The sequence below is a fragment of the Heteronotia binoei genome, chromosome 9 (assembly GCF_032191835.1).
Source record: "Heteronotia binoei isolate CCM8104 ecotype False Entrance Well chromosome 9, APGP_CSIRO_Hbin_v1, whole genome shotgun sequence".
Lineage (NCBI taxonomy): Eukaryota > Metazoa > Chordata > Lepidosauria > Squamata > Gekkonidae > Heteronotia > Heteronotia binoei.
The window spans coordinates 109,037,230-109,161,261 of record NC_083231.1 but is presented as its reverse complement, the minus strand read 5'-3'; the positions used below and the strand labels follow the sequence as shown (position 1 = coordinate 109,161,261).

The 124,032-nt window shown below is 47.3% G+C and overlaps 1 protein-coding gene across 1 annotated transcript; it reads right to left on the bottom strand.

Moving 5' to 3' along the window:
• Window positions 1-13,888: 13,888 nt before the first annotated feature.
• CCNI (cyclin I) lies at window positions 13,889-101,132 on the bottom strand. Its single transcript, XM_060247160.1, has 7 exons — window positions 100,664-101,132; window positions 60,510-60,666; window positions 38,025-38,159; window positions 24,767-24,841; window positions 21,876-22,016; window positions 17,008-17,238; window positions 13,889-15,816 (listed from the first exon to the last, which is right to left on the bottom strand). The coding sequence occupies exons 2-7, from the start codon at window positions 60,621-60,623 to the stop codon at window positions 15,358-15,360; spliced, it is 1,155 nt and encodes a 384-aa protein (XP_060103143.1). The 5' UTR covers window positions 60,624-60,666; window positions 100,664-101,132; the 3' UTR covers window positions 13,889-15,357.
• Window positions 101,133-124,032: the final 22,900 nt, after the last annotated feature.

Below are 124,032 nucleotides of genomic sequence, written 5' to 3'. Positions count from 1 at the left end.
GAGAGAAAGAGGTATGTATGCAAGAACCAGAGACTGATTGGTGCCGAGTGTTTACATCCCTATGTCGATTTAATCTAGCACTGAATCTAATTCTCTCCAAGAGAATCCTGTAACCTGGTTACCCTGAAAGCCATATACACTCGAAAGGATCCCCACCACCTGTGATAGTACTCGTTTAGTTGACGTTGGATCCTGACCTGGACAGCTGAGGCTAGCCCGATTTCATCAGATTTCAGAAGCTAAGGAGGGTCGGCCATGGCTAGTATGTGGATGGGAGACCACCAAGGAAGTCCAGGGTCACAACGCGGAGGCAGGCAATGGCAAGCCATCTCTGAGCCTCTCTTACCTTGGAAACCCCCAATCAACTGGGACTGGACGGGACTTTCCACCACCAGTTGAGATTGGTGGAAGGAGAGGAGAACATCCGTGAAGACATACCCAAACATAAATCCATCGTCTCAAACTGTATCTTCCTTTTAAGCTAGTTTCATTAGCTTCTAGGTCTCTGGAAGATTCGTACTTGGCCTCTCTGATAGATTTAGAGGACCTCATTCTGCAACAGGACCGTTCTTTAAGGAGGATTTTTAAAAATATATATATATTGTTTAACCACAGAAGCGGCAGAGACTGATACAAAATAAGATCAGTGACTCACCTGGAATCTAAAAGCTCTAAAAAAAGAGTAACCAGCAGCAACAGAATTTCGACTCCGCACTGCTGAATGTCCGCTGGAATAAAACAATCCTGGGAGAACCTCTAAAGTCAACGAGGGTGAGGGGTTTTTTTTGGAGGGTGGGCTTCCAAAGCTGTGGCCAAGAATCCTATCCCAGATGCCCAGTTGCTTCATGACATGCCCCAGCAGAACAGCTCTGATCACAGATATGTTCCTACAGGTGGAGACGAGCCAGAAAATTTGTCATGAAAATTTAGTGACGGAAAGTGGCTTTTTTGTAACAAGAACTCCTTTGCATATTAGACCATGCCCCCCTGATATAGCCAATCCTCCTGGAGCTTACAGCAGGCCCTGAACTTAGAACCCTGTAAGCTCTTGGAGGATTGGCTGCATCAGGGATGTGTGGCCTAATATGCAAATAAGTTCCTGCTACAAAAAAAGCCCTGGTTCTTATACTTTGAAGATGGTGTAGACGACACATGATGGAATTCACCTGGTTCTTAGGATGAGCGTTTTATTTAATTCACACATCACATTTTTTTAAAAAAATTGCCCACTTAATTACATTTCCTTCCAATATGTAGACTGGCTTAAGAGAAATCATTTCCAGAGTTTCTCCTGAAATAAGTTCAGCCAGACTATTTATTACATGTAAGACCTATGGAAAATAAATGAGAGGTGGGAAGGTTGTCTGGTGATTTTGCTTAGCCTAGTTCTAGGGAGTGGCGACTGTACCTTGTATGTATTTAGGGGTGCCAACTCTAGGTTGGGAAGCTCCTGGAGATTTGGGGGTGGAGCCTGGGGAGGATAGGGTTTGGGGATGTGGAGTATAACACCATAGACTCCACCCTCCAAAGCAGCCATTTTCTCCTGGGGAACTCATCTCTGACATCTGGAGATGAGTCATAATACCAGAGGGTCTCCAGGCACCACCTGGAGGTTGGCAACCTTGTGTAATAGTTCTCAACTACATGGGGATTTGGTTCGTGGAGCCTCAGCATGCTTTGGATTTTCCAGCCTGGCCTTTGAACTGCTGCTGAATCAGGACGTACCCATGGCCTACTAGCTTGAAGAGCTAGTCCATTTTTAAGGGGGGAGTGGGCAGGAACAGTAAAAATGAAGTTTCTAGCTCTTTTTGTTTCCAAGGAGAGTTTCGAAAAAGTATACGTGCAGTTTCTGACACAATCTCGGAAGAGAAAGAAACGAAGGTTTACTCAGCCTCACCTTCTCCTCTTCCCCATGACCAGGAGAGCTGACACAAATGAATTGTAATAAGTAACTGTGCTTTTGAGTGTATAATTTATACAGGTGGTGGATTCCCCCCCCCCTTTCATGGTGCAGAATCTGATCTACTGAAAAGTTCACCCAACCTTGCCTAAGGCCCATTGAATACTGGTCAATATGTTAGATTCCTTGATTCAGAAGATGTTTATGAATTAAAACGGTGTCCTTGCTTAATCAGGCAGCAGGCTGGCTTGCTTTTTTTCTCCCACACAGGAAAATGGGTTGTTCTTTCAGGAACTTACAAAAACAGGGAGGCAATCGCCATCCTAGCAGAGGCATTCTCTCTTCTAGGGCCGGTTCCAGGTTATGATGGTCCTTGACAGACAGTGTCAGGCCTTCCTTTCCGCTCCCACACCTGCATGCTTCCGACTTACCTGTGCGACGTACGAACACAAGAGAAGCCCTGTTGGATCAGGCCAGTGGCCCATCCAGTCCAACGCTCTGTGTCACACATTGGCCAAACACCAGGTGCCACCAGCAGGGCCAGAACTCCAGAAACCCTCCCACTGTTGCCCCCACAGACACCAAGAATGCAGAGCATCACTGCCCCAGAGAGAGTTCCATCTATATCTTCAGGCTAATAGCCACTCAGGAACTTCTGCTCTTAAGAACATAAAGAGAAGCCATGCTGGATCCAACCAATGGCCCATCCAGTTCAACACTCAGGTACCATCAGGAGGTCCACCAGCAGGGCAAGAACTCCAAAAGCGCTCCCACTATTGCTCCCAAGCACCAAGAATACAGAGCATCCACTGCCCCAGACAGAGTGTTCCATCTATATCTTCTGGCTAATGCTGATCCAGAAGCCATGTAGGATCTGGCCAAAGGCCCATCCAATCCAACACTCTGTGTCACACAGTGGCCAAAAGTCAGAGGCCATCAGGAGGTCCACCAGTGGAGCCAGAACTCCAGAAACACCCCCCCCCCACACATACACACACACTGTTGTCCCCAAACACCAAGAATACAGAGCATCACTTAGAATATAAGAGGCGCCATGTTGGATCAAGCCATCGATCCATCCGGTCCATCGCTGTGTCACACAGTGGCCAAAAACCAAATGCCATCATCAAGAGGTCCATTAGTGGGGCCAGAACTTTAGAAGCCCCTCCCATTGTTACCTCCAAACACCAAGAATACAGAGCGTCACTGCCCCAGACAGAGAGTTCCATCTGTACCATGTGGCAAACAGTCACTAATGGACCTCTCTGCTCCATCTGTTTATCCCCTTTGGAAGCTGTCTGTGCTTGTAAGAACTATTCTCCCACTTGCAAGCCTTCCCACCTCCTCTGCTCAGTTGCCTGCACACCCTTCCCCTGACACCACCTGGCCAGCGTATGCAGCTGGGAGTGTGACTGCCATTGCCACTGGAGGGCCACCCCTGGGCACCACTCACATGCCCTCCCTTAATGTCACTGGGCCGTTGGAAGTAGGGTACAGAGGGGGGTAGAGGTGGTGTGTGGGTGGAGGTCAGGGGCAATGGGAAAATAACCCAACCGTATAAAGCAGACAGATGGAAATCTTCCTCATGCCACTGTAGCCACACAGGAGAAAGTCATTGAAAACATAAGCTGGGAATAAGGTTTTCTTATGACAATTATAGTTCAAGAAGCATTTTATGATAATGCTGAGATGGTCGAATTTAGTCCACCTTCCGGTGATGTCAGGGGTGTGTGGAATATGCAAATGAGTTGTGTTAATGAGCTCCGGCATCTCATTTTCTACGAAACGACCCCTGCCAAGAGGGAGCGCCGAGATCACCTTTCCTTCACTGCGCTTATCACCCAATAAATAAAAGGCGTAAAAACAAAAAAAATTGTGACTGCTAGAGTTCTTTTTGGATTCCTGTCAGTGAGCATATATGTAACTAGGTCATATGAATATATATCACAGTGAACTGGCAAATACAGTGAAATGTAGTGTTTCCTGAGGTGAGCGTGCAAAAGACACTCTAGGACTATATGCGGCCGTGTTGCTCTTACCCAAGGGATGGGGCAGATTAGTTCTGAATAAGATAAAACTCATGAACCTCCCCCTCATAACTGCTGAGGTGTGGTTGTTTGATCTGGCCAGAATCAATGCTCCAAAAAGACTTTCGGAAATCAACAGATAAGTATAAGAGGAAAGAGATTTTGGAGGGGGGAAATACCCCAAAATTGGGATGAACGGGCATGGCTGGCTCTAAAAGCAGAGCTTCAGTGATGCGTTGATTTTACACAATTTCTCACCAAAGCCAACGCTGTGCGAAGGCCCAGGCCCCAGAGAGAATCCAGGTTAACACTGAAAGTCAGGTTTCTCAAAGAGGAATAATTGTTGTATACAATGGTTTCAATTATTCTTTTTCAAATTTGTTTTTGAAGCAACATCGTAACCCAATAAGCTTCCTTTTTAAAAAGGAGAACAGATTAAAAAAAATCCTTAAATAAAGACTGATAAAGGAAACCAATCAAATGGGATTTGTGTTGCAAGACTGGTTTGTTGTGTTTTATTTGCATGCTCTGCAGACAAAGCTTTCCTTGATCTGGAAGAACCCCTTGGCAAGGTGACTTGGCTACTGGAGAACCAGCCCCTTGAGAGGAGGAGCGCCAATAAATGAAACCACTTCCCCCCTCCCCTAGATAAGCCCGGAAAAAGCTGCTGATTGTCCCAAAAGGGAGGTGGGGTTGGAGAGAGGAATGCCAGGGCCATTTCACACATTACATCCAACCAGGGCTTGAATGCAGAAAAAGCCCAGAAGGGACTCATTTGCATATTCAGTCACACACCCCTGACATCACCATTGTTTCACACTGGGCTTTTTTGTTGGAAAAAGCCCAGCAGGAACTCATTTGTATATTTGGCCAAACCCTGACATCACATAAGAGAAGCCATGGTGGATCAGGCCAATGGCCCATCCAGTCCAACACTGTGTTACACAGTGGCCAATATATGTGTACACACACATACATACACACACACGCACACACACACACATATATATACACACACACACACACACACTGTGGTTAATAGCCACTGATGGACCTCTGCTCCATATTTTTATCCAATCCCCTCTTAAAACAATCACCATTGTTTCACACAGGGCGTTTTGTCAAAAAAGCCCAGCAGGAGCTCATTTGCATATTAGGCCACTCCCCCTGGCACCAAACCAAGCGGGACTGTGTTCCTGCTCAGAAAAGGCATTCTGACAAACCAGGACTGCCATCCCAAATACACCGAACAGGGAACTGAAACCAATATTTGCTCCATGATGAATGAATGAATGTACCTGTATGTTAAGGATGTTTGCCTGTGTACACCTAGACATATAATTAGTCATTAGGGACATGGCCAGGCCTCATTTTGGACAGGAGTTCACAGGAGCAGAGCTCCGGTACCTCTAAATTTTATTGTGCTCTTTCTTAACCCCCCCCCCCCAAAAAAAATACTTGCTTCTGAACTCCATTGTTCAAACTCCCTGTGAGAAGTTTGCTGAACTCTACGATTTGACAAACTTTCTCATATTTCCCTCCCACAAAAAATGGGGAAATGACCAAAACATACAAAGCAGAGAGATCATGCCACTGTGGCCCCTTAGGAGAAAGTACAGTAATTTAAAAAGTATGATAACCAGAAGGCTTTATGATGACAACTCTAATTCAAGAAGCATTTGAAGGGAGATGCTGAGCTGATCCAATTGAGTCCTTGTCGGGGAGGGGGGTGGTGTGGCAGATGCAAATGACATGTGCTAGTGAGCTCCGGCACCTCTTCTACGAAATTACCCCTGAACATGGCAGTGTGTTCTATATATTCTGCTAGGCAGAGGATTGGATCCAGTGGTGATTTTCCAGTGATGGAAGCAGTTTCTGTCGGTAGAACAGGCTGAGGTCCAAAAAGGTCTCCCAGAAATGTTGCTACCGGGGGGGGGGGGGACAGGCCTGGAGACCTCCCAGAACTACAGCTGATTGTCAGGTGATACAGATCAGTCCCTTGGAGAAAATGGCTGCTTTGGAGAGTGGCCTCTACGGCAGCATGCCTTCCTGAGATCTCTTCCCAAGCAGTACCCTCCCTAGGCTCCACCTGGAAATCTCCAGGAATTCGTTGGCAACCTTACCGCGCACCAAGATTGGTCCCATGCTCGTGAACACACCAGACCCCAGCACTGGCACAGTGATAAGATATCCTGTAATCAGGAGTCATTTTGTAGAAAAATAGGTGACGGAACTCATTAGCATAACTCATTAGCATATGCTGCCCCCTCCCCGGCCAAAAGCAACCCGATGCAAGAAAGGAGAGCCCTGAATGAACAAGGCCTGCTTGAGCTGGCTAGAGATTCAGCCAGCCCAAGCAGGCCTCGCTCACTTGGGGCTCTCCTTGGCCACCCCCCGCCCTCCCCCCCAGTCAAAAGGCCAGCAAGCCACCCACCTAAAATCACATAAGAAAGTGTGGAGTGGGCTTCTCCAGGGGTTAATGAAGGCTGCTGGGGGTGTGGCAAAGCCCCTGGTGGCTGGCTGGCTGCCCGCTCTCCTAATCCAGCTGCACCTACTATTCAATGGACAAAGTAGGTGGGGATAAGGTTGCCAATCCCCAGGTGGGGGCAGGGGATCCCCTGGTTTGGAGGCCCTCCGCCCGCTTCAGGGTCCTCAGAAAGCGGGGGGGAGGGGAGGGAAATGTCTGCTGGGAACTCTATTATTCCCTATGGAGATTTATTCCCATAGAAAATCATGGAGAATTGATCCATGGGTATCTGGGGCTCGGGGGGGGCTGTTTTTTGGGGTAGAGGCACCACATTTTCAGTATAGCATCTAGTGCCTCTCCCCAAAATACCCCCCAAGTCCAATTCTATGAGCCCCAAAAGAAGGTGCCCCTATCCTTCATTATTTCCTATGGAAGGAAGGAATTGAAAAGGTGTGCCGCCCCTTTAAATGTGATGGCCAGAACTCCCTTTGGAGTTCAATTATGCTTGTCACAGCCTTGATCTTGGCTCCACCCCTAATGTATCCTGGCTCCACCCCCAAAGTCCCCAGATATTTCTTGAGTTGGAGTTGGCAACCCTAGGTGGGGAGGAAGAGGGGGAACCCACAGAAAGGTTCAGGAGCTGTGCTCCTGTGAGCTCCTGCTGAATCTGAGGCCTGCCTGTAATGGAGATGAGAGTGAGAGTCCCAGGCCTAGAGTTCGGCTTATTTTGAAATTCCAACCCTCCCCTTTCACTACAGTACAGCCTGTGGCAGTTTTATAACGAATGGCCTTTTCAGAGAGGCAGAGCCGCCGCTCGATCATGTGTTACCCAGGGCAAAAACCACCAGAGCGTGTTCTAAATCCCCATTAAATCCCGGGGACTTACAGATTTAACGGAGACTTTGTGTCTCTTTGCTGCTAATTAGGGCAGCCACCTCATTAAAGAAGCCTTAGCCAATTACTGGTGCGTGTTTCGATCGCTTAATCAATTAAATGACTAGGCCTGTATACATTTGCATAGAGAGGAGCCATAATTCTGAAGGACAGAGGCAGGCGTGCTCTTGGGGGATGCAGCAAATTGCGCTGTGCATGTTGCAGCAGCACAGTTGCGGAAGAGGTGTTACTTCTGATGCGCGTAAGAGTTTTGAGATCCCCCAAACGTATCCGAACCTCCCCCCCTTGGCTCCCATGCCACACAAACGATGCTCAGTCAGCATTGCCCAAGCAACATGGACAACCTTGAGTGAGTGAATGCTGCACATGTAAAATCTCAGCGGGATGAAGCAGCAGCTGATGTGATACAGGCATAGCTCCTCCCATAACCCAGCCTCCCCTGGCTAAACATGACAAGCCCTAGTGAAGAAAAAAATAAATCGGGCTACTTGTGTGACAGACCAGATTAAGAATTTCAAGAAAAATTGAATGCATTTTTGGGATATATGGATCAGGCGTGGCCAAACTTGCTTAACGTAAGAGCCACGCCGAGTAAACATCAGATGTCTGAGAGCCACAAGACATGAACATTAGATGTTTGAGAGCTGCAAGACGGGAAGGAAGGAAGGTGGAAAGAAAGCAAATAAATGGGGAGGAGAGGTGGAAAGGAAACAACTCTAAATGCATTCTCCAAGCCACTAGCTGGTTCGGCTTAGAGAAGTGGTTTAAGGGCAGAAATGCCTTCTCCGAGCCCATCGACTAGGCCCTTGGAGACCCAGGTTCGAATCCCTACATTGCCGTAGCAGCTAGCTGGGGTGACGTTGGGCCAGTCCCACACCCTCAGCCTGACCCATCTCCAAGGGTACTTTTGAGGAGAAAGGTGTAAGTTGTTTTTGGGTCCCCACTGGCAAGAAAAGCAAAGATACAAATATCAATAGATCTGCTCGTTTTAAAAGTACCTCGTGGCATTTAACTGATAGGCCCATCTTCCGGGGACTTGGCTGGCTGAGGCACAAAGGTGCTGTTGCAAGGAGGATCCTGCATCTCAGGCTGGTGTTGTGATCGACTATAAAAGCGGCACCATCCACTTGTTTTTCGTCATGCCTTTCCTTCAAGGAACCCCTGGCTCCCCCTTCATTTTATTCTTCTGAACAACCTTATGAGGTAAGTTGGGCAGAGGTAGTAGGGCCTAAACACAGAGCTCCCCTGTGCCCATTTCTCTCTTGCCCTTCCTCCCAAGTCCAGGGCAGTGTCCAGTATTCCCTCTCCCACTTCCCCTGTTCGAGCCTCACTACAAGCCTGTGAGGTAAACGGGCCGAAAGTGACCCAAAAAAACAACTCACACCCGTCACTCACAGTCCATCTTGAGCTGTGGGGCTGAACGAGGATTTGAACCTGGGATTCCTCACCCCAGTCAAAGATTCTTAGCTGTCTCGCCACACCAGTTCCCACACACCTTTCTCTGAAGGGCTGCCCTTGCAGGGAAAGCTCTAGAAGCAGCTCCCCGGTTATGAGAGGAACGCAGCTGAGCTATTCAAAGCTTGGCTGGCTGTTCCGTCTCCCGTTTGCTCCTACAGTTTAATAGGGTTGCCAATCTCCAGGGGGGGTAGCGAAACTATAGAATCCTAGCGTACAGCTGTGTAAATAACCGTTAAGAGGCACCATAAATTTTAAACAGCAAGGCAGTATAACGTAGAGGTTAGTGGTGTTCTGACAAAGCTTGCACATAGAACTTCAAAGATACAAGAGGATGTAGCAAAAAGACATCCACAGAAGACAGTTCAAAAAGCAGTCTTTCCAATCACAAAGGGGTAACAATATTCTAGCACTTAGTTCAAAGAACTAAAGGAAGCCCTTCCAAAGACGTCTGTTCTAGATATCAAGACATTTCATCCGCCTTGCTTCAGTTTGGAGGCTTATTTATCACTGGAACTAGAAATATATGCATACGTGTCATATCAAATTGTTATACTATAGTCAAAAATAGTCAAGCCACTGTCAAAACATCATAAAGCAGAACACTCACCCCAATCGTTACAGTACATTCATCGAAGACCAACAAGGTTCAGAACATGTCTGTTAGATTTCCAGGTTCTTAAAACTCTAGAGCCAGGTTACAACAGTTAAAAGACCAACAGGTGAGCTTAGTTAAGCCAACAGAAGCCTAGTTAAGGGGCCCCTAACTATACATGTTCAAGCTAACTATACATACAAAAACCACCAAACAAGCCATTTATAAAAATACAGTATAGTCAATTGCCCTGTTCACTCCCATAGGTTCAAATGTTTTTGTGTGATTTTTGCGCAAAGAAATAAACCATTTCAGAGACTGGATATACAGAGATGTGTTTTACAGAATGAAGCAAGGTTCATCTATGATTTCAAAACATTTGAACCTATGGGATTGAACAAGGCAATTGATTACACTGTATTTTTATAAACGGCTTCTTTGGTGGTTTTTGTATGTATAGTTAGCTTGAACATGTATAGTTAGGGGCCCCTTAACTAGGCTTTTGTTGGCTTTGAATTAAATACTGGAATATTGTTGCTCCTTTGCGATTGGACTGACTCTTTTTGAACTGTCTTCTGTGAATGTCTTTTTGCTACATGCTCTTGTCTCTATGTGCAAGCTTTGTCAGAACACCATGACCTCTACATTACACTGTCACGTTTAAAATTTATGGTGTCTCTTAGCGGTTTTTTATTTACACAAATCCCCAGGTGGGGGCAGGGGATCCCCTGTTTTGGAGGCCCTCCCCCCGCGTAAGGGTCATCAGAAAGTGGGGGGAGGGAAATGTCTGCTGGGCACTCCATTATTCCCTATGGAGATCGATTCCCATAGGGTATAATGGAGAATTGAGCCGCAGGTATCCGGGGCTCTGCAGGGTCTGTTTTTTGAGGTAGAGGCACCATATTTGTATCATAGCGTCCAATGCCTCTCTTCAAAAGACCCTCCAAGTTTCAAAAGGATTGGACCAGGGGGTCAAATTCTATGAGTCCCCAAAGAAGGTATCCCTATCCATTATTTCCAGTGGATAGAAGGCATATAAAAGATGTGTGGCCCCTTTAAATGTGACAGCCAGAACTCCCTTTGGAGTTCAATTGTGCTTGTCGCAACCTTACTCCTGGCTCCACCCCCAATGTCTCCTGGCTCCATTCCCAAAGTTCCCAGATACTTCTTGAACTGGACCTTGCAACCCTACGCTTTTGTCTGATCAGAGGGCTTGCTGAATTCCCACCTCGGCCTCCCTCTCTCACGCTGAAGGCACAAGATCATCCCTGTGATACTCAGGCTGCCGGGCTCTGGCAAGCGGCCCAGCTTTTCCAGCTTCAGGCGGTAAGAACCGCCTTGCTGGATCAGACCAAAGTCCATCTGGATTCCAAAGCGGGGCCTTGAAACTGTCACCTGCTTCAGTCTCCAAGTACACAGTCTCTGCACACAGCAAGTAACCATTTTTCTCCTTGTGTGTACGACTCACGCCAGACCTGGATGGCCCAGGCGAGCCCGATCTCGTTGGATCTTGGAAGCTAAGCAGGGTCGGCTCTGGTTAGTACCGGGGTGAGGGGACCACCAAGGAAGCCCAGGGTTGCTGTGTAGAGGCAGGCAACAGCAAGCCACCTCTGAACGTCTCTTGCCTTGAAAACCTCATTATGGGTCACCATAATTTCGCTGCCACTTCACGGCGGCCCCGTGGCGCAGAGTGGTAAAGCAGCAGTACTGCAGTATTGTGGTCTGAACTCTCTGCTCACGACCTGAGTTTGATTCCGGCGGAAACTGGATTCAGGTAGCCGGCCCAAGGTTGACTCATCCTTCCATCCTTCCGAGGTCGGTAAAATGAGGACCCAGCTTGCTGGGGGGGAAGCGTAGATGACTGGGGAAGGCAATGGCAAACCACCCCGTAAAAAGTCTGCCGTGAAAACGTTGTGAGAGCAACGTCACCCCAGAGTCGGAAACGACTAGTGCTTGCACAGGGGACCTTTCCTTTTCCTGACAGCCAAACAACAACAAAAACCCTACTGCTCATAGATCCGTCATATTTTATAACAAGTGGTCAACAGCGTATGGCTGTTGGGTGGGGGGGAGTTAGAGGTCTGTAAAAGCGGTTGTGCTTCCAGAAACTCGTGCTTCAAAAATCTCCCTTCCTGCTGTATAAAAAAAAAAACCCGCATCCCCCCCCCTACTATCAGCACGCAACCTCTTCTGAAAAAAAAAATCTGGTTTAAATCCTCAGCCTGAAATAATGTATAGGTAGTAGACAGTCCAAGCTCTGCTCACAACCTGAGTTCAACCCCGGTGGAAGCTAGGTTCAGGTAGCCGGCTCAAGGTTGACTCAGCCTTCCATCCTTCAAGGTCGGTAAAAATTTGTAGCATAGGTACAAATGGGTAAAATGAATACCCAGCTTGCTGGGTGTAAAGTATAGATGTCTGGGGAAGGCAATGGCAAACCACCCCGTTAAAAGGCTGCCAAGAAAACATCACGATGTGACGTCACCCTCGAACAACTTGGTGCTTGCACAGGGGACTACCTTTACTTTAGTGACCAGATCCACTGGAGGGCACTAGAGGCTTTCATTAAAAGCCTCACATCGGCACACGTCCTTCTGGGCATTTCTGGGCTGTTCTTGCTACGTGTTTTCTTGCACATTCTCCAGGATCCAAGTGTGATGAAACAAATCCATGTCATTATCAAGGATTGGAGGAATTCTGAGTTCTGATTTGTAACACCTTTGAGCAACAGGAGATAAATGGGAGGCACCACCGAGGGACCAGAAAATACCACTGTAGGAAGGCAGCAAAGAATAAAGTTGACACATTGAAGAGAATATATCCAGAGATTTACACTGAAGAATCACCAGTTGCTTAGTCTTCCAGGATGTGCAGATAAGCAGGAAGGTGTTGAGTAAAATGGATTTCAGTGCTTCTGTTCCAAACCAGGGCAGGGGGTGAGACACAGAAATTGTGACAGTCTAGCCTGTGCCACCACCACTGGGTATCGATTTGCTACATTTGTGCCCCACCCATCCTCCAAAGACCTGTTAGCAACCAGGCCGTGAGTTGTATAATTATTTCATTTTATACAATGTAGTAGTAGTGATAATAATAATAATGACATTGGATTTCTGTCCTGCCCTCCACTCTGAATTTCAGAGTCTCAGAGCAGCTCACAATCTCCTTTCCCTTCCTCCCCCACAACAGACACCCTGTGAGGTGGGTGGGGCTGAGAGAGCTCTGACAGAAGCTGCCCTTTCAAGGACAACTCCTGAGAGAGCTATGGCAGACCAAAGGCCATTCCAGCAGCTGCAAGTGGAGGAGTGGGGAATTATTAGGAATCAAACCCAGTTGCCTCAGATAAGAGTCTGCACACTTAACCACCACACCAAACTAATAATGCACAATTGTATCATCCTGAAATCATATCTCCCCCCGTGGAAAAATGGCCTTCCACAAAACTGGTGCCAGGTGCCAAAAAGGTTGGGGACCGCTGCTCCCAAGGACACAGGGTAGTGCTCCATTTTGCGCTCGCAACAATCCCGTGAGATAGGAGCGGCTGAGAGAGAGCCCAACTGATCCAAGGTCACCAGCGAGCTGTCATTTCTTGTTCAAACAATTGTTGAGGCTGAGGCCTAGGGAAAAAACGGACTGCTCTTCCTCTGAAAACTTAGGTGAAGCTGGTTGTAAGTTCAAAGATTCAGATAAACCCAGGTGCCGGGCACACCATTAGACCTGCCAGTTTCATGGCCACAGGAATCCAGAAAGCCGTGCTCCATTTTCTTAGTGGCTGAGCTCCTGAGTGAGAGGTGTTTGTTCAATCAAACCCAATGCCGCTTTAGAAGAAGAGGAGATTGGAATTTTACCCTACCCTTCGTTACCCAAAGGAGTCTCAAAGTGGCTTACAATCTCCTTTCCCTTCCCCTCCCCACAACAGACACTCTGTGAGGTAGGTGCGGTTGAGAGAGCTCTGACAGAAACTGCTCTTGAGAGAATTATGACTGACCCAAGGTCACTCCAGCACCTGCAAGTGGAGGAGTGGGGAATCAACCCCCCCCCCAGTTCTCCCAGATAAGAGTCTGCGCACTTAACCTCTACACCACACTGGCTCCCTCTTTCATTGACAAACCCATCTGATTGGTCAGTAGAAAACAGCAAGAGTCCAATAGCGCTAAATGGCCATCTGACAGCAATGAAGATCCTGTGAATTTAGGGGGAGGTATTTGTGAGTTTCCTGCATTGTGCAGAGGGTTGGACTAGATGACCCTTCCAACTCTCTGATTCTACCTTACAAGATCGCAGCATGGGGAGGAAGCCCCACAGAAAAGATCTGACAGTTAAAGTTTCTGCGCTCAAATGGAGCAGCATTTTATAAACAAAAATAGAACTTGGGTGGAACTGCGGAAGCGCATTGTGGAACAGGAGGAGGTGGCTTAGTCTTGGCAGAAGACAAGAAAGAGCAGGCGCTGAACATGGAAGAGACAACGGCTGAAGGTTTGTGAATCCCTCCCTGCAATTCAGCCCCGCCCTGGTTTTGCCTGATCCTTAAAACAATACAAGAGACAACAGAGTCCAAGGACAACATTTGTTTTATTGCTACCAGAAGGCTTAACTGAGTCTGGCTGTTGAAAGCAAATACTTTTCCAAAGGGCTGTAGAGAGAGCTTGAGAACGGAGATTATTCCGAGAAGTAGAGAGGGGTGCCGAAGGACAAAACTCTTCAAAAACGTTGGTGGCTCACCCCACCCCTTCCCAGGCTTCTCGTTAAAAAATTACATGAATGTAAAAATCGAGTGGGGGGTGGGGGGAGAAGCAGAAGGGAATCTGTGCCTGATCCTTTGCACGCAACAAAAATGCCCCAATGCATACGCCAGCAAGGTCAACATTCGTCATTAATGCCGCTGTTTTTGCTGAACGAGATGGGGTGGGGGCGGGTCGCAGCTTTTGGGGCACTGTGATGCTACATTTTGACTTGGGCTGGAATTCTAGCAGGAGCTGCTTTGCATATTAGGCCACACCCACCTGATGTAGCCAATCCCCCAAGAGCTTCCAGTAGGCCCTGTACGAAGAGCCCTGTAAGCTCTTGGAGGATTGGCTACATCAGGTGGGTGTGGCCTAATATGCAAAGCAGCTCCTGCTAGAATTCCACCCCTGGGCTGTCACTCAGGAGTGCTGGCCCGCTCTGTGTACACACTTCAAAGCTGCCAACCCTTACCTGAAGATGATCTAAAACCAGAATCCAAGGAGAAATCCCCTGAGACTGGCGCATCTTCCATTTTCCATTGACAATGCTCTAGATTTGTTTGTTTTGGTGGGAGGCAGATTCCGAGCGGCTCCCCCACCGGCCCCCCCTTTAATTCCTTAAATTTTAAATGCAGATCTAGTTTTAAATAACACATTTTAAAACACCAAAGTGTTAAATGATAGAAAAGGAGGAGAGTTTTGCATTATTATTTTTTTTAAACGAAAGGTTATCTAAGTAAACAGTGCAGAAGTACAGAAATTCATGCACGAGACGATCAGATAGCTTTAAAAGAAAAAGAGAGGAAGGATTCGGGAAAGGAAATCCTCAACGTGACGCAAACCTCAGAATCTGGAGATGTGACATTCCTGGAAATTTGGAACAGAATCCTTTTTGGGGGGTTTTTGCACATTCAGTGTGAACTCTCCAACACGGCAGATGTGTGGGGGGGGGTGTACGATACACAACAACAGATTAAAAACAGTGGAACAGACGACACGAGAAAGAAATTTGTACTACTTTTTTTGTTTGGTTTTGCGTCTTTTTAAAAAGGATTTTTTTGATACTTTTTTTTGTTTTGTTTTTAAGTACTTAAATAAGGGGTGAACTATAATTAGCCGCACAAGGTAGGGGGGGTGCAGGAGGGGGAAGAGAGGGTCTTTTAAAAAGAAAAATCTAGCTCCCTTTTGCTTAGCCCCGTAAGGTACTGCCTTCGCTCGACTGGCCAGCTGTTGCCTGATGTTGCGTGCACACACACACGCGACATAGCAGCCTTCCTCCAAAGGAGCAGGGCGGGCGACTACATGACAGAAACGGGCTGCAGAGGTGGGCAAGGGGACACACTCCCGCCTTGCCGCGAGACGTCAGCACCGCAGGCCGAGGCAGCCTTCCCTTCCAAGGCTGCCCCTTCCGGGGCATTCTCCTCATTGTACAGCCGCTTGATCCCGTCGTAGAAGTCGTCCACCTCCATCTCTTCCACTTTGCGCTTGGCCGTCGCCTGCTTGCACCCGCTGGGAGCCGGCCGGCGCGGGCACGACGCAGCGGAGCCGCGGCTTGGCACTTCTGGTTGGCGGTTGTCCTTGGGTTCTGGGCCTGGGGCGGAGGAGGGCCGGAATTGGAGGGCTCCTGCGTGGCAGGTCACCAGGTTGTGCTTCAGGGGGCTGTAGACGTAGACGGAGTTGGGCGGCAGGGAAGGCTGCAGAGGGGAAAGGTGCTGTGCCACGAGCTCCCGGCAGTGGATCAGCTGCGAGCTGTCCATCTGGGGTGGAGGAAGGAAGAAGCACAACGGAGAGGTCAGGGAAGGAGGAAGAAGAACAGACTGGATTTATACCCTGCCCTTCACTACCCAAAGGGAGTCTCAGAGTGACTTACGATCTCCTTTCCTTTCCCTTCTCCTCCTCACACCCTGTGAGGTAGATGGGGCTGAGAGAGCTCTGATAGAAACTGCTCTTGAGCAGAACAGTTCTGAGAGAGTTAGGACCGACCCAAGGTCACTCCACTGGCTTTATGGTTCTCCCAGAGAAGACTCTGCACCAGTGTTCCCTCTGAGTCACCATGAGCTAGCTCACACATTTTTGTCTTAGCTCAGGAAGGATGACCCCAGAGCACACTAATTTATGCAGTAGCTCACAACCATAATGCCAGGAGCTTACAAAGAAGAATTTTTGCTCACAAGACTCCGCAGCTTAGAGGGAACATTGGTCTGCACACGTAACTATGCCAAACCGGAACTCCAGGGTCACTCTGTGGAGGGTGCTGATGGCAAACCACCTCTATTTTTCTCTTGCCTTGAAAACTTGAAGGGCGTCAATCGCAAGTCAGCTGTAACTTGATGGCGCTTTCCAACACTAAACTGGTTTTATGGGCCAAAGATCCTTCCTCCTGGATGGGAGCCAACAGGCCTACATCATGCTGTAACAGGAACGACCTAGAACCAGACAGAGTTCTGCCGTCTTGCTATGGGGCCATGAGATTAACTCCCCTCGGGGCTTTTTTTGTAGCAGGAACTCCCTTGCATATTAGGCCACACCTCTTTGATGTAACCAATCCTCCTGGAGCTGACAGTAGGCCCCGTTCTGAGAGCCCTGGAAACTCTTGGAGGATTGGCTACATCAGAGGGGTGTAGCCTAATATGCAAAGGATTCCCTGCTACAAAAAAAGCCCTGTCTCCCTTCCCTGGCAAAACAGCTTCACGCTCCTGCTGAGTGCAAGATGACCCCTTCCAATGGGAAAAGGCAGGGGTGGAATTCTAGCAGGAGCTCCTTTGCATATTAGGCTACACCCCCCTGATGTAGCCAGTCCTCCAAGAGCTTACAGCAGGCTCTGTGCTAAGAGCCCTGCAAACTCTTGGAGGATTGGCTACAATCAGGGTGTGTGGCCTAATATGCAAAAGGAGCTCCTGCTAGAATTCCACCCCTGGGGAAAGGGCGGGTTCCCGCTGCAGCCTCACCTGTGCCTTCTGGAGCAGTTCGATGATGAGGGCGAGCCAATCGGGGATCAGTTTCTCCACCTCCAGGCTGATGATGGCCAAGGCCAGCAAGGAGCCCTTGAATTGCAGGAGCTGGTAGCAGGCCAGGCAGTGGAGCAGCTGCTTGGTGAGCAGGGCCACGTGCTGGGAGGGGTTCCTCTTGGGCAAGGTGGTCAGCAGCTGAGGCCTGGTGGACAAGGCGACTGCATGGAACTGGGGGGGGGGGGAGAAGAGATGGGCAAGGTTAACACAAAATGGGAATTGGTCAGAAGAACATAAGAGAAGCCATGCTGGATCAGACCAATGGCCCATCCAGTCCAACACTCTGTGTCACAGAAGAACATAAGAGAAGCCATGTTGGATCAGGCCAGTGGCCCATCCAGTCCAACACTCTGTGTCACAGAAGAACATAAGAGAAGCCATGTTGGATCAGGCCAATGGCCCATCCAGTCCAACACTCTGTGTCACAGAAGAACATAAGAGAAGCCATGCTGGATCAGGCCAACGGCTCATCAAGTCCAACACTCTGTGTCACATAAGAACATAAGAGAAGCCATGCTGGATCAGGCCAACGGCCCATCAAGTCCAACACTCTGTGTCACATAAGAACATAAGAGAAGCCATGCTGGATCAGGCCAGTGGCCCATCCAGTCCAACACTCTGTGTCACAGAAGAACATAAGGGAAGCCATGCTGGATCAGGCCAATGGCCCATCCAGTCCAACACTCTGTGTCACAGAAGAACATAAGAGAAGCCATGTTGGATCAGGCCAATGGCCCATCCAGTCCAACACTCTGTGTCACAGAAGAACATAAGAGAAGCCATGCTGGATCAGACCAATGGCCCATCCAGTCCAACACTCTGTGTCACAGAAGAACATAAGAGAAGCCATGCTGGATCAGACTAATGGCCCATCCAGTCCAACACTCTGTGTCACAGAAGAACATAAGAGAAGCCCTGTTGGATCAGGCCAGTGGCCCATCCAGTCCAACACTCTGTGTCACAGAAGAACATAAGAGAAGCCATGCTGGATCAGGCCAATGGCCCATCCAGTCCAACACTCTGTGTCACAGAAGAACATAACAGAAGCCATGCTGGATCAGACCAATGGCCCATCCAGTCCAACACTCTGTGTCACAGAGTGGCCAAAGAAATCAGGGGCCATCAGGAGGTCCATCAGTGGGAACAGGACGCTAGAAGCCCTCCCTCTGTGCCCTCCTCAACACCAAGAATACAGAGCCTCACTGCCCCAGCCAGAGTCCCATCTATACCTTGTGGCTAATAGCCACTGATGGCCTTCTGCTCCATATGTTTATCTAATCCCCTCTTGAAGCTATCTATGCTTATAGCCGCTGCCACCTCCTGTGGCAGTGAATTCCATGTGTTAATTACCCTTTGGGTGAAGAAGTACTTCCCTTTATCCATTCTAACCTGACTGCTTAGCAATGTCATTGAGTGCCCCCAAGTTCTTGTATTGTGAGAAAGGGAGAAAAGGACTTCTTGCAAACTGGAAGCCCTTGGCTGACCTTCCTGCACGCAAATGAGAAAAGTGAATATCTGCGGATCTGAGGAGCGAAGAGGGTTTTAAATTTTAGGAAACTAGGATATTTGGCTACATCAAGGGTGTGTGGCCTAATATGCAAAGGAGTTCCTGCAACAACAAAAAAAGCCCTGGGTAGAAGCTTTTGAGAGTCAAAGCACCCTTCGCCCCATCTCCCCTTGGTATCTAAACCGTTGATCAGGGGCGGAATTCTAGCAGAAGTTCCTTTGCATATTAGGCCACACCCCCTGGATGTAGCCAATCCTCCAAGAGCTTAGAAGGCTCTTTTTTATAAGCTCTTGGAGGATTGGCTACATCCAGGGGTGTGTGGCCTAATATGCACAGGAGCTCCTGAGAGAATTCCATCCCTCGTGTTGACTCTCCAACAGCTCATACTCTGGAAATCTTTACGGTCTCTAAAGGGCTACTGGACTCAAATCTAGCTGTTCTACTGTAGAATGACACGGCTCCCCTCTGAACCAGTCTTTAAAGGGGCATTTCAAGCTTTGAAACATCACTTGGACTGGGAAACAAGCAATGGGGAAACAGACGACCAAAGAACGCATTTGCCCCTTGAGCAAGGAAAGCAGGGAGGAACGGTTCCATGCGGGTGACACAACAGAAACCAAACCATTAAAGGAGAAAAGCCTGCATCCCTGGCCCTCGCTGGCAAACGTGGTACTGAATGGCTCCATAAAGAACATGAACTTCCATGCCTAATGGGTGTGGGTGGGTGTGGTTGCGATCGCACATACGTGTGTCCCAGGGTTGCACAATCCATACGTGCCTGGAAGGAGCAGCTACACTCCTAAGCAGGGATGGTGCACTTTGTTTCAGGCCATTCTTGGATGTAGATTTCAGGGCAGACAGAAGGAAATGCTTCTTTATACACAGCGAGCGATTAAAATGTGGAATCTGCTGCCAGAGGAGGTAGTGATGGCGACGGGAATAAACCATTTTAAAAGAGATTAGATAGATTTCATGGAGGATGAGTCTACCAATGGCTCCATATTCAGAGGCACTAGCCCTCACAATCCCAGCACCAGGAGACAACACCAGGGGAAGGCCTCAGCCTCTATGCCCTGCTGTTGGCCACCCAAAGAAACTGGCTGGCCGCTGTGTGAGACAGGATGCTGGACTAGATGGACCCTCACTGGTCTCATCCAGCAGGGCTCTTCTGATGTTCTCATGTGGGGAGGGCCTCGGTCTCTATGACCTGTTGTTGGCCCTCCAGAGGAGCTGGCTGGCCACTGTGTGAAAGATGCTGACTAGATGGACCCCTGGTCTCATACAGCAGGGCTCTTCTGATGTTCTCATGAGGGGAAGGCCTCAGCCTCTATGCCCTGCTGTTGGCCATCCAAAGAAACTGGTTGGCCGCTGTGTGAGACAGGATGCTGGAGTAGATGGACCATTGGTCTGATCCAGCAGGGCTCTTCTTATGTTCTTATAGATAGATTCATGGAAGAAGTCTATCAGCGGCTACCAGCCATGGTGACTGAAGGGAACCTCCAAAATCAGGCTCACTAAACCTCTGAATCCCAGCACCAGGAGGCAGTATCAGGGGAAGGCCTCAGCCTCTATGCCTTGCTGTTGGCCGTCCAAAGAAACTGGCTGGCCGCTGTGTGAGACAGGATGCTGGACTAGATGGACCCTCACTTCGCTCCTCAGATCCTCAGATATTCACTTTTCTCATTTGCGTGCAGAAAGGTCAGCCAAGGGCTTCCAGTTTGCAAGGTTGAGAAAGAAGTCCTTTTCTCCCTTTCTCACAATACAGCAGGGCTCTTCTGATGTTCTGATGAGGGGACGGGCTCAGCCTCTATGCCCTGCTGTTGGCCGTCCAAAGAAACTGGTTGGCCGCTGTGTGAGACAGGATGCTGGGATTCAGGATGCTGGAGTAGATGGACCATTGGTCTTATAGATAGATTCTTATAGATAGATTCATGGAAGAAGTCTATCAGTAGCTACCAGCCATGGTGACTGAAGGGAACCTCCACAATCAGGCTCACTAAACCTCTGAATCCCAGCACCAGGGGGCAGTTATCAGGGGAAGGCCTTAGCCTCTATGCCCCACTGTTGGCCTTCCAGAGGAACTGGTTGGCCACTGTGTGAGACAGACAGACTAGACCAGAGGTGGCCAGACTGCAGCTTGGGCTCTTTCACACAAATTGTGTGGCTCTCAAAGTCCCCACTGCCCTGTCAGCCATCTTGGAGAAGACATTTCTCTCTTTAAATGACTTCTTGAAGCCAAGCCAGCCAGCAGCTTGGAGAATGCATTTAAAGTTAAAAGTTGTTTTCTTTCCACCTCTCCTCCTCCCTTCACCTTATCTATTTGCCTTCCTTCCTGTCTTGTGGCTCTTAAACATCTGACATTCGTGTCTTGTGACTCTCAAACATCTGACGTTTATTCTACGTGGCTCTTATGTTAAGCAAGTTTGGCCACCCCTGGACTAGGCAGACCACTGTTCTGACCCAGCAGGGCTCCTCTTATGTTCCTCCGTGCACACGGTCCTCCAAACCCCTTGGTAGAAAACCAAGGCGGGTCTGAAATCACTTTAAAAGCGATTGTGCAGGCATGTTCCTCAGCGCAGCAACTTTCGTGGCTTTGATTTTCTCCTGAAGAGGAAAGTGGGGAATGGGGAAACAGAGAGGTAGATCTGCTGAGTCCAGTAGCACTTTAGAAACCAACAAGATTTCCAGAGTATGGGCTGTTGGAGAGGGAGGGGGTGAAGCGGGGTTGGGGGGGGGGGGGACAAAAGATTCTGACCACAGTATGCAAATTAAGTCCTGGGAGGGGCGAAGAGCTGTAAGCAGGGCTTTTTCTGTAGCAGGAACCTGCATATTAGGCCACACACCCCTGATGTAGCTAACCCTCCAAGAGCTTAAAAGGCTCTTCTTACAGGGCCTACTGGAAGCTCCAGGAGGATTGGCTACGTCAAGGGTGTGTAGCCTAACATGCAAAGGAGTTCCTGCTCCAAAAAAACCAAACCCTTGCTGTAAGGGATTATAATTTCTACCCCTTGGTCTCATTTTCTGCACTGAGTAGGAACATGGCCACAAAAAACACACAGTACCAGCATCTGCAGACCATTTTTAGTTCACTTGACTCCAAAGTCCCTCGTTAGGTAATAAGACTTGGCAGCAGCCATAACCAACATTCCACTCTCTCCTCAGGCCTCCCGCATGTCCACCTTCGACAGAGCCCCCCTCCCCCCCCCCCTTCCTTGGGCATGTCCTGCTCTCTCTTTCTCGCCTCTTCTCCGCCCCTTTCAGCCACACCAGCCACCAGCAGCAGCCTAAAGAGCGTATTTACAATGTGGAGAAAATCCAGCGGGGTTGCTGTGTGAAGGTCCCAGTTCAGCTTATCCAGAATGATCTTCTCCATTCTGCGAATTTCCGCTGGAGAACAGCCACAGAAGCTGTCTCTGGCCAACACTTTCAGTACTGGAATCCTCTGCAAAAAAAAAGAGAGAGGAAGAGAGAGAGAGAGTAAAGTTGCCAAGTCCAATTCAAGAAATATCTGGGGACTTTGGGGAAGGAGCCAGGAGACTTTGGGGGTGGAGCCAGAAGCAAGGTTGTGACAAGCATCAATGAACTCCAAAGGGAGTTCTGGCTATCACACTGAAAGGGGCCGTACACCTTTTAAATGCCTTCCCTTCATTTGGAAATAATAAAGGATAGGGGCACCTTCTTTGGGGGCTCACAGAATTGGACCCTCTGCTCCAATTTTTTTGAAACGTGGAGGGCATTTTGAGGAGAGGCACTGGATGCTGTGCTAAAAATTTGGTGCCTCTACCTCAAAAGACAGGGGCCCCCCCACACCGAGCCCCAGATATCTGCAGATCAATTCTCCATTAAATCTTATGGGAAATGGTTTCCATAGGGAATAATGCAGTGTGCAGCAGGCATGTTCCTCTCCTCCCCCTGCTTTCTGATGACCCTGAAGTGCGGGAGGGCCTCCAAATCGGAGGATCCCCTGCCCCCACCTGGGGATTGGCAACCCTAAGAGAGAGAGAGAGGAAAGAAATTGAAACAGGAAAAGGCCAAGAAGGACACAAACAACAACAGGTAGGTCAACCAATGTCCCCAGGGGATAAGCCTGAAGCCACAGGAGGGAGCTGCCTTGGTGAAGTTCAGCAGGACTCAGTCAAGCCAGGGCCCCGATGGAAAGCCTCTCAGGAAGTCGTGTGTGTGTGTGTGTACGTACGCGCTTGTGTTCCTGGAAGTTATGTAGTGCACAAACACTAAATAGCATGCTTTGCAACTGGATATTCCCTGTGTAAGAACAGCAAAATCCACTTGCGGTCGCTGGGTGAAAGCACCCATGGTCGCCTCCGGTGACCACTACTGGAGCCTGGATAATTCTCATACTTGATACACCTGCCTCCGAGTCTTGGCCCTGCTATGCCTTGGAGGTCTCTCCCTTCCAAGTACTTGCTTAGCTTCTGAGATCTGATGAGATCGGGCTCGCTATCTGTCCACCCTCGACAGAGCTTCCCAAAGCCTTTAGATGCCTCCTTATGTCTCACATCAGAAGAGAAGGGCAGAGAACAACCAGCCGTTTTAAAATGCACAGAAGGGAGAGGAAGGTTTTAGAGACTTGGTTCAAGAACCCATCAAGCCCCATGCTCAAAAACTCAAAACTTCTCCAAGGAGATGATGATGAAGAAGATGATATTGGATTTATACCCCACCCTTCACTCTGAATCTCAGAGTGGCTCACAATCTCCTTTACCTTCCTCCCCCCCCCCAACAGACACCCTGTGAGGTAGGTGGGGCTGAGAGAGTTCTCACAGAAGCTGCCCTTTCAAGGGCAACTCTGTGAGAGCTATGGCCAACCCAAGTTGCAAGTGGAGGAGTGGGGAATCAACCCCGGTTCTCTCAGATAAGAGTCCGCTCACTTAACCACGACATCAAACTGGCACCAAACTAAGCAGGTATCTACTCCTTCTCCATCAACTCCCAGTTCACAGTACTTTTTTCAGTAACTTTGTTTCTGACATGGATCAATGCATGCTCTAAACCTCTGATTAGAGCATGCGTTGATCCATGTCAGAAACAAAGTTACTGTGGCTCCAGAAAACAATGAAAAAAGAGGCTGACGAAGTATGAAACAAGCGAAACCGTGAGGATTCCTTTCTATATGGTTCCTCCTTTTTCTCTCCAATACGTCACAAGCGGAACCTTTAAGGACTCCACCCTACAGCACTTATGAACTTGGATAAGGCTGTTTCCTATGTAGAAACTTCGAAGTGCATGATCTGGGGGAGTACAAATACCTTATTGTTCCTTTGTCCTTTTTTGTCTTATATTTGCACTAAATCAAATGCATGTACACACACATTGAGAGTGTGACTATTTATTGTTGACCGGTGATTTTTTGTAACTTTTCCATTTATACATTGGTACCAGTTACTTATATTGAGAGAACTTGTGGCTGACCCAAGGCCAGCAGCTAAGTGGAGGAGTGGGGAATCAAACCCAGTTCTCCCAGATAAGAGGCCACACGCTTAACCACTACACCAAACTGGCTGCTTGCGGGCCCAAGGAGGCAATGAACTCCCACACCCCAACAGACTTCCCCACTTGCGGTCTGGCTCGCTCTGCACCAGACAGGCTGTCTTGACTCAAAGTCTGGAGGATGAAAGAGGAGCTGAGCTTTCCCTAGTAGAAAATATTTTGTTTTGAACTGCGGGGTCTGCACGCTGCAGCCGGATTCAAATTCCTTGCTCGGCCTCAAAGCTTGCCGGGTGGTCCGTAGCGAGCTGTTACTTCTCAGCCTAACCAAGATCCCACACCTTGGACCAGGACAGAAGAACGGTTTTTCCAGACTTTGCTGGCACCCCATTCTGTTATAGAGGCTCAGCTGGGCACTGAAAACAAAAAAGATCCTCCATGTTCAGGATGGGTTGGAGCGGGAGGGCACGGGAGTCTGGCATTGGCCTGCCAGCTCCCGCAACATCAGTCAAACACAAAAGGTGGCTCCAAGTCCTTGGAAGGGGGGGGGGGGTGTACAGCGTGCCAACTGCATCACCCTCCACCCCCACCCCACCCCCCGCGAAGACAACCATCAAAGCAGATTATGTTTTCGCTCCTGCCTTGGCAACGCAGCTGTGACCACAAATGTGTTAAGTGCAGATTTTCAAGACACATATGTACAATTCAGCGCCGTCGCTCTCCCAGCCCTAAAGGGAGAAAAGTTACCTCATCTTCCTCGATAGTCTTGGCGGCGAGGAAGAAGCAGCTGATTGCAATACAGTTCAAGTACTTTGGACGGGCCTAGAGGGAGAAAGGGGAGAAAGAAAGAGAAGAGGTTACACAATCCCGGCGTCAGCTTGTGAGAGTAATGCTGTCACCCTCCCACTGTCAAAGAAAAAGAATTTTTACCCCGCCTTTCTACTACCCGAAGGAGTTTCAGAGTGGCTTACAATCTCCTTCCCTTCCTCTCCCCACGACAGGCACCTTGTGACTCACAATGGTCCCTCTAAGCTGTGGAGTCTTGAGAGCAAAAGTTCTACTTCGTGAGCTCCTGGCATTAAAAGTTCTGAGCTCCTGCATAAATTAGTGTGCTCTGGGGCCATTTTTCCTGAGCTGAGACAAACATGTGTGAGCTGGACGCTAAAAGAGCTGTGAGCCAGCTCACAGTAACTCAGCTTGGAGGGAACTCTGCTTGTGAGGCAGGTGGGGCTGACAGTTTCAGAGAGAGCTGTGACTGACCCAAGGTCGCCCAGCTGGTTGCCTGTGGAGGAGGAGGAGTGAGGAATCAAACCCAGCCCTCCAGATCAGAGTCTGCAACTCTTAACCACACTGGCTTTCAACACGGCTTATCTGAGAGGTGGATGGCAAACCCTGCGCATCAAGATCAACGGCATTGCTCTCCTTTTAGCTAGATCAAGACAGGGAGCCATGTATATCTGTTGGTAGCAGTAGGAAAAAACCAAGAGTCCAGGAGCTCCTGAAAGACAAACAATCAAGGCCTTTTTTTTGAAGCAGGAGCTCCTTTGCATATTAGGCCACATACCCCCTGATGTAGCCAATCCTCCAGGAGCTTATAGCAGGCCCTGTAATAAGAGCCCTGTAAGTTTTTGGACAATTGGCTGCATCAGGGGTGTGTGGCCTAATATGCAAAGGAGCTCCTGCTTCAAGAAAAAGCCCTGCTAACAATATTTGTGGCCAGGTGGGAGCTTTTGTGAGTCACTGCTGTCTTCTTCAGATATCTAAAGAAGTGGGCAGTGACTCAAGAAAGCTTGTGCCCCGCCACAAATTTTGTCAGTCTTCTAAAGTGTTACTGGACTCTTGCTCTTCCCTCTTTCTTTTGCAGCTCTCAGAGGAGGTGGGGTGTCACAGGTGTCCCCACCAAAAAGCCAGTTCGGTGTATAAGAGAGCCACAGTTTGGTGTAGTGGTTAAGTGTGTGGACTCTTATCTGGGAGAACCAGGTTTGATTCCCCACTCCTCCACTTGCACCTGCTAGTATGGCCTTGGGTTAGCCATACCTCTTGCAGGAGTTGTCCTTGAAAGGGCAGCTGCTGTGAGAGCCCTCTCAGCCCCACCAACCTCACAGGGTGTCTTTTGTTGGGGGAGAGGATACAGGAGATTGTGAGCAGCTCTGAGACTCTGATTCAGAGAGAAGGGCAAGGTATAAATCTGGGGTGGTCTTCTTTTGTAGAAATCTGACAGCTCTCAAAAATTAGGGCCAAGGTGCACTGTTTAGCAGCCCAGTTACAAGAGCTAGTCTTTTGTGTTTCCAAAAAGAGGAGGATCCCTTAACCAGATTATTCTCTGCACAGACAAATAAAAAGGGATCAGAGCAATCTGTGCCTTCTGAGATGTTATTTTTAAAAATTAAGATAAAAATAGCAAGAAAAATACATGAACAAGTATGGTTCAACAAGAGCCATCTTTTTGGCTGCATTTTAAGCTCACTCCGAAAAACAGTCCCCATTTCTAAGCAAGAGCTGTTTTTGGTTTCTGGACGAGTGAGGCGATTTTAAGCAACAAGGCTGGCTCTCACGAGACAGCATCCTGACCTCACACGTTACACGTTGGGAAGGAGCTGTGGCTCAGTGGTAGAGCACCTGTTTGGCATGCAGAAGGTCCCAGGTTCAATCCCTCGCATCTCAGTTAAAAGGATCAGAGGCTGATGGGGTGATGGGGACTTTGGGGGCCACACAATACGTGTGAAAGAGCCACATGTGGCTCCCGAGCCACAGTTTGGCCACCCCTGCTTTAGAAGCAAGTTTAAGTATCAGCTCTTCTCTGTACCAGGGCCAGGAAAGCAGGTGATGTGAAAGACTTCTCCCCAAGACTCCAGAGAGCCGCTGCCAGTCTAAGTAGACAATGCTGCCCCTGAGGGACCGATGGTCTGATTCAATATACGGTGGCTTCATATGTCCATATCTGTTCCCAGGGCTTTTTTCTGAGCAGAAACGCAGTTCTGGCTAGCTTGGTGTCAGGGTGTGTGGCCTAATATGCAAAAAGATTCCTGGTGGGCTTTTTCTACAAACAAGCCCTGTGCAAAACAATGGTGATGTCAGGGGTGTGTGGCCTAATATGCAAATGAGTTCCTGCTGGTCTTTTCCCTACAAAACAAGCCTTGTCTGTTCCTCTCAGTTTACCAGGCTGAAGTGAGGGTGTCACAGGTCAATCTGGAAATCTTTTGAGGCCTAGAAAGGCTCATGCAGCCAGACTGCCACAAGGGGGAGCTGCTTGTGATTCTCCGCAAAGGTATTCCATTGTGAAAGGAAGACCTACAGTCTGGGAAAGTCGTCATCGTAGCTGGTACCCCAGAAATGCCCTGAGCAGTGTCGGCATTTGGCCGACTCCATTGCTAGCAACAAAGATCTACTGAGAAGAACTAGCGGGGGGAGGCTTATGCAAGAGAAACCTTAATGCCTGACCACATCGAGAAGGTCATCTGACTCCGATTCTGTTGGGGTTTCGTGCCCCCAGCTCTAAGAGGACAAAGATCAAAGAGGACTGCGGGTACATTCACACCTCAAAATGGCCCCCTTTGCAAATGGGAAAGAACGTCTGCTAGAGCAATGGTTCGAACCAGTGTTTCCTCTAAGCTGAGTTAGTGTGAGCTAGCTCACAGTTTTTTAGCCTCCAGCTCACATTTTTGTCTTTGTTCAGAAAAAAATGGCCCCAGGGCAAACTAATTTATGCAGGAGCTCACCACTTGAATGCCAGGTAGCTCACAAAGTACAACATTTGCTCACAAGACTCCAGCTTAGAGGGAGCATCAGAATATAACAGAAGCCATGTTGTAGTAGGTCAGTGGTCAACCCAGCCCAACACTCTATGTCACACAGTGGTCAAAACCCAGGTGCCATCGGGAGGTCCATCAGTGGGGCCAGGACACTAGAAGCCCTCCCGCTGCCCCCCAAGCACCAAGAATACAGCGCATCACTGCCCCAGACTTAAGAGAAGCCATGTTGAATCAGGCCAATGGCCCATCCAGTCCAACACACTGTGTCGCACAGTGGCCAAAACCCCAGGTGCCATCAAGAGGTCCACAAGCAGGGTCAGAACTCTAGAAGCCCTCACACTGTTGCCTCCCCACTCCAAGCACCAAGAATACAGAGCATCACTGCCCCTGACATAGTGCTCCAGATATGGACCTCTGCTCCAGATGTTTCTCCAATCCCCTCTTGAAGCTATGCAAAAAACTGAAGTCTGAGCAACCTAAGCCCCTTCCCCTTTGGATTTAAAAATTTTCACTGACTTCCAAGCCCTCTCCCCCTCCTCCTTCAATGGCGCCAGCCAGCCTCTTTTCAAACGGAGCCCTGCATACCCCATGGAAGTCCCCACTCCGATACAGCAAGAACCAGATCTGCTACAACACTTTAGAACAGGGGGGCCAAACTTGCTTAACATAAGAGCCATATAGAATAAACATCAGATGTTCAAGAGCCACAAAACATGAACGTCAGATGTTTCAGAGCAGGCAGGCAGGCAGGAAGGAAGGAAGACGGGGGGGAGGGGGGAGTGGTGGAAAGAAAGCAATTTTAATTTTAAATCCATTTTCCAAACTGCTGGCTGGCTTGACTTGGAGAAGTTATTTGAAGAGACAAATGCCTTCTCCAAGCTGGCCGATGGGGGCTTTGAGAGCCACACAATATGTGTGAAAGAGCCACATGTGGCTCCCGAGCCACAGTTTGGCCACCCCTGCTTTAGAAGCAAGTTTAAGTATCAGCTCTTCTCTGTACCACGGCCACAAGGCCAGGTCTCAGAGCCCAACAGATTCTGCAGAGCCCTGACTGCAAAGGCTCTGACTTTGATCCTAATCCATCTCATCCGTTAATTGGAAGGGACTTTGCATGAGGGACAGAAACCACTGAAGCTGCGAGGATCTGAATGAGCAGCCCGCTGTACAGGATCAAAGCTCCTCAACTCAAAACTCTGACAACTGTCAAGGAGATCTGAATGGGAGCTCACAGTCTGTCTGATCTATGGAACAGAGGAAAGGAACATTTGCCTGGAGGTTCCGTCCACATCGAAGATTGCATGTCACCCAGTCAGCGAGTGCTCCTCGTTGATCTGGAAGCTGGAGGCACTGTGGTTCAGTGGTAGAGCATCCACCTGGCATGCAGAAGGTCCCAAGTTCAATCCCTGGCATCTCCAGTTAAAAGGACCAGGCAGTTGGTGATGTGAAAGACCTCTCTCTGCCTGAGACCCTAGAGAGCTGCTGCAGGTCTGAGTAGACAATGCAGACCCTGATGGACCAAGATTTTCATTCAGTATAAGGCAGCTTCATCAATGTTCATATGATAATGACATCTCTTAACGGCTCACAGGCAAGGCTGAAAACAACGCGAGAAAGAGCCTTCTCAATCGCTGCCCCTTATTGGCGGAACCAGCTGCCTGAGGAGGTCAGAGACTTACGGCACCTTGCCCAGTTCTGCAAGGCCTGCAAGACCACACTATTTCAGCTAGCTTTTAACTGAAATGAAAACCACCGCCGAGATATTGGATCTAAATGGATGTTTAAGATCACTGAATGCCATCCTTAAACTGTGCTGAAATTAGCACCAAATTGTTTTAATCTAAAGCTTAATTTAAATGTTTTTATTGCTGTTCTATTATGCATTGTGAGCCACCCTGAGCCTGCTTCGGCAGGGAGGGTGGGATATAAATTAAATAAATATAAACATAAACACAGGTTTGGTTCCCTAAGACAGAGAGAGTGTAAGAGAACTTGAGAACATAAGAGAAGCCATGTTGGATCAGGCCAGTGGCCCATCCAGGCCAACACTGTGTCACACAGTGGCCAAAAAAGGGCAGGCGCCATCAGGAGGTCCACCAGTGGGGCCAGGATACTAGAAGCCCTCCCACTGTTGCCCCCCCCCAAGGACCAAGAATACAGAGCATCACTTGCTCCAGATAGAGAGTTCCAACAATACACTGTGGCTAATAGCCACTGATGGACCTCTGCTCTTAAGAACATAAGAGAAGCCATGTTGGATCAGGCCAATGGCCCATCCAATCCAACACTCTGTGTCACACAGTGGCAAAAAAACCCCAGGCGCCATCAGGAGGTCCACCAGTGGGGCCAGCTGTCTCAGAGAACCTGTCCCAACTGAGAGGGACTGGCATTCATGTTAGTTGGAGGGGTGGGAAAACCGCTTGGTCCTCATGGAGGTCAGGTCTATCCGTGGCTACCAGCCAGGGTGATTACAGAACACCTCCAGAGGAAGTCAGCCTCCGAATCCCACTGCCAGGGGTCAACAGGGAAAGGCCTCAGCCTCTCTTCTTTGTTGTGGGACTTCCATAGTAACTGTTTGGCCACTGTGTGAGACACTGGTCCAATCCAGCAGGGCTTTTCTTCTCTTCTCTGTCCTTTTAAAGAATGAATTATTCAGGGACACCCATCCTCACAATACCCTTGCAGATCCTGATCAGAGAGGTGCATTTCTAGGGCATTTATGTGCTACAACTGACAAACAAAAAGCTATCTGAGAGGGTGGGAGGAGCTTGCAAATATTTTTACGGAGGCCACAACAGCTGCAGCTCCAGCCGAGAAGACAAACTTGCCTTTCTCCCCTCCCCAGCCTTGTTACGCTAGATCTACCCGATGACGGCGAGGGGCAGCAGACTGAGAAGGGGAAAAGAAAGACCTTTGCACAAAGCGTGATTTGACCTGCAGAGTTTGTTCCTACAAGATGCAGTGGTGATGGCCTCCAGCTCAGGTTGTTTTAAAAGGGGGGCTGGGCCTGATTCATGGGGGGGGGGGGGGAGCCGATCCTTCTTGTTCAGCAGCAACATACCTCGGAACAGCACTTTCGTGAGGGGTGGAGTGCAACTGTGGCAGAGGGCTACTGTCTCTCTGCTTCGCTTGTGAGCTTCTCAGAAGCGTCTGACTGGGAAACTTTCTTTCAGGTTTCAAAACAGGGAGTTGTGTTTGTCTGCTGCGGTAGAAAAGACCAAAAGTCCAGTAACCAGGCCTTTTTTTTGTAGCAGGGACTCCTTTGCTCTTAGGTTAAGCAAGTTTGGCCACTGGAGAGCCAGTTTGGCGTAGGGGTTAAGTATGCAGACTCTTATCTAGGGGAGCCGAGTTTGATTCCCCACTCCTCCACTTACAGCTGCTGGAATGGCCTTGGGTCAGCCATAGCTCTGGCAGAGGCTCTCTTTGAAAGGGCAGCTGCTGTGAGAGTCCTCTCAGCCCCATCCACCTCACAGGGTGTCTGTTGTGGGGGGAGTAGCTATAGGAGATTGTAAGCCGTTCTGAGTCTCTGATTCAGAGAGAAGAGTGGGGTATAAATCTGCAATTCTTCTTCTTCTTACAAGGCCCACTGTAAGCTCCAGGAGGACTGGCTACTTCAGGAGTGTATAGCCTAATATGCAAAGGAGCTCCTGCTACAAAAAATAAAACCCTGCCAGTAGCATCTGAGTATCTGGGAGTCACTGCTCACTTCTTGACTCACGAAAGCGCCTCTCCTGCCACAAACGATCTTCGTCTTTCAGGCGCTACTGGACTCTTGATCTTTTCTTTAAGGCTTAACACACACCTTTTTACCCAGACTTTTAATTAGAGGATTTTATCTTATCAGCTTTTAATGCTCTTCTTCTGTTTTATGCAGATGGTTTTTACACTGCTCCTGTCTAAAGGCTTGTGTTTGAATGGCACGTCCTTTAATACTGTGGTTTTCTTCATTGTAAGCTGCATGGAGCATGATTCTGAACGATAGAACTATTCTAAATATAAGTAACATTCGTACGGAGAAACAGAATAGTTTCCACTTGGCAAAGGTGTCAGGCGAGGGTGTCTTTTATCCCCCCATCTGTTCAATCTACATGCCGAACACTATCACAAGGAAAGCTGGATTAGATTTAGGTAGAGGGGGAGTGAAAATTGGTGGGAGGATGTGAGGCAAGGCACCCTGATTTCCCCCAAGGATTAACGTGAATACCAGCAAGCCTGCTCCAGCTTGCAAGTGTCAGTGATTGGGCCCCACTGCCTACACCAGGGGTGGCCAACGGTAGCGTCTCAGATGTTTTTTGCCTACAACTCCCATCAGCCCCAGCCAGCATGGCTGCTGGCTGGGTTTGATGGGAGTTGTAGGCAAAAAACATCTGGAGAGCTACCGTTGGCCACCCCTGGCCTACACTATCCCAGGGCCGGATCTAGGGGGGGGGGGACAGAGGGGGGTGTTTGCCCCGGGCACCAACGGGGGGGGGCGCCAAATTGGGTATGGAGTCCATTGTATTCTATGGGACCATAAGATAGAATGGCCCATAAGGGGGCATCTTTTTTTAATTTTGCCCCCCCCCCCCAGAAACATGTAGATCCGGTCCTGCACCATCCTTATCTCCTTCAAGACCGGATTCAAGAATGTGGTAACTGGCAGGCCTGGCGTGTGGGGTTCTAGCGCCTGAGGCAGAACTCCAACACGCCCCCCCGCCCGAAAAGTTTGCATGAGCACGGCGTGATGACATCACGGTGATGTCATCATGCCGGGCGCTTGGCTCTTCACTTCCCCAGTGCCCTCAGAGGACGCTGGGGAAGGGAAGCACTGCTCTTTCGGCTCTGAGGGATTGGGGGAGCTTTTCCGATCCCTCAGAGCCAAAAGAACACTTGGCCCTTTGCTTCCCCAGCGGCCTCCGAACATGAAGGGAAACACTGCTCTTTCGGCTCTGAGGAATCGGGGGAGCTTTTCCGATCCCTCAAGAGCCAAGAAAAAATGAGCCAGAGGCTGAGCGATGGCGTGAGCGGGGCCGGAGGTGCCCGCCCCCCCCCAATCCCTGCTGGGAGCTGGTGCCCTAAGCAATCGCTTAGTTCGCTGACTCGCACGCGACAGCCCTGGTAATTGGATAATCGTGAGAACCAGCAATTCAGCAGGAGTGGATGTCATCATCTTCTGGAGGGTTCCATCAGGCCAGCACCCCAATTGGGTTTAGGAGACCACCTGAAGCCAGATGGCTAAAGGCTATACTCCAGCCACAGACATGACTGAAGCCATGTTAACTTCATGATTCAACTAGGCAGCGGCTCTGACTATGACAAGCTCCACTGTGAGGGACTGCTGCACAGACAACACTTAAGCCTCTAGCTTGGACTCAGATATTCTAATGGGGGTGCCATCTAATACTATACATTGAAGTATTATTTATTTTATTTACTTAATTTTCGGCTTATAGCCCGCCATCCCCGGAAGCAGGATGAGGGTGGGTTACAACAAACAATAAATACATAGTGCAATATTTAAAATATCACAGTTGTTAAAACTCAATTTAAACAAAATCCACTGATAACGCATAATGGCAACTGATGGCACCGTTCCATCGCTCTCTCTCCATTTCCTCCCATTTAAGTCCCTCCAAGTTTTGCAGGCAGATGGTAGTTAACGCTGGGGAAACAGGCAGATGGAGGCCAATGTAAGGTGACAGCATATCCAGTGGTATAGGAGAGGCCAACATAGGTGGATCCAGACAGATAGAAAAATTAGCTTTTCTTATTTTCCTGCTGGCAAGACTGTACAGATCAGGGGTGGCCAAACTTGCTCAACTTAAGAGCCACACAGAATAAACGTCAGTTGTTTGAGAGTCGCAACACATGAACGTCGGATGTTTGAGGAGGGAAAGAGGGAGGAAGGAAGAAAAATAGATGGGGTGGGGAGGAGGGAGGGAGAAGAAGAAAGAAAGCAACTTTAACTTTAAATGCATTTTCCAAGCCACTGGCTGGCTTGGAGAAGTGATTTAAAGAGGGAAATCCCTTTTCTAAGTCGGCTGACTGGGCGGTGGCGGCTTTGAGAGCCAGACAATGTGTGTGAAAGAACTACATGTGGCTCCCAAGCTACAGTGTGGTACAGACTGTGCTAGTGATAGTGATATCTTATTTCTCAAAGTATTAAATAAACCTTCAAATATTTTACTAAGACCTGGTTCCTTGTGTGCAGATAACCTTGAGGAACCGCAGGTCAGAGTGCTGCTCGCTCGCTCAAGGGGCAGTGACTCAGAGGGACCCAAACTTGGGTCTTTGACAGAGGAACATTAATCATCTGAGATACGCTACAGGGCTTTTTTTGTAGCAGGAGCTCCTTTGCATATTAGGCCATACCCCCCTGATGTAGCCAATCCTCCAAGAGCTCTCAGGGCTCTTAGTACAGGGCCTACTGTAAGCTCCAGGAGGATTGGCTGCATCAGGGGTGTGTGGCCTAATATGCAAAGGAGCTCCTGCTACAAAAAAAAGAGTCCCAGATACACAGACGACACCACATCAGTGACAGAAAACAGTGAAGGCTTGAAATGATTCCTGATGGAAGTTTAAAGCAGAAAGTGCTGAAGCAGGACTACAGCCGAACATCAGGATGACAAAAGTAATGACTGTGGAGGAATTATACAACTTCCAGGTTGATGATGATGAGGGAACTGAAATCGTCAAAAAGATTTTCTGTTCCTCGGCTCGAGGAACCTAACAAACACGCACAGAAACAGAACGCTCTGCTGGATTAACTCTCACAAAGCAGGGGTTTTTTTCCTTATATTCGCCTCATTCAAAAAATATACCTGCCAGGATGAGACACAGTGGGCAGGATTCTGCCACACATTGGGCAAAAACTCATAATGAGGGGAGACAATGGATAAGGGATTGATAAGAAGGCTGCTCCTATCACACACTTCTTTGGGTTAAAATTTTACTGACAATAAAGCAAGGATGAAACACGTACACAATCTGAAAACCTGAAACAGGAGAAAACAGATCTACAGTAGTAGATACCCAGCGAAATGGGCATCTCAAATCTCAAACCCTTGGGACGATTCCTTCCTTTCTGCCCAGACAAAATCACAATAGAGACAGGGGTACCGGGGGGGGGGGGAGTTTCCGGGGATCCTCTGAGGACCAGAACAGGAAAAATTAAGGGGAAAAGGCCATTTTCAGTAGACGAATCTCCCATCGTTACCCTCAAGTCATCTAGAGATTAATCCCTGCCAGATGGTGCAACTTCAAGCACCCACAAAAAGCAGTAAGATTATTTCATCACAAGATAGATTGAAAGGATAAGCAGTTTAAATAGCCTGCATTCCTATTAAAAGAATGTGGATTTCATTTTTCATTTCAATCCCACAAGATGCATTTTGTGTAGAGAACTCCACAGGGAGACTAGCCACAGTCATACACAGGGATTCAGTCCTGTTGTAAGAAGGTTCATGGGCCATGGCTTCCTTTCAATCCTAAAATTCTGTGGGGAAAAGATCTCTCAGCCACGAGGTATAGATGGAACGTTATGTCTGCGGCAGCGATGCTCTGTATTTTGGTGCTTGGAGGGCAACAGGGGGGAGGGATTCTGGAGTTCTGGCCCCACTGGTGGACCTCCTGATGGCACCTGGGTTTTGGCCACTGTGTGACACAAAGAGTTGGGCTGGATGGGCCATTGGCTGGATCCAGCTTGACTTCTCTTAGGTTTTTAAGAGCAGAGGTCCATGAGTGGCTATTAGCCACAAGGTATAGATGGAGCTTTATGTCTGGGGACAGTGATGCTCTGTATTCTTGGTGCTTGGGGGGCAACAGGGGGGAGGAATTCTGGAGTTCCGGCCCCACTGATGGACCTCCTGATGGCACCTGGGTTTGGGCCACTGTGTGACACGGAGTGTTGGACTAGAGGGGCCACTGGCCTGATCCAACATGGCTTCTCTTATGTTCTTATAGACCCACTTGGCTAACACCAAGCAGGTACCCCAAGTCCCAAGACTAAAACAAGTAGCCCAATCCCATTCTCTGCCACAGTACTGATTTGTTGGCAAGTGATGCAATATTCAGAAATTCGTATGAACACACATTTGTTATACTGAATCAGACCGTCAATCCATCAAGGTCAATATTGTCTAAGACCAGCAGAGGGTCCCCAGGGTCTCAGACTGAGGTCTTCTCACATCACCTACTGCCTGGTCCTTTTAACTGGAGATGCTGGGGACTGAACCTGGACCTCCTGCGTGCCAAGCAGATGCTCTACCGCAGGGCCACGGCCCCTCCCCAGAAATTTAGAAATTCCTTCTGAACAACCACTGATACTTCTTTAGTGCCGCATCCTTCTAGACTTCTGAATGATTTAATTTATACTGAAACAGAAGCCCAGAAAAAGCAAGAAATGTATTACAATTTATCTGTAGATGCTTTATTCAGTCTGGCAGACTGTGAAACAGAATTATTCTCTCCTCTGCCATTTTTTCAACATACATAAGAGGCCAACAGAGCAGGTACAGCAAGCATGGGGCTGGCTTTTACAGAGACCGATTTCCCACTAGCCTTACCTCGCTCTCGTTCTCCTCTTATCAGCAGGGCTTCCGTCGGATTTCGCACAATGCGCCCCGAGGCTGCAACTCGCTCCGCCTCTTTCATGCATCAAGCAAGATCCTCTAAAACTCAGTTTCTGTTTGCTGCGCAAAAGAAGCAAAGCTAGTTGCAGCCCCGGGTCAGCTTGTGTGAAATCCGACGGAAGCCCCATGGAGAAGAGGAGAGAGTGGGGTAAGGCTAGTGGGAAATCAGTCAGAGTCGGAGGCTGCATTCCTTGGGTGGGCATCACTTTTTGCAGAAGGAACTCCATGACTTACCTTAGGAAACAGAACCAATAAAACCATCTTGGCATCCTATTCTAAACACTGGGCCAGCTGCTTTAGCAGCACAAGCAGGAAAGTTCCATTATTTACCGTTTGCCCACGCTGAATGCTGCCAAGAACATGAAACTTAATTTTATAGGTGAAACTAAAAACAGCAATTACGCACAAGAAAACAGCACGGCCTCGTGCTTGCAACATTCCTTCCCAAAGGGAGTCTTCTGAAATGCTTGTGTCGCAAAAAAAAACAAGATACGGTGCAGGGGGAGAATTAAATTTAATTCAACTCTGAGATCCCCAAACATTTCATTGTATACCCCGTCAAGAGGATCTGTAAAATATCACACTCTGAACAGCTCCCAGAGCAACAGAGTAGTAAAAAGTCCAGTAGCACCTTTAAGACTAACAATTTTTATTGTAGGATAAGCTTTCAAGAAACACAGCTCTCTTCATCAGATGCATCTGACGAGAAGAGCTGTGTTTCTCAAAAGCTTATGCTGCGATAAAATCTGCTAGTCTTAAAGGTGCTACTGGACTCCTTACTATTTTGCAGCGACAGACTAACATGGCTAACTCCTTTGGATCTATGACCAGGCAGAGCAGCAGAGCTTTTTTTGTAGCAGGAACTCCTTTGCATATTAGGCCACACATCCCTGGAATAAGAGCCCTGTAGGCTCTTGGAGGATTGGCTACATCAATGAGGTGCGGCCTAATATGCAAAGGAGTTCCTGCTACAGAAAAAGCCCTGGTTTGAGTACATGTACCCAGGCATCTAAGACCACCACCACAATCCAGAACACCATGCCTGATCATTCCTGAGTGAGGCCCCAGGTCAGCAGAGGAGCATTCGCTTTGTGTTCAAGAGGGCTGGGTTCGATCCCTGGCATCTCCATTAAAAGCAGGTATCGTATGTCAGAAAACTTTTCTTTGCCTGAAACGGTGGAGAACTACATCTCACTAGAGCAGACAACGCTCAACAAGAACTCACTCTGAAGCAGCTTTGCGTGCTCTAAAAGTTGCCACATGACCCAAGGGCGTTTGGATTTTTATCCTTGGAGCAGCAGTTCCACATGGATGACATAGTACACAGGAAGGAGAGGTCTGAAATGAAGATGCCCAGGGCTTTTTTGCAGAAGGAACTCCTTTGCATGTTAGGCCACACCCCCTGATGTAGCCAATCCTCCTTACAGTAGGCCCTGTAGTGAGAGCCCTGTAAGCTCTTGGGAGGATTGGCTACATCACCTGGGTGTTGCCTAATATGCAAAGGAGTTCCTGCTACAAAAAAACCCAAGCCCTGAAGATGGCTTGGGTGAAAAATCCATGCCCCCTGCCACAGAGGGGTCAGATCCAGGGGAGCAAGCGACTTCTACAAACGGGCCTTTCTCAAGGTTCCAGTTCTCAAATATTTACCTTCACGGCAGCTAAAAACCTGTCCAAGAGACTGACAGCCAGGGCGAGCGTTTCTGGATAAAGGTGGAACTGGCACTTGAGTTTGGTCAGCCAATGGATTACTTCGTCCCGCTGGGTTGGAGAAATGCCTACATCCTGTTGGAGGAAAAAAGGGAAAATAAGAATCCCAAATGTTTGCAAATACTAATGCAAGAGAAGATAATCCACCCTGTGTGTGGACAACCCAAAGTCATTTTAGCCACACACGCATAAAAATAATCATATAAGAACTTAAGAACATAAGAACATAAGAAGAGCCCCACTGGACCAGACCAGGGGTCCATCTTGTCCAGCATCCTTTCTCACCCAGTGGCCAACCAGTTCTTCTATACAGCCAACGATGGGTCATAGAGGCCAAGACCTTCCCCTGATGCTGCCTCCTGGCTCTGGGAGCCAGAGATTTAGTGCAGGGGTGTTAAAAATGCTGCCTGGGGGCCAAATCAGGCCCCTGGAGGGCTCCTATCAGGCCCCTGAGCAACTGGCTCTTTTCTGCTTCCTTCTGCATCTCAACTTGCTTTGCAAGGTTTGCTCAATCGCACAGAAGCTACAGAGCAAAACCTTGATTTTTTCCATGGGCTGAGGCTCCTCCTCCTCCTACTCCCTGGAGAACGAAGGAAAGAGCCAGAGCTTCCTTTGCCCAGTTCCCTGGATCCCATGGAAGAAATACAAAGAAAACACCTTTCAGACCAACAAGTGCAAATGTTTTAGGTGTGTTTTAGTTTAAATTTAAAAAAAAAAAAAAAATCTTTAGTCGTGTTTGTCTGTGTCCTTTAAAAAGTTTATATCTCTGCTACCTATTCTTAAATAGGTACACACAAGGCCCAGCCTGACACCGCCCGGCCCAACAAAGTCTCATTGGTCAGATCCGGCCCTCATAACAAATAAGTTCGACTCCCTTGGTTTAGTGCCTCTGAATGTGAAGGTTCCCCTCATATTTATTAAGATAAATTCCAAGCGACAACACCACAAAATAGCTGGAAAAAAATTATACAGAATTATACACAATAAAAGCTGTTTCTTCCTGTGGCCATCGCTACATCTTCTGGCAGCAGATCCCACATTCTAATCATTCTCTGAACCGACTTCCCATCAGCGTCATTGGCTGTCCGCCAGTTCTACTTTTTGGGGAGAGGGAGAATAATTCCTCTTTGTCAACTCACTCCACCCCATGCATACATTTGTAAACCTCTTTATCATACTCCCCCTTAGTTGTCTATTTTATAAAGTGACGTTGCAGACTCTTCAGCCTTTCCTTCTAGGGAAGGCGCTGCAGCCCCCTAATTATCTTGGCTGCCTTCCTTCCTCTCTACTTTTTCCAGCTCTGCAATGTCCATTTGGAGATATGATGACCAGAACTGTACAACGCATTCTAAATGAGGCCACATCATAAATCTATGCAGCGGCATTAAATATTGGCCAATTTATGTTCAGTTCTTTTCCTAAAAATCTCTAGCACAGCATTTGCCTTTTTCACCGCTGCAGCACACTGGCTTGACACTTTCACTGAGCTATCCACTATGACCCCAAGATCTTTTCTCCTCTCAGTCTCAGCAAATTCAGGCCTCATTAGAGAGCCACTTTGTAGTGGTTAAGAGGACTCTTATCTGGGAGAGCTGGGTTTGATTCCCCACTCCTCCACTTGCAGCTGCTGGAATGGCCTTGGGTCAGCCATAGCTCTCGCAGGAGTTGTCCTTAAAAGGGCAGCTGCTGTAAGAACTCTCTTAGCCCCACCTACCTTACATGGTGTCTGTTGCGGGGGGGAGGTAAAGGAGATTGTGACTGCTCTGAGACTCTGAAATTCAGAGTATAGGGTAGGATATAAACCCAATATCATCATTTTCTTCATTAGCCTATATTTGAAGCTGGGACTTTTTGTACCAGTGCATCAACTTGTGTGCATCAAGTTTGTGGAGATCCTCTTGGACCTCTTCACAGTCACCTCTGGTTTTTACCATCCTAAATAATTGTGTGTTATCTTCAAACATCTCCATTACACTACTCACCCCTAATTCCAGATCATTTATAAATGAATTGAATAGTACTGCCCCCAATACTGAGCCTTAGGGGATCACACTGCTTCCATCTCTCTGTTGTGAGAACTGTCCATTTATTCCTGCTCGCACAACCAGTGTGTGCACTGTCATATAAAAAGTTGCTGTGTCCATATGTACTAGGAATGTGAAATATCAGAAAGAGAAAGAGTGAGAAAGCAAGCGAAAGAGATTGAAAGAGAGAAAAATAAAAAGCAAACGCAAAAAGAGAAAGCAAGAGCAAAAAAGTGAGAGAACAAACAAGAAAGGAAAAGGAAAAGGAAAAGTGAAAGTGAAAGCAAAGGAGAAAGAGAAAAAGAGTGAAAGAAAGGTGAGAGTGAAAGGAAAAGCAAGAGTGAAAGCAAAAAAGTGGAAGAGTAAGAGAAAAAGAAAGTGATAAAATGAAAAAGAAAGAGAAAGAGCAGGAGAGGGAAAGAGAAGAAGAGAACAAAACAGAACCAAGGACAGCAAAAGAACAAGAGAGAAAAAGCAAGAGTGAAAGGGCAAAAGAGAAAATAGAGCAAAAAAGCAAGAAAGAGAGCACAAAAAAGAGAAAAAGAAAGTGACAGAAACAGCAAAAGAGAAAGGAAAAGAGACAGCAAGAGAAAAAGAAAATGAGAGTGAAAGAAAAAGAGAAAGAAAGAAATAGAGCAGAAAGAAAAAGAATGACACCAACCACTACCCTGCATTTATTTATATGGTACTTCCTCATAAGTATTTAGAAAGCCCTGTGACGCAGAGTGTTAACGCTGCAGTACTGCAGTCCTAAGCTCTGTTCACAACCTGAGTTCGATCCCCGGCGGAAGCTGGGTTTTCAGGCAGCCGACTTGAGGTCGACTCAACCTTCCATCCTTCCGAGGTCGGTAAAACGAGTACCCAGCTTGCTGGGGGGGGGGGGGAAGTGTAGATGACTGGGGAAGGCAATGTCAAACCACCCCGTAAAAAGTCTGCCGTGAAAACATTGTGAGAGCAACGTCACCCCAGAGGTGGAAACGACTGGTGCTTGCACAGGGGACCTTTCCTTCATACGCATTTAGCTGCTGCCCCACTAAAATACAAGAAATACAAGAGTGCGGAAGGGCTGTGGCTCAGTGGCAGAGCATCTGCTTGGTCTATAGAAGGTTCAACATCTGGCATCTTCAGTTCAAGGGTTCAAGTTAGGAGGTGATGTGAAAGACCTCTGCTGGAGACCCTGGAGAGCAGCTGCCAGTCTGAGTAGACAATACTGACCTCGAGGGACCATGACCCTGACTCAGTAGACGGCTGTTTCATTCATACCTATGTCCATCAGCAATCAAGTAAAACCATTTAAGACCAAGACAGTGATTCAGTCCAAAGGTAACATGGTTTTTTAAAAAGGAAAGGTGTTTCTGGGGAAATCGCTGGCGCTCCAAACAGAAAGTCTCCTTTCCCACGAATCTCATCCGACTGCAAGGCCGTGACCCCTCGCTCGTATTCAAAAGCTCTCACAGTTACTGTTTATCTGCAGTAACCGGAGACCCTCCCTGTTCAGCCAGGCTGAGAAAAGATCTGGCTGCAAAGCCTGGAGCAGAATGGATCACAGCTTGGATCACCTCTAGGTGTCTTTCAAAAGCCACAATGAGCAGCAGGTAACCCCATATGGCTGCCCTCCTCTTTGAAGGAGCACTGTCCTTGCTGCTAAAAGTAATACCTTGGCACACTGTCACTGCTGCTAAAAGTAATACCTTGGCTTAAGAACTGCATGTCCCAGTTTAAAGAGACCCTTTGGAGAGTGTCCCAATTCCTTCTAGCATCCTCTGGATGAGATGCACTCTCTCCCTGCTTGCTACTACAGTTCTCCAAGGTTGACGCCTTGGCCATTCGCTTCTCAGACAACTTCACGGCTTTTGAATACCAAAAAGGAATTGACCACCACGGTCACTCGTGAATCTGTTTGAGGCTGTTATGCCAGAGGTGGCTAAATGGAAGCCACATGTGGCTCTTTCACACATATTGTGTGGCTCTTGAAGCCCCAACTGCCCCGTTGGCCAGCTTGGAGAAGGCATTTTGTCTCTTGAAACCACTTCTCCAAGCCAAGCCAGCCAGCAGGTTGGAGAATGCTCTGGTCCCCTGCCTGGTGGAATCAGCTCCCTATGGAGATCCAAGCCCTATCTGAGCTGTTGCCATTTCGTAGGGCCTGTAAAATGGAGCTGTTCCGCCGGACTTTTAGTTGAGGCAGTGGGCGTCCTATTCCACCAACTATTCCATCAGTCGGCCTCCCTTGTTGTGACATCATGCTTTACAGCCTTGTTGTGGTGCTGAATCTGATTATTAACACCATCACGTCTTCTTGGGCCAAAAACTGTTGCATTTTGTGAAATGTGCCTTTTCCGCCAGTGATGCACCTTATTTTGCTTTACTGTTTTACTGTTTTGGTTTTATTGTATTGTTTTACATTTGAATTGTAGGTTTTTACTGTCCAATTTATATTGTGATCCGCCCTGAGTCTGTTATGGGATAGGGCAGAATATAAGCCTACTTACTTACTTACTAGCTAACTAAATAAATAAATAAAGTTAAAGTTACTTTCTTTTCACTTCTCCCTCTCTCCTCCCAACCCCATATATTTGCCTGCCTGCCTTCCTTCCCTCCCTCCCTCAAACATCTGACATTTATTCTATGTGGCTCTTATCTTAAGCAAGTTTTGCCACCCCTGTATTATGTTTCAACAGCTGGTTTTCTCCCCCATTCTCCTTATACCTTCTTGGTGGCACCTGGAGATCTCCCATTATTAAGAATGACCTTCGGATGACCAAGATAATTTCCCCTGGAGAAAATGGCTGCTTTGGAAGGTAGACTCCATGGCATTATACCTTTTCCTCCCTGAGCTCTGTGCTTCCCAGCCTCCATTCCCAAAATCTCCATGTCCTTCCCAACCCGAACCACCACCCTTCCAACCAGCTGCAGATCACTGCCTGGCAGCTAACTGCATGGAAAGAAGTCCAGGCACGCCAACTCTGCCTTTATCGATCATATTATATTTAATAGCAGGGATAGCCCGACAGTATCAGCAACCCAGGATCTACAAAGTGCATTTCAGGTGCCTCTAGAAAGCCTTCAGGGAACACTGGGGTGCAGTCAGATACCAGCCTGAATAACTCAGATTAGAATCTAAGCGGGGTTGGCCATAGTTAGTATTTGGATGGGAGGCCAGCAAGAAAAGCACCAGAAAACACTGGGGGGCTTCATGTAACAGCGGCTCGTTTATGCAAATCAACTAGGGTTGACAGGTCTGTGTTAGAAAATATCTGGAGACTTTGGGGGTGGATCTGGGAAAGGGTGGAGTTTAGGGAGGGACCTCAGCAGAGTGCAATGCCCACCTTCCAAAGCAGCCGTTTTCTCCAGGGGAGCTGATCTCTGTTGCCTGGGATCAGCTGCAAAAGTGGGAGATCTCCAGGCCGCACCTGGACGCTGGCAACCCTAAATCAACATTACCACATCTAGCAGAGAACAGACTGTGGATGAGGTTTGATATATCGTTCCCATGATCGAAACTCTCTGCTCAATTCCAGAGCCCCTTTGTATTCAACCTAACAGGCTAGCAAACGTTCATTTCTGGCTCTTCGTTTCTAAGCAATAGAAGGTCTCTTACAGGAGTGGGGGCAGGGAGAGGTCAGAGGGGGGGTGGCTGTTTTCCTCTTCCTTAATTAAATATATTTCTTGTTGTCGCTGGTTCTGTGTACTTTGCAGAGCTTTAAAAAAACAGCTGGCTGTGTCTTTTGGCGTGCTGAGTTAAAGAACCAAGCCTCTTGGCCATCGGCCAGGCACAGTTCATTATGCTCAAAACTTGAAAACTGAAGAGACCTGCCATATAGCAAGCAAGGTTAACCCATAAATCCCCGCCGCTTCTTCGCCTACTGCCAAAATCAGGGGTCCTCGGACTTCTTGAGGGTGTGGGCACCTTTGGAATTCTGACACTGGGTTGTTGGCATGACGACAAAATGGCTGCCACAGAAGGCAGAGCTGGCCACATCGTGACAGGGAGTGAGGTTATATATAACTCATAATTATCAGACCCAGAGTCAAGAAAAAAGACAGTTGATGTTCAAGATCTTTATTCCAGCTTCATGGGCATACACACGCGTTGTCGGAACTGACCTCTCTGTCAGTTCCCCCAACTTATAAACCTTTGCCCTGACCGTTATAATTCAAGCCAAAGCACGCCAAGCAAAAGCGGGGGTTTTGCGCGGGGTTTTTGCTAAGCTCTCAACACCGCAGGTGCCCACTATTAGTTCATGGTTCGCATCTCCTCCAGCTCTTTGACCTTGGTTAACTAGCAACTAGCCAATTCCCAGACATGCCATCCTCCCTCCATATAAGCAACAAGCTACAGTTATATCAAAGGCATAGCAAATGCAGCACAGCATTAAAGCACAGCACAGCATTGTACAATTGAATACACATGACAAGAGGAACAAGATGGAGCAACTCTTGACAATAATTGCTCAACATTTCAGGCAGAAATTCTGTTTGGGAGGATGACTTTTAATCTGCACCGCCAATCAGAAGCCCTTGCTGGGCTTTATAACTAGCGTCAAACACCATCGGCACTGTCAGACCAAGTTATTTTAATTGTATTGACTGGTTTTTAATGTTGTTAAACTTAAAGTTTTATATTGTTAAATTTAAAGGTTTTATTTATTATTGTATGTTTTATGAAATGCTGTTAGCCGCCCTGAGCCTGCCTAGGTGGGGAGGGCGGGATACAAATAAAATTTATTATTATTATTATAAAAACACCTGGTGAGCACCAGAAAAGGTGTGGGCAGGCACCACACTGGTAGGGTTGCCAGCCTCCAGGTGGGACCTGGGAATCCCTCAGAATTACAGCTCATCTCCAAACGGCATAGATCAGTTCCAGTTCAGGGATACTTTGGAGCAGGGCTTTTTTTGTAGCAGGAACTCCTTTGCATATTAGGCCACACCCCTGGTATAGCCAATCCTCCAAGAGCTTACAGGACTCTTAGTACAGGGCCTACTGCAAGCTCCAGGAGGACTGGCTACATCAGGGGGGTGTGGCCTGATATAAGACTATTTTTGTAGCAGGAACTCCTTTGCCTATTAGGCCACACACCCCTAATGGAGCCAATCATCCAAGAGCTTACAGGGCTCTTCGTACAGGGCCTGCTGTAAGCTCCAGGAGGATTGGCTACATCAGGGGTGTGTGGCCTAATATGAAAGGAGTTCCTGCTACCAAAAAGCCCTGCTTTTTGGAGGGTAAACTGTATGACATTGTGCCCCACTGAAGTCCCTGTCCTCCCCAGGCTCCACCCCCAAATCTCCAGGAGTTTCCCAACTTGGATCTGGCAACCCTATCCCCCCACCTGCTGTGGGTGGCCAAGGGACCTGGCAACCCCACACATTGGGGAATTGCAGCCTAAAGATTCTGTTAAATGTAAGGCCGTCCATCTGCAAGACATATTCCACCCGGACCTGAGGATCACTTTCTGGAGCATTCTATTGATCTATTTAGACCAGGGGTGTCAAACTGATTTGTTATGAGGGCCGGATCTGACATAAATGAAACATTGTCAGGCCAGGCCATGTGGAGCCAATTTAAGATTAGGTAGAACAGGTATAAACTCCATAAAGAACGCAAACACAATTAAAGTGGTTTTTTTTTAAGGGAAGAGCTTCAGCCAATGGAGAAAGTAGAGGCTTTGCTCTTAGCTCCTGTGCGATTGAGCAAACCTTGAAAAGCAAGCTGTGATGCAGAAGAAAGCAAGAGAGAGGGAGAAGGAAGCAGATGACAGCCAGTTGCTCAGGGGCCTGATAGGAGCCCTCTGGGGGCCTGATTTGGCCCCCGGGTAACATGTTTGAAACCCCTGGTTTAGACATTTCTCTGCTGCCTCTCCTGAGAATCTGCTCAAGGCAGCTTACAAACAAAAACATATTTTTAAATATATATATATTTAAAAACATAAAAATCTTAAAATGCTATCAACTTTATTTTAGAAAAACCAGCCAGAGCATAAAAACAGTAGGGGGAAAAACATCTGCACCTTCAAACACATCTCATAAAACTGTTCTCAGGCTAGAAGCAAACTTTAAAGACAACTTTAAAAGACCAATGCCTGAATCCTATCAGCTAATTGAAGCTTTGCACTAGCTAGCGATATTTTATGGATGCCCTGAAGTATTAATACAACCTTAACTTCCCACAGGGTTGCCAGCCTCCAGGTGGGGCCTGGAGATCTCCTGCTTTTACAGCTGATCTCTAGCTGGCAGAGATCAGCTCTCCTGGAGAAAATGGCTGCTCTGAAGGGTGGACTCTATGGCACTGGACCATGCTGAGGCCCCTCCCCTCCTCAAGCCCCTCCCTCTTCTGGCTCCACCCCCAAAGTTTCCAGGTATTTTCCAATGCACTGCTGGCAACTGTACCCTTACAAACAAGTCATACAGGCAAAACACAGTACACAAACTGTAACAAACAAAACAACTGTGTTAAACAACAGTAACTTTGTAGATTTCTATTTTTATTATTATAAACATTGTACTTTTATCATTCAATTTGTGTTGCCAAAGAACTACAGAAGACACCAGGATATCTTATTTCCTCTTTAAAGATATCTTATTCCTTACCTTAAAGAAGAAATAAGACATCCTGGTGTCTTCTGCAGTTTTTTGGCAACACAAATTACGTAATAAAAGTACAGAATTTATAATAATAAAAACAGAAATCTACAAAGTTACTGCTGTTTAACACAGTTGTTTTGTTTGTTACGGCAACCGCACCCTTAGCAGAGCTCCAGATTAGGGTTGCCAGCCTCCAGGTGTGGCCTGGAGATCTCCCACTTTTACAGCAGATCTCCAGCTGGCAGAGAGCAACTAGTCATTACTTGTATTATGTCCTTGTTTATTGTCCCAGTGCTAATGCATAATGGGTGGTGGAAATGGGAGGGTAGGCATCAGGGAGATACTTGAAGGAACTACTGTAAGAGTGTTCATGTTTTAAGCAGGGCTTTTTTTGTAGCAGGAACTCCTTTGCATATTAGGCTACACCCCCCTGATGTAGCTAATCCTCCAAGAGCTTACAGGGCTCTTAGTACAGGGCCTACTGTAAGCTCTTGGAGGACTGGCTACATCAGGGGGTGTAGCCTAATATACAAAGGAGTTCCTGCTACAAAAAAAGCCCTGCTGCAAAAAAAAACACAAAACAGTTATATAGTATGTGGACTCAAGTGAAGACTTTGGGTGTGCCTGCCAGGCTCATTGGAGCCATACGGGCTGAGCTTGGGGACTTGGGAACAATGGGCTGCAGGATACAAATCTCTGCAGCCCTAGACCAATCACAAGCCCCCGCCGGTTTGAATGACCCAATGATGTGCTAGCGCGGGATTCCAGAGATGTATATAAGCTGGGCCGGTAGGCCCTATCCTCAGTCTTGAATGTAGCCCTATCCTATATCATGTCTGTTAAAGAGCCTGTTATCACTCAACTGGTTACTCCTTCATGCATTGAACCCACTATATTATAAAAGCCCTAGTTTTAAGCAAGTTTGTGTTTTCAGTCAAAAAATAATAATATTGTTAATTGGGTTTGCCTGCGTCCTTTTGCAATTGTTCCCTCTAAGCTGCAGAGTCTTGTGAGCAAAAATTCTACGTGAGCTACTGCATAAATTAGTGTGCTTTGGGGTCATTCTTCCTGAGCTAAGGCAAAAATGTGTGAGCTAGAGGCTAAAATCTGAGCTGGCTCACGGTAACTTAGCTTAGAGGGAACACTGGTCCTTTGTAAAGTTTATAGCTACTGCAGATCAACACAGCTACCCTCTGAAATGATCTTTATAACTTGAGTCTCTCAAACCATCTCAGTGGAAAATTTCAAGCTAAAACTCTCAGGGTTCCGACCATGAGTGGAGTGGAAAATTTCTGCCCCAAGACGGCTTTATTTTCTTTTTCCCTTCAAATTACGTCCCGCTGGGGGGGAGGAACGGAGCGTGAGGCCTAAACAGGACGCTCGCTGCCACCGCTGCTGTCAAGACATTCCGTCCTGCCTATACCCAGAGACTCGGGTTTTTGCAATATTTACATTCATCTGCCCAGCAGCGTGAAGCAGAACTCTCAGGTGGTTTTTTGAAACCTGCCGAGCCAGAGCATTAGCCAAGAGAAGCGAGATGCCAATCAAGAGTTCCTGGAATCCCCAGAGCGCCACAAAACACGGCTTGCAAACAGGGGGAAGGAATTGCTTTGGGGAACAGTAGCGAGGAGTCCCAGACACCCAATTTCATTATGGTTACAAAGCCTAGCAACAGCTCCACATTAAGAGAGCTGGCACGTGAGAAGGGTTTTTATACTTCAAGGACCCCAATCACATCGGTATGCGTGAATCTACACGCATTTAGAGGTTCCAGAGCTGATAAGCTCTTGGTTTAACAGCATGCAACTGCGTCTGTGCGGGTTAATTACCCCTCTTCTCTCTTCTCATTCTTATTTGGAAACAGCCACCACCAGCCCAAGGATCGGTACTGTGTGCCATTATCATGTGGCTTACACCTGTCACCTGCAAGACCTGTCACCTGCACACCTGCCACTCAGAAAAGGTCTTATCTCTGGAAGAATCGCATCTGGGAAGAGTTCACGAGTAAAGCACGTGAGGGACTGCTCCGTGTCCAGTTTGCTATCTGCTGTTAAGCGGAACCCCTGAATGACAGACAGAAAAGGAAAGACCCCTTAAAAACGGCGACCAGAGTTTCTAATACTGGGCTCCAAAGATGAGCAGTCTGGCCCTGACTTGGATAGCCCAGGCAAGCCCGATCTCGTCAGATCTTGGAAGCTCAATGGGGTTGACTCTGGCAGCTACCTGGAGGGGAGACCTTCAAAGGAATACCAGCAGTCAGGAGGCAGGCTTAGGCTTCATTTAGGACATAAGAGAAGCCATGTTGGATCAAGCCAATGGCCCATCCAGTCCAACACTCTGTGTCACACAGTGGCCAAAAAACCCAGGTGCCATCAGAAGGTCAATCAGTGGGGCCAGGACACTAGAAGTCCTCACACACTTGTCCCTCCCAAGCACCAAGAATACAGAGCATATAGAAAAGAGAATACATTTAGCCACCTCTCTGAATATCCTCCAGGCCTGCAGTATAGTTTAGTCACCAGATGTTGCCATGACTTCCAGGTGCGTGCACACACAAACAAAAATACACCCAAAAAAACCCAAAAAAGAAAAAGAAAAGAAAGATTCCAACTGAGGTAGTTTCACGTGTTTAAACAAGAGGTCCTATTGTTGCTGATTCAAGAAGCATTGTCTAGAAAGCAGATACAACAGGTACAATGCGGAACACAAGAACCACCTGTTGATGTGGCACAATGAGTTGTGGCAACCTGGTGTGACTGCTCTTATCTGCCCTGGACACCAGCAGGGAACCAGCATGGGCCGGAGGCTGGGTTGTGTGTGGACCACAGTGAACAAATCGGCATCGGCTTTTGAACCCTCTCAGTTTTGCATTTTTTGGCATCTGGGCAGAGTTCCGTGCGAAACAACAGAGACCCACCCATATTGTTTTCTAGAAGAAACGTACCACACGTGCACATAGTGGTGGCAGAAAGTGCCGTTAAGTCCCAGATGACTTATGGTGACTTTGTAGAGCAAGGGTGGCCAAACTTGCTTGACCTAAGAGCCACACAGAATAAACATCAGACATTTAAGAGCCGCAAGGCTTGAACAAATATTACACACACGTCTTTATGAAAACTCTTAATACTTTCTTTGCACAGAAAGATAAAATACATATGTATGCACTATGTAACATGACCATGTTAGAAGGAGACTTTTTAAAGAACAAAAGCTGGGAATAACAGTCCCCATAAGACCAACATAGGGAAGACTTGAGAATAAGTCTGCATTAAGTTCCTCCTTGACCTCTGGGAGCCGCATAATATGCGTGAAAGAGCTGCATGTGGCTCCTGAGCCACAGTCTGGCCACCCCTGTTGCAGGATGTTACGGCACCAGATGTTCAGAGATGGTTTGCTTTGGCACTGCAACCTTGGACTTCCTTTGTGGTCTCCCCTGCAAGTCCTAACCAGGGCCAACCTGCTTTGTTTCCGAGAACTGATGAGATCAGGCTAGTCTGGGCCTTCTAGGTCAGGTACACACAATACCTGATCTCTTTTTGGCAATCTTTAAACAATGCTGCTGCTGTTGTTTCCATTTAGAGTATGCACCCCCATCAACCTACATCAAAGAGTATCCATCTCAAGAACTTCTCTCCACCATGAACAGATGAAGAGAAGGAAAGAGAAATCTTTAATAACACATAAAGCTAACTGGGGGGGGGGGTGCTTTGCAGTAGACCTTTTTATCCCTGAAGAGAGACAGGAAGACTCCCAAAAGGATAGTGAGAATATTTTAAGGAGGAACAGAGTTTTACCCTCTACAAGGATACCATGATATACTTAACTATAGCCAAGATTGCCCAGCATTGGGGAGGGGGGGAGAGAGAATGAGTGTTGGAGTAAAAGGCCTTCAAGCTACTCAGCTTGAGAAAAGAGGCAGGATTTCAGAATGTTAACTTTTAAAAAGAATGTTCGCATTCCAGATGTACTAATGGAACTATGCATGTGTATAGTATTTGAAATCCAGAATATGTTACTGGAGACAGAATTCTAACTTCCCAAGAGCTTCCATTCAAAAAATCGGGTTCCTTGCCTTCCTGCTTAAACAGTTATGCTAGAAAGACTCCTGGTAACACTTGCTGATCATTTCAAGAACTAGAGTGCTAGATGAATAAAACTTCCAGAAGCTGGCAGACAAGCCTCCTGGGATTTGAGTCATTCCTTCTTTCTCCCTGTGACAGTAATTCCAGATGAGAATCCAGAATTATGTAAAAATAATGAGAAATTATCAAACATTTACTTTTACTCCATTTATGCTCCACCTTTTTCCCAATGGGGACAAAAGTGGATTACATCGTTCTCCTGTCCTGCGTTATATTCTCACAATAACTCTGTGAGGTAGGTTAGGCTGAGAGAACGTGGCTGGCCCAAGGTAACCCAGACAGTTTGGTGTAGTGGTTAAGTGTGGACTTTTATTTGGGAGAACTGGGTTTGATTCCCCACTCCTCCTCTTGGAGCTGCAAGAATGGCCTTGGGTCAGACATAGCTCTCACAGAATTGTCCTTGAAAGGGCAGCCTCTGGGAGAGCTTTTTCAGCCCTACCCACCTCACAGGGTGTTTGTTGTGGGGGAGGAAGATAAAGGAGATTGTGAGCTGCTCTGAAACTGAGATTCAGAGTGAAGGGCGGGATAAAAATCCAGTATCATTTTCTTCTAGCTCCCATGGCAGAGTGGGGATTCGAACCTGGGTCCCCTAGAGCTTAGTTGACCTTCTACACTCTAACCACACTGGCTCTCTAGCAGAAGGGTGCAGAATGTAAGTTGCCTGGGTGCAAGATATTCTTTAAAAATTAACACACAGTCTTACCCAAGCCTATACTTGGGCCCAGAATGGTGGTGGAAAGTGCTGTTAAGTCACAGCTGACTTATGGGGACACTGTAGGGTTTTCAAGGCAAGAGATATTCAGAGGTGGCTTGCCATTACCTGCCTATGTGTAGTGATCCTGGACTTCCTTGGAGTCTCCCATCCAACACTGACCAGGGTAAACCCTGCTTAGCTGCCGAGATCGGGCTAGCATGGGCCATCCAGGTCAGATTGGGCCCAGAAAATACAAGAAGAACATAAGAGAAGCCATGTTGGATCAGGCCAATGGCCCATCCAGTCCAACACACTGTGTCACACAGTGGCCAAAAAACCCCAGGTGCCATCAGGAGGTCCACCAGTGGGGCCAGGACACTAGAAGCCCTCCCACTGTGCCAAACCCCCCCCCAAGCACCAAGAATACAAAATGTCATTTGCCCCAAACAGAAAGCTCCATCTATTAAAAAGGTGAAGATAGTCCCCTGTGCAAGCACCAGTCATTTCTGACTCTGGGGTGACATGGCATCACAACGTTTTAATGGCAGACTTTTTACGGGATGGTTTGCCATTGCCTTCCCCAGACATCTACGCTTTCCTCCCAGCAAGCTGGGTATTCATTTTACCAACCTCGGAAGGATGGAAGGCTGAGTCAACCTTGAGCTGGCTACCTGAACCCAGCTTCCTCTGGGATCGAACTCCAGTTGTGAGCAGAGCTTAGGACTGCAGTACTGCAGCTTTACCACTCTGCGCCATGGGGCTCTTTCCATCTATACCTTGTAGCTAATCGCCCCTGATAGACCTCTGCTCCACATGCTTATCCAATCCCCTCTTGAAGCTGTCTATGCATGTAGCTGCCACCACCTTCTGTGGCAGTGAATTCCATGTGTTAATCACTCTTTGAGGTAAGAAGTACTTCCTTTTTTCCATTCCAACCTGACTGCTCAGCAATTTCATTGAGTGCCCATGCATTCTTGTATTGTGAGAAATCTTTCCCTCTATCATACTTTTTAAAGAGCAGCCCTTGTAAGAGGACTATCTATATATGTCAAGTCAGCCTAGCTAGGGCAAAGAGACAAATGTTCTTAGTGGCACACTCACACTTGTGAAACTCACACTTCTCCTTCTTCATTTCAGGGGACTGTGACTCACAGCTGTGCTCTCCTGATGCCTCTCAGGCCTACCTACCACCCACTTTCCCTAAATCCACACCACCAGGCTTAGGAAATCTAGGATAAGAGCTGGCATTTGTGTAATGCCGGTGGCAATTCTTGGATCCCCGCACGGTGCCAGAACAGGAAAACTACCTGGGCCTCTTGCCAGCTCGAGATCTTCTTCTAGAGAGATTATGCAGAACTGTGAAGGAGTCTGACATTCCCAGTCAGACAAATACATTCCCCGGAACAGAATCGAGGCTTGTGGAAAGCCCTTGCCTGGTCGCCTGCGTGGTGTCAGGAGTCCCCACAGGTGATCTGGACGGAAAGCTTTTATAAACTGGGATGCAGCTAGGTTAGGAAACTCCTGGGGATCTGAATAATAGAGCCTGGGGAGGGTTGAGTTTGGAAAGGGGGGGATCTCAGTGGAGTGTAATTCCATAGAGTCCACCTTCGAATACATTCATTTTCTCCAGGAGAACGGATCTCTGTAGCCAGGAGGCCAATTACAATTCATGGAGATCATGCCCCACTTGGATGTTGGCAGTCCTAGATATAGGCCATTCACTCTGTGTGTGTGTGTGTGTCTTTTTTGGCCCTAAAAAGGTAAAGGTAGTCCCCTGTGCAAGCACCAGCCGTTTCCGACTCTGGGGTGATGTTGCTTTCACAACGTTTTCATGGCAGACTTTTTACGGGGTGGTTTGCCATTGCCTTCCCCAGTCATCTACACATTCCCCCCAGCAAGCTGGGGACTCATTTTACCCACCTCGGAAGGATGGAAGACTGAGTCAACCTGGAGCCGGCTATCTGAACCCAGCTTCCACCGGGATTGAACTCAGGTCATGAGCAGAGAGCTTAGACTGCAGTACTGCAGCTTTGCCACTCTGCGCCACGGGGCTGCTACTGCCACTCTGGCCCTACTGTATCACAAATTAATGATAGGGGTATGCATGGCTAGGCAACTTCTGGTGCACTTATTGGCAAGACAGACCTCATTTCCACTTTGACAGGGGAAACTGCATGTTACACCCTTGAACACATGAAACTGCCTTATACAGAATCAGGCCCTTGGTCCATCAAGGTCAAGACCGTCTACTCAGACTGGCGGTGGCTCTTAGGGCTGCCAAGCTCCCACTGAAGGTGGGTAATCCACTGGTTTGGGAGCCCCCAACCCGCTTGCACAGAGCAGGCTGCCAGGGGAATCCCTGCCCCCCAAAAGCTCTGTCATCACATGATGTGCCCAGCGCTATGACATCACCCAGAAGTTACATCATCGCACTGGGCACAAAGTGCTGGGGACACTCTAGGATTTGGGTGGAAAACTCTATGGTACCATATGGTACCATGGAGTTTTTACCCAAAGGCTAGAGTGTCCCTGGCGCAATATGCTCAGCGTAATGATGACACTTCTGGGTAACACCATCATGCCACGTGCATGAAGCGCACATGAGCATTATCCCCCTGCCAAAGCCAAGAAGAAGAAGATGATGATATTGGATTTATATCCCGCCTTCCACTCCGAATCTCAGAGTGGTCACAATCTCCTTTACCTCCCCCCCACCCCTGCACAACAGACACCCTGTGAGGTGTGTGGAACTGAGAGAGCTCTCCCAGAAGCTGCCCTTTCATGGACACAGTTCTGCGAGAGCTATGGCTGACCTAAGGCCATTCCTAGCAGCTGCAGGTGCAGGAGTGGGGAATCAAACCCGGTTCTCCCAGATAAGAGTCCGCACACTTAACCACTACACCTAACTGGCTTTCCAGGGTCTCAGCCAGAGGTCCTTCAGATCACCTACTGCCAAATCTTTTGACTGGAGATACCGGGGATTGAACCTGGGACCTTCTGCATGCCAAGCAGATGCTCTAACAATGAGCCACAGCTCCTCTCCCCTTGGAGTAGGACACACTCTCTGAAGCTCAATAAAATAGTTTTGTAAGCTCAGGACATCATTCCCCCTTTATCAAAGCACAGGCAAGATGCAGAAAAAGTCCAAAGAATGTCCTGCACCTTCACCAATGCAAGAAGGTTCCAAAACAAACACAAAACAAGGGAGAGAAGGAAAAAAAACCCCAAAGCTGACTGGCAAGGACATACAGGACACATTGTTTCTCAAAGAGCACATCAGGTTCAGAGAAAGAATATGGTGTCTTTGACATGAGATAGAACATACTTAAAAAAAAAATATCAAACAATAGGACCGAGTTTCATCACCAACCATCACCACTCAAAGCCACATACAGGACAGGCTAGAACGCATCTGACGCTTTTATCTGATCTGTTTGCAACATTTCTGTGCTGCTTTTAAGCCAAAAAGGCTCTCAGGAAACTGGCAGCCGGAACAGCTCTCCTGAATGGCAGAGAGGATGACGCGCGCTATGCAGATCCATGGCTTGGGTATGACCGTGGGATGGATCCAACGGAACTTTCCACTGACAGAAGAGAAGAGGAGATTTTTGCTGTCCCCAACCCCCCCCCCCCCAAGATCTCCAACTCTCCTCACATGCTGTTTCTGAAAGCCCCCTGCCCTCAGAAGCAGTATTTGGGGGGGGGGGGCTTTTGAGCAGAAGGAGGGAAGGGAAGCAAGCAAGTCTCACTCTGCTGATGGCAGCATCTTCCCATCCACAGAGAGTTTTTGCAGGATCCAATTATGTATCCGCACCATTTCAGATTGCGGTTGGGCTCACATTATAGGACCCCACACGTACACAAACCAAGCTGCCTTCTACTGAATCAGATTCTTGGTCCAGCAAAGCCAGTACTGTCTACTCAGACTGGCAGCAGCTCTCCAGGGTCTCAGGTTGTCTTTCACATCACCTACTGCCTGGTCCTTTAACTGGAGATGCCAGGGGAGGAGGAGAGGAAGAAGATGATGATAATGTGTGCAATAGGACAGCCATAGCTCTCGCGGAGCTGTCCTTGAAAGGGCAGCTTCTGTGAGAGCTCTCTCAGCCCAACCCACCTCACAGGGCATCTGTAGTGGGGGAGGAAAGTAAAGGAGATTGTAAGCCACTCTGAGACTCTGAGATTCAGAGTAAGGATGGGGTATAAATCCAGTATCATCACACCATCATCATCATCAATCCAGTATCATCATCATCTTCTTCTTCTCCTTCCCCTTGAATAAACTTTTGTTGGTCTTAAAGGTGCCACTGGAGTCAAAAGTTGTTCTGCTCCAAGAGAGAAGGTACGGATTCTTTTGTAAATTGAATGAAAACCAGGTTCTCTACAATGCCAGCCTGGGGACATTCTGCTTTCTGGGCAAACTCTATAGTTAGATTTGGCTTACACCACAGATTTTGCCCAAAATCCAGAGCATCCTCTGTGTGATAATGTCACTTCCAGGTGATGTCACTGCAATGAGGATGTCATGCAGCAACGTCCCTGTTTAGGGGATGAGTTGCCCCCACCAGCCAACTCTATGGGGTTGCCATAAGTTGGCTGCAACTTGACAGCACTTTTGGCCACCAATGGGTGAAGGGGGGGGGGGAAGAATTGTAGCAAGCAGGGGTGGAATTCTAGCAGGAGCTTCTTTGCATATTAGCCCCCCCCCCCTGCAATGTAGCCAATCCTCCAAGAGCTTACAAGGCTCTTTTTCGTAAGCTCTTGGAGGATTGGCTACATCAGGGGTATGTGGCCTAATATGCAAAGCAGCTCCTGCTAGAATTCCACCCCTGGTAATGCTAAACCAAAATGACTTTGCGTCAACTTCAAAGTCCAAAGTCCCGCGTTATATATTTTATGTCTACGCTGCCACTAAAATGAACGATGTTATATTACTGCAATAAACTTTAGATTGTCAAACACTCAAAGACCACAGACGCTACCTTGTGTGACATGCGTAATACAGTTTTATTTCCCAGTCCCCGGCCGTCTGCCTACCTTTTTAAAATCCCAAACCTTAAGTTAAAAATTCCAATCTGCTTAAAGCAGGTGACGCTTAAAAATAATAACCAGATACTACATATCAAGCAACTTACCAGAAGTTGCAGTTTCTGAAGATCAAATCTGAAACTACACAGTCACAGCACAGCACCCTGAATTGTGCAAGAAGAGATCTGTGCAAAAGACCAAGATTCCAGTCCAGTAGCACTTTGAAGACCAACAAGATTTCAGGGATATATGCTTTCAAGAGTCAAACCTCCCTTCATTAGATCTGAAGACGGGAGCTTTGACTGCTGGATCAGACCAGTGGCCCACGTAGTCCAGCATCTCGTCTTACACAGAGAACATAAAGAGAAGCCATGTTGGATCAGGCCAATGGTGCATCCAGTCCAACACTCTGTGTCACACAGTGGCCAAAAAACCTGGCGCCATCAGGAGGTCCACCAGTAGGGCCAGGACACTAGAAGCCCACCCACTGTGCCCCCCCCAAGCACCAAGAATACAGAGCATCACTGCCCCAGACAGAGAGTTCCATCTATACCTTGTGGCTAATAGCCACCGATGGACCTCTGCTCCATATTTTTCTTATCTTGAAGCTGTCTATGCTTGTAGCCGCCGCCACCTCCTGTGGCAGTGAATTCCATGTTAATCATCCTTTGGGTGAAGAAGGGCTTCCTTTTATCCGTTCTAAGCCAACTGCTCAGCAATTATCATTGAGTGTCCATGAGTTCTTGTATTATGAGAAAGGAAGAAGTGGCCAACCACTTCCTCTTGAATGCTTATATCCTGGAAAACTTGTTAGTCCCATAAGAACATAAGAACATAAGAGAAGCCATGTTGGATCAGGCCAACGGCCCATCAAGTCCAACACTCTGTGTCACACAGTGGCAAAAAATGTTATATACACACATACACTGTGGCTAATAGCCACTGATGGACCTCTGCTCCATATAGGTGCTACTGCACTGAAATACTTGCTCTTCTACTGTAGACCACCTGAAACTGTGTAATATGAACATGAGAAGAGCCCTACTGCATCACATCAGTGGTCCATCTAGTCAAGCATCCTGTCTCACCCAGTGGCCAACCAGTTCCTCTGGAGGGCCAACAACAGGGCAGAGAGGCCAAGGCCTTCGCCTGGTGTTGCCTCCCGGCTCTGGGCTTCAGAGGCTTAGTCTCTCTAAATGTGGAGGTCCCCATCAGTCACCAAAGCTAGTAGCCACTGATAGGTCTACCTCCATGGATCTATCTAATCCCCTTTTTAAAACGTCATCAGTACATCTTCTGGCAGCGAATTTCACATTTTAATCACTCTCTGTGCAAATCAAAGCTCTCTACCTCACCCCACCAGCCCAAAGTCACTGGCTGTCAAAGGACTGAGTCTTGCCAAAATTGTGCAGGCCTCCAGGCCTACCTTTTCGCTCCCATGTTTTATGCCTGATGCTTGCAAATGCTTTGCCTGCCTTTTATATGTACTTTTGTAAATGTTCACAAATAACCGGCTGCATATTTCTTTGTGGGACGAAGGTCACCAGTTATCTGCAGACTGAAGTATAATTTTTGCTTTGGAGATGAGTCTGTGAACTGTGTGGGGGGGGGTGGTGGGGAGGGGAATGGATAAGGTGTCTGTCTTTGAATAGCTACCCAGCAGAAAATTGGCATGCCTATTTGCACTGCGTAATTAATGGTCTTCTGACTACCTATAAAGGTGTGACCTAACTGGTGTTAACCAGTTTTGGCAAAGTCCGCCTTTGCTATGACCGTGTCTATCATTTCCAATAAAAAACCTAATTTGATTTACATCAAAGAGGTGAACTGGGTGATAACTGTACAGCTCTCTGACTTCAGAATAATAACTCTTTCCCAAGTAAAATAAATTCCTCGACCACCTGTTAATAACTGACTCAACGGTTCAATGAAGCTAAGAAAACAAACTGGCTCCAGTGTTAATACTGTGCAGAGATTGTTAGCAATAACGCCTGCATGACTTCTCTGGAGTTGCTCGCAAGGCCGTTTCTATGGTTTTAAAGAACGCTCCGCACAGATCCTCCGCAGGAGCCAAACAGATCCACGCCCGCTTTTTGTAGGTTTGTCACCAAAGGTAGCGAATCAGAAGTCCTTGCCCACAAATCTGAAACTGCCAACTGCGGTAGGAGGCAACCGGCCACCTCTAGAAGCGACTGATCTCTGCTCATTGGGGAGGGCAAGCCCAGTTTGACCTAACTTTTAAAAAAGGGCAACTGACAACCATTAAAGCTTTAGATGAAGAAATGCAACACACCAAGGCGTTCCTGCTTCTTTTCCAAAGAACTATGGGACCGTAATAATGAAAGCCATTTCACTGGTCTAAAGCAGGGGTTCCCAACCCCCGGTCCGTGGACGGGTCCCGGTCCGTGGTCTGTTAGCAACCGGGACATGAGTTGTAGAATTATTTCATTACATATTACAATGTAGAAATAATAAGACACTGGATTTATATCCTGCCTTCCACTCCGAATTTTAGAGTGGCTCACAATCTCCTTTATCTTCCTCCCACCAAACAGACACCCTGTGAGGTAGGTGGGGTTGGGAGAGCTCTGACAGAAACTGCTCTTTCAAGGACAACCTCTGCCAGATTCCCCACTCCTCCACTTGCACCTGCTGGAATGGCCTTGGGTCAGCCATAGCTCTGGCAGAGGTTGTCCTTGAAAGAGCAGTTTCTGTCAGAGCTCTCTCAACCCCACCTACCTCACAGGGTGTCTGTTGTTGGGGGGGAGGTAAAGGAGATTGTGACCACTCTGAGACTCTGAGATTCAGATTATGGGGGGGATATAAATCCAATATCATCATCATCATCATCATCATCCCCTTTAAGCAGAGGCATTACCCCTTGTTCAGGTGGCTAGGGAGGCTAAGGGCAAGTAGACTTGAGAATGTTCAGACTGAAGAAGAGGAGGTTGGGGGGGGGGGGACATGATTGCTTCTAAGTATTGGAATGGCTGTCAGAGGAGCGCAGGATGCTGTTCTTGTCAGCAGCAGAGGAGAGGACTTGCAATAGCGGGTTTAAATTAAGTGCAGGAAGGTACTGGCTGGATATTAGGAAAAACTTTCTTAGTTGTTCCACAGTGGAATCAGCGAACAAGGGAGGCAGTGAGCTCTCCCTCACTGGCAGTCTTTAAGAAGCGTCTGGACAAACGCTGGTCAGGGGTGCTCTAGGCTGATCCTGCATTGAGCAGGGGGTGGGACTAGAAGGCCTGCTTGGCCCCTTCCAACGCTATGATTCTATGAGATGCAATCTCTCTCTCTTGTGAGTTCCACAGGTTTCTGCCTCTGTGACATTAATTACCTCACAAAACTCCCGTGATTTTTTTTTTTTAAGTAAATAGAAAGGCCCTTCAAACATTCCACAGGTTTTAAGGGCTGACGGCGATTGTACTTGAACTGTAAGCGACAAGCCAACACACAATGAGATCAAGATGTGCCCGTACAGGGAAGGTAAGGGACAATCTGGGAGGTTCCTACTCATTCCAATGGGATTTGCGGAGGAAAACTTCATGATGCATCATGCCCTTAGAACGCGTATATATAAACTAGTCTAAGACGTTTCCACAGAGGACAGCACGGCAGCTACTCACCCATCAAAATGTCAGTTGTAGCAACACAAGAGTGACAAAGCGGATCTGAATTAAACTGCTGCAACCTGTGTGCTTCTAATTCCAGTGATTTACCATTGTAGGCTGAACAGCACAGTCTGTGCCTTAGGCTCCGAAGCGTTCATTCCACAAACAAAGCATTATTCATTCTGGTGAATTAAAAGGCTGGGTCCCACCTTGACATAAATTGCTGGGATTTGCGCCGAATGGGTTTTAGATGTTTGCTAAGCAAAGAAGTACAATCCGGCCAGTCCCTGTGCGTATGAAAAGGCGCATGGCTTCAAACAAAAGGGAGAAAGATGGAGAAACGTTACCTGGTTGGGCTGAATTTTGGGCACATGAACTTTCCACATCTGAGCTTCCCTAGAGATTGCCATCTCCAGGAGGAGAGACAATCTCTGGCTCTCCAGGGGTCCTGAAAACTTCATGGTACCCCTTGGGTCTGCCTGCCACCCAACTGGATACAGCTACCTGCGAAAACAAAAGAAAAAAGAAGACATTAGTGATTCAGCCCTGCCAGGCACAGACAGTAAAGTATGAAGGCTCTTAGTCCTGCAAAGGAATTCAACCTGGAGTTCTCTGATAACAATCCTTTGTCATAAATTAGACAGAGATGGTGAGGCCTGTGGACACCAATAGACCTTCGCCTGATTGGAATGGAAGGTTTCCACCGCCTATGTCACTGTGTTGGCTCCCACTTACGAAAAATAAACAAGGAACAGAAGCCCACTCTTTTGCTAAAAGAGCACATACGATTTGTCATTCAACATTAGATGTTGAATATTAGACGATCCTATTGTTGAGCCGGAAACTCTTGATTTAATGGGTTGAAATTAAATCAGAAGAGTTTCTGGCTCAACCTTAGGAAGAACTTCCTGACCGTTAGAGTGATTCCTCAGTGGAACAGGCTTCCTCGGGAGGTGGTGGGCTCTCCTTCCTTGGAGGTTTTTAAACCGAGGCTAGATGGCCATCTGACAGCGATGAAGATCCTGTGCATTTAGGGGGAGGTGTTTGTGAGTTTCCTGCATTGTGCAGGGGGTTGGATTAGATAACCCTAGAGGTCCCTTCCAACTCCATGATTCTATGAGTATTATGAAGTATTATTTTCCTTTTAGAGGAAAAGATCCCCTCTGGCTGAGTCTAGACTAGCTGTCTGGGGCGCATGGGAGGTGTTTGGAAACCACCCGGCTCAAAAAGGAGTGGTCAAATCCCCTCCACACGTTCCAGCACAAGGCGCCACCCCTATCCCACTCGTGGGGCGCCTTGGCATGGACAGACAACTGTAGCGCACCATTCCCTTGGCGCAGTTTTTGTGGGGTTTTTTGGGTTTTTTTTTGGGGGGGGGGAGTTCCAAAATGGGCAGGGCTGCTTCAGGTCAAGAAAATGTCACAACGGACAAAGGCTTAATCTACCTCTCCCTGCACGCTGGGGTGCCAATCTGAATTAGGCTCCCACATGTCTGAGAATGTTTTAACATGGAGTTCCCAGTACGCTTCTAGCTTAACAGGGCCCAGGCTACATGCACTTGAAGTAGGGCTGCCGGGTTTCCCTCCCCCAGTCTTCAGAGGTAGGGTTGCCAGCTCCAGGTTGGGAAACTCCTGGAAGTTTGGAGGCAGAGCCTGAAGAGGACAGGGCCCTCAGCGGGGTACAATGCCATAGAGCCCACCCTCCCAAATATCCATTTTCTCTAGGGGAACTGATCTTTGTACTCTGGAGATGAGCAATATCCCAGGGGATCTCTAGGAAGGCCCTACTTCCCTGGTTTTCAAAATGTGTTCTGCTCAGAAGATTATTAAAGGTCCCTCAATAAAATGTCAGTCAAGGTCAATGTTCCCTCCAGGGGTCATTTTGTAGAAAAATAGGTGGTGGAGCTCATCCAGGGATTGTTATGCAGCTGCACATACTATTCAATGGACAAGGAGGTGGAACTCTCAGAAGGAGGAGGTGGAACTCTCAGAAAGGTTCAGGAGCTGCAATCCTGTGAGCTCCCACTGAATCCGAAGCCTGGTTCCCTCTAAGATGAGTTAGCGTGAGCTATCTCACAGTTTTTTAGCCTCCAGCTCACACATTCTTGTCTTAGCTCAGGAAGGATGACCCCAGAGCACGCTAATTTGTGCAGCAGCTCACAACTTTAATGCCAGTAGCTCACAAAGTAGACTTTTTGTTCACAAGACTCTGCAGTTTAGAGGGAACATTGGTCAATGAAGACATCCCTTTTCATATAAAGGCGTTGCCCCGTTCAGAACAGTGTCCAGTGTTCAGTCAATTCTGTACCCTTAGTTAATGCAAGACAGCTGCAAGAATCAAAAGGTCTCGCCATCAACCCCCTGTGAAGTTACGGCATGCTCTCAAATATTCCCCAGAATCCTTTGCAACGTGTTGAGATTTTCTTGGCCCCTGGATCAATGGAGAAAGGATCCCCCAAATTCAGAACACTACTGCTGTGCCGTATGTGACCTTTAACCAGACTTGTATGCAGAGAGAAGATGATGATATTGGATTTATATCTCACCCTCCACTCCGAATCTCAGAGCAGCTCACAATCTCCTTTATCTTCCTCCCCCACAACAGACAGGTAGGTGGGGCTGGAGAGGGCTCTCACAGCAGCTGCCCTTTCAAGGACAACCTCTGCCAGAGCTATGGCTGACCCAAGGTCATTCTAGCAGCTGCAAGTGGAGGAGTGGGGAATCCAGATTCTCCCAGATAAGAGTCTGCACACTTAACCACTACACCCAACTGGCTCTGTGGCACACCAAGATTGTAAAACAAACTAGACAATGCATTTTATGTTATTGGCTTTTGTGTTTGTTTACTAGAGAAGGAGAAGGATATTTCTCTGGAAAGATCTTTAGTTGCATCGGATAATGTGGAATTTTTTTCCCTCTCTGGAATTATTGTATGAGAGATAATTGACTAGACCTGAGCTATACTTGGCAGCTAACCTGTAAAATGGCCCAGGCATTCCTTCCAACTCATCCTTGGAGTACAGCCACATGCATAATCTTGCATAAACACACACAAGCCATCCAACACAGTGAGAGTTTCCATTTGCACTATTCCTGGATCAGAAGTTAACGCTTATCGATAATTGGCAACGAAACAATATAGTTGCTTAATTCCTCAAGGCTTCAAGAAGCATTGTTACTGTCATGAGCCCTAACGAAGAGGAGCTGGAAGGGTTAACAGACCTGGAAGAGTTGCCAGCCAGTTCCTCAGCTGAACAAACAGCAGCTGGCCCATCAATCACTCTCCAGGCACCAGTGCCAGCTGTTGATGATCAATCTCCTCCCATCTCAAGAGTTCGAAGCAGGCTCCGGAAAGAACTTTCAGAGCGAAGACATGAGGCACACCGATGCTTCAGATCTCTCAGCCCTGAGTTCTAGCAGAGTCACTGCCACCCAGGGAGCAGGCTGATTGAGACTCCTATATAGCTCCCACCCAGGACCTGGTAACCTTGTGGAAACAACAAGTCTATTCTCTGGCTTGCAGCCACACTCCTTCCTGATCCTGACCTGCTTGATCTCCTTGGCACCCTGACCTTTTGGCTTTTGGACACTGACTTCTGATTCCGGTTTGTGATTCTGCATTGGTGACTTGGCTCCTGCTTGACTTCCTGGACTTTGAACTTGGACTGGTTTTGGACTCCTGCCTGCCTGCACCCTGAGAATGTGACAGATACAAGCAGGAAACAAAACAAACAAGGAGAGTTCTAGTTCCCATTAGGAATTTCCCCCAGCAGTATTGGCTGATTTAAAAAAAATGGCGAGGGACGAGCTGAGAACACTGCTACAATCCAGTAACCTTTTGCAAGCACAGAATTCAAAAGAGCACAAGATATCCCCCTGCCAGCAAGCACTTCCCTATTTATTTTGATGCATCTCATGTTCTACGCTGAGGGGAGGCGGGCATGATACTGCTTATTCTTCTCCAGAGGTGTCGAATTGATTTATTGAGGGATGGATCTGACATAAATGACATTTTATCAGGCCGGGCCATGTGTTCTGTAAGACATATTGCCAGATACCGTAGATATAACTTTTATAAATGACAGGAGCTGATAAGCGCTGAGTTGGTGTGTCCTCACTGCAAAGTCCCATGTGCTCTGTGTGTGTGTGCGTGCAGTGGAAAACCTACATGAAGACCCAGCAGTACCTTTGTGATACTGCAAAATTCCACCATGTCCCCTTTGCACCTGTGCTATACTTTACAGCAGGGTCTTCTCTACTGTTGCATCCACCTTAGGGAGTCTGCTTCAAAGTACAGTAAACCTGGCTAGTTCGGTGTAATGGCTAAGTGCATGGACTCTAATCTGGAAGAACCGGGTTTGATTCCCCACTCCTCCACATGAAACTGCTGGAGTAACCTTGGCTCAGTCATAACTCCGTCAGAGTTGTCGTCTCAAGACCAGTTTCTGTCAGAGCTCTCTAAGCCCACCTACCTCGCAGGGTGTCTGTTGTGGGGAAGGGAAGGGAAAGGAGATTGTAAACTGCTCTGGGAGTCCTTCAGGTAGTGAAGGGTGGGGTATAAATCCAGTCTCTTCTATTATTGTTGTTGCTGTTGTTAGCAAGGCTTTTTTGTAGCAGGAATTCCTTTGCATGTTAGGCCACACACCCCTGATGCAGCCGATCCTCCAAGAGCTTACAGTAGGATGTGTGGTCTAATACGCAAAGCAGTTTCTGCTACAAATAAAACCCTGATTATTAGTTTTCATTAGAAACTAAAAAAGTTCTGCTACCAGATGGCCTTGCTGATACAATGTACAGAAGCTGCCATGGTTGTTTTGTTTTAATCCAGAATTTGCAATTGCTGCTTTTAGAATGTGATATTAGGCTGCAATTAGTTTCAGTTTAAAATTGCTTTTGCTTTTAAGGTTTTGATGACATTTTTATGTTTGCCCTGGGGGGGGGGGGGAGTTAATGGATGTGACAGCCTTGCCCATTCATCACAGCACACATGTGGAGATTCGCTGTCCATAATTAATGGGGAAGCACAGGAATGCAAGAACGGTGTGCATATATGCAGAGGGGCAAAATTAGACATGTTTAATCCCTGTTTTATGCTGCAACTTTATTAAAATTAAAAGATAGTACAGAAATTGTAAAACCATAATGTCATTATTTCAACACATGGTTCCTTCCCCATGCCGTAGTTCCTGCAGCTCACGCTTTGTAGCTGCAGGATAGGAGATACAAGTGACGTGATACTGTTGTGCCACCGATCCTCCACATGTCTTTAGAAGCTCAGGCATCCCTTGCAGAAAATCCCCTCTTTTAATTTGAAACTGCTAAGACCGGCATCTGGAATGAAGGCTCCGCTGGCAACCGATGGAACAGTTCTCTGGAACCGCAGCCCCAAACTCTCAACTAGCCCAACTTCAAGTCTGGTGCTGAAAAGGGTATCCAAAAGGAACAGCAGACACGGAGGGAGGTGAGAGTTCTTTCTCTAGCATTTTAGTGTGAGCTGCTGCGGATGAATGGCATTTCTGCTCTTAAATGCCTACAATATTTATTTATGTAAGGCACAGATGTTCCACCAGGCTTTTGGTTGAGGACAGTGATGGCTTCTATCTGTCTGACTCCTGTTCCCTGTCTTCCCACCCCCATGAGGGTGGCGTCCAGTGTTCCCTCTTAGCTGAGTTAGTGTGAGCTTCTCTTATGTTCTTAGTTTGTCTTCTCCACTGCTCTGCAAAGATACCCAAAGAATTTTGTGTGGACAAATATCTGTGGCTTGCCATTAGTCTACTTTAGCAGGATGTTTAAAACGTGTGGGAAGAGCCCCGTGGCGCAGAGTGTTAAAGCTGCAGTACTGCCAGTCCTAAGCTCTGCTCACGACCTGAGTTCGATCCCCGGTGGAAGCTGGGTTTTCAGGTAGCCGGCTCGAGGTTGACTCAGCCTTTCATCCTTCCGAGGTCGGTAAAATGAGTACCCAGCTTGCTAGGAGGAAAGTGTAGATGACTGGGGAAGGCAATGGCAAACCACCCTGTAAAAAGTCTGCTGTAAAAACATTGTGAAAGCAACGTCACCCCAGAGTCAGAAATGACCGGTGCTTGCACAGGGGGCCTTTCCTTTTCCTTAAAATGTGTAGGTCTTGAATTTCAAATTTAGCATTAATTTTAAAAAAACAAAACGAAACAAAACAGGGCTTCTTTGGAAAAAAAAATTCAGCCTGTTCATGAAGGCCAAACAAGTTCCTCCCTTCCCATGCCTCTCCAGCTCCTGTTATTGAGAAGAGACACACCCCCTTCCTGCGCTGTAATAAGTACTCTCCTTAAAAACAATCCAGCCTGCAGGCTCCAGAGTCCATGGGAAAGCATTTCAACACTGCACAACTTTGTGTCTCCTTGCGACATCTGAAACCCGATCCCTTGGGCCCCTGGCCAGCTTGTTGGTCAAGCCGTTGACAAAGTCTGCAATTGTGAGATTTCTGAACAGTCAGAGTGCACCTGTCCGGTTTAAAGGGGGGGGAACAAGACAGCTTTGCAGCTTGTTTATGGGCACACGCTGTACCTCAGCGCAAACCAAAACTCCACTCGAAAATCAGAAGAAACCAAACCCTTTCACCCTCATAAATGCGCATTCAAGCATGGCAAATTCCATAGCCACCTCACAAAATAACAATGAACCTGCAGACACAATTTTTAAAAAAGAAAGCTCAAGGCAATAAGGGTTGGTGGCAGAAAGTGCCCACAAGTCGCAGCTGGCTTACGCTGACCCCATAGGCATTTCAAAGCAAGAGGCGTTTAAGGGTGGTTTGCCATCGCCTGCCTCTGTGTAGCAACCCTGAACTTCCTTATGGTCTCCTATCCAAGACGGGGTCGACTCTGCTTAGCTTCCAAGATCTGACCGGATTGCACTAGCAATCCCTGTAAGGCCCTATAAGCTCTTGGGAGGATTGGCTACATCAGGGTTGTGTGGCCTGATATGCAAAAGCAAGGGTGGCCGAACTGTGGCTTGGGAGCCACATGTGGCTCTTTCACACATACTGTGTGGCTCTCAAAGCCCCCACTGTCCTGTCGGCTGGCTTGGAGAAGGCATTTGTCTCTTTAAATCACTTAACCGAGCCAAGCCAGTTGGTAGCTTGGAAAATGCATTTAAAGTGAAAGTTGCATTCTTTCCACCTCTCCGCCCCCCCCCCCATCTATTTCCTTCCTTCCTCCTTCCCTCCCTCAAGTATCTAATGTTCATGCATTGTGGCTCTCAAGCATCTGATTTTTCTTCTATGTGGCTCTTATGCTGAACAAGTTTGGCCACCCCTGTGCAAAAGAGTTCCTGGACAGGATTAAATAAAGACTCTAAAATCCCTTTTGAATTCTCACTTGAGCCATTAAGTTACCAGGTGGCCTTAGGCAACTCACTTTTCCAGACCATGTGCACACACATGTAAGTACTGACACACACAACCTGCAATCTTCAATCTAACACAGGATCTTAGTATGGGGCCTACTGTAAGCTCTTGGAGAAAAGGCTACATCAGGGGTGTGTGGCCCAATACGCAAAAACGTTCTGTGAACTGTGAGCCCCCTGTGCCTGCTTTGGCAGGGAGGGTGGGATATAAATCGAATAACCTTAACCTAACCTACAAAAAAAAACCCCTGCTGACCCCTCACCTTTCCTGCATATTCACTTAACAAACACTTGTCCGGCTGGGTTACTTCAACCCGCAGACCTACGGAAATTACCTCCTGCGGCTCTTCTCCGTGTCTTAACAAATGCCACTGCACTGTGCAGTTCTGACAGGCAGAAGTGTGGAAAATATGCTGAGGCTGGCTATTAAAAAGGAGACTGGAAAGTGTCTGATGAAAAACTGCAAATAAGCAGGGAGGGAGGGAAACAGTATGGTCAAAGAAGGAAGAGGTCAAAGAAGGAAGAGGTTAGTTTTAGTTCACTTGCTGGCATGACTCTCTTTGGAAAACAATGGTACTTTCCCACATTCAGGGTTTGCTTCGTATAATTAAAAGCACCCAGGCTGGATCTGCTCTTGAATGGAGGAGGGGGATAGTTCATCAGGGGAATTCTCTGGGAGTTGACAGAATCGCAGACATGAAATAACTGGGACCCAAATGCCATCAAAACGGTCTCCACTCTAAGCCAATCTCAGAGCACAAAAGACTTCAAGTGCAGTTCTCAAACTATCTAAGTAAGGTGGGTCATCCTCTCTCTCCAGACAAATTTCTCAGGCACCAGATGCTCCCTGGGCATGATGTCAATTGCTGAGCAGTCGGGTTACAACGGATAAAAGGAAGTACTTCTTCACCCAAAGGGTGATTAACACATGGAATTCACTGCCACAGGAGTTGGTGGCAGCTACAAATATAGCCAGCCTCAAGAGGAAATTGGATAAGCATATGGAGCAGAGATCCATCAGTGGCTATTAGCCACAAGGTATAGATGGAACTCTCTGTCTGGGGCAAGTGATGCTATGTATTCTTTGTGCTTTGAGGGCGGCGGGGGCAACAGTGGGAGGGCTTCTAGTGTCCCGGCCCCACTGATGGACCTTCTGATAGCACCTGGATTTTTCTGGCCACCATGTGACACAGAGCGTTGGATTGGATGGGTCACTGGTCCGATCCAACATGGTTTCTCTTATATTCTTATGTCACCACACATGAAGCTGCCTCATACTAAATCGCACCCTTTGTCTGTCAAGGTATTGTCTACTCAGACTGGCAGCAGGTCTCCAGGGTCTCAAGCAGAGGTCTTTTGCATCATCTACCGCCTGGTCCTTTTAGCTGGACATGCTGGGAATTAAACCTGGGACCTTCATGCCAAGCAGATGCTCCTCCGGGGAGCCACGTGTCCTACCACTGTGCCAAACACCTCAAAGGAGGAGAGAGATTATGAATCTGGCAGGCTGTCTGAAGATGGACAGATCGCTCAAGGGCTGCTGCACTTCTAAAGCACCTAAGAGGATGACTCATTTGGCACTGGAAGAGGACAAGGGAATGGGATCAGGGTGGATGCAGCCTGTGGATTGCCAGTTGCCCTGTCCAAAGCAAATATGTCTATAAACACACACATATCCGCATTTGTCACACTTTATAGAATCGTAGAGTTGGAGGGGGCCTCCAGGGCCATCTAATCCAACCCCCTGCACAATACAGAACACTCACAAATACCTTCCCCCAAATTCACAGGATCTTCATTGCTGTCAGATGGCCATGCAGCCACTGTTTAAAAACCTCCAAGGAAGGAGAGCCCATCACCTCCCGAGGAAGCCTGTTCCACCGAGGAACAGCTCTAACTGTCAGGAAGTTTTTCCTAATGCTGAGCCAGAAACTCTTCTGATTTAATTTCAACCCATTGGTTCTGGTCCTACCTTCTCGAGCCCCAGAAAACAATTCCACACCATCCTCGATATGACAGCCCTTCAGGTTTTTGAAGATGGTGATCCTATCACCTCTCAGCCACCTCCTCTCCAGGCTAAATATGCCCAGCTCCTTCAACTTTTCTTCATATGACTTGGTCTCCAGACCCCTCACACTGCACAGAGACCACGAAGAAGATCAAGGAGCTACATGTCAGGTTCTGAAAGCCCACTCACTCCCTGAACACTAGAAATCTCACTCAGCAACCTCCTTGTCCCCCCCACATCTCCGCAAAGGCTTTCAAGATTTCCCCAGGCCCCCAGTAGGGGTCAACCACTAGAGATCAACATGACATCCCGGTGCAAACACACACAAAACAAACAAACAAACAGAGTTGAAGTCACAGCTGTAAACGTTCCAAAAGTTTACAAAATACAGAATTGTTCCATCAAAAGCAACATTGTTCTTGGAATATCTGTAAATATTATGATCATTATGAACACTGCAAAAGCATTTCTGGCATCATGAACTCTAAGTTAGATAGTCAAATTCAGTTCTGGTTCATTTTCTCTTCTCACTGATCAGCCTCCTACAGAGGAATGGGGCTTGGCATACCATGCTCCCTCCCCCCCCCCACATTAAAACAGCTGCAGAGATCTAACCTTATCCAGCAACTATGGTTTCTTGAGCTCCACATTTCTCCAGCTTTATTATACGTATCCACATTGTCTACATTGTCAGGGATTTTATATTTTTAAAAAAGCCACTCACTGACCTGAATTTCTAGACCGCGGCATGCTCCTGGCAAAGTAGGAGCTACAGAAATGATTGCACCGAAACATGGGAGCACATGTTTTCCTGCTTCTGAATGATACGTAATAAAAAACTGAACGGAACATGGAGCTGCCGTATACTGAAGCCCATAAAGGTCAGTATTGTCCACTCAGGCTGTTGATGGCTCTCCAGGGTCTAATGCAGAGGTAATTCACAGCACCTGCCCCCAGATCCTTTAATTGGAGATGCTGGGAATTGAACCTGGAAACTTGCATGTCAAGCATGTCAAGCCACTAGGGTTGCCAGGTCCAATTCAAGAAATACCTGGGGACTTTGGGGGTGAAGCCAGGAGCAAGGTTGCAACAAGCAACCTTTGGTGGGGAGAGTGGGATATAAATTGAAATAAATAAATAAATAAAGCATAATTGAACTCCAAAAGCAGTTCTGGCCATCACACTTAAAGGGACAACCTTTTAAATACCTTCCCTCCATTGGAAATAATGAAGGATAAGGGTACCTTCTTTGGGGTCTCATGGAATTGGACCCCCTGCTCCAATATTTTTGAAACTTGGGGGGGGGGGGGGAATGTTTTGAGGAGAGGCATCAGATGCTATGCTGAAAATTTGGTGCCTCTAACTCAAAAAACAGCCCCCAAGAGCCCCAAATACCTGTGGATCTATTATACCCTATGGGAATTGGTATCCATAGGGAATAATGGAGTGCCCAGCAGACATTTCCCTCCCCCCCTTTCTGATGACCCTGAAGCAGAGGGAAGGCCTCCAAACTGGGCAATTCCCTGCCCCCAACTGAAGATTGGCAACCCTATCTGCCACTGAGCCACAGCCTCTCCCCTTTGTACAATAGTCTTTAAGGTGCGACAAGATCTCTGTCGTTTTAAACAGCTCCACAAATTCTACCAACAACTAGAAAACAAGCCACTGCATTACCCTGCAGCTCCACGGTAGCTACAGCTCAGTGGAAGCAGGGGTGGAATTCTAGCAGGAGCTCCTTTGCATATTAGGCCACACACCCCTGATGTAGCCAATACACCAAGCGCTTACAAAAAAGAGTCTTGTAAGCTCTTGGAGGATTTGCTACATCAGGGGTGTGTGGCCTAATATGCAAAGGAGCTCCTGCTAGAATTCCACCCTCGAGTGGCAGAATACAAATCCTCCCTCTCCCTAAGCCCTGTTCTCCATACTCCTACCAGCACGGTGGAGGCGGGCATTGGCCAAAGATGGGGCTATTTCAGTAGCACTGCCTGTTCTCTGGAACGCCATCCTCCTTCAGGCTGGCCTGGCATCTACTTTAAAGGTTCTTAGGTGCCAAACCAAACCTTTCCTTTTACCTAAGCTTTTAACTAAGGAGTCCCACCTTTTGAAAGTGGTTTTTATGGTCTGTTTCTAGCCTGAGGACTGTTCTACCCATATTGCATCAGGCTGTTTTATGCAGTTTTCAAACGCAACCCTAGAGAGATGGTATAGAACAGGGGTGGCCATACTTGCTTAATGTAAGAGCCACATAGAATAAATGTAAGATGTTTAAGAGCCACAAGACATGAACATCAGATGAGGGAGGGAGGGAGGGAGGGAGGGAGGGAGGGAGGGAGGGAGGGAGGAAGGAAGGAAGGAAGGAAGGAAGGAAGGAAGGAAGGAAGGAAGGAAGGAAGGAAGGAAGGAAGGAAGGAAGGAAGGAAGGAAGGAAGGAAGGAAGGAAGGAAGGAAGGAAGTCGCAAGGCATGAGCGTCAGATGTTTGAGAGAAGGAAGGAAGGAAGGAAGGAAGGAAGGAAGGAAGGAAGGAAGGAAGGAAGGAAGGAAGGAAGGAAGGAAGGAAGGAAGGAAGCCAAATGGATGGGGGAGGGAAGAGGGAGGGAGAGGTGGAAAGAAAGCAACTTTAAATGCATTCTCCAAGTCACTGGCTGGCTTGGCTTGGAGAAGTGATTTAAAGAGATAAATGCCTGGTGGAGCAGTGGGGATTTCGAGAGCCACACAATGTGTGTGAAAGACCCACATGTGGCTCCCAAGCCCCAGTTTGGCCACCCCAGTATATAATATTTTCCTAAATGAATAAATATCTCCAATCAAAAGAATTTCAAGTACATGCTGTGGAAAGGGGGAATTCAGGGTTTTGGTTATGACCTTCAAGGCCTTGGGCGGTCTGGAACCAATGTATCTACGGGACCACTTCCTCCACTATGTCCCTGGAAGGTGTTACATTCCACTGGTAGAAATCTGCTAGTGATCCCTGGCCCAAAAGAGGTCCGGCTGTCCTCAACAAGTTTCGAGACATTTTCAGTCCTGGCCCCGACTTGGTGGAATGCTCTGCCAGAAGACATCAGAGCCCTGCAGGGGCTTTCACAGTTTCAAAGGCCCTGTAAGGCAGAGATGCTCCGCCAAGCCTTTGTGTAAGGACAGTGGCGGCTGCCATGCTGGCACCTTTTTCTCTCTGCCCCCCTCTTGGGGGGATCCCCCCACCCCTGATGTAATGTAATGACTGAATAAGAGCACTTTAAAGATGCCATCAGGGTTTGTAATCTTTTTAACGTAACTGATTTTTTATATATGTATTTTTGAATTTTTGTACATCGCCCAGAGCCTGGCACTAGCTGGGATAGGGCAATTCATCAAATGCAATGAATGAATGAATGAATGAAAGAAAGAAAGAAGAAAAAGAAGAAGAAATCCTCCTCTGCGCAATCAGAGTAGCCAGCCCAGCGGCAACAGCCCCTTTTCACTCACCTTCTCTTCCTGTTTCCTGCAGCAGGTCATCCTTTCTTTCCTTACCAGCCCACTACATATAGATTCCCACAGGGCTTTCCATTCCTTCACAGTCAGTCACCTTTGGTGTCCTGAACTGTGTACTCCTGCCCTTTCTATAAGCCACTAGCAATCTGGGAAGTCTCCTTTTCTGTCCACAGAAAGAGGAAATGATGCAAATGAAAGCAAAAGCAATAAGAGAAGTGACTCATGGGGTGGGGGGGGGGAGAAAGCATTCCCCCTGTCACACTGCAGGTCTCCACCTTGGTCCATTCTTCCGGATGATGCAAAAGGATTTATTTCTTGCAGCAGCACAAAGCTGGCAGCTATTGGCCAAGAAAAGATTTGAGATTACTTGAGCCATTGCTTTTTCCATTTTTAAAGAGGTTTTGTTTTAAGGTGTATGCCTGAAGTGTGAATAAAGCAAACACATCTGCACACTCAGCAGCCAGTGTTCTGTTTTAGACAGTAGGACCACAGTTCCGGAAATAGGTGCACAAACCTGGTTTGTTGCTAGGGTTGCCAGCCTCCAGGTGAGGCCTGGAGATCTCCCACTTATACAACTGATCTCCAGCTGGCAGCGATTAGCTCCCCTGGAGAAAATGGCTGCTTTGAAGGGTGGACTTTATGGCATTGTACCATGCTGAGGCCCCTTTCCTCCCCAAGCCTCGCCCTCTCCTGGATCCACCCCCAAAATCTCCAGGTATTTTCCAACACAGACCTGGCAATGGGGCTTTCTTTGTAGCAGAAACTCCTTTGCATATTAGGCCACACCCCTGATGTAGCCAATCCTCCAAGAGCTTACAGGTTCTTCTTGCAGGGCCTACTGTAAACTCCAGCAGAATTGACTACATCTGAAGTGTGTAGCCTAATATCCAAAGGAGTTCCTGCTACAAAAAAAGCCCTGATAGGCTGATAACAGATGGCCAAAGAGACACAGCCAGAAATAGAGTGCCTTGGAGCTTCCGGATGGCGCTCGGAAGAGGGGCGGGCCGTGGGCACCTGGGGAGCATCTGGAACGCTCATGCTTCCTGTCCATGGCTCCCCAGGCGCTTCCTGGCCTTCCAGATGGACAGGAAGGCACCTTGGAGGCACCCCTTTTCGAGCGCCAGGGGCAACTTGGGGGCGGGACGGGAAGCAGATGTGCGCATGTGGACCCGTTTTTATGGTCCGCCTGCCTCTCCCCCTTCCCAGGGCGGCTTTAAAAGCCTATCTGTTATCAGTCATAGATGCCCATTTACATACTGATCAGGGCCAACTTTACTTAGCTTCTGAGATCTGATGAGATGGCCATAGAGGCCAGGGTAAGCAAAGTTACATCCTTAAGTTGACTAAAGTCAGCACCTAACAACTATCCTTTCAGAATCCCAATTACTTTGAGGGGAGGTGAACTCCAGGTAGCCCACGCAGCTGGATCTGCTTGCCATTCCATCCTATTGTCTGATGAAGTGTCAGGGTCATCAGAAAGTGGGGGGGGGGGGATGTCTGCTAGGCACTCAATTATTCCCTATGGAAACCAATTCTCATAGGGTACACTCATGGGGTGTAAGAAAGGATGACCACGCAGCTGGACATCACAGGTAACTAGAACTAGTTTTTAACTGCACTTCTTCTGCTTGAGGTTTGCGCATAACCGGGGCTTGCATATATTTTCCCTTAACCATGGTCAAAAATAACATACAACACGGCAAGTGATTTCCAAAAGCTCCTGTCTCAAGCCAAAAGCTGGCAGCTGGGGAACCAAAATAAAAGCAGAAAGCTCCATGCACAACATCTTCCTTGCTGTTAAAGTAACACACACCTTCCACACACACCCAAACACATTCTTCATTCATTACACTCGAACCCAGGCCCGGAGCCAAAAACTTTTGTGGCGTTACAGTTCAGGGAAAGGGGAGTGATGAGGAAAAAAACATGTCAGTACAAAACAGCAGAAAAATTAAAATGCAAGTAGTCGAGGCTGCTTAAGCGTCATTATAGAATTAAACATGCTACTTAATTTTATAATAAAATTACAAAGATGAGCACCTTCTGCCCCAGGTACTTATCAGTCATCTCGGTGTCTTTGCAACTCACTGATGCAAATGTAGAAAGCCGGGGGCCGATTTATTCTTGCGGAAAACCAGGTAGAATAGTGCTGGCAATTTTTTTTTAAAATCTCTGCCAGTAAAAGAGCTGGAAGGGGGTGTCACGCACGCACAAACACACACAATGAAAACTGAAAATGCAGGAAAGGAATTGGCCTGCCTGTTGAGGTCAAGCCGGCTCCCATGTTTTTATCACTCCCCAGAAAGCATAAAACAGAATTGTTCACAAGGTTTTGCACACGAAAGCTTACATTCTCCACAAAACTTCAGAACAAAGCAAGAGTCAAGTTACACCTTTCCGACCGACCAAATTTAATTCAGAATGTAAGCTTTCGTGTGCTAGAAGCACACTTCATCAGACAATAGGATGGAATGGCAAGCAGCCTTAAATATAGAGGAAGCGCATCCTATTGTCTGATGACTTCTAGCACACGAAAGCTGACATTCTGAATAAAACTTGGTTGGCCTTAAAGGTGCCATTCGTCTCTTGCTTTGTTCTACTGCTTCAGACCAACACGGCTGCCCGCCTGGATCTACCCATAAAACTTTGTTGGTCTTAAAGGTGCTACTGGACTCCAACTTTTGTTTTATTGCTTCAGGACAACAGGGCTGCCCACCAGGGTAAACCAATGAATGCAGAATGCTCGCCATTTGTCCAAGCCTATCAACATTCAGCAACCCTGAGTGACCAGTCCTCCCTTAGCCCAGGGGTGGCCAAACTTGCTTAACATTAAGAGCCACATAGAATAAATGTGAGATGTTTGAGAGCCACAAAACATGAACGTCAGATGTTTGAGAGCCGGAAGGCACACAGGAAGGCATATAGATGGAGGAGGGAGGTGGAAAGAAAGCAATGTTAACTTTGAATGCATTCTCCAAGCTGCTGGCTGGCTTGGTTTGGAGAAGTGATTTAAAGGAAAATGCCTTCTCCGTGATGGCTGACATGGCTGTGGAGGCTTTGAGAGCCACACAGCATGTGTGAAAGAGCCACAGCCGCTCCCGAGCTGCAGTTTGGTCACCCCTGCTTAGCCCAAACTACATCACTGTGGGTGTGAAGCTAAAAGCACACAAAAAGTGCTAAGACAAAGCCGCAGATGCAAATGTCACAATCTGCATGAGGTGGACGTATCATGAAGGGTGCTGACTCATAGGGTTGGCCAACTGTGGACTGGGAAATTCCTAGAGTCCAACAAAATTTTCCAGGTGTAAGCTTTTGAAAGTCACCTTGAAAATCTTGTACTCTGAAAATCTTGTTGGTCTCTAACAGACTTCTGGACTCAAACCTAACTGGCCCAGAGGCACTTTCCCCAGAATGCCCGGAGGGGAGGGAAAGCCGAGAGTTGCCTGGTCTGACTCAAGAAAGAGTTGGGGACTTTGGGGGTGGAGCCAGGAGACTTTGGGGGCAGAGCCAGGAGCAAGGGTGTGACAAGCAGGATTCAACTCCAAAGGGAGTTCCGGCCAATACATTTAAAGAACTGCACACCTTTTAAATGCCTTCCCTCCATTTGGAAATAATGAAGGGTAGGGGTGCTTTCTTTTGGGGCTCACAGAATAGGACCCCTTGGTCCAATCTTTTTGAAACTTGGGGGGGGGGATGTTTTGAGGAGAGGCATCAGATGCTATGCTGAAAATCTGGCCCCCTCAGATCCCCAAATACCCACAGATCAATTCTCCACTATACCCTATGAGAATTGGTTTCCACAGGGAATAATCGAGTGCGCCCAGCAGACATCCCCCCCCCCACTTTCTGATGACCCTGAAGTGGGGGGAAGGCCTCCAAACCAGGGGATCCCCTGCCCCCAACTGGGGATTGGCAACCAGGCTAGGGATGCCAGCTTCCAGGTGGGTCTCAGAATACTGCTCATCTCCAAACTACTGAGATCAGCTTCCTTGGGGGAAATGGATGCTTTGGAGGGTAGAGTCTATGTGGCATTGTACCCCACTGAGGTCCCTGTCCTCCCCAGGTTCCAGCCTCAAATCTCCAGGAGTTTCCCAACATGGATCTGGCAACCCTACCCCGCCCCCCCATCCTGCACCAGTGGCCAAGGAAGACTTGGTGACCTTGGGATGGACATATGTCTCCTCCCACCTAATCTGAAATATTAATCTTGGCGCCACTGCTGGGGGGTGGGGAGGAGAGGGAGGATGAAACTGGACATCTGCCAAACGTGAGAGACAGAGAGGGGGGGATTCGTTTCAGTAAAAGAAAAAGTAAGGCGAGAAGAGGCCATAAATATGCAAGCACTTAAGACGGGACACTTTCCAGCCAGAGGGACAAAGGCCTCTGCAGCTCCAAACAGCCACCCATGGCGACTCGCCAGGCAGCACAGAAACTGCCGCTCATTTCCACACACACGCACAAACGCACAAAGATACAGATTTGAATCCAACAACTGCATTTTTGTTTGTTCATGTAACGTTACCGGGCTTTGAAAGTACAGCCTGTGTCTTATAAAACATGCCTACACCAGAGTGGAAGAGGAGTCTGCGTTCACCTAAAGCTCACCAGTCTGCTCACTGTTTTACTGCAAGAATGCCAGCAATGTAGAGGGACTACAGGTCATCATTTGTGCTAAGGTCTCTGAAAAATTACATGTTTTCTAATTTAAAATACAGACTATCCCACCCTGGAACAGCTCCCATTTCATATATTTGTAGGCAGGACCTTTTTTGAGCAGGAACACACAGGAACGCAGCTCCAGCTGGCTAGGTGTCAAGGGGTGTGGCCTAATGTGCAAATAAGTTCCTGCTGGGCTTTTCCTACAAAAAAGCCCTGTGTGAAACAATGGTGGCATCAGGGGTGTATGGCCTGTTATGCAAATGAGTTCCTGCTGTAGGTGACATTAGGCAGTTGGGGGGGGTAAAAATAACTGTTTTCTCCAAAAACGGTTCATCCTGTCCCACCACACAGCGGCCACAGTTGCTCTGGAGGGCCAACAACAGGGAATAGAGGTCAAAGCCTTTGTTAGAACATCAGAAAAGCCCTGCTGGATCAGACCAGTGGTCCATCTAGTTCAGCATCCTGTCTCACACAGTGGCCAACCAGTTCCTCTCAACAGCCAACAACATGGCATAGAGCAGGGGTGTCAAACATGCGGCCCGGGGGCTGAACCAGGCCCTCGGAAGGCTCCTATCGGGCCCCCGAGCAACTGGCTGTCATATGCTTCCTTCTCCCTCACTCTCGCTCCTTCTGCATAACAGCTTGCTTTGCAAGGCTTGATCAATCACACAGGAGCTACTGAGCAAAACCTCTGTTTTCTCCATTGGCTGAGGCTCCTTCCTTGGGGAGGAAGGGGGGAGGCAGAGCTTGCTTTGCCTGGCTCTCTCAATCACACAGCAGAGCTACTGAGCCAAGTCTCTCTTCCTTCTATTGGCTGAGGCTCCTTCCCCTTCTGGGGAAAGAGCCAGAACTTCTTTTGTCCAGTTCCCTGGATCCCATTGGAGAAATACAAGGAAAGCACCTTTAAGACCAACGAGCACTAATGTTTTAAGCACATTTTATTTTAAGGTTTTTTTTAAAAAAAACATTTAATTGTGTTTGTCTGTGTCCTTTATAAAGTTTATATCTCTGCTACCTAATCTTAGTAGGTACACACATAACCCGGCCTAACATGGCGTCATTTATGTCAGATCCGGCCCTCATAACAAAGGTGTTCGACACCCCTGGCAGAGAGGCTGAGGCCTTCATAAGAACATAAGAAGAGCCCTGCTGGATCAAGTCAGTGGTCCATGTAGTTCAGCATCCTGTCTCACCCAGCAGCCAAACAGTTGCTATGGAGACCAACAACAGGGCATAGATGCTGAGAACTTCCCCTTATGTTGCCGCTTACCACTGGGCTTCTGTAGAGGTTTCCCTGACCTTTTGTGGGCTAATAGCCATTGACAGACCTTTGCTCCATGAATCTGTCTAATGCTCTTTTAAAGCCACCCGGTAGAGAGTGCGTATAGTCAAAAAGTCCGTATAGTCAAAGCTATGGTATTCCCAGTAGTAATGTATGGCTGTGAGAGTTGGTCCATAATGCCGGGCGCAGAAGAATAGATGCTTTTGAGCTGTGGTGCTGGAGAAGACTCTTGAGAGTCTCTTGGACTGCAAGAAGATCAAATCAGTTCGTCCTAAGGGAAATCAACCCAGACTCTTCCCTGGAAGGTCAGATGCTGAAGCTCAAATACTTTGGCCACCAAATGAGAAGGGAGCACTCACTGGAGAAGACCCTGATGCTGGAAAAGACAGAAGGCAAAAGAAGAAAGGGACGGCAAAAGATGAGATGGCTGGACAGCATTACTGATGTAACTAACACAAATTTGAGCAGACTTTGGAGGATGGTGGAAGACAGGAGGGCCTGGTGTGACTTTGTCCATGGGGTCGCAAAGAGTCGGACTCGACTGTGTGATTGAACAACAACAGAGAGTGCTAGTGACACCAAAACTAGCTGGTGGGAGTTAATACCACAGGATAAAAGTACCTCAGAAGCCAAAAAAAAAATATTAAATGTTCATTGCAGGTTTAAGCACATGAGATCTTAATTATAAAACACACAAATGTCAGCATACACCTTATTGATAGAAAATTAGGAAAATATGTCACAGTGACAGCAGACTGGGTTTTCTGTGCAAAGTAGGAAAGGCTTATATATTGTAAGGAGTATTGGAATATAAAGGAGAGGTGACACCTGTCCATCTCTCTGTGTTCCATGCAGAAGACAAAATGTACCCCCTTGTGGGATCCTTGGCACTGCGGAATGGGTCCAGCCCGGGGTGGAATTCTAGCAGCAGCTCCTTTGCATATTAGGCACATACCCCCTGATGTAGTCAATCTTCCAAGAGCTTACAGTAGACCCTGGAATAAGAGCCCTGTAAGCTCTTGGAGGATTGGCTACATCAGGGGGTGTGTGGCTTAATATGCAAAAGAGCTCTTGCTAGAATTCCACCCCTGGGTCCAGCCAATGTCGGAGATGAAGGAAATGGATTGCCCTTACTGGTCTAATCAATGAGAATCAAGCCAGATCTGAACTGTAAGGACTCATCTTGCTTTCCTTCATTTGGTCATGCTAGAGCATGACAGAACATTAGCCATCCTTTGTTAGACAATAAAAGAATGCACTACGATAGGACATTTGCGAAATGCTCTGTATGTACCTTTAAAACTATCGAGCTTCCAAAAAAACCCCAAACCCAACATTTTAATGAAAACTGAATTAGAACTTCCATTTTCAGAGGCAGTATAATCTCTGCAGGCCTCATAATGGGGATAAATAGCAAAGTATGGCTGACTCTACTTGTGACGTTTCCAGGTGGCTGCAAAGAGGATGTTGAACAGGTACGTGCTGGGCTTTTTTTGCAGCAAGAACTCCTTTGCGTATTAGGCCACACACCCGTGATGTAGCCAATCCTCCTGGAACTTACAGTAGGCCCTGTACTAAGAGCCCTGTAAGCTTTTGGAGGACTGGCTACCTCAGGGAGGTGTGGACTTATATGCAAAGGAGTTCCTGCTACAAAAGAAAGCCCTGGGTATATGGAAATTTGGTTTGGACCAGGGCTTTTTTTAATAGGAAAAAGCCCAGCAGGAACTCGTTTGCATATCAGACCACACCCCGTGACGTCACCACTGTTTTGCACCGTGCTTTTTGTGGAAAAGGCTCAACAGGAACTCATTTGCATATTAGGCCACCCACACCCTGACACCAAGCCAACTGGAACTGCATTCCTGATTAAAAAAGGCCCTGGTTTGAACTTGCAAGGCAATGTTTATGATCTCTAACAAGCAGAGATTGGCCCTTACCTGGGTGGTGTGACTATAGGGACTGATCTTCCACCCAGGGCACAGCAAACTGGATAAGCTTGTATGGTGAGCACCGTGAGGATATATGGACTTCCTTGGCAGGCAGGACAGGAGGCAGCGACCAATTCTGACACTTCCTTGAAGTCAAGGGAAAGGCCCGTTGGGGCTGTTGAGGCAGACCAGAGGAGGGTGATGAAAGTGCAGCAACTGAGATTTATGGACCGCAGGGGTTTTCTGGAGGACTGTGACGAAGGCATCCCACAGTCAAGTGCCTCCTGAGCTTCCTTTAAACTGAAGACGTTCTGACTGTAGTTTACAACGCTCCAGGGTGGATTTTACTACAGGACACATGAGGCAGAGGGAAACCAAAACGGGACAATTCCCACAATAAAAGGCATTGCAGACAGAGATCTCCGGAGGTCAGGATAAGACGCTAGACAGGCTTGATTCTGAAATATGCCAATCGGGAACTTTGGCAGGGAAACAGCTGAAGGAGGAAGGCAGTTTAACATATTCCCCCGACCACCACATTCCCTCCCTCAGGGCTGGATTAAAAATTAGGCCAAGTAGGCACTGGCCTATGGGTCCCCCCACACCTTTAGGGGCTCTGGGACGGCTCCCCCCCAGTTTTCCCCCTGCTTGCAGCCCTCCCAGCCTGCACACACAGCCAGCAACTGTGCCGCTCTTTGCCCAATTTGCCTGGTGTGGCTGCTGCAGGCATCGTTGCCAAGTTTGCTTCTCTCTGCCTCTCCCCAACAGCTTTGTCAAAGGGGCTTTTGAGAAGGGGCCTGCAGGCTGCAGTGGGGGCCGTGGGCCATAGGGCAGGTGCTCCAACTCTGAGATAATTTGCAAAGGGGGGGGGCAAAATTTTTGACTGCCTAGGGGCCTCCACAGGGTTTAATTCGGTCCTACCTGCCCTTTGCAACTCTTTCTAAACTGCTTTTCCTAATCTTGACCAAAAAAGCTCACTCAGCGCTGGAAGGCAGCTATGGGAAAAGATTTGTAGAATACACACACACACACAGAGCAACCTGGGCATGCGCAAACTTTGAAGCAGTTAAATAAACTGCCTGTCTCTCAGTCTTTCATCTCCCCTCTCTCCCGAGGTGGCAAAGTTCAAAAGAGGATCAAATACAGAATTCAGCTGCCTGGGAAATAAAAGATCTTTGGCCTGGAGAGGGATTCTCAACTAAAGATGGATCTCGACAGGGGAAAGAGAACTGTCCCTTCTGTCCCTGTTTGGGCCGTGTTCAGACATCATAACAAGCTCCAGTTAGCAGCCAATTAAATTCCAACAGGGTGGAAACACAGTTTGTTGCTGGGTTCATGTGCGTCGCTTACTCTTTTACCTGAAGAAAACAGGATGCTTGATTTACTGTCAGGGCTCCTTCTTCTTGGGAGTTGGCACAGCATCAAGCTCAAATTCACCATGATGTGAACTCCGGCTGCAGTTGAACTCTGAATGCAAACACCTTGGTGAACTGGATTTTTCCCCCCCTAAACCAGGGGTGTCAAACTCATGAGGGCTGGGTGTGACATAAATGAAACCTTGTCAGGCCGGGCCATGTGTGTTATAAAATGTAATGCCACGTAGTAGAGATATAAACTTAATAAGGAACACAGACAAACATAATTTAAAAAAATTTTTTTAAAAAAATCCTTAAAATAAAACATGCTTAAAATGTTTCCACTCTTTGGTCTTAAAGGTGCTTTCTTTGTATCTATCCCTTGGGATCCAGGGAACTGGGCAAAGGAAGCTCTGGCTCTTTCCTTCCTTCCTCAGGGGACCAGGAGGGTGAGGAACCTCAGCCAATAAAAGAAAGAGAGGCTTGGCTCAGTAGCTCTGCTGTGTGATTGAGAGAGCCTGGCAAAGCAAGCTATTCCTCCCCAAGGGAGGAGCCTCAGCCAATTGAGAAAATAGAGGATTTGCTCTGTAGCTCCTGTGTGATTGAGCAAGCCTGGCAAAGCTGTGATGCAGAAGAAGCAAGAGAGAGGGAGAAGGAAGCAGACAACAGCCAGTTGCTCGGGAGCCTGATATGAGCCCTCTGGGGGCTTGATCTGGCCTCTGGGCCACATGTTTGACAATGCTGCCCTAGACAGATCAGGAAACTAACCTGAGATTAAACTGTAGTTTAGAATCCCACTTAATGTGGAGTAAGCAATTCATCAAAGTGCTTGCATGTGGATGTCACACTAAAACCTGGTCAGGAAATTCTCCATGCATAATCCGAGAAGCAGGAACTCCTTTGCATATGAAGAAGAAGGGATGCACACAAAGCTGCCCAACCAGGGTTTAAATGGTCTTATAACATCTGAATGCAACCAGCGTGTGGAGGAAAGAAGAGATGTGGGATAGATCTTCTCACGCTCTTTTTACAACACAGTTCTTAGGATTGGTTCAGTTCCCCTATGAAGGAGGACAATCCATGCTGTTTATGACACAGGTCTCTTTTGGAATTTTGTGCGCGTGTGTGTGTGTGTGCACGCATAAAGTGCCTCAGGTTACATCTGACTCACGGCAACCCCATAGGTTTGTCAAAACAAGAGATGCCCAGAGGTGGTTTGCCATTGCGTCCTCTGCATAGTGACTTCTTTGTAGTCTCCCACCCCAAAATTAGCCCTGCTTAGCCTCCGAGATCTGACAATATCAGGCTAGCCGGGGCCATTGAGGTCAGGGCATTTCAAAAGTAAGAATGCAATTTTTTATAACATTTGTGCCAGCCAGGGGATGTTAACAACCAAATTTAAAACAATGTACACTACAAAAAGGAGCCATCTAAAACGAACAAAATCACAGCACCCAACAGTCAAACCAGCTCAAACCACAAACTAACAGAGAAGAGGTAGTCACATTTTCATTACATCCTAAAAGCATGGCTTTTTTGAAGCAGGAACTCCTTTGCATATTAAGCCACATACCCCTGATGCAGCCAATCCTCCAAGAGGTTACAGGGCTCTCAGTACAGGGCCTACTTTAAGCTCCAGGAGGATTGGCTACGTCAGGGGTGTGTGGCCTAATATGCAAAGGAGTTCCTGCTACAAAAAAAGCCCTGTCTAAAAGTAAGCAGGATAAGGGCAACTATTCAGGATTCACAAAAAGCACCACTAGGAAAAGGTTTTTAGAGGTGGGTATAGCCATGTTGCTTTGCAAGATTCAGTTCCAAGATTTCCAGGATATAAGCTTTTGACTGTTGAAGTTTCCTTCATCAGATAAGAGAGAGTGAACTTAACTTTGCAAGCATGACTCCCAGAGGCAGACTCAGCATCCCACCCAAGGGTAAAAGGAAAGACACTTGTGTGCTATAAACAGCAACCAGGTATCGCTTACTGGGCAGGACGTGCCCCTGGAAAAGCTTGCAGTGCTTTCATTTTGTCATTATTAGTTTGGATTGGGTTCCAAAAGACAGACCGGGGGGGAATAAACAGGAACACATACAGTGGAAACCATTCCCTTAAAAATACTAGCTTGAACACAGCTGTTATAACTTTCGGAACCCAAATTAAAAAATGAGGAAGTCGGGGAAATTGCCTCCTCTGGGAAGCAGAGCCAGCAGTGTCGCCATAGGCCTTCTGGCAAAATTTGAAAACGCATCTGTCCTAGAGGGCTTTTGAATGTAACCATTTCCTACCTCGCGGTTGGAACGCTGTTGAGATTACTGTTTCAGCTACTCGTATATGATTTGTGATGCCCAATGGGACGCTGGTCTGTGTTTCAAACGAAAGTTGTTTTCCTTCATTCTTTTAAATTTTATGTTGAGAAGGAGAGCGGGGTCTTAAAAAGTTTCTGTCCTGACCTGGATGGTTAGACTAACACGATCTCATCAGATTTTGGAAGCTAAGAAGGGTCAGCATGGGTTAGTAGTTGAATGAGAGCAGGACTCACTTTGTAGCAGGCACTCCTTTGCATATTAGACCACACCCTCATGATGTAGCCAATCCTCCAAGAGCTTACAGGGCCTACTGTAAGCTCTTGGAGGATTGGCTACATCACTGAGGTGTGGCCTAATATGCAAAGGAGCTCCTACTACAAAGTGAGCCCTGGATGAGAGACCGCCAAGGAAACCCAGGTTTGCTAGGCAGAGGTGAGCAATGGCAAGCCACTTCTGAATGCCTCTTCCCTTGAAATCTCAATGGGGCTGCCATAAATCGGCTGCTACCCGATGGCGCTTGCCACCACCATGAAAAAATTTCATTTGGTAGTAAAAAGACAGATCTTTTCTTTTTTTTTTTAATGTTGAAAACAGGAATGAAACATTATTTTTGGAATTATCAAAGGATCACTGGGAATGGTTATAGACACATATACATTGAACATTTCAGTTGCTGGCATCAGACATCTTACATAGGGGCTGTGGCTCAGTGGAAGCGTGTCTGTTTGGCAAGCAGAGGGTCCCAGGTTCAATCCTCAGCATGATTAAAGGGTTGGAACACTTTTCCTATGAAGAAAGGTGAAAACGCTTGGGGCCCTTTAGCTTGGAGAAACATCGACTGAGGGGTGACTTGACAGAGGTTTACGAAATTATGAATGGGATAGAGAAGGTAGAGAAAGAAGTACTTTTCTCCCTTTCTCCCAATACAATAACTCATGGGCACTCAATGAAATTGCTGAGCAGTCGGGTTAGAACAGATAAAAGGAAGTACTTCTTCACCCAAAGGGTGATTAACACATGGAATTCACTGCCACAGGAGGTGGCGGCGGCTACAAGCATAGCGAGCTTCAAGAGGGGATTGGATAAACATATGGAGCAGAGGTCCATCACGGCTATTAGCCACAGTATATTGTTAGAACTCTCTGTCTGGGGCAAGTGATGCTCTGTATTCTTGGTGCTTTGGGGGGGGGCACAGTGGGAGGGCTTCTAGTATCCTGGCCCAGTGATGGACCTCCTGATGGCACCTGGTTTGGTTTTTTTGGTGGGGGGGGCACTGTGTGACACTGATTGGCCTGATTCAATATGGCTTCTCTTATGTTCTTATCTCCAGATAAAATGGTCAGGTGGTGAGTGAGGGAAAAGACCTCTATCAAAAGTCCCTGGGGAGCTACTGCCAGTCTATGTAGACAACATTGACTTTGCTAGACCAACAGTCTGATTCAGTATAAGGCAGCTTTATCTCATATATACCCTGGATACTACAATTTATCCTGGAGATGTCCCCTTAAATCAATCAGATTTTCCCCCTACACTTTATAATTAATAAACCATGATTTACCATTTGATCCTGTGATTGCTTTATTATTTACATTATGTTATAGACTGTGTACCTGCCTCAAACAGACAGTTTATAGACAGTCTGTTAACTTCTGCGAGACAATGCCTCACATTCTGTTTAGAAATCCTCGGTGGCCCCCAATATTAGTGATCAGACTATAAGAGCATGGGAAATTGATCTCTTGTCTAAAATGATATGTCAAAATGGAAGGACAAATCAAGATGCAGATAAGTTTATAGAAAGATGGGCTCTTGTTTATAATGTCATGAGATTATAAGGGTAACCTTATAAGGGTAACCTTATAATTTGGTATTTTTTGGTAGAAAAAGCCCAGCAGGGACTCATTTGCACATTAAGCCACACCCCTGACACCAAGCCAGCCGGAACTGCTTTCCTGTACTTTCCTGCTCAAAAAAGCCCTGAGGATAACTATGTTTTTTCTCCTTTTGTGTTTTTGGGAACTCTGAAATAAGTATTTCTTTTGTATTTCCCCTCTTATCAGCAATAGTTTTAAACACAGTGCTCTGCAGGCTAGGTGCCAGCTACTAAGCTGGCCATTCTACTTTAGGGTTTCTACAGCTCTGAGCATTGCAAAGTTTGAATCCTAATACCCTTGGAAATATTAACACATGAAGCTGCCTTATACTGAATCAGACCATTGGTCCATCAAGGTTAGTATCACCTCTTCGGACTGGCAGCAGTCCTCTGGGGTCTCAGACAGAGGTCTTTAACATCACCTACTGCTAGATCAGGTGTGTCAAACCCATTTGTTATGAGGGCCAGATCTGACACAAATGAGACCTCTTTGGGCCAGGCCATGTGTGTCATAAAATGTAATACCAGGTAACAGAGATATAAACTTTACAAAGGACACAAACAAATACAAAAGATTTTTTTTAAGCTTAAAATAAAATGCTTAAAAAACATTAGCACTTGTTAGTCTAAAGGTGTTTTCTTTGTATCTCTCCTGTGTGATCCAGGGAACTGGGCAAAGGAAGCTCTGGTTCTTTTCTTCCTTCCCTAGGAACCAAGAGGAGGAGGAGCTCAGCCAATAGAACGAAGAGAGGCTTGCCTCAGTAGCTCTGCTGTGTGATTGAGAGAGCCTGGCAAAGTTAGCTATTCCTCTGCCCTTCTTCCCTGAGGAGCCTCAGCCAATGAAGAAAATAGAGGCTTTGCTCTATAACTCCTGTGCGACTGAGCAAGCCTAGCAAAGCGAGCAGAGATGCAGAAGGAAGCAAGAGAGAGGGAGAGGGAAACAGATGACAGCCAGTTGCTTAGGGGCCTGATAGGAGCCTGGCCGCATGTTTGACACCCCTGCGCTAGATCTTTTAACTGGAGATGACAGGGACTGAACTCACTGGCATGATTCTCTTTGGAAAACAATGGTACTTTCCAACATTCAGTATTTGTTTTGTATAATAAAAAGTACCTGGACTGGTTCCGCTCTTGCATGGGGGAAAGTTCACAAGGGGAATTCTCTGGGAGTTGACAGAATCACAGACATAAAATAACTGGCACACAAGTGCCATTGAAACAGCCTCCACTCTAAGCTAATCCCAGAGCACAAAGGCTTCAAATGCAGTTCTCAAACAATCTAAATAAGGTGGGTCACCTTCTCTTTCCAGATGAATTTTTCATGATGTCACCACACATGAAGCTGCCTAATAGTGAATCACAGGTATTGTCTACTCAGACTGTCAGAGGCTCTTTCACATCGTTTACTGCCTGGTGCTTTTAACCGGATATGCCAAGGATTAAACCTGGTATCTTCTGCATACCAAGCAGCTTCTCCAAAAGATGGGTTTTCAGTCATGCAATGGATGGTTTTCATTCGTGCCCACAGTCTGATTGCCTTACCTGAGGTGGGAAGAAATTTTTGTCCTCAGAACAGGCTGGTTGTACAAGTCCTCTTTAGCTAGACCTCTAAAGATGTCCACCCCACTTTGTCATCGCCAGCACAGAACACCAGCACGATGTGCTATCTGAGGAAACTTGCCTGAAACTGACTCTGAAGACTTTCCAGAGATTGTGTACAGCCTTTTTGCACAGGGAAGATTGCAGAGATTTTATATATGCTTTTGTTAGCTGAAATCTATCATTTTGGCCCCTCTTGTCCCTATGGACGGCTGTTCCTTTACGGGCTATTTTAAACAACGTTCTTGACATTTCATTAGTGTTTTCCAGTAATGTTCTGACACCTTGTTAGCTGCCCTGGCACTCGTGAAATAAAGCCAGTAAAGCAAAGTCAGAGAATGCAGCAAACATTCACATTCAGAGGCACTAATTCTCTGAATCTCAGAGCCAGAAGGCAACATCAGGGGAAAGCTTTGGCCTCTGTACCCCATTGTTGGCTGTCCAGAAGAACTGGTTGGCCACTCTGTGAGACAGGATGCTGGACTAGATGGACCACTGGTCTGATCCAGCAGGGCTCTTCTTATGTTTGTTTTGTGTACTTTTATTTTATGCCTTTCCTCATCACAGGCACTACCCAATTCGTATCCACACAGTACCTGAGATGGAAGATCCTCTTGTACGAATTATCATCACAAACAATATACCTCTTGTACGAATTATTATCACAGGGCTTTTTTAGTAGCAGGAACTCCTTTGCATATTAGGCCGCACACCCCTGATGTAGCCAATCCTCCAAAAGCTTACAGGGCTCTTAGTACAGGGCCTACTATAAACTCCAGGAGGATTGGCTATATCAAGGTTGTGTGGCCTAATATGCAAAAGAGTTTCTGCTACAAAAAAAGCCCTAAAGACAATAATTCTTCTAGTAGTCAAACCTGGTTGTCTCCCACTGGGATACACAAAATCAAAAAGCTAGTGACCTTCCCCTCCTCACAGTAAGCCGTCCTCTAGTTGCCCATGAAACTCTCACTTACACAACCAATGAAAGTACCAGGTTGAAGGAGATGAGAAAAAGATCCTAGATCATATTCTCTCAGTAGCAAAACATAATTGCTTGCATGCAGGCAATTACTATCCTGAGAGGATCAATTCTGGGGTCTCGCCCTACCTACCCCAAAGCAATTTTTTTGTATGTAAGGCAATTGTCTGGACAAGGCCTCAATACAACACACCTTCACCTTCCCCCCCAGAAAGCTGCCCGTCCTGAGGCAAAACATACTTCAATTGAAAACATCAAAGGGATAACTACTTGTATCCCACAAAGCCTTACATACCTCATTTTTAATTTTGTTAATGTATGCTGGAAATACTTAAGAGATCTTGGGAAAATGTCTAACGTGCAGCACTCAGAACACATTACCTCAGGGCAGAACTAGCTGTGATGCTGGAGACGGGGCCGCTGCCACCAAAAACAGCATCCTTGTGTAAACCACACCCTCCTGGCAACCTGGCCACACATTCACCTGTTCCATTTCCCTATCACTGTCACAGGAATTGTCCAATATCCCCATCTAGCACTCCTATGATGTGATGTGTTGGAATATTTTCCAATATGTAACTGCTCACAGGCCCACTGAACATTTCCTGATTATTAAAATATCCTGCCTATTAAAAATGAGTCAAAGACGACTTTGTTGGATAAAAGTAGTCACCGCTTTGATGTTTTTCAAATGAAGTCTATTGCCCCAGGTTTGCGGCTTTTTGAGTGGAGAAACAGCATAGTATTTGGGCACTTTCCAGGCATTTTTTAAAAAATACAAAAAAATGTGCAACTATTCACTCAGCTTCTTGGTATCACTGCTATCCCCTTTCACTGTATCACATTTTCGGTAAATATTCTAAACAAGTACCTCAAAGTGTTCTTTTATATACCTGGTCTGTGCAGAGACCACTGATGCATTTCCAGGTGCCCTCTTGCTTTGTCTCCAAAGTGTCTCTTCCCCTAATCAAAGTCAGTCTTGGCTTTCTTCCACCTCACGAGGACAAGCACAGAAGACCCCAGGAGGCATCCCCTTTGCCGCCCCAATCACAGAAATATGCTTGCTCTGAGACCTCCCTGCCTTATGTAATTTCCTCCCATGGCAGCCATTTTGTGACTGGTCTCACTTCCCTTGGGAGTCATTTTGTCACAGTGCCCTTTCTCAAATCCCCAAGATTTCCTTTGGCTCAACAAGGCTGGGGACCCCAATACTGAGTACATTTCCTCACCACTGATGCTCAGTTCATACACACAATGTTTCTGGTTTGTGTTGATTTAAATACTTTAATCTCCAATAGCTCACAACAGAGCATTGACGCCAAGGCCTTCATGAGAACATCAGAAGAGCCCTGCTGGATCAGACCAGTGGTCCATCGAGCCCAGCATCCTGGCTCTCACACAGTGGTCAACAACAGGACTTAGAGGCTGAGGCCTTCCCCTAAGAACCTAAGAAGAGCCCTGCTGGATCAGACCAGTGATCTATCTGGTCCAGCATCCTGTCTCACACAGTGGCCAGCCAGTTCCTCTGGAGGCCCACTAACAGGGCAGAGAGGCCAAGGCCTTCCCCTGATAAGAACATCAGATGAGACCTGCTGGATCAGACCTGTAGTCCATCTAGTCCTGTCTCACACAGCGGCAAACCTGTTCCTCCGGACAGCCAACGACAGGGCAAGGACCAAGGAGGCCAAGGCCTTCCCTGCTGTCACTTCCTGGCACTGGTATTCAGAGGCTGCCTCTCCCTCCCCAATGTCTTATATACAGTTCTCAGTTTACAATAAAAAGCAGCATAAGTCAAACAGAAAAGGCATCTCTAACCAGTCTGAAAAAAAATCCCACATGCCAGGTCACAGAAGCTTCTGGAAATCTGATGCCAATAGCTAGGAGCACAAGGCGACCGAAAAAAATCCCAGGTGCCTGATTACACACCTTTTTGGAAATATCATACTGATGCCTGAAGACATATACCCCCCGTCTTGGTTTAGACCAGTATGGAACATAAGAGAAGCCATGTTGGATCAGGCCAATGGCCCATCCAGTCCAACACTCTGTGTCACACAGTGGCCAAAAAAACCAAGTGCCATCAGGAGGTCCACCAGTGGGGCTAGAAGCCCTCCCACTATGCCTCCCCAAGCACAAGGATACAGAGCATCACTGCCCCAGACAGAGTTCCAACAATAAGCTATGGCTAATAGCCACTGATGGATCTCTGCTCCAAATGCTTATCCAACCCCCTCTTGAAGCTGTAAAAATAGAGTGCCTGGTCTTTGTATGTTTCAGACAAACCACATCCTTGACAGTGCAGCTCAGAGACAGGGAGATTTAAGGAGCCGCCTTTCATCCATCCAAACCATTTTTTTTTTCAGAGATGAAAACAGTTAGGAAGCTCCAAAAGAAAATCCCTTAAGGCAAGCAATGAATTCTCTGCGGAGATAGTTTCATTTCAGTGGGGGGGGGGGGGGAATCCCAGAGCCCAGAGGGGTGCTTTTCCCCTCTCCAAGGAGACCACCAGTATCAACAAAAACGCTAAAATCGGCTATATCCTCCAGGGTGCAGAAGCCGGAACAACAAAGCCACCATCACCTCGGAACAGCTGAAAACATGAAAGCAGGGTTGGGAAAGCAAGACTTGTGGCTGGAGGCCAGGTTCAAGACCAGCCTTCAAAGGGGGCGTGAAAAGGTGGGGAACGCAAGCCCACAGGCAGACGATCACGGTGAACCGGTGCAGAAAATATATTCTGTGCTTCTGAAAACAACCCTTGGACAAGCAATGACCTCTTGGCAGTCTATCAGCAATGCTGGGAGAAGAATACTGAACTACCCTGGTGGTGGAAAGTGCAGTCAAGCAGCAGCCAACTTACGGCAACCTTATACGTTTTTCATGCAAGTGACAAATGGAGGTGTTTTGCCATTGGTTGCCTCTGCGTTGCGACCCTGGACTTCTTTGGTAGTCTCCCATCCAACTACCAAACAGGGCTGACTCTGCTTAGCCTCGAGATCTGATGAGCTGGGGCTCGCCTTGGCCATCCAGGTAGGGTTGCCAACCTCCAGGTGGTGGCTGGAAATCTCACAGAGTCATACAGTTGGAAGGAGCCATATGGACCTCCTAGTCCAACCCTCTGCACAATGCAGGATCAACCTAGAGCATCCCAGACAAGCATCTGCCCAACCGCTGCTTAAAAACTGCCACCACCTCCCACGGTAGCTGATTCTACTGCTGAACAAACCTTCCTGTAAAAAGATTTTTCCTAATATCCAGCCGGTACCTTCCCACCTTTTATTTAAACCCATTATTGTGAGTCCTCTCCTCCGCTGCCAACAGGAACAGTTCCCTGCCCTCCTCTGAGAGACCCTCAAACACTAAAAGAGAGTAATCCTGTCCCCCCCTCAACCTCCTCTTCTCCATACTGAACATTCCCAAGTCCCTCAGCCTTTCATCCTAGGGCTTGGTCTCCAGGCCCCTGATCATCCTTGTTGCTCTTCTCTCCAACCACTTCATTCTGTCCACATCCTTCTTGAAATGAAGCCTCCAGAACTACACACAATACTCCAGGTGCGGCCTGACCAGTGCAGTGTACAGCAGGACTATGACCCCTTGTGATTTGGATCTTGAAGAGCCAATTTGATGTAGTGGTTAAGCGAATGGACTGTTATCTGGGAGATCTGGGTTTGAATCCCCACTCCTCCACTTGCACCTGCTGGAATGGCCTTGGGTCAGCCATAACTCTTGCAGAGGTAGTCCTTGAAAGGGCAGCTACTGTGAGAGCCCTCTCAGCCCCACCCACCACACAGGGTGCCTGTTGCAGGGGAGGAAGATAAAGGAGATTGTGAGCCACTCTGAGATTCGGAGTGGAGGGTGGGATATAAATCCAATATCTTCTTCTTATCTCCTGGGATTACAACCGATCTCCAGGCAACAGAGATCAGTTCACCTTAGAGAAAATGGCTGTTTTGGAAGGTGGACTCTATGGCATTATACCCTATTGAAGTCCCTCCTCAAAACCTGCCCTCCTCAGGCTCCACTCCCCAAATCTCCAGGTATTTCACAACTTGCAGCATGCAACTCTGCATCCAGGCCTGAATTACCTTGCTGAGTGGTAAGCATCCAAGCAAGATAATACAGGTATGTGCTTTGAGCATTCTGAAAGTGCCATATGAATGCCAGGTTGCGTTGCTACCGATATAAGCAATCTCTGAATCATAACAAACATTCTCCCAACTGTTCCAGTCTCACATAGGAGAAATCACTCAAAGGCTAAGTTGTGTACAAGGAGCTCAAGCGCAGGCAATCTAAAGCATACGTTAAGGAAAGCAGGATCTGATGACCTTCATGCACTATGCAAATAAGCAGGTTTGTTTGGTTTCTTTCCTATTCTGCATAATTTATTCTGGCTTTGATATTCATGCAAGCCGCAAGGAGCTGCACAGCACAACCAATGAGAACACCTGCCCCAATTACTGAAAATCTGGCTCCTGAGATTTCAGTCATATATACACTTTTGTGTTTACCTTCATATATAGGCACATCTGCGGTAGGTCTAGGGTGTATTTCTTTGAGTAAGGAACCTTAAATTCACAAAAAGCTGTATGCTGATATCAGTACCATGACCTTCTTCACATGTTCATACACGCAAGGCCTCCAGAGTAAATTTCCTTTGCATTTGAAATATATGTATCCTGAGTTCAAAGCATATAATCAGGGCTTTTTCTGTAGCAGGAACTCCTTTGCATATTAGGCCACACGCCCCTGATGTAGCCAATCCTCCTGGAGCACACAGGGCTCTTCTTACAGAACCTACTGTAAGCTCTTGGAGGATTGGCTACATCAGGGGTATGTGGCATAATATGCAAAGGAGTTCCTGTTACAAAAAAAGCCTTGTATATAATTAATCAGGGTGGAATTCCAGCAGGAGCTCCTTTGCATATTAGGCCACACACCCCTGATACAGCCAATCTTCCAAGCGCTGACAAAAAAGAGCCTTGTAAGCTCTTGGAGGATTGGCTACATCAGAGATGCGTAGCCTAATATGCAAAGGAGCTCCTGCTAGAATTCCACCCTGATTAATTATATACAAGGCTGATTAATTATATACAACACCAAAAAACGCCGTTTGAGGGAGAGAGCTCATACACTGGGCTCATGCATGGGGAAGGAAGGAGATATCAGTGATAGGGCACCTGCTTTGCTCCCAGGTCCAATCACTGGTGTCTCCAGTTGAAGCATACTCTAGATGATAAGAGAAACCATGTTGGATCAGGCCAATGGCCCATCCAGTCCAACACTGTGTCACACAGTGGCCAAAAAACCCAGGTGCCATCAGGAGGTCCATCAGTGGGGCCACGAAGAAAACTTACTTTGCGGTCAAAATTGCATCTGCAAATTTGCGCCTGGCACAGTTTAGGGCAATTCGGACTCTTACAACACTGCCACAAGGCAGGCCAAATGCTAGGTAATTGGAGATAGGCTGAGGCTTTTGCAGAATTTTTTGCAGATAAAATCTCATCTCTCCATCGCGACCTCCCCACCACATTGGAAACAGTATGTGAACTCAAGGCCCCGTGCCTGTCTTCTGGACCAGCTCTGGATTGCTTCAACATGCTCAGTCTGGAGGAAGTTGACAGAATCCTCTCCACTGTATGCCCAACAACTTGTGATCTGGACCCTTGCCCTTCCTGGCTAATTAAAGCATGCCAGAGGGAGCTTAGATGTCCTATATGGGACATCGTAAATGGATCCCTCTCGGAGGGGCTTTTTCCAACGCCTCTTGAAGAGGCCGTGGTCCACCCCTTCTTGAAAAAAGTTACATCAGATCCCGCCGAATTGGCAAATTACCGGCCAATCTCGAATTCACCCTTTTTGGGTAACATTATTGAGAGGGCAGTTGAGTTACAGTTACAGAGTTTTTTGGATGACGCTTCTGTCTTAGACACCCACCAATCCAGCTTCCGCCCAGGTGATGGGACTGAGACAGTGCTAGTCACCCTGATGGATGACCTCCAGAAGCATCTGGATCAAGGTGGCTCAGCAGTGCTGATGCTGTTAGACATATCGGCTGCGTTCGATACGGTCGACCATCGGTTACTGACCTGCCACCTCGCCGACGCGGGGATTCAGGGGTTGGCCTTGAAATGGCTTTCCTCTTTCCTTGATGGCTGGGGACAAAGGGTGGCAATTGGGCGAGAACTGTCCTGGAGGCACCCACTTAACTGCGGGGTGCCACAGGGGGCGGTTCTCTCCCCAATGTTGTTCAACATCTACATGCGCCCCCTTGCCCAGATTGCCTGGAGGTATGGGTTGGGCTGTCACCAATATGCTGATGACACCCAGCTCTATTTACTGATGGACAGCTGGCCTGACTGTGTCCCAGCAAATCTAGATCTGGCGCTGCAGGCTGTGTCGCGGTGGCTCAGACCGAGTAGGTTGAAGCTGAATCCAGCGAAGACAGAGGTCCTTTGCCTGGATCGGAGCGATCCAGGAATGGAAATTCCCCTACCAGCACCACTACCAAGTGGCGCACAAGGTCAAGAGCTTGGGGGTACTACTGATAATGGAAGCCCACATAGCAGCCACTGCTAAATCCGCTTTCTTTCATCTTAGGGGGGTGAGACAGTTGGTCCCCTTCCAGGATCGCGACAACCTGGCAACAGTGATCCACACAACGGTCACCTCGAGGCTGGACTACTGTAATGCCCTCTTCATGGGGCTGCCCCTGTGCCGAACATGGAAACTACAGCTAGTGCAGAACACAGCAGCCAGGCTGTTATTGGGGCTACGGGAACTTCACTGGCTGCCAATGGTGTACCGGATTCATTACAAGGTACTGGTTATTACCTATAGAGCCCTATATGGTCGAAAACCTGTCTACCTTAGGGACCGTCTCTCCCCATACATTCCCCAGAGGGTACTTCAATCTGGCTCTCAAAACTTACTGGTAATTCCCGGGCCAAAGGAGGCCAAACTGAAAGTCACCAGGGAAAGGGACTTTTCGATCACCGCCCCCCACTGGTGGAACCAGCTACCAGAAGAAATACGGGCCTTGCGGGATCTTGGCCAATTCTACAGGGCCTGCAAGGCCTCTTCAAGCTGGCCTTTAATTAACGTAGTGCCTACAGCGCAGATGGAATGCCGTCACACTGAAAAATGGAATAATATTTAGATCTTAGCACCAAATGGTATGTAATGCTGATTTTAATTCTGAATGTATAATTTTATTGAATGGATTATTTTATAGCTGCTATATTTTACTCTTTTACTATTGTGGATTTCTATGTTGTGAGCCGGCCTGAGCCTGCTCCGGCAGGGATGGCGGGATATAAATTAAATAAATTTTTAAAAAACTGTTATCCCTTCCAAGCACCAAGAATACAGAGCATCACTTGCCGCAGACAGAGAGTGCCAACAATACCCTGTGGCTAACAGCCACTGGAAGACCTGTGCTCCAGATGTTCATCCAATCCCCTCTTGAAGCGGTCTATGCTTGTAGCCGCCACCGCTACCTGTGGCACTGAATTCCACGTGTTAATCACCCTTTGGGTGAAGAAGTACTTCCTTTTACCATTCTAACCTGACTGCTCAGCAATTTCATTGAGTGCCCATAAGTTCTCGTATTGTGAGAAAGGGGAAAAGTACTTTTCTCTACCTTCTCTATCCCATGCATAATCTTGTAAACCTCTATCACATCACCCCTGAGTCGATGTTTCTCCAAGCTAAAGAGCCCCAAGTGTCTTAACCTTTCTTCATAGGTATCAATCAGGAAAGGAAAGGTCCCCTATGCAAGCACCAGTCGTTTCTGACTCTGGGGTGATGCTGCTTTCACAACATTTTCACGGCAAGACTTTTTTACGGGGTGGTTTGCCATTGCCTTCCCCAGTCATCTATACTTTCCTTCCAGCAAGCTGGGTACTCATTTTACTGACCTCGGAAGGATGGAAGGCTGAGTCAATCTCGAGCTGGCTACCTGAAAACTCAGCTTCCGCCGGGGATCGAACTCAGGTCGTGAGCAGAGCTTAGGACTGCAGTACTGCAGCTTTAAGAGACTCAAGACCCTAGAGAGCAGCTTCCAGTCGGCACAGACAATGACTAAGCCTGAGAGACCTGAGGTATGACTCAGCATAAGGCAGATTTGCAAGTCCAGGCTAGCCCGATCTTGGAAGCTAAGTAAGGTCAACCTTGGTTAGCAGTTGAATGGGAGAACACCAAGGAAGTCCAGAGTTGCCAAGCCAAGGCAGGCAATGGCAAACCGACTCTGAACGGCTCTTCCCTTGAAAACTCTGCGGGGTCACATACATCGGCTGCAAATTTGATGGCAAAAGCGGGGGGGGGGGGAACCCTCACCAGTACTGAGTAATTCAGGTGGGTAGCTGTGTTGGTCTGAAGCAACACAACAATATGATTACCACCACCTTTAAAAAAAATGCACTAGACAGCTGAGAATTCGTTCTGCACCAAAACCTTGAACTTGATGCCGTTTTTTTCCACAACAGAACAGAAGTTCTTCAAAGCAGAGATCTGCTTGTTCTTTTTCCTCTGGAAAGTACCTTGCCTGCTGGCTGTGATGTGTAAACAATATCTATATCCTCCTTTGGGATCTGTTTTGGGCCACTGAGATGACCTCAGCTTTTGGAGGGGGTTTTTTCCTTCTTCTTTGGTTAAATACCAGCTGACATTATGTGGCTGGAACACTATACCACTGAAAGGGGATCTCGACTCCCCTTGGCCTGGTTAGGCGTTGCTGAATGGCTGCTCCCTTGACCAGCCTCCTACCACACCCCTGCCTAACCCCATGGGATTTCTGCAGTCTTCTGCAACTCCACTGTCCTGAAATACTGCATTGGTTCACATTCTCGATTGTTTGCTGCAATACATGGATCCAGGCAGGGCTTTTTATGTAGCAGGAACTCCTTTGAATATTAGGCCACACACCCCTGATGTAGCCAATCCTCCTGGAGCTTACAGCAGGCGCTGTACTAAGAGCCCTGTAAGCACTTGAAGGACTGGCTCCATCAGGGGTGCATGGCCTAATATGCAAAGGAGTTCCTACTACAAAAGAATCCCCTGGATCCCAGGGGTTTTTGCACAGTGTCCATAGAAAGAGGAGAAACTGTGCTGCCTTCGCATTGGAGAGAAAGGTGGGGTATAAATGAAGTAACAAATAAAAAGGCCTTTAGAACCTCAAGGTCTCCTTAGAAAGATTCTTTCCCCTTTCCAGAGAGATGCTGTCAAGCTGTGAAGAAGGATTTGGAAGAAACATGTAAAGGCAGAGGGATTAGTAATTACAGCCAGCACTGCCAGTAGTCTATGGTTGCCAACTCTGGCATTGGAATTTCCTGGATATTTGGGGGTGGAGCCTGGTGAGGGCAAGATTTGGAGGAGAGGAACCTCAGTCGGGTATAGAATGCCACACAGTCCACCCTCCAAAGCAGCCATCTTCTCCAAGAGAACCGATTTCTGTCGTCTGGAGATCAGCTGTAACCATTGTTCCCCAGGGATGGAATTCTAGCAGGAGCTCCTTTGCATATTAGGCCACACTCCCTGATGTAGCCAAATCCTCCTGGAGCTTACAAAGCTCTTTTGTAAGCTCTTGGAGGACTGGCTACATCAGAGGATGTGGCCTAATATGCAAAGGAGCTCCTGCTATTATTCCACCCCGGTGTCCCCGCTAAGCAGAGTTATTGTGAGCTAGCTCACAGTTTTTAGCCTCTGGCTCACACGTTTTTGTCTTAGCTCAGGAAAAAGAGCCCAGAGCAAACCAAATTATGTAGTAACTCACAACTTTAATGCCAATGGCTCACAAAGCGGAATTTTTGCTCGTAAAACTCCACAGCTTAGAGGGAGCACTGGCTGTAACCCTTGGAGATCTTCAGACCTCCCCTGGAGGCTGACAACTCTAGTTGGAAAATTCCTGATGGTTTGAGATTGAGCCTAGGGAAGTCGGGGTCTGGAAGGGAGAAACGTCAGCAGGGTGTAATACCATAGAGTGCACCCTCCGAAGCAGCCATCTTCTCCAGAAGAACTGATCTCAACAGTAGAGGTCAGCAGTAATTCTGGGAGGTCTCCAGGCCCCACAGAGAGACCGGCAGTGGCAACCCTCTAGTACTCTCGGTGCAGCTGCTGCAGTTAAGTTCAAGGGAGACCAACTAGCATTTCAAACACAGGCCCAGATATCCTGCACCGCTTCCGACAACCACAATGACGTCACCGCCAGCCCAGAGCTGTGGAGGGTAAACAAGCGCTAAACTGAGCCAGAGTCACGATCCCCACTAGGTTTTGACAGGAAAACGCTTTTCAAAAACAGTCACTTAACTCTACTTTTGTAATGTCGCACCTAAACGTGCAGAAGCTTTCAGGATTCCCGAAGGGACACAGCGGAAAGGGCAAGCCTTTTGCAAACAGCCCTCTACTAAATATTTCAGTATTTTCATGACAACGAGTTATCTTCAGTTCACGGAGAACTAAACTGAGCGCAGACCATTCAATTTAACAGAGAGTATTAATTCCTAGGGGAAAAGATCCAACTGCAGACGACGCAGGCGCCGGATCCAATGCATATCTACTCAGAAACCCATCTGTATGGTATAGTGGTTAAGAGTGTCACATTAATATCTGGGAGACCAAGGCTCAAATCTCCACTCATGCCATGGAAGTTTGCTGGGGTGACCCAGGGCCAGTCACATGCTCTCACCTTACCCTACCTCAGAGGGTCCCTGAGAGGAGGAAATGGAGATTGACGTGGGTCACACAAAGTCCCCTACTGGGCTAAAGGCAGGGTATAAATGTATGAAATAAGTAAATAATAAAGCAAGTGGGCATTAAACTGGAACTGATCACAGCCTCCACTTGTCCACTGCTTCTTTACAAGTTCAGTACCCTGTTAACGTCATACTGCGCTGTACACATAAACATCGCCTGCCATATTGCAAATGCGAAATGCACACAATATATGTGCATGCTGGGCGCAAGGTTTTGCATGGAGAAGCACACCTATAGCAGCCCTGCACACAGCTCGCCCGCACACCACAGCGCATCTCGGAGGCGCCGGCATGCATTATGTAAACAACAACAAACGCAGGCAGGGTTTTAGCACCACCTCTGTCTTTGGGCACGTACGATGCACGTATTATTTCCAAAGGCAGAGATGCATTCTTGCAAAAAATACTTTGGGAAAAGGCAGTTTTTTTCCAAAGCATGGTAAAGAAACGGCGACCAGCATTTAAACCAGAGGACTCTCTGGTCTGGCTATGGCCTACTAAACCTGCACAGGTTAAAAGGTTCCATTTGCTCACGCGTCCCTCTATGCGCGGGGCAAGGATAAATTTAGGTAAAAGCGAGGTGTCTGCAAGCAAACCTCCTGCTATTCCAATCCCAAACCCCCACGGAGGTTTGTTTGCAAAGCAGCCGGGTAAAAACGGATGGCTGCAAACGCCACTGATGTCAACAACCAGATTCACCCCCTTAATCTGGGAGGGGGGGGGAGAGAGAGAGGAAGAAAGCAATGGGGTAAGAAAGCAATCTTCGCACCCGCGCCGAAACAAAAGCAATATGGACACGCCGGGCTTGCGAAACAAAAACACCAAGTTGCAAAGGAGCCCCAAAGAAAGAGGCGGGGATCGAACCCGCGCTCATCGGGTTTTTTAAAAAATATATATTATTACTGTTGCTGTTTCGCTCACCTCCCCTGCAGAGCTGTAAGATTCCCAGGTGGACTTGGCCAGCATCGGGTCCATCAGAACTCCATGATCGCGGTTCCGACTAGGGGTTTCGCGTCTTTGTTGTTCAGTTCGCCGCTGGTTCCATGTTAGGCGAGGGAGCCGAGCCGTTCATGTCTTCCTAACTGGTTTTCGGATGGAAGGGGAGGCAAAGGTGGGAAGGGGGTGTTTGGTAGCCTAGAAAGCGCCCCTCCGGTTGTGCAAGACAACCCGGCCCGGTTGTTGTGAGTGGTGGTGGTGCTGCTGCTGCTGCCCCCGGGGCAGAGGAAAGCGTCTTGCTGGTTTGGGGAAGAAAAAGAGGAATTTAAAAAGGGAGAAAAGCTAAAAAAAGGAAGGGAGGGGAAAAAAGGGGGGGTGGAGAAAAAAAAAAAAACAAGGCCGAGCGAGTGAAGCAAGAGAACCAGCCTCTTCCCGGGGGGAGCAGGGGAGGGAAAGAAGGACCGGCAGCGGGCGATGGAGCCTCCTCCCCCGGCTGGCTGCGGCTCTTCCTCCTCCTCCTCCTGCGCGCAAACGAGATGGGCCCGGTAGGAGGAGGGAGGGAGGGAAGGCCGGGGAGGCGGCGCCTCACCCAGAGACACTGGCTGCCTGGGCCGGCCTACACGGCTACCCCCGGGGCTGAGCCGCAGTCTGTTCCAGGGAGGGAGAGGGGCCCGGTTGCAGAGCAGGATCTGGCGGGGATTTCTCCTGAAGGAGACCTTAGGTTGTCCTCCGCCTCCTCCCTGTAAACGAAGGCCGTGTTATTACCTGCAACGCCCCCCCCCCCCCAAAAGCTGCGTAAAATAGATTTTTGTTTGGGGGCAGCCCTAGGGGTTGCCTGGAGATCTCTCAGAATTACGGTGCCTGGAGATCTCTCAGAATTACGACTGATCTCCAGAACACGGAGAGTCAGAGCCAGGAGGCAATATCAGGGGAAGGTCTTGGCCTCTATGACCTGTTGTTGGCCCTCCGGAGGAACTGGTTGGCCACTGTGCGAGACAGGATACTGGACTAGATGGACCACTGGTCTTATCCAGCAGGTTTCTTCTTTGGTTCTTATGAGGAAAAGGCCTCAGCCTCTATGCCCTGTTGTTGGCCCTGCAGAGGAACTGGTTGGCCACTGTGGGAGACAGGATGCTGGACTAGATGGACCACTGGTCTGATCCAGCAGGGCTCTTATGTTAAGATGAGTGCTTATAGCTCCAAACTACCTTATTTAACTTGACTGGGCTTTATTGCTCTCCAAGTATACAGTATCATCATCAAATGCTCCCCAGCCCATAAGTAAGAAAATGAGGACATAAAACAGCACTTCAGACAAACAATTTTGCATATATAAATATTTATGATATATACATTTACCCAGATTTCAGGCATACATTCAACAAGACCTTTGTTCTCAATGGCCAACATCCAACTTGTTTACATCATATTTGACTTGTGTGTGCTGTGTACTGATTTTTCCCTCCAGGGTCTGTGGGAGAAAATGATGTGGGATTTTATACTCCTTTCTTAGAGGTTGTAAACCAATGCAAACGGGGAGAAAGAGCTTCCTAGAATCCTGAACACACACACCCCCCCCCACAAATTTTCACTCCAAAATTCTGAAGGCCTTCCAATAAGTGTAAGTCAGCTACAGGGAGCTGGAAGAATCATTGAGATAGACCAGGGTTTCCTAAACTTTTCTTTCCCATGGCCTGGTTATTTTTACACTTCTCCTTCGTGGCCCACTAAAATTTGGGGGTGGGGCCAGGAGACTTTACGGGTGGAGCCAGGAGACAGGAATTATGTCATTTCCTGTGATGTCACTTCCAGGGCACACTGAACCAAAACTCCACCAAAACCAAAACTCCAACTTTTCCTGTGATGTCACTTCCAGGGCAGTCCCCCAAACCTGCCTCTTCTTCTGAAGTAACTCCGTTTTCAGAAAAATCTCTCTGAAACTCATGCTGAGTCAAAATTCGGGTGGAAAGTGGATGGTCTGCAACTTTTTTATACATTCCCAGGGTCCTCTCTTTCCACCTATCTGTTTGTGTGTTCTTCTCCAGCTTGCAAGCACTCCTAATGCCCATGTTCAATTGCCTGCACCACCTACACACCCCTTCCTCAACAGCACTGGCCAGTGTATGCAGTTGGAAGTGCTGTTGCCAGTGCCATCAGGAATGCCAGTGCTATGTACCACCCCCACTGGGCCCTGGCAGCTGCTGTACCACAAAATATGCTGACACATTTAGTAGGCCCTTCCTTCAGCTGCTACTACTGGAACACTTCCTCAAGCTACAACCAAGCTTGCTTGGTTTCAAGAAAATCTTTTGATAGCTATTTTTCATACTTTTCCTTGAGTGAAACACTGGGAAATTGCTGTGAAAGGTAGCAGAGAATTGTACAGAAATTAATGAATTAATTTCAAGTTAGAGTTGGGAGTGAGCAGTGAAGTGGCCAAGTTTGCGGATGACACTAAAATTTTCAGGGTGGTGAGAACCAGAGAGGATTGTGAGAAACTCCAAAGCGATCTGTTGAGGCTGGGTGAGTGGGCGTCAACGTGGCAGATGCGGTTCAATGTGGCCAAGTGCAAAGTAATGCACATTGGGGCCAAGAATCCCAGCTACAAATACAAGTTGATGGCGTGTGAACTGGCAGAGACTGACCAAGAGAGAGATCTTGAGGTCGTGGTGGATAACTCACTGAAAATGTCAAGACAGTGTGCGTTTGCAATAAAAAAGGCCAACGCCATGCTGGGAATTATTAGGAAGGGAATTGAAAACAAATCAGCCAGTATCATAATGCCCCTGTATAAATCGATGGTGCGGTCTCATTTGGAGTACTGTGTGCAGTTCTGGTCGCCGCACCTCAAAAAGGATATTATAGCATTGGAGAAAGTCCAGAAAAGGGCAACGAGAATGATTAAAGGTTCGGAACACTTTCCCTATGAAGAAAGGTTAAAACGCTTGGGGCTCTTTAGCTTGGAGAAACGTCGACTGCGGGGTGACATGATAGAGGTTTACAAGATTATGCATGGGATGGAGAAAGTAGAGAAAGAAGTACTTTTCTCCCTTTCTCACAATACAAGAACTCGTGGGCATTCGATGAAATTGCTGAGCAGACAGGTTAAAATGGATAAAAGGAAGTACTTCTTCACCCAAAGGGTGATTAACATGTGGAATTCACTGCCACAGGAGGTGGTGGCGGCCACAAGTATAGCCACCTTCAAGAGGGGTTTAGATAAAAATATGAAGCACAGGTCCATCAGTGGCTATTAGCCACAGTGTGTGTGTATATATAAAAAAAATTTTGCCACTGTGTGACACAGAGTGTTGGACTGGATGGGCCGTTGGCCTGATCCAACATGGCTTCTCTTATGTTCTTATATAAAGTTCATACAAGCTTTTCTGCAGTTATCACCAAAATGATATTTATGAGGGGCTTGCAGCTTTTTACTGGCTGTGTTTCCCATGCCTTTAAAAGCAACCTATTGTGCAGATATTTAGCCAGTGAACTTCTTTCATCCTTTTTAATATCTACAGGAGGAGTTTCATTTTGGTGTCAGACAGCTGTTAAAAGCAGGACCAGTAAAATGGTGCCAAGTTCATAGTACCATCACTTCCAGTGCTGTTGAGATATACAGCAGTAATCTCTAATAATCTCTTTCTGCCGCACACCTCTAACTCTCAGTCACTCACACATAAATTTCATAGAAAGGCCAGCTGGCTACAACTAGGGGTGCCAATTTTTCATTGACAGAGCTCCTATGTCTGCAACAACAGTATGAACAGAAAAGTTTCATCCAGTAAAAATGGAAGGAAAGAAATGGAAAGAATGAAATGGAAGGAAAGGAAAGGAAAAGAAAAGAAAGACGTGGAAAGAGAAGCCATGTTGGATCAGACCAGTGGACAATCCAGTCAAAAATTCTCTCACACAATGCCCAAAAAGTACCAGAATGTCCACCAGTGCAGCCAGGGCACTAGAAGCCCTCCCACTGTTGCTTCCCCCCACCCCCAGCACCAAGAATACAGACAGAGCATCCCTTGCAGACAGAAAAAGAAAGAAGGGGGGGGGGGGCAAAGGAGAAAAAAAGCCTTAAAGTCCTCATTAGCTGGAGAAGAAAATAAATCTCCCAGGCTCCCATCGGGTGATGGATTGGAATTACTCTCCACTCTTGAGATGGAAGACTCAAGATCATAATCTCGCTTCCAGTCCTTGGGTACTGGGTAGTTACCCACTGCTAAGAGACTCTCAGTCTCATCTAATGGCCAGGGTTCCATGCTGCCCACTTATCCCATGCTATATAATTCAAGCCTTTGAGTATTTCCAACAGCACGGGGTCGAGATCTCTCCTGCACAACTGGGACCTCCACAGGGGTTGTCCCTGTAGCAAAGTCAGGATCATGATCCGATAAGGACCCTGGATCCGAAAAGTGTGGAGATGGGGTTCTTGGAACCGACTCCTCCAAAGCCGTACCGGCCAAAGAAGCAGACTCGACAGCCTTATGCTTGTGCTTTGTCTTTGACTTCTTTGATCTCTTTAGGGGCGGAGGTTCAGACTCTGCTCTAGCCATCTCCTCCATCTGTGGCTGTTCATGCCTGCCCCGATTCCCTGCCAACACAGAAGCTGCACGTTTTGGAGGTCGTAACTGTGTTGAGGATGGGACTAAGGGGACTGATCTCACAGAGGCAGAACTTGAGGGCCCCTCTATATCAGCCCCTGAGGGCTCTTGCCCCTTATCCTGTAGAATAGATGAGAATGCTCTCTCCCACAGGGCTGCTTTGAGACGTGCTGCTCTGTCAGATCGTGCCTTCGGTGTAAACGCCTGGCAGACACTGCACTTTGGGACATTATGCCCTTCCCCCAAGCAGATCAGGCAGAGATCGTGCTCATCTGAAGTGGGCATCTTAACACCACATCTAATACATTTCTTAAATACAGGTTTAGATACCATTTCTGAAGAGAAATCTGGAAGAAACTGACAACTGACCTACTCCAACAGCGGCGAAAAAGGAACTGGGGGAATGTCGGCAGTCTGCCGTTGGGAGGAGTCCATTAAACAGGGGTAGTGCAGACATAGTCTGTTAACGGCAGACCGCCAGTTATCTGGAAGAATTCTAGGCTTGTCAATCAACCTCCGCAGCAGGCCTGCCTCGCGGCAGTTCCAATGTGGGGATGCACAGCAAGACAGACGATGAAGAATAGCTACTGGAATGCCCACTTCCCGCCTCTCCCAGCTGAAAAAAAGTCCCCCTCTTTTTTGCCGCCCAGGCCTCCCGGGAAATCAAGGCACATGAAAGCTCATACCTTGAAGAACACTTCATGGATCTAAAGTACCAGGGGACGCCAGCTTTTCTGTCAAACACTGGGAGAGGGGGAGACAGTAGGAAAGGCAGCCCAGCTCCTCTCTGCACAACACAGAAACAGGGGAAGGAAGGAAGCCAAACAGAGCTCAGGCTTGGCAGCCTGTGTCAGTCTTCAAGGCTAGCTTTTCTCTGCACAACACAGACAGGGGAAGGAAGGAAGCCAAATGGAGCTCAGGCTTTGCAGCCTGTGTCAGTTTTCAAGGCTAGCTTTTCTCTGCATAACACAGATGGGGAAGGAAGCCAAGTGGAGCTCAGGCTTTGCAGCCTGTGTCAGTCTTCAAGGCTAGCTTTTCTCTGCACAACACAGAGATGGGAGAAGGAAGGAAGCAGAGCAGAGGTCATGCTTTGCTGGGGGCGGGGTAGCTTTGGCTTTTCTTGTGACCCGGTAGTGAGACTTCCGTGGCCCGGTACCAAGTCCCAACTCTGCAAATGGGAAACAGTGAGATAGACAGTTTGGCTTGCAAAGACTTGTACTAATCACGTGGTATGTTATCCTTGCATCCTCCCCTCACTGTGCACTGCAAATTCTGTGCTTGGAGCCAGGGCTGGCCCTGTCACTAGGGAAACTAGGCAATTGCCTCGGGCGCCGGCCTTCTGAGGGCACCGAATTGGGCACTCCCATGTGACTCGGTGACATTATCAGTGCGGGGGAGGGGGGCACCAGAAGTTAGCCTTGCCTAGGGAGCCAGATGGTCTAAGGCTGGCCATGTGTGTAGCTCAGTTCTTGGTTGCACGGAAGCCCACTTCTGAGCAGGATCATTTTCCTTGCTGAGGAAATTTACCTGTTCATTTAACAGCTCATTTAACTTTCTTCAGTGGGGTAAATGGTAAGAAGAGGGGGATAAGGTTTAAGCCTCTGCTCTGTGCACACCATAACCCCGGTGCAGATTTGGCCCCCCTGCCCTTTGCAATGGATTCCTGACCATCGAATTTATCACAGCCCCCATGCCCCTTGCATTGGATTCCTGAGCACAGAATTCATTCTAGAACCTGGGGCAGATCCCAGAAGCACACTCGGACTACGGAACCTGGGATACGGCCTTTTGGGTGTGTTCTTGTTATTTGGTCTTTGGTTTATATTTCCCTTATTTTATCTTACTTCATTTATACTCCTCATTAATCCCTAACGGGGGACTCAAAGTGGCTTGCATTGTTCTCTTCTCCTCCGTTTTATCATCACAACAACCCTGGAAAGTAGGAGAAGCTGTGCATATGTGACTGGCCCAAAGTGACCAGCTTCAGTGGCAGAATTAGGATTGAAGCCAAGTTTCCCGGATCCCAGTCTGGCACTCCAATCACAACCTCATGCTCTCTGTCTGTTTTTAGGATAATTGTGTCTATACACGGAGAATAAAGCTCAAAAACAAGAAGACTGAGATGGGGGCAGGGGAGGGTGTTACCCCTTGTTGGTCATTAAGGTGCTGCTGGACTCTAATGTAGCTCTAAAACTGCACACTAACATTTATTTATTTACAAAACTTATATCACACCCTTCCGCCCTCAGAAGGGCCACCAAGGCAGCTACCAAATTAAAACATGCATAATAAAATCAAAAACACACCCATCATTAACGCAATTAAAACAGAGTTAATATATATATACAAAGGCATATTTATTATTTGCAGCCCTTTATTATTTCCAATGGAGGGAAGGCATTTAAAAGATATGTGGTCCCTTTAAATGTGATGGCCAGAACTCCCTTTGGAGTTCAAACACATCACTGGTCAGGAAGGAGAGGTCGCTGTAGTGGTGGCCACGGGAATAAACTCGAAAGGAAGTTTCATGGAGTTTAGGCCTATCAGTGGCTACTAGTCATGGTGACTGTGAGGAACCTAAAGAGGCACTAAACGTCTGAATCCCAGAGCCAGGAGGTTACATTGGGTGAAGGCCTGGCCTCTCTGCCCTGTTGTTGGCCCTCCAGAGGAACTGGTTGGCCACTGTGTGAGACAGGAGGCTGGACTAGATGGACCCTCACTGGTCTGATCCAGCAGGGCTCTTTTGATGTTCTTATCAGGGGAAGGCCTTGGCCTCTATGGCCTGTTGTTGGCCATCCAGAGGAACTGTTTGGCAACTGTGTAAGACCGGATGCTGGACCAGATGGACCACCAATCTGATCCAGTAGGGCTTTTCTTATATTCTTATCAGGGAAAGGCCTTGGCCTCTATGCTGTGTTGTTGGCACTCCAGAGGAACTGGTTGATCACTGTGGCGTGGGAGACAGGATGCTGGACTAGATGGATCCTCACTGGTCTGATCCAGCAGGGCTGTTCTTATGTAATGTTCTTAAGGAATGCCAAACAAAAAGCTCTTCATCCACTGGCAGAAGATGGAAACAGTAGGGCACAGATTAATCTCCCTGGGAAGAGAGTTCTATATAGGATTGCCAATCCCCAGGAGGGGGCAGGGGATCCCCTCAGTTTAGAGGCCCTCCCCCCGCTTCAGGGTCATCAGAAAGCGGGGTGGGGGAAAGGGAAATGTCTGCTGGGCACTCTGTTATTCCCTATGGAGAACAATTCCCATAGGGTATAAGGAGAAATTGATCTGCGGGTATCTGGGGCTTTGGCAGGGCTGGTTTTTCAGGTAGAGAGCACCAAATTTGCAACATAGCATCTGGTGGCTCTCCTTAAAACACCCTCCAAGTTTCAAAAGGATTGGACCAGGGGGGTCCAATTCTGTGACCCTCCCAAAAAGGTGTCCCATCCTTCATTATTTCCAGTGGAAGGAAGGCATTTAAAAGGTATGTGGTCCCTTTAAATGTGATGGCCAGAACTCCCTTTGGAGTTCAATTATGCTTGTAACCACCTTGCTCCTGGCTCCACCCCCAATGTCTCCTGGCTCCGCCTCCAAAGTCCCCAGATAGTTCTTGAATTTGACTTGGCAACCCTAGTTCCAGAGCATTGGTATCATGACCAAGAAGGCCTTCTCCAGGGCTGCCAGCCAGCTGCCTAATCTCAGAAGGCAAAGGCACCTCCAAAGATGACCGTATTGGTTGGGCAGGTTCACAAAGGATTAGGTATGCCCTGTGATGCAGAGTGTTAAAGCTGCAATACTGCAGTCTGAACTCTCTGCTCACGACCTGAGTTCGATCCCAGCGGAAGCTGGTTTCAGGTAGCCGGCTAAAGCTTGACCCATCCTTCCATCCTTCCGAGGTCGGTGAAATGAGTACCCAGCTTGCTGGGGGGGAAGTGTAGGTGACTGGGGAAGGCAATGGCAAACCACCCCGTAAAAAGTCTGCCGTGAAAACGTTGTGAAAGCAACGTCACCCCAAAGTCGGAAACGACTGAAGCTATTGATATTGGATTTATATCCCACCCTCCACTCCGAAGAGTCTCAGAGCGGCTCACAATCTCCTTTACCTTCCTCCCCCACAACAAACACCCTGTGAGGTGGGTGAGGCTGGAGAGGGCTCTCACAGCAGCTGCCCTTTCAAGGACAACCTCTGCCAGAGCTATGGCTGACCCAAGGCTATGCCAGCAGGTGCAGGTGGAGGAGAGGGGAATCAAACGCGGTTCTCCCAGATAAGAGTCTGCACACTTAACCACTACACCAAACTGGCTCTCCTGGTGCTTGCACGACTGGTGCTTGCACAGGAGACCTTTCCTTTCCTGGGTATGTTGGTCCCAAACCATATAGAACATGATTACCCACCCAGAACCTCTTTTTATGTTCTCCATGGCAAGGCTTTTCAAACCTGGCACACTTTCTCATTCTTAAAAATAAACAGGCATCTCATGGCAGTTTAAAGACTAGTGATATTTTATTCCACCACAAGCTTTTGTTGACTAGAACCCATGTCTTCAATGCAACGAGTGCAGTATTTTACAACAGCATAGTAAAGCAGCAGCCACTAGTCCACCAAAACTTCTGCTGGAATCATACACCATTAATCTTTACATTGTCGCAAGACTCCTGCTTATTTTTGCTGCAACCAACTAGCACAGCTTACTGCTCTGAAACTGGAGCGTCCATGTTTGCAGTTGTGTGGTATCCAGATGGCTACACTAATTTCTTTTTAAAAATCTGGATTTGCTCCTCTGCCTTAACAGCAGCCAAACCACAGAACTTCCACAAATGAAGTGTTTCCTGGCATGGAGATATGTGACAGGAAAAGGTTCGTCGCTTAATTTCTGTGTCAATATAAAAAGATTGTTACCCTACCTGCTTCAAGCCACCGTGTTATGTAAGTGTGTTCCCATTGCATGCAAGAGTGTTTGCAGAACTGGGGTTGAGCATATGAAGAATGCAGGGAATACATTTGTGTGTCACACAGGCAGACCAAGAGCCTGCCAAGGAAACTGGGCACGTGTTGATTTGGAATCCATGTTGCTGGTCGGATAGCAGAATATTAAGAACAGGTAGAGACATTCAGGGATCTAGACTGCGGTGTTTCCTTTCATGTAGATGTACAGGTATATGGCATGCCAAGATAAACAGTGACTACACTGTATTGCTATACTTAACATTGTGTGCAAAGCATTTTGCATGTGTTAGGTTAGATCTGACCAGCAGCTTTTCCAGTGCAATCTTGCCCAAATCCCCTCCTTCATGCAACCCCCATCCTGTGTGGCTTTGATTCATGGAGGTGCCATAATTCCCATGTAGCCTTTTTGGGTAGTCAAGGGGGAACCTCTCTTCTTTTTTCAGTCTGCAGAATATTTGGCCAGATCTAACCCATTATCTCTCAGTAACATTTACAACAATCTTGCAAGTTAGATCACAATCATTCCCCCCATCACAGAAGAAGAGGAAGATGATGATAATGATATTGGATTTATATCCTGCCCTCCTGCCCTTCACTCTGAATCTCAGAGTCTCAGAGTGGTCACAATCTCCTCTACTTCCACCCCCCCCCCCCAACAAACACCCTGTGAAGTAAGTGGGGTTGAGAGATCTCCCAGAAGCTGCCCTTTCAAGGACAACCTCTGCCAGAGCTATGGCTGACCCAAGGCCATCCCAGCAGCTGCAAGTGGAGGAGTGGGGAATCAAACCTGGTTCTCTCAGATAAGAGTCCGCACACTTAACCACTACACCAAACTAGTAGGCAGGGTATGGAGGCACATGGCTTGCCTAAGACATCCAGTAAAGCAGCGACTAGCATGCAGTTTGAACTAGGAATTTCTTAGAGTGCACTTTTGGTTATTACAGCCAGTTTGGTGTAGTGGTTAAGTGTGCAGACTCTTATCTGGGAGAAGTGGGTTTGATTCCCCACTCCTCCACTTACAGCTGCTGGAATGGCCTTGGGTCAGCCATAGCTCGGCAGAGGTTGTCCTTGAAAGGGCAGCTGCTGTGAGAGCCCTCTCAGCCCCACCCACCTCACAGGGTGTCTGTTGTGGGGGAGGAAGGTAAAGGAGATTGTGAGCTGCTCTGAGACTCTTCGGAGTGGAGGGCGGGATATAAATCCAATATCTTCTTCTATTACATCACATCATCCTTCAAATAAATCCCTTTATTTCCAAGGACAATAAACCATTATTGAATAGAGGTGCATTCCACATTTTGCTGAATTAAAGCCTAGAGCAATAATTAAACCTACTTCTAACACAATAGAAATAATGCACATTCTAAACAAGCGAGATTGTATGGATTACAAAGGCAATTAAGCACAGAAGCACATAAACAGATTAGAGTGAATTAAGTAATAATATCTGTTTATGTTGCCAAATTCTAGGGACATGGCACACCGTCATCCTTATTGCACAACAGGCAATCCAACACAGACATGAAATGGACCCATTATTTGATTCTCCACACAACCCTCCAAACTACAAGTTAGTCGATGGATCAGTAAAATGTTATTTGCTATGAGCAGATATACAATGTATGACTGTGAGAGCTGGACCATAAGGAAGGCCGAGCGCATAAGAACAGATGCTTTCGAGTTGTGGTGCTAGAGAAGACTCTTGAGAGTCCCTTGGCCTGCAAGAAGATCCAATCAGTCAGTCCTAAGAGAAATCAACCCTGACTGTTCTCTGGAAGATCAGATGCTGAAGCTGAAGCTCAAACACTCTGGCCGCCAAATGAGAAGGGAGCACTCACTGGAGAAGACCGTGATGCTGGGAAAGACAGAAGGCAAAAGAAGAAGAAGACTATAGATTTCTACTCCGCTGTTCTCTCTGAATCAGAGTCTCAGAGTGGCTTACAATCTCCTTTATCTTCTTCCCCCACAACAGACACCCTATGAGGTGGGTGGGGCTAAGAGAGCTCTCCCACAAGCTGCCCTTTCAAGGACAAACTGCAAGAGCTATGTGGCTAACCCAAGGCCATTCCAGAGGCTGCAAGTAGAGGAGTGGGGAATCAAACCTGATTCTCCCAGATAAGAGTCCACGCACTTAACCAAACTGGAAGGGGACGGCAAAAGATGAGATGGCTAGACAGTGTTACTGATGTAACCAACACGAATTTGAGCGGATTTCGGAGGATGGTGGAAGACAGAAGGACCTGGTGTGACTTGGTCCATGGGGTCGCAAACAGTCAGACTTGACTTTGTGACTGAACAACAACATGAGCGGATATGGATGAGTGTAATTTTATAGCACCCTGACCTGGATGGCTCGAGCTAGTCTGATATTGTCAGATCTCAGAGACTACACAGGGTCATCCCTGTGGTCAGTATTTGGATGGCAGACCCCCCAGGGTTGATCCACAGAGGAGGGCAAGAGCAAATCATCTCTGAACGTCTCTTGCCTTGAAAATCCTACTGGGGATGCCAGACTGTGACTTGACAGCACTTAAATGCATACACACAGTTTTGCAGTGCCCATGTTGACATGTGACATAGCGGTACAAGAGAAAGGAAGAAGGGAGTGAATCTTCAGCCAGCACACAAAGTGAGCCAAACCAGACAAGATTGAGGAACAAGGACATACAGGAAAAGCAAGCCAAGGCTCCAAAATCAGTACAGTCTAAACCAAGTAAACATCCTTTTTAACAAACGGACAAGAAACCTGTAATCTGCAGGACTTTCCTCCTGAAAGTCATGAAAGAGCAGTAAACCTTTATGAACACTGATGAAGACAACACTTTTTTTTCCAATCAGTTTTTTAATGGTTTGCAATAGGAATTTTTCTGCAGATTGAATGTAAAGGAGATTTAATTTGTTTAGATTGTACTGCTTTTGATGAATGGGCTTCATGTTAATTTTTATCTTTACTCCTCAGCCTTTTCTGGTTTGCCATGTGAGCAGGCCATGCCTGCTTTGTTGCTTAGATAAATCACATCCGTTTCTATATCAGGTGATGCCGATTTATATCTGAATAAACTGATTTCGGTTGATGGCAAACCCTGCTTATTATTTTCTTCTACCCAAGTTCTGCATGTGTGTGCATTGTTAGGAAGCAGGGTTGCCAGATCCGATTCAAGAAATATCTGGGGACTTTGGGGGTGGAGCCAGAAGCAAGGTTGTTACAAGCAAGATTGAACTCCGAAGAAGAAGACCGTAGATTTCTACCCCGCCCTTCTCTCTGAATCAGAGTCTCAGAGTGGCTTACAATCTCCTTTATCTTCTCCCCCACAACAGACACCCTGTGAGGTGGGTGGGACTGAGAGGGCTCTCACAGAAGCTGCCCTTTCAAGGACAACTCCTAGGAGAGCTATGACTAACCCAAAGCCATTCCAGCAGCTGCAAGTGGAGGAGTGGGGAATCAAACCCAGGTCTCCCACATAAGAGTCCACACACTTAACCATTACACCAAACATGGATCAAGGGAGTTCTGGCCATCACATTTAAAGGGACCGACCACACACCTTTTAAATGCCTTTCCTCCATTTGGAAATAATGAAGGATAGGGGCACCTTCATAGAATTGGACCCCCTGGTCCAGTCTTTTTGAAACTTGGGAGGGCGGGTGTTTTGAGGAGAGGCACCAGATGCTATACTGAATATTTGGCGCTTCTACCTAAAAAAAAACAGCCCCCCCCCCTCCCAGAGCCCCAGATACCCGTGGATAAATTTTTCATTATACCCTATGGGAACTAGTCTCACAGGGAATAATGGAGTGCCCAGCAGACATTTCCCTTCCCCCGCCCCTGCTTTCTGATAACTGTGAAGTGAGTGGAGGGCCTCCAAACCGGGGGATCCCCTGCCACCACCTGGGGACTGGCAACCCTAGGAAGGGACTTGCTTGCTCACTCTACCCAGGGGGAAGGACTGGTGTAGGTAGTCGTTTCTGTGCTCCAGTATGCACAGCTCTTCATCTCCCTGCTCCCTGGTTCAAATGCGTGTAGGGAATGACAGATGTAAAGCTGTCAGAAGAATGTGTGTGCATGCATATATGCTCATTCCACTATCCACCCATTCTGTGGAACCATTTGGAGTGCTACATCCTAAAATATGTGTTCTATATATAGGCAATAATGCACAAAAGGAGAGCTGGGGAATGCTTTTAGTATGCTCTTGAAATAGTTAATGTGCTAGCAGAACATATTTCGGATTGTGTAGTGCCTGAGATCCTGGGCCCTTAAGAAATTCCTCTTCTTATTGATTAGTGAGGGACTTCTGTTCTATTAAGGGGCATCCAGCTATTCATATCAGTGCCTGAGGGAGGGAAGATGATGTTATACTAGGACTTCATGTTTTGCTCCCTAATGGGGAAGCTGCTGAAATGTAACAAGCTCCAAGCAATGCAATGCTCCTCCCTAGACCAGCATCCAGCTTCAGGTTGGTGAAGTTGCCTTATACTGAATCAAATGGTCTACTGGGACTGGCAGCAGCTCTCCACTGAACCTGTGGCCTTCTGCATGCAAAACAGTCTCTCCACCACTGAGCCACAGCTGATCCACCATCCTTCTCATCCCAGGTGTGACGCTAGTGTGAGCAAGGTCAGCGACATGGCCTCTTCCCACATGCCCCAGGGCTTCTAGCCAGGGCTTTTTTTTGTAGAAAAAGCCCAGCAGGAACTCATTTGCCGATTAGGCCACACCCTCTGGTGACACCATTGTTTCACACAGGGCCTTTTTTGGTAGAAAACTCATTTGCATATTAGGCCACACCCCTTGACACCAAGCCAGCTGGAACTGCGTTCCTGCTAAAAAAACAAACAAACAAACAACCCTGCTTCTGGTAGTCATGGTGGTGTCTAAAGTGGTTCTTTTCAGTATGTCAATTTGTCCTCAAGAGATGTTTTTGCTTGGAGGTGCTTCAGAAGGATATTGATATTCTAGGCTTGTGCAGCTCCACTTATTAGGACATGATTATTTTACCACACAGAAGCGTTCACAGAAAGGTATCGTTGCTCAAAATTGCCCAGCATCCTTTGCTTTTTGTTTAAGGCCAATAGAAGGAGAAGCAGCCATGCAGAAAAGGGCACTGAGATCAGATTTCATTCCATTTAGCTGCCATGCCTGCCCTTACAAATTGTTATGAATTGCCATTAAAACATGAGTCACACTTGGCTATGCAGCATTGCTAATGAGTGGGGTGGGGGGGAGAGAAGCCAGATGCAATGAAATGTTGGTAGAACTGATGATGGAAGAAGTTACTTTATACTGAATCAGACCCCTGGTCCATACAAGTCTACTGGCAATGGCTCTCCAGGGTCTTAGGCAGGTGTTTTTTACAACAGCTACTGCCCTGGTCTTTTTATAACTGGACATGCTGAGGATTGAACACCTGGGACCTTCCGCATGCCAAGCAGATGCTTTACCACTGAGCCACAACAGCAGTCATCTAAATTCCCCATTCCATGAGTTTCTAAACCAAACATGGGCTCTCATCTTTATCTGGGGCCACAACAATGAGATTTCTACAGACCTGCCACAGAATCAGGTATGTGGTACAGAATCCAAAAGATCCCTACATTGCCTTTGAAAAAAGTTTTCAGACCTCATCGCTTTAGGGAAATGCAAGAACATGTGCGGACATTTGCCAGGAAAGGTTTCTGTGGCTAGTATAGCATCTTGTCTTTTACTTTGATTTCTTTTTGCTTCCTCTGTTGCCTAACCTATGCTCATTTCTTCCTTTGATTACTTCACTCGTTGCCAATAAAAAATTGACATTCTTGGAAACTTGGCATTCACAGGCAGGATTTGCATGTTTTATTGCGATTTCAGAATCAGAGTATTCCTTGCTCTCATCTTTCATCTTTGCCTGATCCATAAAAAGCAGGGTTCTCACTTAAATCTATTCTTTTTTAAATTGCATAGAAATTTGAGATTTCATCATTGTACAAAACTTTTCTAAAAATGATGGTGAATATACTGCTCTTCATTCAGTAAATGCTCTATTGTTTTTCAAGGTCAGTACCAGCTCTGACTATTCTTATTTTAGTTAACTTCCACAAAACTGTTATCTTTTTCGACAAGGAAATGTTTGTCCTCTTTTCTGAATATACATGCAGAGTCACAGTTAATTGCAATTCCAGAAGGCTACAAAATCCATAATGGAATAGGACTTGGAGCGAGCTCAGTGCTTGAACTGTGACAGCTTTACTGGAACCCTTTGAAATCCAAAAGTAGAAAAGGATTTCCTGTGGGAATCCCAGACAATAAAGCAGATTCCAAGATGAAACTCCTCCTGGAATCTTGTGTACCCCTAATGCATTAGCTTATCCTTGAGCACTAAGCAAAGGTGGGTTATAAATGTTTCAATAAATAAAACATATCCTGGCCAGTTTCCTAGCCCTGTTTTTTTACAGGATGTTTACTTCCTTCTGACATGGCAATGAGTCATTTTTTCTCTGATACTGACCTTTAACAAAATATACTACCCTGAAAGCAATTTCCAGCCCTGGGGGCTTATTTTGCAAGCACCCAACACTTACTACTTGTGTACTGGTGTCCTGATGGTTTTAGTCTCCGCTAATAGCGAGCCAGGCAGACAACCTCAGCCCAGCTAGGTTATTTAATCTACTGAAATGGGGACATCACTGTGGCATGACACTCTACTGAGATGTTGCTTAGACTATTAGACAATAGAAACAGGCAGGGGTGGAATTCTAGCAGGAGCGTCTTTGTATATTAGGCCACGCATCCCTGATGTAGCCAATCCTCCAAGAGCTTACAAAAAAGAGCCTTGTAAACTCTTGGAGGATTGGCTACATCAGGGGTGTGTGGCCTGATATGCAAAGGAGCGCCTGCTAGAATTCCACCCCTGGAAACAGGTGTGTGCAGCCTTCCAGCCCTTGAGACAAACTACAGCTGCAATCCTAGCAACACTCAACTGGGGGGAAAGGTCCATTAAATAAAATGAAACTTACTTCCAAGTACACCTGTTTAGGTTTATGCCTTAAATGTAGCTTTTTCTCCTGCATATTATTTCCATCTAATATAATAATAATAAACAATAAAAATCCTTTAAACTGCATACATCTAGAAATTATGTGTGTGTTTCTTTTTCAACATCCTGGGCAACTTGTTTTTATTCTGCAAAAATGTTATGTAATCTGATTGCTGTTTGAGAGCCCCAAGGCATCACCATCAGATGTTTGACAGCTGCAAGACATAAATGTCAGATGTCTGAGAGAAGGAAGGAAGGATGGCAAATAGATGGGGGGGGGCAGGAGAGGTGGAAAGAAAGCAACTTTAAATTTAAATGCATTATCCGAGCTGCTTGGTGGCTTGGCTTGGAAAAGAGATTTAAAGAGATAAATGCCTTTTCCAAGTCAGCAGATGGGGTGGTAGGGGCTTTGAGAGCACACAATATGTATGAAATAAGATTGCCAGCTTCCAGGTGGGGCCTGGAGACCTTCCACTTTGACAACTGATCTCCAGCTGTCAGAGATCAGCTCCTTTGGAGAAATTGGCTGCTTTGAAGGGTGGACTCTCTGACATTGTACCAAGAACACAGTTCTAGCCAGCTTGGCGTTAGGAGGTGTGGCCTAACATGTAAATGAGTTCCTGCTGGTTTTTTGCTACAAAAAAAGTCCTGTGTGAAACAATGGTGGTGTCAGGGGGTGTGGCCTAATATGCAAGTGAGTTCCTGCTGGGCTTTTTCCTACAAAAAAGCCCCATAAAATTATTACGCACTCACCCACCTTCCAGGTTTTCCCCAACTCCACCATAGATTTCTCCCAGGCTCCTTTGATATGACCTTTCTGTGAAGATTATACCCAAAGTGGGTATGGGGAAAGTGTGGAATAGAAGAAGCAAATTCCTGCACCTCTCTAACTGCCTCCCCTGCCATTCCTCCTCTCCTGACACAAAAGTTTCCTGCCACCTTTTTAAAATTATGAATTGTTGGTATATTCTGATAGTGTTTTAACTATCACTCCTACCACCATGTTTTTTAAAGACAAAAAAACTCATCAGATATGTGGGAGAAACGGTCATGAAGGTGCGGGGGGGGGGGAACTGGCTACACTGCCACTGTCAATTCCTTGGCATTCACAAGGCATTCACAGCAACAATACTAGTGAATTGGGAATCACCACTGGGTGGAAGAAAAAAACTTGGTCTAATTTTTAACGGGGTGGGGTTTGGAAAGGACTTGTGTGTCTGTATGTGGGAAGAAAAGTGTCTTCCTGTGCTATTGCATTAATTTGGCTCATTATATCAAATTGCCTCATTATATTAATCATGTCAAGTTACTTGGCCTCAGAGCCTCTTCCTGTATTCCAGCTGTTGTCTGCTTGTAGCATATGGTAGTCTAGGATTATGTAGATTGAAAAAGGATGCCCCGTATGGCAGAGGGGTTGACTGGATACATCCTGTGGTTCTTTGCAACTGCAACTGTTAAGTTTATTGGAACCTGAGGTCCTTATCCACATGACTGATAAATACAGGGAACAAGCCAAATGCAGCTCACCGAGAACCCAATGAAACCCTGGTTGTAGCAATCCCAAGCAAGCAACAAACCTGTGTATGTGAACCACTATATTATAAAACCCAGGAAGCAAATCGAGCCCCTGGTGGGGCTGCTGCTCTTAAGATGATGCTAGACTTGTCACTTGTGGAGTTACTCATTGCACAGACTTATCAAGACAACAAAGAACCAACGCGGCGAAATCAAATTCCAACCAAAACATCCAACAGTCCACTTATGATTCTGATCTCTAGGGGAATCATTTCTAACATTTGGTAATTTATGCAGCATTTCAGAGGCCACAAGAGGAAGCCAAGGATCGGGTGTGCCAAATAAATTTAGTCACACCTCTAAGGACAGGCTGAATCATGCCTCACTCCACAACAAACTATATTTAAAAGATCCAAACAACCGCACACAGGTCAGAGTCTGTACAGGTTGTGACAAATTGAAAAACAATAGTGATGCCTATGAACATAACATAAGAGAAGCCATGTTGGATCAGGCCAATGACCCATCCAGTCCAACACTCTGAGTCACATAAGAACATAAGAGAAGCCATGTTGGATCAGGCCAATGGCCCATCCAGTCCAACACTCTGTGTCACATAAGAACATAAGAGAAGCCATGTTGGATCAGGCCAATGGCCCATCCAGTCCAACACTCTGTATCACACAGGGGTCAAAAAACAAAACAAAAAACTAAGTGCCATCAGAAGGTCCATCACAGGAGGCCAGAACACTAGAAGCCCTCCCACTGTTGCCCCCCACCTGCCCAAGCACTAAGAATACAGAACATCACTGCCCCGGACAGAGAGTTCAATCTATTGTTGTTGTTCAGTCGCACAATCGAGTCCGACACTTTGCGACCCCATGGACAAAGGCACACCAGGCCCTCCTGCCTTCCACCATCCTGCGAAGTCTGCTCAAATTCGTGTCTGTTACTTCAGTAATGCTGTCCAGCCATCTCATATTTTGCCGTCTCCTCCTTCTTTCGCCTTCTGTCTTTCCCAGCATCAGGATCTTCTCCAATGAGTGCTCCCTTCTCATTGGGTGGCCAAAGTATTTGAGCTTCAGCTTCAGCATCTCACCTTCCAGGGAACAGTCTGGGTTGATTTCCCTTAGGACTGACTGATTGGATCTTCTTGCAGTCCAAGGAATTCTCAAGAGACTTCTCCAGCACCGCATCTCAAAAGCATCTATTCTTCCGCGCTTCACCTTTCTTATGGTCCAGCTCTCACAGCCATACATTACTACTGGGAATACAATCACTTTGACTATGTGGACTTTTGTTGGGAGGGTGATATCTCTACTTTTTATTGTACTGCCCAAGTTCACCATAGCTGTCCTCCCTAGGAGCAAACGTCTTTTAATTTTATGGCTACAGTCACCATCTGCAGTGATCTTGGATCCCAGAAATGTGAAGTCTGTCACTACTTCCATGTCTTCCCCTTCTATTTGCCAAGGTGTGATGAGGCCAGATGCCATGATCTTAGTTTTTTCGATGTTGAGGTTCAAGCCTACTTTTGTGCTCTCCTCTTTCACCCTCAACAAGAAGTTCTTTAGGTCCTCCTCACTTTCTGCCATTAGAGTAGTGTCATCTGCATATCTGAGATTCTTGATGTTTTACCCAGCAATCTTAATTCTGGCTTGTGCTTCATCCAGACCAGCATTCCGCATGATGTACTCTGCATATAAATTAAATAAGCAGTTTTCCTCATGTCGGATACCTTCATATACCCTGTGGCTAATAGCCACTGATGGGCCTCGGCTCCATATGTTTATCCAATCCCCTCTTGAAGCTGGCTATGCTTGTAGCTGCCACCACCTCCTGTGGCAGTGAATTCCATGTGTTAATCACCCTTTGGGTGAAGAAGTACCTCCTTTAATCAGTTCTAACCCGACTGCTCAGCAATTTCGAGTGCCCTTGAGTTCTTGTATTGTGAAAAAGGGAGAAAAGTACTTCTTTCTCTAAAATCTCTATCCCATGCATAATCTTGTAAACCTCTGTTATGTCACCCCTCAGTCATCGTTTCTCCAAGCTAAAGAGCCCCAAGCATTTTAACCTTTCTTCATAGGGAAAGCGTTCCAATCTTTTAATCATTCTAGTTGCCCCTTTTTTACACTTTTTCCAATTTTATAATATGAGGTGCAGTGACCAAAATCGTACACAGTACTAACCCAAGTCCAGGAATTTCTGCTTTTATAAATGATTTTATGACTTTTTACATTTTGGTTATTTCCCCCCCCCCCTTTTTTTTTGTGGGGAAAAATATTATAAAGTTTGTCAAATCTTAGAGTTCAGCAAAAATTCTCACAGGGGGTTTGAACGATGGAGCCCAGAAGCAAGTTGGGGGGTTTTTTTTGGGGGGGGGAGGGGGGGTTAAGAAAGAAAGAGCACAATAAAATGTAGAGGTTCCAGAGTGCCGCTCCTGCCCAAATTGAGGCCCGCTTATGAAGGCATCTGACATGAGGAAAACTGTGTTATCTCCCCCCTTATATCTGCACAATATCTCTGCCACAAGATTAATGGACCTCAGTGCTGAGAGAATTGCTACCTCTGACATACTATCTGCTCTACCTAGTAAACTTCACTCTGTTTTCTGGAGGTCCAGAGTTCATGGGACTACTGCTGAGTGGACAATGGAGTTATTTGTATCCTTGGAACACTACACAAGCCATTAACTTCAGTCACAGTATGATGCAAGTTGGCAGGGAAAGGGTGCGCTCATTCTGAGGGAAATAAATGGCTATGGATCATACCTGGAGATACCAATTTTGTCTGTGAATGGTGAGGATTGAGCAGTCGATGACGGTGTCACCGCCACAGTCTAAAAGGAAGACAAATAGAATTCTGAATCATTATTGGCAGAGATTGCCAGATAAAATCAGGACTCACAATGATTCAGTGATTCCCCTGTCCCCTGCCACCCTGACCTCTATCTTAGAGGAGTCATTAGGCACCTAAGAAATAATGGCCTTTTTGCTCTCTTGCCATGAGATGTCAGTTAATCATTACTGGGGGAAATGCTGCTCTAAAGTTACAGCTCAGCAGAAACTCCTGCGTTCCAACGGTTCCTCTTACAACAGCTTGCTCACATCCATTTGTACCTTCTGATAAGAATGAGAAGTATGGGGCCCGCAGTCACTTTTTAAGCAAGTGCCAAGAATGTATTTATCCCTATATTCAACAGAGAGTGGCCCCCAAATCCCTGGTGGGAACAGAATGAGCTGGCTTTAGCAGTCTGAATTCTTGGAATGGCTTGGCATAGAGGGCAAATCCCTCCCTGACACACAATGGGGGTGGAGCCTATCCCCATCCTTCCTCTCCAAGGAGCAAAGTTGGAAGCCTTCCTTCAGCCTAGGTGAAGAACCATCTTCCAGCTTAAGTGGCTCTTCCTCTAACATAAAAACTGCTTAAAATGGGAGGAAGAAGACTGGATCCATGGCATTATATCTATCATGTATCCCGTGTGTTTTCTTCACAGCACTGAAACGGCCTTGTACTGAATCAGACCACCGGTCCATCAGGGACAGTGCAGTCTACTGGCAGCAGTTTTTCAGGGTCTCAGGCAGGGTTTCACATCAACTATTGCCTGGTCTTTTTAAACTGGAGATTCCAAGGACTGAACCTGGGACCTTCTGCATGCAAAGCAGAGGCTCTTCCACTGAGGCGCAGACCCTCCCCTTTAGAAAAGAGCTGCAGATGTGAAGAAGAAAAAGAAGTCTGCAGATTTATACCCTGCCCTTCTCTCTGAATCAGAGACAGAGCGGCTCACAATCTCCTTTATCTTCCTCCCCGACAACAGACACCCTGTGAGGTGGGTGGGGCCGAGAGGGCTCTCACAGCAGCTGCCCTTTCAAGGACAACTCCTGCTGTAGCTATGACTGACCCAAGGCCATTCCAGCAGCTGTAAGTGGAGGAGTGGGGAATCAAACCCAGTTCTCCCAGATAAGAGTCCACACGTTTAACCACTGACTACACCAAACTGGCTCTCATGCAAAGCAGAGGCTCTTCCACTGAGCTACAGCCCCTCCCCTTTAGAAAGGAGCTGCAGATGTTAAGGGCTTGAAAAGGCCCAGCCAGTCCCATTGTGAGTTATACCAAGAACCCACTTCAGCCAATGAATTTGTGGTACCATTTAGTCATGGCATTGGGCCATAACATCAACCTCCTTTAGTGCAGAAGCACATTCAAGATGACACAGAGCATCTGTGTTTTTAATGCAGGCTGTAGCGCTAGCATGAATGGCTGGCCCTGCCACTAGGCTATTGCCTAGAATGCCAACATTCTTGCAGGGGGCAAATTGTGCGCCCCATGTGACTCAGTTATGTTATCAGTGCGGGGGCAGGGCAGAAGTTAGCCTTGTCTAGGGTGCCAGACAGTCTAGGGCCGGCCCTGTTAGTGTGGGGCTCAAGACTGGGTGGGGGGGCTAATTTTGAGCAAAGGAAACATAAGGGTGGAGGGAAGTAGCATTGGATACTACTTGTGTGAAAAAAATCTAGGATCCGAAGCCAGTGAGGAACATGTGCCTTCTTGTTCCTTCTGTTGTTATCTTGCTTTAGAGCCAGCGTTCACTCACATTTGAAGTAGAAGAAGAATTGCAGATTTATACCCCGCTCTTCTCCCTGAATCAGGGACTCAGAGCAGCTTACAATCTCCTTTATCCTCTCCCCCCACAACAGACACCCTGTGAGGTGGGTGGGGCCCTATGGCCCTATGGCTAACCCAAGGCCACTCCAGCAGGTGCAAATGGAGGAGTGGGGATATTTGTATGGGGATATGTCTGCTATCATGAGTTACCCCACCACTTTCACAGGGGAGTGGAGGCATTAGAACAGGGGTGTCAAACATGCGGCCTGAGGGCCAAATCAGGCCACCGGAGGGCTCCTATCAGGCCCCTGAGCAACTGGCTGTCATCTGCTTCCTTCTTCCTCTCTTGCTTCCTTCTACATAAGAGCTTGCTTTGCAAGGCTTGCTCAATTGCTCAAGAGTTATAGAGCCAAGCCTCTATTTTCTCCATTGGCTGAGGCTTGTCTCTTGGTGGGGGAAGGAGAGCTTGCTTGCCAGTCTCTCAATCGCACAGCAGAACTATTGAGCCAAGCCTCCCTTCTTTCTATTGGATGAGGATCCTCCCCGTCCTGGTCCCCTGGGGAAGGAAGAAAAAAGCTTCCTTTGCCTGGTTCCCTAGATCCCAACAAGTATTGTTTTAAGTATGTTTTAAAGGTTAAAAAAAAAACCTTTAATTGTGTTTGTCTGTGTCCTTTATAAAGT

Bases quoted from the DNA above. Each gene is read 5' to 3' on its own strand.
- CCNI (XM_060247160.1), bottom strand. From the start codon at position 60,623: ATGAAGTTTTCAGGACCCCTGGAGAGCCAGAGATTGTCTCTCCTCCTG. The intron at 24,842-38,024 runs GTAAATATTTGA...TTCTCCCTCTAG, and splicing joins GGTTTTTAGCTGCCGTGAAG to GCCCGTCCAAAGTACTTGAA. The intron at 15,817-17,007 runs GTGAGGCTGCAG...CCTCCACCCCAG, and splicing joins AACTGCTCCAGAAGGCACAG to ATGGACAGCTCGCAGCTGAT.